This window comes from Centroberyx affinis, unplaced genomic scaffold (genome assembly GCF_046629955.1).
Source record: "Centroberyx affinis isolate AG114_WGS23_722 - 3 ecotype Tasmania unplaced genomic scaffold, CSIRO-AGI_Caff_v1 ptg001415l_1, whole genome shotgun sequence".
Lineage (NCBI taxonomy): Eukaryota > Metazoa > Chordata > Actinopteri > Beryciformes > Berycidae > Centroberyx > Centroberyx affinis.
In genome coordinates, this window is record NW_027279893.1 from 32,182 (window position 1) to 175,318 (window position 143,137).

General features: G+C 42.3%; 8 protein-coding genes and 1 long non-coding RNA gene across 11 annotated transcripts in view; 6 read left to right on the forward strand and 3 right to left on the reverse strand.

Moving 5' to 3' along the window:
* The first annotated feature begins 7,860 nt into the window (after window positions 1–7,860).
* LOC139649977 (arrestin domain-containing protein 3-like) lies at window positions 7,861–14,883 on the forward strand. The gene is made up of 8 exons (XM_071526500.1): window positions 7,861–8,289; window positions 8,541–8,598; window positions 9,281–9,428; window positions 11,307–11,403; window positions 11,543–11,799; window positions 12,010–12,620; window positions 14,665–14,722; window positions 14,814–14,883. Exons 1-7 carry the CDS (start codon window positions 8,034–8,036, stop codon window positions 14,696–14,698), a joined length of 1,461 nt encoding a protein of 486 aa, XP_071382601.1. The 5' UTR covers window positions 7,861–8,033; the 3' UTR covers window positions 14,699–14,722; window positions 14,814–14,883.
* Window positions 14,884–18,874: 3,991 nt separating this feature from the next.
* Window positions 18,875–35,747, forward strand: LOC139649973 (uncharacterized). The gene is made up of 13 exons (XM_071526492.1): window positions 18,875–19,130; window positions 19,693–19,750; window positions 19,837–19,984; window positions 20,714–20,810; window positions 21,170–21,426; window positions 21,738–21,942; window positions 29,018–29,119; window positions 30,404–30,810; window positions 31,059–31,221; window positions 32,108–32,227; window positions 32,594–32,684; window positions 33,212–33,260; window positions 35,656–35,747. The coding sequence occupies exons 1-13, from the start codon at window positions 18,875–18,877 to the stop codon at window positions 35,695–35,697; spliced, it is 1,995 nt and encodes a 664-aa protein (XP_071382593.1). The 3' UTR covers window positions 35,698–35,747.
* Window positions 35,748–41,214: 5,467 nt separating this feature from the next.
* Window positions 41,215–48,023, reverse strand: aqp3a (aquaporin 3a). The gene is made up of 6 exons (XM_071526489.1): window positions 47,850–48,023; window positions 43,931–44,057; window positions 43,498–43,635; window positions 43,234–43,349; window positions 42,838–43,055; window positions 41,215–42,589 (listed from the first exon to the last, which is right to left on the reverse strand). Exons 1-6 carry the CDS (start codon window positions 47,955–47,957, stop codon window positions 42,382–42,384), a joined length of 915 nt encoding a protein of 304 aa, XP_071382590.1. The 5' UTR covers window positions 47,958–48,023; the 3' UTR covers window positions 41,215–42,381.
* A 7,880-nt stretch (window positions 48,024–55,903) lies between these two features.
* nol6 (nucleolar protein 6 (RNA-associated)) lies at window positions 55,904–72,159 on the reverse strand. The gene is made up of 26 exons (XM_071526490.1): window positions 72,038–72,159; window positions 71,304–71,516; window positions 71,029–71,145; window positions 70,719–70,898; window positions 70,392–70,560; window positions 70,156–70,290; window positions 69,708–69,871; window positions 69,054–69,174; window positions 68,871–68,929; window positions 68,650–68,751; window positions 68,432–68,547; window positions 67,947–68,124; window positions 66,904–67,026; window positions 66,236–66,384; window positions 63,279–63,354; window positions 62,997–63,137; window positions 62,633–62,750; window positions 61,902–62,056; window positions 61,535–61,698; window positions 61,109–61,261; window positions 60,864–60,961; window positions 60,566–60,690; window positions 57,808–57,897; window positions 57,457–57,657; window positions 56,447–56,548; window positions 55,904–56,305 (listed from the first exon to the last, which is right to left on the reverse strand). Exons 1-26 carry the CDS (start codon window positions 72,074–72,076, stop codon window positions 56,156–56,158), a joined length of 3,438 nt encoding a protein of 1,145 aa, XP_071382591.1. The 5' UTR covers window positions 72,077–72,159; the 3' UTR covers window positions 55,904–56,155.
* Window positions 56,209–59,903, forward strand: LOC139649981 (uncharacterized). Its single transcript, XR_011695632.1, has 3 exons — window positions 56,209–56,345; window positions 59,500–59,584; window positions 59,862–59,903. It is a non-coding gene; the product is annotated as an uncharacterized lncRNA (long non-coding RNA).
* LOC139649972 (zinc finger BED domain-containing protein 4-like) lies at window positions 63,365–66,179 on the forward strand. Its single transcript, XM_071526491.1, has 2 exons — window positions 63,365–65,069; window positions 65,235–66,179. Exons 1-2 carry the CDS (start codon window positions 63,585–63,587, stop codon window positions 65,781–65,783), a joined length of 2,034 nt encoding a protein of 677 aa, XP_071382592.1. The 5' UTR covers window positions 63,365–63,584; the 3' UTR covers window positions 65,784–66,179.
* A 711-nt stretch (window positions 72,160–72,870) lies between the features above and the next one.
* Window positions 72,871–75,151, reverse strand: LOC139649974 (uncharacterized protein C2orf81 homolog). Its single transcript, XM_071526494.1, has 4 exons — window positions 74,912–75,151; window positions 74,497–74,703; window positions 73,579–73,722; window positions 72,871–73,389 (listed from the first exon to the last, which is right to left on the reverse strand). The coding sequence occupies exons 1-4, from the start codon at window positions 75,149–75,151 to the stop codon at window positions 72,871–72,873; spliced, it is 1,110 nt and encodes a 369-aa protein (XP_071382595.1).
* Window positions 75,152–76,541: 1,390 nt separating this feature from the next.
* On the forward strand, window positions 76,542–80,480 carry wdr54 (WD repeat domain 54). Its single transcript, XM_071526502.1, has 10 exons — window positions 76,542–76,573; window positions 76,907–77,212; window positions 77,672–77,734; window positions 77,867–77,933; window positions 78,246–78,302; window positions 78,410–78,537; window positions 78,641–78,741; window positions 79,035–79,197; window positions 79,470–79,544; window positions 79,766–80,480. Exons 2-10 carry the CDS (start codon window positions 76,988–76,990, stop codon window positions 79,895–79,897), a joined length of 1,011 nt encoding a protein of 336 aa, XP_071382603.1. The 5' UTR covers window positions 76,542–76,573; window positions 76,907–76,987; the 3' UTR covers window positions 79,898–80,480.
* A 15,259-nt stretch (window positions 80,481–95,739) lies between these two features.
* The window catches only part of rhobtb4 (Rho related BTB domain containing 4), a 47,907-nt gene continuing 509 nt past the window's right edge, over window positions 95,740–143,137 (forward strand). Inside the window, exons 1-12 of one of the 3 annotated variants that reach the window (XM_071526496.1) lie at window positions 95,740–95,866; window positions 96,614–96,750; window positions 123,098–123,299; window positions 123,717–123,820; window positions 128,428–128,613; window positions 129,201–130,020; window positions 130,270–130,489; window positions 131,590–131,708; window positions 136,789–136,939; window positions 137,157–137,245; window positions 137,484–137,589; window positions 137,940–143,137. The exon at window positions 137,940–143,137 is cut by the window's right edge and continues 509 nt beyond it. In XM_071526496.1, coding sequence (XP_071382597.1) covers window positions 123,108–123,299; window positions 123,717–123,820; window positions 128,428–128,613; window positions 129,201–130,020; window positions 130,270–130,489; window positions 131,590–131,708; window positions 136,789–136,939; window positions 137,157–137,245; window positions 137,484–137,589; window positions 137,940–138,118 — 2,166 coding nt within the window. In that variant the 5' untranslated portion in view covers window positions 95,740–95,866; window positions 96,614–96,750; window positions 123,098–123,107 and the 3' untranslated portion in view covers window positions 138,119–143,137. Of the gene's footprint in view, window positions 95,912–96,613; window positions 96,751–115,094; window positions 115,340–123,097; window positions 123,300–123,716; window positions 123,821–128,427; window positions 128,614–129,200; window positions 130,021–130,269; window positions 130,490–131,589; window positions 131,709–136,788; window positions 136,940–137,156; window positions 137,246–137,483; window positions 137,590–137,939 lie in introns of those variants that run through there. The other 2 variants (XM_071526497.1, XM_071526495.1) reach the window with 2 other exon arrangements.

Below are 143,137 nucleotides of genomic sequence, written 5' to 3' on the forward strand. Positions count from 1 at the left end.
GCCCTGTGGCCACAATGCGCGTTCGGCAGGCTTAGATCCCCATTGGCCCTCATGAGTATTAAAATTATCGATTCAGACAGAGGACTAAAAATGTCAAGCTGTTCATTAATCTTAATAAAGACTGGACTTGACCAAGGCGCCCTTTCTCCCAATGCAGGGATACAACCTATCCAACCAGGAGTACACACACGGCATAGATTAATGAGCTTCTACTAAGGGATGTGATTTAACTCTTTGCCATTAATGGATCAATTACAAAGGAACAAGTCTTTTATAATAGTGCTTACTTTTACCCACTGTGCAGCTCAACAGAACATTTGAAAACTCATGTTGACTGCTCAACAGTAGTTATTTGTTCAGAAATTTCACAAAAACTTTGCATAACAAGCAGCATTGCAGTAATGAGGTCTTTGCATAACATGAAGCAGTATCTGCTGTTATGCTAGAGATGAACCATCTGCAGTCCATAGTGGACAAATGTGATCAAGCGCTGCCTAACAGCCAGTTTCATCTCTCTATTATGTAGATGACAGTCTCATAGCAGGCAGGGCTGTCCCTAGCTTAATGGGGGCCCTAAGCAGGATTTGATTTGCTTACTTTCCTTACTTTTAATTACTTTCCTATCTCTACCACACTCAATCTCATGTTTCCTACTCACTTCTGATTGGCAGTTGGGCTGTTGCCATGATTCACTGCATGAACATCCACTAATCAGGGAGGGGGGGGTCCCAGATCATTTTTGAAGTACATTTTGGCAGAAAAATATGCTTTCATATGAATATTTTATTGAAAAAAATAATAGCTGAAACAACAATTTTGCTGCGCAGCCATTGGCAACGACCCCTTAAGGACAGTGTACCACATACTCTGTGTATGAGGAGGAGCGGGACTGATGGCAAGGCTTGGAGCTTCTCAAAACTTCTTTTAAAACCATTGTGACCAGAAGGTTGTAAGAGAAATCAAAGGCTGTAGCCAGTGAGTTAAACTGCACTACACACCACAAGTCTGATGATGCCTCAATTTATGCCAGTAGGAGATGCTGTTTCTCATAGCCCTGGGCATAGCCCTCCACTGAACAAGTTCCTTTCCTGATTTTACAAAACACTCCTGTCAGACAGGATTCTATCAATGACAGCCCTTGATTAGTTTTATTGTTTTGTTTCCTGCAGCATTACTATATCTTGTTGTGCTTCGGTCAATTGGTTTATATATTGTGCACTTCAGGAAGTGGCTATCTTCAGTCTGTTACGGCTTCTAATGGCTAGACCTTGTTCTCAGAACGGGTGTTTTAGATTACCCAACTGTTTGCTGGAGTGCTTGACTAGTAAAGTCCTCTCAACAGGACCCTCCTCCCCACCAACAGAAACATGAGACTAAACAACGAAAGAAACAAAAGCTGGTATGCATGCAGCACCTGAGGAAAATTATTCTGGGAAAGAAATCTAGATTTGCTTGACTGAAAAAGAATATCTCAGAACCAAACACTCTTGGACTAAGAACTACTGGGGTATGAAAGGCTTTCTGTCTCAAGTCTCTGACTATTGATGACTGTGAAATGCAGTCTAACTATTTATAGGCTCTATAGCTACCAACATAAAGTCATGTTTGCTCAAAAGTCGTGTCTGTTTGTCGACTCACAAAGTTAGATAAAGACGTTAAGATTTGACTTACCCCATTTCCAACATGTATTACCATAAAATACATGACTGACCTTAGATGTGAGTGTTAGTTTGATTCTTCATAAATACACACCAGTAGAGACAAGAAAAGCAGAAACAAACAGCTACCAAAAACTAACCTGTGCTAATATTGAAGGACAAGCTCTTTTCATCTCCTTTTCCTCTAATATCATGCCTCTTTTTTTCCAGTGATAGTAGTCTCTCTTGTTGGGCACTTTGCTTTCATTTAGGTCTAGTTGTCTTGTGGCCATGACTTCATTTCCCCCTCCTCCCCCCATTGCATTCAACACATTGGCAAGGTAACTGTCTCCATAGTTACAGCACTGAATGTTGAAGGCACACCATCTGAATGAGATTATATCATCTTAAGTGTTGCAAACTTTGAAAGGGAAAAGAGGTATTTGAGAAATCCGAAAGCGCACATATATACAGTATATACACACACACGCACACTCAGACAGACAGACAGACAGACAGACAGACAGACAGACAGAGGTGGTAGCCTCAATGTCAGAGAAGCACGCTTGTAACAGCAAACAACAGACTGAGTCTGTGGACTCATACAATTTTTGTCTGCACATTTAGTACATTCAAATGTGCTTGGAAGTGAAAATGAGCCTTAACCCATGAAATCAACGTGGATACTGTCACAGTTACCTTTTTAATTTTTCCTAATTCATTCTCTATGGAGCGGTACATCAAGGGGAAATACCGGATTAGGGGTGGGAGAAACTCATTTACCTGGCTGTGGGAGACAATAGTGAATCTTCATGAACACAGACAAGTGCAATTCCTGCCTATTTACAGTAACAAGGACCTACCTAAACACCTAAACAAATTTTAAGTGTGATTTTTATCAATCATTTCTAAACCCTTGTGTAATCAAACCTTTACATTAACCTGCAAAATTAAAGTATTTTGTATGGTTGGAAAGAAACATTTGGCCTTGGTTTAATTTCTCTTAGATGAACACAAGAGGTCGCTTGAGCACTTCTGACTTTGCCTTTTTAACAAATGATGGTTTTTATGGGTTTACTGTGACCTTTTGGAAATACCACAGATACCCAACTATGAGATGTTTGCAGGACCTTAACAATACAAAGTAGATACTATATGGGACCATGTATTCACATTTTAGGGATGTGTTTTAGGACCTTGAAGTCTATATTTCAACATTTTTCACTGTTTTCAAGAAATTTCTGTTATACTGGATATTACTGAACAATAATGATTTACTGAACATAATTTCTGACTAGATTTGCTTATGCACAAGGTAATACTGATTTGCTTTTTCATCAGTTCAGAAATCTGTAGTACCGCTCACACATAATAGTACTATAGTGCCTATTTTGTGCAAATGGTCATAAATTATATTGATTCTTAGGATTTCTTAATTCTTTGTTTTTACACTATTTCAAGGCATATCTGCTTATGTTTATTGCCCAATACCCACTGCATCATGCCTTCTGTTTACTGACCCTCTGTGTTGGAAGTTTATCCCTGTCTGAACTGTTTTTATCCCTGCTTCTACCTACTCAAGAGGAAAATTTGATCTTGCCAGGCTGTTCTTACAAAAACATATAGGGCCTAAATAAATGAATAAATAGACAAAATATAGCTACAAAGATAGATAAACATAGATAAATAAATAAATGTGTAAGTAAATGAATATATACAGTGCCTTCTGTAAGTATTCAACCCTGTGAGTCAATACTTACAGCGATTACAGCTTTGAGTCTTCTTGGATATTTTTCAGCTTGTCACATCTGGATTTTGGGATTTTCTCCCCTTGTTCCTTGCTCAGTTCAGTTGGATAGGGAGTGTCTGTGAAAAGCTATATTCAAGTCATTCCACAGATTTTCAATGGGATTTTGTGGAAAATGCTTTGGCTGTGCCACTCAAGGAGGGTGCGATCACACCTACAGTTTGTTAACTTTGGTCTGAGCCATAGTGGAAAGTTTACTTTGTTGCATTTCTATATTTGGTTAATTTAGGTTGACAATTACAAACAGGACTTGTCAACAAAAGTCATATGGATTCACAAGTAGCTTATTTATGGGACAGAGTTTACACATTTCAACAGCAGGGGGAGCCAAAACAAATGATTAAGCATGATGGACTTGCCTGCACTCTTTGCCATAATTTACCTCCTCTGGTGTTCATACCAGTTAAGAATACATGAAGAAAGCTGAATTTTGACTGTCAGTCAAGACTGCAGATCAGATGTCAAATTCCATCTCCTTATACCCATAAAACTGTGCATTTTGGGGCCATTTCCTATAGTTGGTTTGGATTACTTTCTCACTCCTAACGAACTGCACCCCAATTTGCTTGGAAGAAGACAGAGACCCGCATTTTCAGGTAGTCTTAGTGCAGTTATTTGTTGTGCTCCCGAGTTCAAATGGCATCATTCTCACCTGTCCAAACGAATCAACCTATAGGAGCAAACACTTGAGAGTTCAAATAAACCACTAAAATCATTTCAGTGTTGATTTGCCTGCATGCTTTGGGTCATTGTCCTGTTGCAATGTAAATCGCCCCAATCTAAGGTCTTTGGCAGTCTGAAGCAGGTTTCTAAAAGATTTGCCTGTATTTGCCTCCATTCATTGTTCCCTCTATCCTAACAAGTATCCCAGTCCCACTGGAAAGTCCCCCTACAGCATAAATCTGTCACCACCATGCTTCATGGTACAGATGGTTTAGATGGTTAGATAGAGCCCTTTGCACTGGGGCTGAAAAGTTCAATTTGGTTTCATCAGACCACAGAATCTTTCATTCCTTTGATGCAAACTTTTTTAGGAGTGGCCTCCATCTGGCCACTCTGCAATACAGCACATATTTGTGAAGTGTGCAGTTTCTTTCCAGATCAATCTCCTATCGCAGCCAAATAACTCAGAGTCAAAGTGGTCCTTTGATTCTAGATCACCTCCCTGACCAAGGTCCTTCTTGCATGGTTGTCTAGTTTGGTCAGGCGACCAGCTCTATAGGGTTGCAATTCCATAGCTATTTTTTTCCCCATTTCCTAATGATGGAGCCTTGTGCTCTTGTGAACGCCCAACACTTTATGAATTGTTTTATACCCTTCCCCAGATCTATGCCTCTCTCTGAATTCTACATAGTTCCTTGGACTTGGACCATCCACAAAACTAGATCACACCGCCAGTAATGCACTTTCACCCCAGAGCAGCCTGTGCTACGGCAGAAAAAATAGTTCTGTGATTTCCTGATTAGTGAAAGTGTGAGAATTGTGTCATGTTTACTCTCAACTCCCCTGTGGAGCCTACAAACGGCTTTTTTGGAGATATTTTGACATAGCCATTTGAACTCATTATTAGCAGCATGAGGCCTAGCAACGGAGCTTGCCGTTTTAACCGACAGCTGACTTGTGAGTCAATATTCTCTGCGGGTTCAAGCACTACAGCTATGTAAGAGACAAATTATATATAGGTCAAAATCGCCAAACTTTTCCTTTAAGTATAGCCCACTGCACAGACCAGTGTTACTTGGAGTGGGTCAGTGTCCAACAATACAAACTATGGTTTTCATTTACTGGACTGCTCCCAGATGCGAATGTAGCAGCACATTGCTGTTCAGGATCCAGTGACACGGCATGTTGTTGAATATATGTTTCAATAATCCTAAAAGTTTTCCAAGTCCTTGTTAACTGTCACAAACATGTACGCATATGCACCCAACACCAGGGTTCTTGTCAATTCCTTTTTAATTCAACCCCTATGGCATGTAGCCTACACATGCACATACACGCTTTGAAGGCTCGGTTACATTATAGACCAAAGTGCGCGAGCATTTGCTTCACCCCTCATTCACTTACATTAAAAACCACACAAAAGCTGAATAAAAATCACCATTTCTGGTTGTGAAGCAATTTCGCCCGCACGGCTGGCCTATAGAAACATTACTTTGGACATGTTGACGTTTGACGTGACACTCTTTTGATTCAAAACAGTGTCACGTCAAATTTATACAGCACTGCTCTAGCAGAGTACAAAAATAAGCAAAGAAGAGATGCATCGTGGCTTCAGTCAGTCTGAGGCAGGACTAGATGTTACATGTGCATAATGATTTAGATGTTTTTAAGGGTGCAGTCACACCAATCAGTTTTGACAGTGTCACAGTACTGCTGAACTATGACAGAAGATAATAGAATTTTCACTAATCGTGGTTAGCTCTTGTCGTTGACTTGCGCCCCTGCCCTCTTGGCATGCCTTGCTCACATTATGTGTATTGGAAGCAGGACCAAAGGGAGGGGCATGCCCATTTGACATCAATGAAGAGGAATGTTACATTTGATTTCACCCCATAGTATGTTCAGCAGCAGAATAATGGGGCCTCTAAACAGCAAATACTGTACAGGGTACCACTAGGGCCAGAGTATAGATTTGGATAAATTCTTCTCAAATGTCTCCAGAACTGAGGATTTTAAAGCTGTTTCAGCTGTGCAAAAAGTCTCCGCCCAGGGGAGCATGCCCCCAGATTCCCCCAAGCAGGTCATGTGTGTTAAAGGTGGCAATCCTGCATGAGACAGAAAAGCCTGCAGGGTTAAACTCAGTTAGCTAACCCACTAATATTGCTTTGTGAGGCCGGCCCCTGATCACAATACTGTTTGCAAGATATGGCTTATTGTTCAGTTAAAAACATTGCAACATTGTAGGTGTATCTGGACCAAATTACACATAAGCCGACAGTATTGTTAACACCCAGATGAAAAATTCAAACTTTAGTGATGAGTATGTCTTTTGAGAAAAACAATTTAATTTCAGTCTTCATTTCATAAATGAGGGGGACAAACTTGGTTCAAGACTTTTTTTTTAATTTATTTGTTTTTTATCAGCTTTGTAGAACAACCCTGTTCAATTAGATTTTTAAATGTATCCTGCAACAAGATTCAAATAATTAATGAGATATTATAGACCTATTCAGCATAAGATGTAGACATGTAGCGGCATGTAGGCCTATTCTAACAGGCTGCAGTTGGAGGAGCAGGGCTCCAATTAATACTTTTAATTGCAAAGCAATGGTGAAATTTTGAGTAAAAATTGAGAAGGGCTTCCCTATAATTGTAATAAATGACATGACGGACAACTAGGTAATTGTATGAAGCCTAACTGCTCTTTACTTTAGCCATCCAAAGAAGTTACTCCTCACCTGGGCAGAATCACCTGCTGCTCCCTGCTCTTCGGTTCCCTGCTCTTTCTATTGACACTACAGAAAAAAGTGGGGGAAAAAGAACTGAGAAGAGTATCCCTAAAATTGGAATAAATATCATGATTGTCAACCTGCTAACTGTATAACGCTAAATATCAAGCAGAATATAACACTATCATCTTATCCTATAGCTATTTGGCCAGCTAGTACGTTAACCCTAAACTGTAATGAATATCATGATTGTCACCCAGCTGTTTGAAGCCAAGATAACTGTAGCTGGCTAACATTAACTAATATAAAACAGAATTGTATTTATTTCCTTTGACCGTCCCATTCCTCACCTGCACAGGATAAACATGGTCATGTCCTGCTGTCCCATGCTCTTTCTGTTGGCAGTAACGTTAGGCCTACAGAAAAAAGAAGTGCCAAAAAATGTTGGCATTGTTGGAATACACACATGCTATGATTGTGCTAGCTAGAGAGCTTGCAAGTTAAAACTGTTATGCAAGCTAACGTTAGCTAGCTAACTGACTGGACACGGCCAATTTATTTTAAAACATGACTTGGTTATCAAACCAAATGCAGAACAACTCAACTTACATTTCTTGATTTGAGGAAATAATCAGTTGTCCACTGCTTTTTTGGTGACTTGCTGAAAATTTTATCGTAACATTTTAACTACCTCTTGACCCAAGAAGTCGTGTATCTGGCAGGTATGTGTGTTAACTTTTTTAGGGTGGTGGGTGATTGACTGCACAGCCAGCGTTTGTCTGTCACCGCTAGAGGGAGCTGGGGGCAGATTTGTATGCTGTCCCTTTGAGGCAAAATCACAGGGGGAGAACCCCGCAGAGAGAGAGAGAGAGAGAGAGAGAGAGAGAGAGAGGGGTAAAAGAAGAGAGAGTTGCAGACCCTTTCACCTTTGAGCCGACCTTTGTAGCTGCTTCCTGTTTCCTTTAGCCCCGTCTCTCATGGTCGTCTCTCTCATGGTCTCTCTACTGCACATTGGGTGGCGGTAGAGATCTTTTGATTGATTGTCGAAATCACTGCTGTAGTTTCTTGGGCGTAACCAATTCCACATCGGAGCCGGACGGACGCCTTTTGTAAACACACAGCGAAAACATTTGAAACCCTACTTGGTCGATCGAGGCCTAATTACTAGGACATTTAACGTTTCGCTTCGCATCGACAATGCCTTCAATTAAGGACTTAACGCTGACTTACGATGTTATCAATGAAGAGGGGACGTTTTCAGAGGGAGATACTCTGACGGGAAGAGTAACAGTGGAGTTATCAAAAGAAACCCAAGTTGAGAGCCTCTTTGTGAAAGCAAAAGGAGACGCTAATGTGCACTGGTCGGAGAAGCGCGGCGATCACACCCATTCGTACAATTCACACACGCGATTTTTCAAACTGAAACAGTTTTTGATCCCAGAGAACTCAAAGGGTAGGCGCTAATTCATGTAGACTTCGCATGTCTTACTCCATATAGGCCTAGTTGCTTTTGCTTTTGCAGTGCAAAAGCAAAAAAGCAGAGGCATTTTATTGAATTATTTGAAATGCAACATTCATTCCAATATTAGGCATAAGACTACTTGTTACAATTAGTTGTAGTAGTGTTATTAATATTAGTATTGGTAATAATAGTAGCCTAGTACTATATCAGTACTACTAACGCGATAATCATTTTACTTGCAGACACTGTACTTCCGCAAGGGATCCATGTCTACAAATTCAGCTTTAACATACCACAGGGGTAAGTGGCATGGCAAGTTGTTAGCAGTTTCATAATGCATTTCATGTTTTATAAAGAGGACCTAATGCTTGCTCCTGCACATTCTGTAAGTTGATGCTTATTCAAAATGCAAACTGGGGTTAAAACAATATAGGGTTTTTGCATCCAATACAAACATGAAGGAGCAAAATTGAATTGTAAGATGCACACAGGGCTGCGCTGGATATACCAATAAACTGTACCCCACTATGATCTACATTAAATGTATTTAATTCACTCAATCATCCATTAATTTATTTATCCAGCCAATGAGTGTAATTTAGTCCATTACACTGTAATATAGGTTCATGTCATTTTTACGGAATAGACCACGCAAATCGAGGGAACACCTGTGCAAATTTCAGGTTGTTATTCCACAATCATGTTTTCCTCATAAAGTGTAATTTTGGCATGGCATCAAATATTATACATTAAATATAATCAAAAATAAGAAAACAATTGTGACTTCATGATGGCCAGATCACCCAGCACTAATAGTATGTCAAACATAATGTTTAATGCTTTCTTTCATGTATAGAGTGAGCTGATGCCATTAGTTATCTTATACAAACATTTAGGCAAATAATGGGCAGTGTTATCGGTCTCCAGTGTATCTGTGCGGGTGTAATTCACTTTACATTGGTCTGCTGGTTTTCCATTACAGAAGTATGCCATCATCCTTCAGGGGTTCTTATGGAAAGATTGTCTACAAGCTTGAAGCCAAGATGTCCAGGAGTTGGCGGATGGATCGCAACGAAGACAAGGAGATAAAGTTTGTCTCCAAATCCATTCCAAACCTCAGTCAGCTGATGGTGTGTAAGATACTTGTTCATAGATGTAAATATGACCCACTTGATAGCAACTGGATCCACTATTTCTACTTTCATGAAAGACCTCTGCAGTGCTTTTCTTGGAGTTAAATCCCATCCCGTAAAGATTAGATTAGATAACAAAAAGATAGGTGAAAGTATAAAAGAGAGAAAGAGAAATTGAAGATTACTCAACAAGGATGTGCCAATACGCAACTATATAGTATATTGCATTACAAAATTTAAGAACCCAGAATGCTTACTGCATCTGGAACAAAAGCCCTTATAGAGATTTTTAGTGGCTCTTAGCATCCTATAGCACTTGCCTGAGGGGGGCGGCACAATCTGTGAGGGAAGGGGATAAGATATGTCATCAACGATTTGTCCTGCTTCCGGATGCGGGCCGCGTACGAATCCATGAGCTATGATTGGAATTTCCCCTCAATCTTGCTACCACTCTCATAAGTTTACACTTACTCTTGCTACGGGGGTTACCAAACCAAGCAGCCACATTGTAGCACAAAACTCTTTCAATGAGGCTCTTATAATCCATCTCAAATCGTTTGGCTAACATTCTGTATATAAAATCAAAGTTCTTGTGGTAGCTGATCTAAAAAAAATGCCTTTTGTTTGTGAAAAACATCTCTTTTGTTTTCCCAACATTGATTTCCAAAGCACTTAGCTGCAGGAGAATGAGGAACAGAGAACAGAGAAGAAAAAAAGCCCATTCCAAATGAAAAGGAGATGCAAGTAATGGTATAATGAGGAGACAGTGGAGGGGTAATCATGTGGTGCGCAGGATTAGAGAAAGGCAGTGATAAGGAGGTATGTATTGAGGCAGCATGACAAAATGGTATGGCAGGGAGTTCAAGAGCTTTGGACCATCCTGTAGAATGCACTGTCACCAAAGCTGTGCAGTGCCTGGTTCATGCATCATGGGAAAACACTTGTGTGTGGGTGTGCATGGTCACGCACTAAAGGTTAACTTAAGGTTGACCTGGGGAAGAAGCTAGTAGAGGATGATCTGAGTTTCCTGGAGGTGTGGTAGCAGGAGAGAGACGATTTAAGCAATGTAATGTAAGCAAGTTGTAAAACTATAGATCGGTTGATGGACTAGGATTTTGTAGGTGATGTACTGGATTTACTGCCTTATTGCCTTATTAAAATAGCTTTCTCTGTAGATGGAGAAAGTTATTTCGGGACAGGGACAGAGGCAGTAAGGTTCAAAGAACTGGTGATAGGGCAGAGTTTGAACCATGTGGTGCTTACTGATGGAGCTGGAGATGAGTCCATAGAGAGGGAAGTTACAGAAATGTTGGTTTTAATGACAGTAGGGTTTCAACTGTAAGGAAAGTGAGGTTGAGCTGGATTTTAGCAATATTGCTAGGTAGAAAAATACCCACTGATAAGGGTTCAAGTGAGAGGATGGATTTAAAAACAGGATGGTCTTGTGGATAGTGAGGTTGTCCCCCTTCCAGCGAGCCAGGGTTTGATCCCCTTTGTGGCCATACTTAGCAATATACTTAAAATCCCTACTGCTCCAGGGACGCTGCACTAGCTAGCTGATTCTGCGCCCCAACCAGAGGGTGGAAATAGACTTTGTCCTCCTCTGGGAGATCAATAAAAGTATATTAAAATTAAAATAAAAAATCACCTCCAGGTTCCAATCCTGTTCTAAGATAGACCAAGAGCTAAAGATGAGTTCAGTTTTGTCAATGAATTTCTGGAAGTTGGAGTTGCATCAACAACTGCAGAAAAACATGAATTTTCCTGGAATTTATTAGATAGTATGCGAGATAGTGACATATAAGTAACTGTAACACTTCTGTCATTATGTCTTGAGTATCTAAACTACTGGTTGTCCCTTTTATCACATTCTAGTCTCGTCAAGTTGGCTCAACGGATAAAGAGATGGGTTTTTTCTCAAAAGGACAAGTACACATGGATGTCATTGTTGACAGGAGGGCGTATGCCCCAGGTAACGTCACCACAACACACAAACACACTGTTACAGCAGACTTACAATGAAAGACTACAAAACACATTCAGTCATTATCTACAGTTTGTTAATTAGTAATTAGAATTAATATTAAGATGTTATGTTCTGCTTCTGACAGGTGAAACAGTGGCTTGTGTTGCAAAGGTCAACAACTCCTCATCCAAAGACATGACGCCCAAATTCAGTGTAAAGCAGAAAGTGGTGTACCGTGCCCAAGGCCATACCAAGTATGGAGAGACTGTTATCTGCAAAATGGTTGGGGATTGTATCATACCCAAGACAGAGAAAACAATCAAGTGTGCGATCAAGATTCCTGCTGGTGTGACCCAGACCATCCAGAATTGTGACATTATCTCAGTGGAATACCAACTAAAGGTATGAGATGGCATAACGGTAGTAGTTAGTGGTAAAGCATGGTAAACGGGTAATCCAGTGACAGAGCAATTTGAATTTATTTTGTAAAACATAAGACCCATAAATATCAGATGTTTCTCCAAGCCAGCAGATTTTCCCTTTTGCTGACTTATTGACAATTAAAAAATACCATACGTTAATAAAATATCTCAATGTGCATCTGTTTCCCAGGTGTATTTGGACATCAGCTTTGCTTCAGATCCAGAGGTCAAGTTTCCACTGGTCATCATTCCTCCGGACTTATCTTCTGCGCCTCAGCCTGGTGGAGCTGTGGGGCCCTACCCACCTGGGGCTGTTGGGGGCCCAAGCAACAGCGACTTCCCTCCCCCTGCTGTCTCTTTTGGACCTCATGCTGTACCCTCAGGTCCGAGTGCTTATGGATACCCAGCAGCCCCAGGGTATCCATCTCAACCACCTACACAGCCAGCTAACCCACCCTTGTATGCAGGTCCGCCAGCCATGTACTCCGCTCAGCCCCCTTTCATGGGAGGGGGTTACAATAACCCATTGCCCCAGCAGGCCTCTCCGTATGGCTCTCCATTTTCATCTTCGTCGTCGTCTCCAGTGCACCACCCTCCCCCTAATGCCCCAGCATTTCACCCACCCCCAACTGCTCCACCTATGTTTGACCCATCCCCAACAGCCCCTACATACAACCTGCCTCCTGCTGCAGAAATGATGAATACAAACTTCCTGTCTCAACCGGGGGAAGAACCTCCATCTTACATGTCCCTTTTCCCCCCGCCTGCCACTGAAAAGTCTCCCACTGGGCCTGATGCAATGTAAGAGAATTTATGCTAAATGACTAGTATGTGATATGAATTATATATAGAAACATATCCCAGGTAGTTCATAAATGTGAAATGATATTACTCGTATGTCCTTGTTTCTTATTGTTGTGTTACATAAAAAAGTTAAATAGGCATTATATCTACAGTGAGTGTGTAGCCTTTGAGCTGTAACAACAGCAGCCCTTTTTATTTTTTGGTGACAAGACTGGTTGCTTATTGGCTTTGTCACAGCTACTCGTATGATTTCTCAGTATCTGTTTGTTGGCCATATTGTTTGGCAGCTGTGAAACATACAAAGCAAGCAAAACCACTGAATCTCATTCATCAGGACACATGATGTTTGTGCCTTTTTCAGCTCAAGTGCCAGGGACTGATGTTGGATCATCTGAACAGTGATTTATGTCTGTTTTATACCTAGTTTCTCTACCTCAGACTCTCATGATTTGAGGAGAGCTGAAAGGGAATGGAGGGCTATGTGCTATGGCGTGCATCTCCTCTATTAAGAAAAAAATCTCTTTAAAAAACTCTCTACCTCCCCAACCCCCTCAGTTTTAATTAGATTTTAACAAGTCAGCCACTGATGGTTGGTCAAAACTAGAGGAAGTTTTTGTTTATTAGTTTTGTTTTGTTTTTTTAATGGAACTGCATCAGCCTGTTGACTTTATCGTCTTCCAAATAATTCAGTAAGTTTTATTACACAAATGAATTGCCAATGTTTTCTCTGTTACGTTAGATGAAATTCATCTGATCTCTACCTGTTCATTAGGTGCACATATCTTCTGTGCAAACTGCAGGGTCTATATCCTATAATAAATGTTAAGGTGCGACACAAATATCACACTAAAAGTGTAAATCCCTATGTGATTCTAGGAACATTATAGTGACACCATAGCAGATGAAAAATGCTAGTAAGTATGATAATGTCACTTTTTAATTTGTACCACTTACACACTATATATAGTATTTGCCTTTTACTTGTAAGTTTCTATAAGAATATTATGTGATAAGGTCACTATAAACTCACTATTGAGGACCACAGACACACTAGGTCTACTAGCCTATCAACTTCCACTGGTTTCTCTAACTTTTTAAATGTCATCTCATCTAACAGGATTTAATAATATAACATAATAGGACCTGGAAATGTTAAATAGGCTAGGCTGTTACATTATGGGTGTTGCTCAATGCGATCTTGTAATAAAGTTTGAATTGCTTAACATGTGCAATCTTGGAAGTTTGTCAACTCTTCTAGGTGGGGCCAGAGATAGTATCAGTAGTATCAAAGTGACTGAGCTGATCAGGATCTTTTATTTAGCGCCTGGAAAGCCTCAGTTACCAAGACTGGAAAATCAGAGCAAAGTGTTTTAATTATAAGCTATATCCAAAATGCCTTCATCAAAGGAACTTACCCTGACTTACAATGTTCTCAACGACGAAAATACTTTCTCAGAAGGAGATACTCTAACAGGCAGCGTTACTTTGACATTGGCAAAAGACACCAAAGTTAAGAGTCTTTTCGTGAAAGTCAAAGGAGACGCAAATGTTCACTGGACGGAAGGCAGTGGCGACGACAATAAATCCTACAGTGCGTTCAGGAGATATTTCAAACTCAAAGAGTATTTAATTCCAGAATTCTCCGAAGGTAGGTCAAAGAAATATGTAAATATAGACTTTGCATAAGCTCCTCATTGCTTTAAGTATTATTTTGAGTGTAATTGCACTGACTGCTTCTCAGGTGACTGTCAGGTGAATGTCATCTACTTGTACAAATATATTTTTTGTGGAATTGTATATTTTGAAATTTAATTTTTAAGTTGAAAACTCTGCCTTTGCCTTGGCTATTAACAGGATTTGTTAAGTTTCCAGACCCACACAAAGTACATAGGGGTTGAAATACGTGCAGAATACACAAGCGTACACAAATCCAGCTCAGTCACTGCTGTCTGCTCTTGTTTTTGGGTACAAAATCAGTTGACATTGTACAATTGGCCTTGTTCTCGAAAACAGGTGTTAATTACAATCCTTTCTCTTGCAGACACTGTGTTGTCCCAAGGGATTCATACCTTTAATTTCATGTTTACAATACCACACGGGTAAGTGGGAATTTGTGATATCTAACATGTTCGTTCCATATGGTAGTTGGCTGTTATGATTAACTACATTGGTCTGCTGCTTCTCCCTCAGCAACATGCCATCATCCTTCAAGGGGAGTTACGGAAAGATTGTCTACATGCTTGAAGCAAAGATGTCCAGGAGCTGGCGGATGGACTGTGTAGTCCAGACAGAGTTCAGTTTTGTTTCTATGTCCATTCCAGCCTTTGTCCAGGTAATGCTGTGTAAGACACTATTAGGATGCATGTTTGGAATTGGATCCACTATTTACACATTTCTGAGATTCTTTGATAATAATAAATAATTAGACTTCTGTAGCAGTTTGACAGGCTTGTAGCTGCTATAACAGAACAGGAAAACAAAGATTGAAAAGTCAAAGGACAAAACAAAGAGAGACAAATAGGAGTAAAGTTGAGTGAACATGGAGGGGTTGAAGGAAAGGCAACAGTAGAGAGGTAGGTCCTAAGGGTTGACAACTCTGTTTTTTATACAACGTTTCACGTAGCCCGGGGGCAGCCATGGAGAACGTTCTGTCACCCCAACAGTACACAGGTTTGATTTAGCAATAGAGTGGAGGGAAATGGAAGATCATCTGAGAGTTCAGGAGATGTGATGAGAGGAAGCTGGAGATATACAGAACAAGAAGAAGTTACAGTAGACCGGATGGTTAAAGAAACAGGAAATGCAGTGAGTTCAGCTGCAGGATGTGTGAGGGAGAATAAGTAAAGTTGTAATTGTGGAAAACACTGATTTCATCATATGTTTTAGGAATGATTGACTCCCTTGGGAATTAGGGAATCAAGGGAAAGGGTAGAATCAAAGCTCATCCCTGATTCAAACATGATTAGGGTTTAGGGCAGATTGGGAGCTATTAAGGAGTTAAATTTTGCCAGTGTAAACTTTGAGGAAGTTGAGTCCAGAATTTAAAAGCAGGCAGACAATATTTTCTCCTGAATGTACTTAATTTTCAGCTGTCAGAAGCATTAAGTTGATATAAAGTAATATTTGTTCATATGATGCATTCTAGTCTCCCCAAGCAGGTTCAGTGGGAAAAGAGATGGGGCTTTTCTCCAAAGGGCAGGTCCAAATGGCTGCCACTGTTGACGGAAGGGCTTATGCTCCAGGTAACGTCACCCCAACTTTGTAGTTTGACTTTTATTCAGAATACTGTCCAGATTATCCATGTAAGACAAGAATACAGTATAGTGTACTGTCAGTTAGTAACAAATGTTGATAGCTCTGCACAGTGTCTCAATAGTAAATCACAAGCAGCTCCCCTGGTATTGTCATGCTGGCATGGCCCATATCACATGTCCTACATATGTATACATACTATACACATACTACATGTATAGGTGTGTAGTATGAACTACTTTTTTGATATTGTGTTTGCCGAGCAACCTTACCAGCAACATATTACTATTGCATTTGATTATTCTAGAGGACATTCATATGAATATTAAGATGTTATGATCTCCTTCTGATAGGTGAAACAGTGGCTGTTGTTGCAAATGTCAACAACTCCTCATCCAAAAAAATGAAGCCCAAATTCACTTTAAAGCAGGAAGTGATGTACTTTGCCAATGGCTCCACCAACACAAGCGAGAAAACTATATGCAAAATGGTTGGGGACGGTATCACACCGGAGACAGAGCAAACTGTCACTTGTGCAGTGGAGATTCCTTCTGACCTGGGCCAGACTATCCATAATTGTGACATCATCTCAGTGGATTATTACCTAAAGGTATGTAATAATTTAATAGTGAATGTTATATAAACACACAAATTGATTAATTGCCAGAGTTTGCAAACATAGGCAATTAAGTAATTCCATTCCAGAGCATTGTGAATTAATGTCAAATTGAAAAAACAAACAGATCCATGAATGGCAGGGTGATATTTCCAAACTAAATCAGACATAGACAAGTCTCAGATTTGACATGTCTAATCATTTTATTAAGTACACATTTTAATTTAAATTCATGTCACCTCAAAACATGCTTGACTCACAACATGACATAAGTTATTATCACAATATGTTTCTGTTTCCCAGGTGTATTTGGACATCAGCTTTGCTTCAGATCCAGAGGTCAAGTTTCCACTGGTCATCATTCCTCCTGGCTTTTCTTCTGTCCCTCAGCCTGGTGGAGCTGTGGGTCTCTACCCACCTGGGGCTGTTGGAGGCCCAAGCAACAGTGACTTCCCTCCCCCTGCTGCCCCTGCTGAACCTTATCCTGCACCCTTTGGTCCAGGCACTTATGGATACCCAGCAGCCCCAGATCCTGCTCAACAGTCAGACATGAGAAGCGATTATAATAACCCATTGCCCCACCAGGCCTCTCCGTATGCCTCTCCATTTTTGTCTGCGTCGCCGTCTCCAGTGCACCACCCTCCCCCTAATGTTCCAGCATTTCACCCACCCCCAACTGCTCCACCTATGTTTGACCCATCCCCAACTGCCCCTACATACAACCTGCCTCCTGCTGCAGAAATGATGAATACAAACTTCCTGTCTCAACCTGGGGAAGAACCTCCATCTTACATGTCCCTTTCCCGCCTGCCTGCCACTGAAAAGTCTCCCACTGGGCCTGATGCAATGTAAGAGAATTTATGCTAAATGACTAGTATGTTATATGAATTATATATAGAAACATATCCCAGGTAGTTCGTAAATGTGAAATGATATTACTCGTATGTCCTTGTTTCTTATTGTTGTGTTACATAAAAAAGTTAAATAGGCATTATATCTACAGTGAGTGTGTAGCCTTTGAGCTGTAACAACAGCAGCCCTTTTTATTTTTTGGTGACAAGACTGGTTGCTTATTGGCTTTGTCACAGCTACTCGTATGATTTCTCAGTATCTGTTTGTTGGCCATATTGTTTGGCAGCTGTGAAACATACAAAGCAAGCAAAACCACTGAATCTCATTCATCAGGACACATGATGTTTGTGCCTTTTTCAGCTCAAGTGCCAGGGACTGATGTTGGATCATCTGAACAGTGATTTATGTCTGTTTTATACCTAGTTTCTCTACCTCAGACTCTCATGATTTGAGGAGAGCTGAAAGGGAATGGAGGGCTATGTGCTATGGCGTGCATCTCCTGTATTAAGAAAAAAATCTCTTGTTCTACCTCCCCAACCCCCTCAATTTTAATTAGATTTTAACAAGTCAGCCACTGATGGTTGGTCAAAACTAGAGGAAGTTTTTGTTTATTAGTTTTGTTTTGTTTTTTTAATAGAACTGCATCAGCCTGTTGACTTCATCATCTTCCAAATAATTCAGTATGTTTTATTACACAAATTAATTGCCAATGTTTTCTCTGACTTGTTAGATGAAATTCATCTGATCTCTACCTGTTTATTAGGTGCACATATTTTCTGTGCAAACTGCAGGGTCATTTGCCTTATGCAAAAGAACTATATTCTATAATAAATGTTAAGGTGCGACACAAATATCACACTAAAAGTGTAAATCCCTATGCGATTCTAGGAACATTATAGTGACACCATAGCAGATGAAAAATACTAGTAAGTATGATAATGTCACTTTTTAATTTGTACCACTTACACACTATATATAGTATTTGCCTTTTACTTATAAGTTTCTATAAGAATATTATGTGATAAGGTCACTATAAACTCACTATTGAGGACCACAGACACACTATAAGTCCCTATAGGAATTTTACAGTGACTTATTTTTTTGGTTTGTTACTTATTATAGGTCTACTAGCCTATCAACTTCCACTGGTTTCTCTAACTTTTTAAATGTCATCTCATCTAACAGGGGATTTAATAATATAACATAATAGGACATGAAAATGTTAAAGACCATGGGCTCATAAAAAGAATTGGGCCTACATGTTACAAACTTAGCACATTGAGTAAACTTCTGTTGTGCACTAGGCTATTACATTATGGGTGTTGCTCAGTGTGATCTTGTAATAAAGTTTGAATTGCTTAAAATGTGCAATCTTGGAAGTTTGTCAACTCTTCTAGGTGGGGCCAGAGATAGTATCAGTAGTATCAAAGTGACTGAGCTGATCAGGATCTTTTATTTAGCGCCTGGAAAGCCTCAGTTACCAAGACTGGAAAATCAGAGCAAAGTGTTTTAATTATAAGCTATATCCAAAATGCCTTCATCAAAGGAACTTACCCTGACTTACAATGTTCTCAACGACGAAAACACTTTCTCAGAAGGAGATACTCTAACAGGCAGCGTTACTTTGACATTGGCAAAAGACACCAAAGTTAAGAGTCTTTTCGTGAAAGTCAAAGGAGACGCAAATGTTCACTGGACGGAAGGCAGTGGCGACGACAATAAATCCTACAGTGCGTTCAGGAGATATTTCAAACTCAAAGAGTATTTAATTCCAGAATTCTCCAAAGGTAGGTCAAAGGAATATGTAAATATAGACTTTGCATGACTTCCTGATTGCTTTAATTATTGGTATTTCGAGTGTAATTGCATTGACTGCTTCTCAGGTGACTACTGTCCATATTGTAAAAAACCCCCCAAAAAAAACACTTAAGAATAATTATGTTTAGACATATAGACTATGTTTTAAAATATATTACAAACATTGGCCAAAAATGTATTTCTACAAGCACATAACAGTCATTATAAATATACTGTATTTTAGGCAGTGGAAATAATTTTCTTCCTATGCTGATAATCTGCAAGTAGACTATAGACTACCCAAAATACATCGTGACTTGTTTTATATTTTGAAATATAGCTCACATAATAATATTCTGAAATATATGCAAAATGTAATTTTTAAGTTGAAAACTCTGCCTTGGGTTTGGCATTGACAGGATTTGTGAAGTGTACACAAATCCAGCTCAGTCACTGCTGTCTGCTCTTGTTTTTGGGTACAGCATCAGTTGACATTGTACAATTGGCCTTGTTCTCGAAAACAGGTGTTCATTACAATCCTTTCTCTTGCAGACATTGTACTGCCCCAAGGGATTCATACCTTTCGTTTCAGGATTAAAATACCACAGGGGTAAGTGGGAATTTGTGATATCTAACATGTTAGTTCAACAGTTGGCTGTTATGATTAACTACATTGGTCTGCTGGTTCTCCCTCAGCAACATGCCATCATCCTTCAAGGGGAGTTACGGAAAGATTGTCTACATGCTTGAAGCAAAGATGTGCAGGAGCTGGCGGATGGACTGTGAAGTGCAGACAGAGTTCAGTTTTGCTTCTAAGTCCATTCCAGCCTTTGGCCAGCTAATGGTGTGTGAGACACGATTAGGATGCATGTTCGGAATTGGATTTACACATCTCTGAGAGTCCTTGATAATAATAAATAATTAGACTTCTGTAGCAGTTTGACAGGCTTGTAGCAGCTATAACAGAACAGGAAAACAAAGATTGAAAAGTCAAAGGACAAAACAAAGAGACAAATAGGGGTAAAGTTGAGAGAACAGAATGGAGGAGTTGAAGGAAAGGCAACAGTAGAGAGGTAGGTCCTAAGGGTTGACAACTTTGTTTTGTATGTGGTACAACAGGGTTTCACGTAGCCCGGGGGCTGCCATGGAGAAGGCTCTGTCACCACAACAGTGTACACAGGTTTGACGAAGCAATCGAAGCAATAGAGTGGAGGGAAATGGAAGATCATCTGAGAGTTCAGGTGGTGTGTAAGGGAGTGGAGAATTGAGCAATGTTGCAATTGTGGAAAGCACTGATTTTATCATATGTCTTAGGAATGATTGACTCCCTTGGGAATTAGGGAATCAAGGGAAAGGGTAGAATCAAAGCTCATCCCTGATTCAAACATGATTAGGGTTTAGGGCAGATTGGGAGCTATTAAGGAGTTAGGTTTTGTCAGTGTAAACTTTGAGGAAGTTGAGTCCAGAATTTAAAAGCAGGCAGACAATATTTTCTCCTGAATTTACTTAATTTTCAGCTGCCAGAAGCATTAAGTTGATATAAAGTAATATTTGTTCATATGATGCATTCTAGTCTCCCCAAGCAGGTTCAGTGGGAAAAGAGATGGGGCTTTTCTCCAAAGGGCAGGTCCAAATGGCTGCCACTGTTGACGGAAGGGCTTATGCTCCAGGTAACGTCACCCCAACTTTGTAGTTTGACTTTTATTCAGAATACTGTCCAGATTATCCATGTAAGACAAGAATACAGTATAGTGTACTGTCAGTAACAAATGTTGATAGCTCTGCACAGTGTCTCAATAGTAAATCACAAGCAGCTCCCCTGGTATTGTCATGCTGGCATGGCCCATATCACATGTCCTACATATGTATACATACTATACACATACTACATGTATAGGTGTGTAGTATGAACTACTTTTTTGATATTGCGTTTGCAGATCAACCTTTCCAGAAACATATTACTGTTGCATTTGATTATTCTAGAGGACATTCATATGACTATTAAGATGTTATGATCTCCTTCTGATAGGTGAAACAGTGGCTGTTGTTGCAAATGTCAACAACTCCTCATCCAAAAAAATGAAGCCCAAATTCACATTAAAGCAGAAAGTGATGTACTTTGCCGATGGCTCCACCAAAACAAGTGAGAAAACTATATGCACAATGGTTGGGGACGGTATCACACCGGAGACAGAGCAAACTGTCACTTGTCGAATGAAGATTCCTTCTGACCTTGGCAATACTATTCATAATTGTGACATCATCTCAGTGGAATATTACCTAACGGTATGTAATAATTTAATAGTGAATGTTACATAAACACACAAATTGATTAATTACCAGTGTTTGCAAACATAGGCAATTCAGTAATTCCATTCCAGAGCAATTGTGAATTAATGTCAAATTGACCAAAAAAAACAAAAAACAGATCCATGAATGGCAGGGTGATATTTCCAATCTAATTTAGACATAGACAAGTCTCAGATTGGGCACATGTAACCATTTTATTAAGTACACATTTTAATTTAAATTCATGTCACCTCAAAAAATTTGACTCAAAAAATGACAGCTGCAATATGTCACAATATGTTTCCCAGGTGTATTTGGACATCAGCTTTGCTTCAGATCCAGAGGTCAAGTTTCCACTGGTCATCATTCCTCCTGGCTTTTCTTCTGTCCCTCAGCCTGGTGGAGCTGTGGGTCTCTACCCACCTGGGGCTGTTGGGGGCCCAAGCAACAGTGACTTCCCTCCCCCTGCTGTCCCTGTTGAACCTTATCCTGCACCCTTTGGTCCAGGCGCTTGTAGATACCCAGCAGCCCCAGATCCTGCTCAACAGTCAGACATGAGAAGCGGTTATAATAATCAATTGCCCCAGCAGGCCTCTCCATATGCTCATCCATTTTCAGTTTTTTCATCGTCTTCAGCGCACCAACAATCCCCTTCTGCTCCACCTATGTTTCAACAGGGAGACGAACCTCCATCTTATATGTCCCTTTTCCCCCCTTCTGAGGAGTCTCCCACTGGATCCAATGCAAAATAGAAAGATGATTCCTAAATATTGCTAAAATATGATATGCTCATGTAAGTTATTCATAATGCATTCAGGTATCTGCAATCAGTTTACACACGTGAAACCTTATTACTTACCTGTGCTGCTGCGTCTCACATTTTTACTATGTGTTATATGGCAAAAAGCTAAACAGACAATATGTGGCATATCTACAGTGCAGGAGGAAGAGCAAGACCTTTCTGTGCCCCTCACACATGTACCCCCTTTGAGGGGGACTAAATGTGTTGGGACGGATTAAGATTTGTATTATATTTTTACTTGCTCCTCCTTAGTTTTCAACCCCCCCCCCCCCCCCCCCCCGTGTCTGAAAGATGACATTACAACATTCCTTGAATAAAGCTTATTTGCACCTCTACACAAATTAAACTATGTGTGTTATAGTAAGCACCACCAGTGTAAATCTCCAGGTCACTGGCTGAATTTGCTCATCAAAAATAACCGGCATCTCAGGGTTCTCGTCTTAGCTAAACCTCTGATCAGCCGAAGGTGTTTAGAGCGGAGGGTGCTGCTGCTGTCTGTGTGGGTGGGGGCATGTGGAAGACGGCCACAGCACAACACATCTGCACAGTTCTCAAGCAAGTGTGACAGACTTTACGGCCTTAATGCCCAGGCTTGTTGTCTGGGCATTTTTGTCACCATAGCAATTAACCCTTAAAATTCCATAAGCGCCATTTTATGCTGTACTAACCAAATTACCATGGCAAACAATGGAATGACCACTCTATCCATTTTCCAATTATCCAATTTCCGTGATCCCGCTGTACTGGACAGATTCAGAGGACAGACCCACCGGGACAAGAAACAGAAAAACTGACCTCACTAATGTGAAATCAGGAAGCGAGCTAAGGAAGCGAGTTATTTTCCCTGCTGCAAAAGACTGCTGATCTACAGAAGCTAATCTGAGAAAAAAATGTAAATATATAAAATAAAATAAAAAATATATATATATTTTTTTGCCAGCGAATATTTAATTAACAACTAGACTGAACTAGTAGAGTTATGTTTTGTGTACAAGATTTGTAATTTATCAAGTTTGCCCAAGATGGGGCTCTCTCTCTCCAGTGTAGAGTGAACCTCACTTGACCAATGTCCTTAACACAATGTGTGTTTTTAACCACAATGGCTAATCTACACTGACAAAAATTATGGCTAATGTTTTAGTTACAACTAGATTGAGCCAGCAGAGTTGTGTTTTGTGTAAAAGATTTGAATTGATAATGTTTTGCCCATCTCAGTTGACATGCATGCACATACACGCGCCTGAATCTCGTTTGTTAAGGGAGCAGAGAGGTAGGGGTGTATTGTTTTTTGTCGTATACTTTCAAATTATTGCTCCTTTCTCCAAAGTTGCCTACAGCAGCTTTAACTTTTTGTTGGGGCAGGCAAAGTTGGCCACATGGAAAAATAAGAGGCTGCTCTGGGTCAGTGGAGGCAGACAGGGTCATGATGGGAATGGTGGCAGCCAGGCTGCAGGTGGAGTTTGGTTTTTATAAGCTGGTCAGACATGTACCTTCTTATGTGGCAATGTGGGGGTCAGTGGGGTCATATGATCTGTTGAAGAGAATGGAGAGTTGATGTTGAAATTTTAAGTATGAATATCATGCAATTGTTGTGGGGGGGTTTTCTGTCTTTATTTTTTAGCTGGGATTGACAAGTTGTTAAGTGTGTGGTGTAAACGGAAGGTCCTTCTGTGCAATGTAATGCAATGTAGTGCAAATGTATGCTTTTAAATGGTGATAATAAAGACCTTTTGGAATTTGAATTCTCTCTCTCTCTCTCTCTCTCTCTCTCTCTCTCTCTCTCTCTCTCTCTCTCTCTCTCAAATTCAAATATAAAATGGCTTTATGTGGCTTTATGACTGTATCTGGTAAATTATTGCCCCAAGCACAAAGTACAGCCTTATTCTTCAATAAAACCCAGAAATGACTCACTGCCAGTAACAACTGGTAAAGTAACAGTGAGTGGGTGAGTGAGTTACTTTACAGGTCCATGGGTTGCTTAGCATCTAAAAACCCCACCCACAGCCATAACCAAGCCATAACGCACGCGCAGAGTTACTTTGACATTGGCAAAAGAAACCAAAGTTAAGAATCTTTTCATGAAAATCAAAGGAGACACAAATGTTCACTGGATGGAAGGCAGTGGTAACAACAGAAAATCCTACAGTGTGTCAGGAGATATTTCAAACTCAAAGAGTATTTAATTCCACAAGTCTCCAAAGGTAGGTCAAAGGAGTATGTAAATATAGTCTTTGCATAACTTCCCCATTGCTTTAAATATTGGTATGTTTGAGTGCAACTGCACTGACTACTTGTCAGGTGACTGTCCATATTGTAAAAAAAATAAATAAATAAACCTTTTGAACATAGGATGCTTAAGAATATGTTTAGATATTAGGCTATATTTGAAAATATAAAAAAAAATGGCCAAGAATTTGTGCTAGCACATAACAGTCATTCCAAATATATTTTAGACAGTGGAAATAATTTTCTTCCTATGTTGATAAATTTGTCTGCAAGTAGGCTTTACCCGAAATACATTCTGTCCACTCAATATGTTTTTTAAATGAATGTCATCTACTTGTACAAATATGTTTTTGTCCTCAAACTGCAAGGGACAGTAGCATTAGAACGCAACTGGAAAAATAATCTGCTCACTCCATCTCTGTACGTGGGATCATTGCTATCATGGTGTTATCCACTGTCTAATGTCATGTTCTAGCCAGGTCTGCGGCAAAGTAAAAGAATAGAATAAAAAAAGCTTTGAAAGGAAAACTTTAAAAACACAAGAACTGCTCCCATGTCATTGTAATGGGCATGGTCAGCATTCACAGACCTGAAAGACTTGCATCTTGACTTGCAATTATGAAGACTTACAGTAAGCCCTGAAAGACTTGTGAGACTTGACTTGGACTTGCCTTCATTGACTTGAGACATGACTTGGACTTGCACAAAAAGACTTAAAAACAGCTCTGCTGTCTAATAGCTGGACCATATACCATGTAGCCACACACTAATGGTGACTGCTGTTTGAATAGATGCATCAATGCATCACTTCAATAACATTTAGCATACACACCCCCAGCCCCCCGACCTTCAGTTGGTCCCCCCCCAATGTTTTAGACACAGTTACGCCACTGCTTGATACTAATAAATCATTGGACTTCTGTAGCAATTTGACAGGCTTTTAACCGCTAAAACAGGAAAACATACAATAATAACTAGAAAAGCTTACATTTTCTGATTAAAATGTGTGTGCTTGCTGCAGTATGAAAGTTGAACAGTAAGCAATAATATTTTAAACAGTAATAGCAGTATCAGCAGTAGTAAAAGTATTAGCAGTAGTGTCAGTAATAATATCATTATTACTAGCACAAGTAGTAGTCGTAGTAGCTATGGTGTACTAGGTGTTACTACAGTGTTTCTAGGTGGTTGCTAGGGTGTACTAAGTGGTTACTCGGGTGTTTCTAAGTGGTTGCTAGGATGTTTCTAGGAGGTTGCTAGGGTGTACTAGGTGCTTGCTACAGTGTAGAGTACAATGTGGTTAGTAGGGTGTTTCTAAGTGGTTGCTAGGGTGTATCAAGTGGTTGCTAGAGTGTTATTAGTTGGTTGCTAGGGTGTATAAGGTGGTTGCCATAGATAGTTGATATGGTGGGAAAGAAAGAGTGAAAGAAAGAGTAAAAAATAATGAAAGCAAGTGAAAGAGTGAATGAGTAAAAGAGTGAAAGAAAGACTGAAAATAGTGAGTAAAGTAATGAAAGAGAGTAAAAAAGTGAAAGAAAGAGTAGGAGTGGAATAAAGTAAAAACAAGAATGAAAGAAAGTGAAAGAGAATGAGTAGAAGTAAAATAGTGAATGGAAGTGAAAGTCAAAGAAAGTAAAAAAAGAAAAATGAGAGTAAAAAAGTGAAAGAAAGAGTAAGAGTGAAAGGTTGAATATACTGTATATAAGAGTGAAAGAAATAGTGAAAGCAAGTGAAAGATTGAAAGAGTGAGAGTAGTAGTAGTAGTGGTAGCAGATGTAATAGTACATAGGATAGTAGTAGTAGTAGCAGTAGTAGTAGTAGTAGTAGTAGTAGTAGTAGTAGTAGTCGTGGTGGTGGTGGTGGTGCAAGTCTAGAAAACAGCTATAGTGGTGTAGAGCAGGGTTGGGGTCAAGTCATGAATTAACTGGAATTTTAAAAAACCTGCAGGAAACAGAATTGGAATTGAAATGGAATTTCAGGAAGTTGAATTTAATTCAATGAAATTCAGTGAAATCTCATGTTTTGTTTATTTTCTTACCACATATCTGAGATTACATGTAGTGTTGTAGGCCTATATTGTCAATACTGAATATCATAAAATGTTAAAGGTACCTTTCAGTTGGTATTTGATGCGTAATACATTATATTATGATTTCATGTATTTGATTTGTCTTTTATTTGATTCATAATGTTTGATTTATAATGTTTAGCAAGTCATGACAATCTCTCTTAGAAGTGGAATTTCATAACATTTAATGGAATTCAATTCTGTTTCCTGTCATTCCAATTCAATACCAATTTCCTTAGAGCTGGGTACGATTCCAATTCCAACTCCAGGAGTTGAATTGTAATTTACCATGCATTTTCAGTTCAATTCACGAATGGTACCCTGGTATAGAGTGTCTGCTCAAACTGAAAAAGTTGCACCCAATCAGAACTGCAAAAATTTGGATACTGAAAGCTGATTGGTTGGGAAGAAGAGCCTGAGACTAGAGTGAATTGTGACATTAGTGTGTGTGCAGACTTGGAGCAAGACCTTTCTGAGCTCACACATGAACTCCTTTGAGAGGGACTAATGTGTCGGAATGGATTACGATTTGTATTATTTATATTTTTACTTGCCCCTCCTTACTTTTCATACTCAAGCTCATCGTCAAACACACACCAAATTAACTGACCTTATTCACATGCCGGCCATTTTGAACACTCAGGGTGGGAAACTCTATTTGGAAGAGCCAGCCCACATTGCTGCTGTTGTGAACCAAGATACATCATACATTTAATAACCTAGGTAGCTAGCTATGGCTTGCTAACTAAACTAGCTAACTTCCTGCTAAATTCAGGCAGTCGTTGTCTTTGTTGTTCCCAATGTATCTAGCTGTTAACTGTTCGGTCTATCTGAAGTCCTATGTGTTGAAGTAATGCTAGATTTATGCCAGTCTTCCAGGTAGAGTTTCCCACCCTGAGTGTTCAAAAAGGCAGCCGTGTGAATAAGGTCAATTGATGCAAGACTGTTTGGGATTTGTGAAATTCTGTGTTTAATAAATCTGTTTTGTTTTATAGTGAAAACTATAATCATCACCAGACTCTTGGCATCTTATTTTCATGTGCTTTTCAGTGTTTTTGCATTTCAGTGTATCTATGAGAAATCAGCGGTCCAAATACAAACACTGTTCACTACACATATGTCCTGTACCAGGCTAGGTAGCATATTGGTGTATCAGCACCAATGACACAGGGCTAAATCCCACATCGTCCCACTCACTCTGTCCTGTTACCAGAGACTCTTCCTTGGATATGTAGGTGTGATACAGCAGGCTACAGCTTTTTCATCTTATTTGTCAGATGTGACCAAAGCAAAACCTTTACATCTCATTCATCATGGCACCTGACATTAATCCATGTTCTTTAACTCAAGTGGTAATTTGCTTCTAAAATGCCAGTTTTCTATGTATTTATAAACATATCTAAGGTTGGCCATAGGTGTTAAGGTAACCACTAGACTCTAGAGAATGTTTTGTTGGAGGGACACAAAACCCCCTGTTTACTTCAGTGTGAGCCAGTACATTCTCATCTAGTACACAAATATTTTGCACTGCACAACCAAGAAGGGTCAGATTTACAGCCTTTACAGCTTACAGCTTTACAGTTTTCTATGAAATGTTAAACTGATTGAAATGAAGCCTGATTCCAATTTTGTTTGTGAATATGATTTGAATAGTTTTACAGCAAAATTTCTTAATTTTGATTTAGGCTATAAGACTTTCACATTCTTTGCACTGTATCAACTGATCAAGAAAAACATCACATGACCATCCAGGCCCCCAAAGCTGTCCCATTTCTCACCTTAATGAGTGGGCAATCCTATTCAGCTTGGAACACTGTTTTCTCTTTATAACAGATTTATGCTCTTCAGATCTCATTGGTAGTCCATGGAGTTGTAGCATGTTGGTTGTAAACAGACCTCCTTGCGTGTCTTAGTGGTAAACACTCAGGGTCTGTGAATCAATTCCGGCCAGTAGGCTAAAGCACGCATCAAAACGGGATATTCATTACATTTTTGTTTTTAAATTGGAAATTCACAGAATAACTGAATATATACATCAGTACACAAATGAACAATATATAGCCAAGGGTAATACAGATCAGATCCAGGTACACCAAAATGTACACTAATGGCACAGGTACACTAATGTTTTATGCAGACACATAGGGGTTCCCAAACTTTTTCATATCAAGGGACCTATTTGGACCTAAGGACCTATATTAAGCACACAGACCTCCATCTAGTTAGATGATGTTCCAAGGCACCAATCTGAGAAGATTTTTGTATTTTTGACTTGGTACAGATTTTATATATACTGGTATGGCAATAGCAGTGGGGAACAGTGGAATTTGGGATTACTAGGGAGTGAAATAACAGTGAATTTTGCTGGGGAACCCCTGAAGACTTCACTTTGAGAACCAACCATGCATGCATTAGGTCACAACGTTTACATCCAAGCGCTGATTGCAATAAAATTTGCATAAAGTTTTGTTCCCACCCACTTTTGCGAGCTGTAGATGCAAGCTGTTGTCACGGGAGACCCCAAACTGTCCTGCCTGTCATCGCCATGGGGAAAAGGCTGTCGAGTCTCTGCGTCCTTGTCGCCCTCATTTACCATGGTAAGAAAGTTTGTAAAAGCTGTTAAGTCATTTAACGTTAAATATCGATGTCGAAACATTATCATGGAGCGCTGTTTTTCCTAGCAGCGGGTCGTTACGTTCTCTTTTATACGGAGAGAACGTTACGCTAACTGTATTAAAATATTGCAATTTAATGTAATTTAATGTTGATATGACTAAAGACCCACTTGGAATCGTAAGGAACTACTCTTCAATTCCGCATTAATTCAATACGCAGTTATTAAAAAAAAATCAACTTGTATAATTGGTTCGCCTGCTATTCCCACAATCCCTTTCCACCAAAATGACAGCTAACCTAGTAGCTAGCGTTAATTTGCACTGTGGAGAGCGGTAGCGAGTAGAGTGAAATAATTGTAAAAGTTGAGATTTTAGTACTGCTCGGTGGATCACTTGAATGCCGAATTTACCACAAGACACGAAAGATTAGTAAAAGGTATTAAGTAATGTTCTACGAGGCATGTAGGCTTGCCTTTAAGGAAAGCAAGAGTAAACTTCCCGATTTTTAATGGACTGGCGTGATTTTCTCTCCTATCCGAACCTTACGGATCGTTCTGATTTTTCTTGTGCATGCTATAAAGTTGTACAAAAGTTGCAGTTGTACAAAACTTCACCAGGGTTACAAACTAGCTTTCTATGGTATCGTTTAGACAGCAAACTTGGCCCACCAGTTTCGGACTTCAACAGGTGCATTCTAACAGATACCAGAGTTTTGTACAGGCCCTCAAACTCAAATGCTTTTAAACGAATTCAGTTAGGCTATCTAAATTCACTACCGTAAAAGGTTTAAATGCGGTTAAACATTACCTTTGAATTTTAGATACTGTTTCTGATGGTTTAAAATCTTAATTTTTAAAATGTTGCAATTTCTCGGTGCGCTACTTTTCCAGTAGAAATTCCCTGGTTGTGCAGGCATGTTCTCTGATTTTGCCACTGTAGATTTTACTCTTCAAGGGTGATTTTGGGGTGAATTTGTCTTCAACTTTATTAAATTGTCATTAAAAATGTTTTAAAAATAAGCTTGTAGAAAGCTGTCGTCACCCTTTTTTTTCTGCCAGCAAGGCAACATTAGGTAAGTGGAAAGGCTATTGCCTTCTAACTACTAAATAAATATGACAAATCGATTTAATTTAATTTCCCTAGTTAGCTAGCTTACATGGCATGACTACTGGGGGGCTATATGACAATGAGGTTTAGACTTAAGCTTGACACCCTAACCTTGGTTTGTCTGTCACATGCTGTTTTTTTGCCATGTCCTCTCCACAGAAGCGTCTGGGTTCATGATCCGGAACAAGTTGCTGGGCAAATGTCTGCAGGTGCAGGACGGACAACTGGGAGGAGGTAGAGTGTCACTGGGGGAATGCAGCCAGCATTCACCCTTACAGGAGTGGCGCTGGCTCCCTGAGAGCCAGGCTCTCAGCAGTCAACACACAGGGGAGTGTCTGACCGCATCGGGGGAGCAGTATGAGGGCGTCCGCCTGCAACCCTGCATCACAAGAGCTGGAAGTGAAGAGACTGGTCCTGGAGAGGGAGAAATGGAGATGGGCAGAGAGACTGGCAGCCAAGCGTGGTCCTGCTCCAAGAAAGGCCAACTGACTTTGCTCGGGAAGGGGCTGCACCTCAGTGCCACGCAGGAATCCACTTTAGTCTTCCTCTCGAAGGAACACAAGCAGGTAAGAATACAAACAAGCAGGTAAGAATACTTTAGAGAAGGAATTCATATTCCCTCTCCATGGGGCAGAACATTCAATAGTACTTTTATCTGATTACCATCCTTTGTAAAGGATGTAAATGAAAAAATGGGAAGCAAACATATATTGTAGAAATCTAATACTGTTGAACTTATATTTTAATTAGCAAGTGTATTGTACGTAATGTGTTATCCTAATTGGATATTGTTATGGCTCATCTTCTTAAAAAGCAGGGCAGCAGGTGGCGGACACTCGAGAACCAGACATTGTGCAGCGAGAGAGACAGCAACCACCATCAACCCCAATATCACCCTCACCACCATCTTGGGGAATCAGTGCAACCTGTGGTTTTACCAAGTGCCATCTCCAGTACACACAGACAGGCTCAGCCATGTAAGGGTATAATAGTAGCAAATGCACCATTCACTTTGTCATGCTTCATGTTGGCTGTTTAATCTTTAAAAACCCAGGTCATTATTACAATGAAATGAAAGGTTAGACTCTCATATCCTCTCACTACTCTAATTTTAGGCCACTCCATTTTCTTCTTTTTACTGTCTTGTTTCTTTCCTACAGTGTTGGACACAGAATAATAGCAGTGGCATACATTTTCTTAAGATTGTTTTTGTAGCTCAACAATCCATGTTCTGTATCTGATATGAGTTGCATGGGGACTGTATTCCCCAGTGGACTGCAGATTGGATTACCACATGTCTGCTTTTAGGCTGACATAGGCTGGATCTCATTCAGTTAAGTGCTTCTCTGACCAATCAATACTGCCCTCATCTGGGAAAGCAGCCAGCCACTGCATGAATCAGCATCACTGTACCTTGTCACTGTGTCTTCAGGCTGGTCCTGTATGAACTGATTTATTTTTCTGTACTGAAAACAGACAGACACCACCCTCTCTCTCTCTCCATCAAAAATATGTATTGGCTACAGACATTAAATTTTTTTTATATTTTAGCCATTTATGCCTTTATCAGTCAATGAAGCAATTCAAGCATATGCACACAACATGACAATGAGTGGGGTACAAAATAATCACTGGTGACTGGTTCAGTTAGTTATATAGATGGTAGCCAATTGAATAAAATATGGAGGGGTGGTAGACATCAACCAATCAGACACAAGCTGTCAGACATTGAACAGTAACATTTATATACTGTAAAGGTTAGGTACTGACGTACTCTCTAAGTCCTAATGTTCAGTTTGGCATTAGCTTGTGTGGAAACATTACTACTAGTTGAAACATCTTCCTTTTCCCCTCCACTTTCAGTTGAAGGTGGTGAAGGCCTTGATGCCACCGAAACGGACCCTGTAACAGAGCTGCCTCCTTCGTCCCTAAGCACTAAATCGCCTGCAGACCCCACCATGATATTCTTCAGTATGGACTATGGTAAATTTTGTAAATAGTTTCATTAATGGAAGAAATTGGATGATTTCTCTATAAGTCTCTATAAATTTGATTCCACAATATCTAGCCTGGATTAGATACCTAAATTGCAAACTGAGAAGAACTGTTATTTGCTTTACATAAACGTAGTCACATTTCCACCACTAGGTGGAGATGGATGTAAACAAATATAAGAGTAGGAATTTTCATGGTGGGCCTATTGTAGTGGTTGTGCGAAGGAGTTTCAATAGTCTTGAAAGAGATTGAGCAAATGCATTTGTCCTCAGTTCATAGCAAAGTGTGTTTAACTGCCTTCATGAAAATGATGATGTGCTGTTGCTCTGTGTATCCATGTGCACATGTGTGTAGGTATGGGCTGGAAGATAACCATGTTGGTACTAAGCTCCTTGGCTCTGGTCCTGGGAACTGTGATTCTTATCCTCAATGTTTACTCCAATAGGTGAGAGCCTAAACACACACAACCACACACAATAGAGTAGTCAAGTCAAGTTCACAATTTTTACAAAGTTTACAATATATAGCCCTTCATCACAGTAGGTATATCTTAAATTACTTTACAGAGAACAAGCCAAGCTAGATCTAACTAATCACAATCAGTCACAAATGATGCAATACAGTATGCAAACAAAATACAAGGAAACAGAACATAGCACAAGACACAAAATAGCATGTTGCAAAGACCTAACAAGCCCACCTAACCTCCCTAGCCCAGCCAGGCCTAACCAGCACCAACCTTGAGCTACACAAATGTCCAGTGGCGAGTTATTGACTGTTTGTCAAGTGGATTTCTAATTTGTACTTTTCTGTTCAGCCAGACTTGTAGCAGTCCTGGATTGGGCCTCACAATTCTGTTTCCAAACATTTAATGGTGGATAATACATTGTGGTTCTGCATCAACCACTACTCAGCTGTGGCAGACAATGAAAAGGTTGTAACGTTCCCTCTCTTTCTGTCTTGCTGTGCCAGAAGGAAGAAGGTGGTGTGTGTGTTGAAGTCGTACACTCCAAGGCAAGAGGTGAGTCTTCCAGGGTCGCCAGTGCCCAATGAAAGAGCCCCACTGACAAAGCATGCCATGCGCCTCCCACACTCCTCTCCCTCTTTACAACGAGGAGAAATCCTGATCGAGTGGAAGGATGGCACTGTTACACCTCTGTATGAGGGATGAGTGTTGTACTGTCTGTGTCGGTTTGGGCATGGGTGTGTGTGTGTGTGTGTGCAGGCACGTGTGGTTTCATGTGCGTGCGCATGCTTGTTACTTGTGTGTGTGTGTGTGGAGCTACTGAATGTGTCTGAAGAGAAGTCTGCTGTGAAGGAAAAGGATAAGAAAAACAAAAGTGTTATATTGAACAGCCTGCATATGCCATACTCTGTAGAGCATTTCATCATGTCTGGAAAGCTCATGGATTAGCAGGCTACTTCAGAGAGGCATAGCCGGCCTGACTAAGATGAAAGATATTGTGGTCCTGCCAGAAGATGGAACACGCTGAGTGCAAATTGCAAACAGTATGAGCTGGACCAGCAGGTTTCAACTGTAAGATATTGAAGCCTGTCTTCAGGTGTTTGAGATTTGAGGGATTGTGCTTGTTGAATGAAAGTACTGTAGTACTGTACCTCTTGTGTTTGTAGACTTCTAATGAATAACACATTTTAAGAGCTCAACAAAGCAAGCAATAGCCTAGGCCTTTAGTTGAGAAAAACACATAGAAACCTAATCTTTGTTTGCCAAGATCTAAACTATATGAATATTTGATCACCTACTCCTCATGTGTGATGTGGCACACTGGCGTACTGTGGAGTGAGTTCAGGATTCCCTTGATGTTTTGCTCAACGTTAAAGAAATTACTTTTTGTTTGCTTAGTCAAAGTGAAGTTGTGCTAAAGCTTTCATACTTATTTCATTAAAAACGAATGCAGTATGACCAGCAATTATTCCCAGTTTGCCACCTTCTGCTGTAAGATCATATGATTATATTAGGGGGCAGCATTTCAGAAAAATACAATTAAAATATAATTAGGAGTGCCTTGCAATTTTGTGTCTTGGCTTGGTGTGCCACAGCAATAAAAGGTTGAGAAGCACTGGTTAAATATAGGTTATTTTTACATGCTATTATTCAGTATTATTTAGCCTGTATATCCAACATGATATAGAATACTTGAGATAGAAATAAAGCTTAATCCACTGACCAGTTTACATAGGAAATGTTGATAGTCAGTGCTGATACAGTACTTTGTTCAAGACTGTTCAATGTAATGCACTTTGTTTTGCTACTGACAAGCTTTTTACATTACTAATTTAAGTTGTTGAGTATGCTTGTCACTTTCCATTGCCTTGTTACATTTGTATGTTTGATAACCTTGTTAGACCATGTTATGAAAAAATAATGTTAGGCAGCTTTCTAACTGTACAATAAAATCTAAGATATAGACTTGTGTTGGTTTGTTTTTGTGGATAAGCAGAGCAGTAACATGATGTGTTACGTGAAGCTTCTGTTCTTCAGTGTGTTCAACACTTCCTGTATATAGTAGTAATGGTACAACAACATCGTGACCCCTTTCCCATGGTTTAGTGTTGGCTTGAGAGAGAGCAGGAAGGAATGATCGCTGACAAAAGCACCATTTACTGTAATTACATTAGAAAGTCTGTAGGGATGCAGTAATCACAGATATGTTAAAGTTGATGATGATGATGATGATGAGGTTTCAAGAGAGCCTGGCATTTCCCTGTGGCACGGAAACTTCCCAGCAGGAGGAGTCTGTTTACAGCAGAAAACCAAAGGCAGTTTTAGTGTTTTTTGGGAGAGGCCTGGGTGTTGTTGGGCAGGTTCATTTAATCTCTCTTTCATTCTAACAGTAATGAGCAGATCTGTGTTTGGGCAAACAATGCTAGAAGGAAGGAATGTAAAAGTGTGCGACAGCATTTACACGATTGTTTTACATGTGAAACCTCTTCTGCTTTGTCGCAAGTGAATTTGCAGCCAAGCGTCCTTTTCAAGACTCTTACGCATGCTTGTCATGGACATTTTTGCTCATTTCTGATGAAAGTAACACCTAAAGCTACAGCTATCACCCTGTCTCCCCTACTGCTAATGTTTACACTAATGAGAGGGCACTATAGGTTTAATGAACACCAAACAGCACCCTGAAAATGATATGGCATCCCAACCCACACCCTTCCAGACCACGTCCACATGCCTGCTGCTTTTTACAATGTGCTGCTGCTTCACCCTAAATGAATAAAGGACCTTTTTCTGCAAAGGACTGGCAAGAGTTGGCAAGTTCAATGTTCATGTAGCTTTCAATGATTTTTCAATCTTCAGTCACAGTCTTCATTTGTGTTTTATTGATTTTGATTTAGGGTCTGATGAATAAAATCAATGTATGAAACTTTTTTTTTGTTTATAACTGTTGTAGGGTTGCCAGAAGTTGCTCAAGCAAACACGTCTTTGCAGGTGAGGCAGAAGAGTGTGGGAGTGACACCAATATGAATAAGAGGTGTGTGTGAGGAGACTGACTCAGCATTCAATACTGGGCAGATCACATATCTTGTTTCACGCAGTCTCTTAACAATGAACCCTTCATACCGGTCATTTGCAAAAGTTGGCTTTATTATTATTACTATTATTATTATTATTAGCAACATGACATCTTTTTCCCTGACTTCAGCATTAATTTTTTTTTTTTTTTTTAAGTTTCTGCTTGTTTGTTTTTCCAGTAGCATTGATGAAGTGATTCTGCAGGCCAAACCAATAAGCCACAAACATTTGCAATGTTTTGATAAAGTCTCGCCAGTTATGAGGGGTTTCTCTTTAGGCCAAATCCCGAGGTGTTGTCTTGGATTTTGACACACCTCACATCAACTACAATAAGTTTAGTTTGTTTTTGTGATCACTACTCCATGTTCTAAATTCAAACAGTAAGTATAGTAATCCTGTAATAAATTCTTGAAAGTTTTAAAAATATACATCTGCTATCAGCAGAAAATCCTATAGTAATACCATTACTACAGGAGATAAAAATATATTTATTCTGACATAGATATTACATAAATGAATAATAAACATCATAGTGTGTCATATGAAACTGATTTGGTTTATATAATGATAGGAAAAACAACTATAAATTAATGCTTTTCTGGAAATGTAATTGGTAAGTGGTTTTAGGTCAAGCTAAATGATAAAATAATTGTATTTTTGGTCAGTGCAGACAACACCCACTCAGTTGTTCAGAAATGTTAAAAAAGGATGAACTTTATATTCACATGGCTCCTGCAGTTACAGACAACATGATACCACAAAAACGTTTTGGGAAGATGTCACATCTGAGAGAGGTGCACAATGGCCAGGGTGCAGTTCTGTTGTGAGGACAGTCGTCTCCCAGAGACGAGACTGAAAGCTGGACAAGTAACCACAGCCACATCCTGCTCATCCCTAAGCATCACAGTTAAACCACATGAAACTCTTCTCAGATGAGGCAGAATTCACGAGGTCGCACTGACCTACATATGACTCGAGAAAACTAGCTCCTATGTTTTCCATTTAAATACCAATCTGTCAGTGAGGAACAATAAACCAAATGACCAAATATCTTTGTGTTGTTGAAATGATGCAGACTCTACTTTTCAGCGTAGGGACTTGAATTAAACTGAAGAGGGAAAAAGAGGGAACTATAAACAGATGTGTTCTAAGGACTCTAGATCTATGAGCATCCTCCATTTCCTTCTCAGCCATACACGATACTCGCTATTCAATTTATTTCCACATTCCAGAGAAAGTGTCACACACTGCCCATCTTGTGGGTACATGTCTATTGTTTTCATTAGATTTTACCTGCATCACGCTGATTGACTCACACTTGCAGGTAAAATGAGTTGCAAACCTATTGCAAAATAGTAAAATATCTCTCACATGGTGAAATAGTTTGATGCGTCCTTGTTGACTAGACACCGACTGAAGCAGTGAGCTGAATACCCCCTATTGATGACGTGTGTGACAATGCCATCTGTTGAATTTGTGTGCACAGGTTCAGTCTGTCAACATTCTGTTTCCTTCAACATTTTTAGAGAGGCAATTGCTATAATATGGTGTAATAACTTTGTCAACTCTGATAAAGTTATGAGGACTTGTTGATTTGCAGATGTGCTACTTTTCAGTAGGAGATGCCGGAAAAATTGGTTTCACTAACCCCGGATTATGGCTTCAAAACGTTGCAGGAAATGCTGCTGTGTGCTGTTTTAGGTTAGCACACATGAACAGCACATGGTAGCGACTCTTCCCTCCAGGTGTTTCATACTCTGAGTATTAAAACAACAGGCCATGAGAGCCCAAGTCTGAACCAGACACTCCATACAGCTAGCTGGGATACATTTTATGGCTTTGTAAAACTTTGGCTGAAATTTGGCTGAACTTGCCAGTGGAATTCACCTTATACTTAGAGTCTGAAGCTATATAAGTTACATGATTTGATTGATTCCCTCTCAGTGGACGATAAACAGAATCCTGTATATGCTGTACTTTATTGTCCTACGACGGAAAAACAGTAGTAAACAGGAGTACTGTGACATCACATGGATTTAAATTACTGAAGCAAAAGGGGATGCATTAGCCCAGGAAGCTAAATCTTCCTATATCAAAGTCCAGCAAGAAGAGATAATAAATATCACCCATTTGTTACAACTTGTGCATATGACTTATTATTGGATAGTAAAACATTTTAATGCAAACAATGCAAGTTCTTCTATCTATCTATCTATCTATCTATCTATCTATCTATCTATCTGTCTATCTGTCTATCTGTCTGTCAACTTGTTCATAAATTTATTTTACAGGAGTGACTTCAAATCATACATCATTTCAAGCGCGTCAATAAAAGCATCGTAATGTGTTTCCCACACCTCCATCGGCTTGTTTTCCCTGTGAAAACGTGTTATACAATGTTGAAATGTGGCCAGATGCAAATACTTTCATCAGACTCTGACTTGAACAACCTGGCCTAGGGGATCTAACAGGGATTTTACAGGTGTAGGTGTCTGCGAAAAGGAATATACTTGGTATGTGAGATGTTGTTGACACTATTATATTGCTCTATTATATATATCTACTATTATATTTTGGTGGGTTCCTTTTTTTTTTTTACAACCAAGCTTGCATTGGAGCTAGGTATGCCATCTGCCATAAGATGTAATGTTAGAAGCCTGTCTGCTCTGTCTCTGTGATCAATATAAATTTTCCCGTCTTTTATTTCGTCTTGGCTATTGGGCTTGTTGAAGCAAGTCAGGTTTTTTTTGGGCTCAATTGAACTCTGGAGTCTTAACCACTCTCAAAGTTGGTCCCCACCCTGGTGTAAACCTTAAAAGGCCAATGCAAAATCAGAGCACAGTTTATGTTTACTTCACTGGTTTGTTTTATTTTTTCACTTTCGAATTGATTGACAGAGTTTTTCATCCAGGGACTGACAGCATAGAATTATACGGCTGAACAAGAATTCACAATGTACTGTGAAGCTGTAAATGGTTTGCATGTCTTTATTGTATTATATATGGTGCAGAATAGACGTGTATTTTTTGTCCAGAGATTCTTTCCACCAGCAAGGTCTACACAGCAGCAATATACTGTACTTTGGTGTGTACATACCAACGATCAATATCCACCAAAAATTCCATATTATGTAACTTAAATAACGTTGGATAAATGTGCCAGGGACCAGCTGCTACCTTTAGAGCCAAGTGAATCCTACTGACTCCAAAGTAATCATTCGAGAACGTAAAGGGCAAAATTGCTGAAAACAATAGCTTACACAAGCATAATAGATAAAACCTGATCTAATGATAGAAGTCCTATGGAGTCTCAGGCACGCATTCCTGGCAGTGCAGCTAATGATAGAAAACACATGTCAGGATGGTGAGTTTTTGAATGTCTCAGCGCCTTTAGATTTAATGGCTTTGACCACCTCCAGCAATATTGAAGTGTGTCTCGGTTGTGTATGTCTAAAACCTGTCTGTGATCCTGATTCATTGCATTTCAAATATCAACCAGAATAACAGACTAGTAGCGACTGAATTTGTGTCACCAACAGCATCAGTGATAATAGCTTTATATTTGTATACATTATAGTCAGTATTTAGCCTGAAATAATGAGTAATGTGTCTTCACTTCATCATGAACATGTTCACATTATGCTTCTGTTTGCAGCCTGACTGCACTGTAAGAAGTGGAGATAGTTTCCCCATTTGCTGTTTATCTGGTACAATAGTTTACAAATGTCTTTTTTGTCTATTCGATCATTTCTCATGCACACATTCATGTTTTCATCACATTTACAACTCTTGACACGTTTGTCAATTTGTCATAGGACTTGAGTCTCCTTTTGTGATCAACATTAAGAAAAAGTTTGTATGAACATGTCCTGTTTTGACAACAATACCAAGTGTTTTGTGGTGAATCAAGCATTCTAGGAAACCTCTCCCACACATGCAAGGTGACCTGCTAAAACCTGTTGGAATTAATTAGACAAAACTGTTCAGACCTACTGGCTTGCCAAAATCCAAGGCCTCGCCTTCTGTGTGATTCTATTACATGAACAATTTCACTATTGAAAACTGAAAAAGGGGGAACATTAAGTTGAAATGTAATTCGGCAGTAGACTACAGGATTATGAAGCAGCATTTAGATAATCTAAGGACATGCACCAGGAGGGACATGGATAAATAGTGTGAGTGTTTTACATGTCTCCCTACTTTGTGGATGAATGGCAAGTAGACAAAAGTTTATATCAGAATGAGCCCTTAGCATGGAGAAAGAAGGCTGATGTGATTTATGCACTGAAGTAAGAACAGTGGCCCAGTTCTTCTGGTGTGTGGAGACTGAGGTATGCTTGGAAATAAAGTGTAGCCTTGAAATAGCAGTGTAAAATGCTGCTGTGCGCTGCATAATGACGGAGCAGGTCTTCCTGTGGGAACATAAAATCATTATTAAAGAGCACAGCTGAGCGAATGGAGAGATCTCTATGTTTAACCCAGTTCTCTTGCTCTGCCTGTAACTTTGTACACTGCTGATGGACTCTTGACTGTGAATTATCATATACAATTACTGATTATTTTTGCCTGATGTAGTATGCAGTTACTGTGGTATTTTGATCATGGGCTGACAACAGACTCTTGCTTTGTCTGAAACATGTTTGTTATGATACTGCATTCTCCAAAACCATAGGTCTTTTTTGACCTTGATCTGGTTAAATGACTTGTAAATAAAGTACTTAAGTTATGTAATATTAATGTAATGTAGAGGCTTTGTATTAATTAGTCTTAGCATGAATTCACTTTCAAATGTACTATGCCTCTGGATAAGACTGATGTGATTCATGTTGTTTTTCAAATAAATCTGGTTTACCTAATAAAGAAATCTGAAGACTGAATCAAAAGAATAAATCCCCTCCCTTCCCCCATTCAAATAACTGAAACCTGCTGAGTAGAGGACTCCCAGAAACCCCACACCCCACCCTGACCCAAAACCTGCTTTTAAAAGGGTGCAAAACATCTGATTGGAAGTACAGTATTTACACCTTTGTAAAGGGAGAAGTGTGAATCAATACCATTTCCAGTTGTGATGTCTTTAACAGATAAAGACATAAAGACTTAAAGTTTAACTGCAGATAATCTGAAACTGCCTGTAAAAGTGAATGGATTTTTTGAATATGCAATATCTGCACATTTATCTGTGACTCATGTTTTGACTGTCTACTCTTAAAACAGCACTGGCCAAATACATTTTTCTACATATCTGTCTACATATAACATTCAAAATTTTTTATTCTTAACATATCCCCTTTAAGTATAATGAAGTACAGGATTCCAGGCGGCTAGACAGAGGAGAAACGTATCTGTTATCTGCTTATAGTCACTGCCATAACTAAGGACCAGTTGTGAGAAAGAAGAGAGAACAGAAAAAAGAGTGTAACATCATCCCATGACCCACATTTTAGGCAACAATAAAAAAGGAACTTTATTATATCAGTACAAAAGCATCTCCCCTCGACCGACAAACAAAATACAAAAGATCTCACAGCCCAGTTTAGCACCCTACCATGGAGTGATACACAAGGTACAGACGTGTCAGAAGACAGAAAAGAACCAAAAATCATGGTGAAATTAAGACAGACTGATTTGGTACATCCCTGCATAGGTCAGAGTGAAAGCAGTAGTTATTACCATTTGGTAATACACTGATATTTACAAGCATGAAATTGGGAAGCTAAAATAGCTTCTGATGGGGAAATGATAGGTTCCCCAGCTGAGGACGTATCACAGTGGCTGTCAGCTCTTTTAACAATTACTGGATAGTTCATTTACAGTGCCAAGAAAGTGCATCGTGGAAGATAGCAGCTTGAAGATAGCTGCTTTAAGACCGCAGTGGTGAAGTTAAACAATTAAAGGTTGTTGGATGCATAGCTTCACCACCATTTGTCAGCTCTAAACAATAGAGCAGACAGACACCTGATAGTTATCTAGATAGGATCTTGTTACCTTGCCAGCAATTACCTGTACTGTACTTGAACTGTACAGCATTCTTCTCAACCACATCCTCATTTACAGACATCGACCTCTAGGTTCAATTTTGAAAATGAAAAGACAATTTCCCTGAATTGAGAACGTTAACATTGAAAGGTTCTGGACTGAGAAAAACACATAGAAATTGTACACATGTACATCCGCCTAAATACATCTATGTAAATATGTCAAACTATAAAAAAAAACCCTATGTAAAACTACATTGGTATAAAGCATACAATACTGTCCAAACAGGAGTACTAAAGACACTAAGATCCAAATTTTAATTTCTTCAAAGAATTAATGTAATTCTGTGTTCTTGAAGTTGTGTTTCTCCCCTCTACGCTCAAACACAATCATTCCTCTACAATATAATACAATCACAGGACGATATAAAGGAAGTGGATTGAACAGATTGAGGACCATTTCACCTATGACTGTTCTCTCAAACACACAGCTGTCTTGGGACGTGTCCCAGTAGCTGTAAAGGTGGTTTGGAAAGGCCAGTAGTGGCTGGAAGGGCAAAATGCTGGTGTATGTGTGTGTATTTACAGAATGTGCATGTATTAGTGTCTGTAGCTATTTCTGTAGCGCACTCATGACATCTCCTTGGTGCCTTCTTTGGGGTTGTCGTTGGTGGCGACGTTGGTGAGTCGGAGTCTCTCGCTCTCCTGCGCTTTCTCCTCCCGGTCGCGCACCTCTCCCTCCACGTGGAAGCCAACCGTGAGCTGGTAGACCATCACACCAATGATGGTGCCGAGGAATGGGGCAAAGATGGGCACCAGGAACCAGCAGTTCCTAGCACTGAGGAGGGAGAAAAGAGATAAGTCTTTGAATGAGTCTTACTTTACCCACAGGGAAATCCAATTTAATGTATATGAAGGCATTATACGAGATAAACAACACACACGAGAGTCATAAAAGAGGGTCAAGAGATGGTGAATAATGTACTACACCACAGGACAAGCTGTGATGGTGAAAGTGGTGTCGAGGAGATAGAGATTAAGAGAATGGAAGAGGAAATGCATAACATTTTTGCAAGGAGGACTCACGTGAAAACGTCCATGCCCCAGCCAGCCATAGCGGTGAAAAGACGTGGTCCCAGGTCCCTGGCAGGGTTGACAGCATACCCAGAGTTGAAGCCCATAGCCAGTCCAATGACCAGAACCACAAAGCCCACAGTGAAGGCCTCCAGTCCCTGGGGTATGGGGTTGTTGTATGGATCCACAATAGCCAGGATACACACGATCAGCGCTGCTGTGCCAATGATCTATAGAGAAGAGTGGTGGATATTAGAAGGAATAGTGAGGTGGATACCTGGGTTGTAGCAGCTTCTTTTGGAAAATCAAACTTTAGCATCTGGAAGTTGTCTATGACTAGACTGGAGAATGGGCTGAGTGCCTGTTTGAGCACTGTTCCCAGGTTTTCTCCATATCTAGAAAGTCTACCTGATCAAAGAAGCCGTTGACAAGGGTGAGATGTTTTCCAGGATAGGTAGCAAAGATGCCAGCTGTGGCATTTGGCCCAGTCACATTGAAATTCCCAGGATGGTCCCACAGGGCATCTAATGGGAGGCAGAGAATAAAATAAAGCATGAAACTCTTCTTTGTTTAGACCAGTAAATGGCACACTTCTAATCTATGACATACATCCATTCATATTGGTTGTAAAGAGATTGTTTCTTGAAATTCATGTCTTGAAACATCCCTCACCATAGTACATGCCAAAGATTATGGCAGCGCCCAGGAAAGCACCGAGTGTCTGGAAGGCAAAGTACATGGGGAACTTTCTCCAGCGCTCTCTCCCAAGCAGGCACAGGGCAAAGGTCACAGCAGGGTTCAGATGGCCACCTGCAAAAAAGGCACATGAAGACAGCATGTTAACACATTTTTATAACCCAACGCATTACAGTGCTATAGCATTGCCTAAATACAGACAAAAATAATTTCTAATACAGAATAGCAATTTCATTCCACAGCCAGTTACCTAAACAGGTTAAAATGTGATGCAACTCACGCACAATGAATTTGCCTGAGATATGTATTGCTCAAAATGCAATGATGTCTACACCCTCATAATAAAATCCTATCAAATGATTCATTGGAAAACTCTGACTACTGGGTTTGTGTATAAGTATTTGCTTACCTGACACTTGGCCACAGACCAGGATGCCTAAGGTGGCAGCGAAGCCGAAAGCAAAGTTGACAGTGAGGAACATGCCATGGGAGCCACTGCTCAGCACCAGCTGGGCTACAGCACCACAGCCAAACATCTGGGAAGAGAGGAGAAAAACAGGTTTACATTGTGTCCTAAACAGAGAGAACAGCTTCACATGTTCTACAATAGATACTCGTGCTGTGTATTCTAATACAAGCAGCAAAAGTATTAATTTATCTTTTTTTGACATGAAAGGACCCTAAGGTGTTCACTCTGCAGTAGGAGGGCTTTAGCATATTCAAGCACAAGGGTATAGAGACAACACGTCAACACCAATCTCAGTGCTGCACATGCCCCTCTAAAAGGAACAAACCATGAATACTGTACATTTACTGCTTTGTCACCAATGAAGGTCAGGCCAAGGGGTGACGAGAGGGGATGTGATCATTATCAGTGAAACCAGTGAAACTGAGACCCATTCCGATTAAATGGGCTCCATTGTGTTTATAATGGGACATGAGAGGATATGTAGAGAAATGTCAATGTGTTGACATTGACTCAGCAAGAATTGCTGCTGTCAGTATCCTGTTGTGTTATCGGGGGGAAAAAAACACTTCAATCCTGAAAGGAGTTTCCACTTTGCAAGAGGGAAAAGGGGGAAAAAGTATGTGCTACTGGGCAGAAACATGATCGATTCAGTCAAAGGAAGTAGGTTTTGCAGTATGTTTTGTCATTAGCAGTAGCGATAGAATTGCCAAGTGGGTCACATATCCACCGGGTACTGTGCATGTGTAAGTATGTGTGTGTGTGATTCTGAGTGTCCTCTTTGTATCTGCTTGATAAAGGAAGTGTGTGTGGCCCTTGCTGAGGCTGCTGGTCTGGAAGCCCCCCGAAGAGGAAGCATTTCAGTAACACCGCAGGACTCAGATGTTGAGGTTAGCTTTAGGGAACCACACAGAGGGGCTGGCGCCTAAGGGACGTTCACCGCCACTGGGCCCAGTCTAAACTCTGTTCTGCTCCTGATGAGACCAGCCATCAGTGGAAAAGTACTAAGTACATTAGCCCCATGTTAGCAATGTACTTTGCTAGTATTTGGAGTGTGTTGGTGTTGCACACTGATGTTCATGCATAAACAGAGATGTATCACTTTAACTCAGAACTTCTTCACTGAGGGTTTCTGAATGTCAGAGGCATCTGATTGCAAATGATGGGCCATTAGCCTGCAAGCGCCAGCTGACTTAGTAAGATCAGATTCCACCAGAAAGGATATTCTTAAATCCTACTGTGAATCTGTGTGCAATTGTTATTATTTCTTACTCTAAAAAGTTCAAAGCCAGCAGTGAATGTGTGTACAGTGTGTTAAACAAGTTTAGACTGTGTTCTTACAACTATTCAGTTGGCTGATTCAGCTGGTCCAGCTACTCTCAGCCATTAGCACAGTGGGAGAGGTTAGACTGAGTCATAGAAGCCTCACAGCAGCCAACCTATTGAAATGCCTTTGCCATTTATTTAGGAGCTCTGGGGCTGAAAGCAAAAAAAGCTGCTGGCCTGGAACCAGTCCCTAAATCACTACCTGTATGCTCTGTTCAAATTCGGGGTAAAGAAGCTCAGAAGCTCCCTGAGAGCTACTATTCAGGTCATGGCAGGCGAACAGTAACTTGAGTGGAAAACACACATTTTGTGAATGTGACGAGGGTGTAATTGTGGAGTGAGTGGCTATTTTAAGACTTCATTGTTTCGTCCTTTAAATTCTAACACTGTTAAAAAAAAAAAAAGTTCCAGCAGGACACTAAAAGAGACATCATCACCCTATGGTGATCTTCAAGAACAACGAAGACCCTTTAGGCCACATGCCCCCCTGACTACACAGTCCTCTATATGGGTGTGAACAGAAAAATTGATGACACACCCAAACACACCCACAGAAACACCCCCCCCCCCATACACTTCACCTCTCCTCAAATCATCCAACACTAACCGTTGATCACTCATTAACAACTTGCTTGATCTGTCACTGTAGTACATTAATATATTGACAGGCTTATATTTGATGAGAGAGAAGGAGAGGAACAGAGTTATATCTCTAATAGAGGAAATCAAAATATGTCAGGCATGCTCATCATGTGTTACCTATTGTTCTGCCACTGTCCCTCCCAGTGCTGCCATCTACATGTGTCACCTATTGCATGGACGTGCCACACCTGCCTGTCCCATCCATTGTCACTTCACATGCAAAATCAGCTGCTGACTTGTGAGGAATGTGACAATGACTAGTGAGGAAAAATACTGGAGATTTCACTCCTTGATCCTTTATCTAGTCGTTTCCCATTGCATATCTTTGTTTATGTGATGAGGAGTAATATCCCATTAACTTATTTATACATTATAGCTAAGCTACCGTAAATCATGACTAGACTGGTGTAAGTTATCCTGTTGGTGGGAACTATGAATGATCATTAAAATACTTAAAAATACTTAGACTTGGATTATGTCTCAGCATGAAAGGTGCTATTAAATTAATTCATCAACTACTTTATTAATCACTAAGTAAGCCAGTGAGTCACTAAACTCTCTGAGCCGCATAGTGAAAGTTAAAGCACTACAGGAGCCTCTGGGTTGTACACTAGAATTTAAAGTATTAGGTTTGAACCTCCGTTTACCTAAGTGCCGACTGCCAAGACTGGAGTAAGTTCAAATATAAGAGTAGCCTCTGAGAACTAATTTGAAAGCTGTAAGTCTATTTATATTGTTATGTTTGTTTAATAGGGCAGATAACCAAGAGTCTGGATTAATTTTATTCAATGGCCAAATGAAGTTTCTGTCTCTGCTGCTGAACAGTATCCCATATTCTAATACTGGTGTTAAACCTAAACAGCTGCAAATAAGAGCCATGACTTAAGCTTTCATGGTTTTTGGGGAGAAGTTTGATAAAGTGCTGCTATTCAATCACATTTTCACTTGACATATTAGAGTGCATGAGTCTGTGGCAGAGTTGGTGTTTCTTGCTGCTAATGTTTCATAGAGTAATATGAAACTTAACTCCTTAGATACAGAATGATTACATTGTCAATCAAACATAAAAGCGCAATAATAATAGTTTGTCCAAAAAAACAACATTTTTGTGAACAGACACACTCAATGCTGCATGCACATACAGTACGTTCACACACGCATGCATGCACGCACACACACACACACACACACACACACACACACCCCTAACTCACTTAAAGATGACAAAATGAAGTCATGCGAGTTTGTGAGTCCTGGATCCTGGAGCCTACCTCCTAGCAAATATTGTGTTCACAGTGGTGCAGTTGTAAATATTATTATGCTCACAGTGAATGCTGCCCAGAACAACCTGTTACTAACCTGTTTGCGCTCAACTCAGTTTGCCAATATAAGTAATCATACCTTCATACACTTAGAGAGTAATCGATGGCTCAGTGTAATACATAGAATGTCACTTCACTCCCTTTGAAGTCTATGCACAGTTTATAAATTACATGCATTTTCTTGCCCAGATCATTCATCACTCTTCAACCATGGCAGCAGAAAAAAGGCACAAAACAAAAGCTGTCACACAGAGAACAGTTGACAGCAATTGAAAAATCAATAAACCTTGACAAAAAAATAGAGAAAAATGTCATGGTAAGGGTACTTAATGAAAACAAAGTACTCTTTGAAAAGTGCAGAAGTTCAATTCACATTCAAAAACTCCTTTATGTTAGAAACTATAGACTTTCTAACTTTTCACTTAGCACTTGGCATTTCTTTGCTCTTTTTTTTATCATTAAACCTCTATTTCAAGATAAAATAATGTGATGTAATTTGCATGTATACACACACTCACGCACGCACACACTCATGCGCACACACACACACACACACACACACACACACTTACCACCAGGATTAGGGTGCCGAGACACTCTGCCAGGGCCTGGCGAAGCAGCAGGTTGCGGATCTGGAAGAACCGTGCCAGCTTGTCCAAGTACATCTTCTGTCTGCCCATGTTGTCTTGCTAGAGGCTGAGGAGACTGCGAGGAGAAAGGCACCGTGGGTAGTTATGTCCTCCTGAGTGGCTGTGATGTTGGGAGCACTGGCCTCCTCCTCTTATAAAGCCAAAGATGGGCTTGGGCTGGTGCCAAACAGAGTCCAACCCCACCCTCTGCACCACGCCTCCCTCCCTGTCACCCTATGCCTCACTCTCTTTTTCTCACTCTCACTCTCTCTCTCCCTTTCTCTGTCTCTCTCTCTCTCTCTGTCTCTCTCTCTCTCTGTCTCTCTTTCTCTCTCTCTCTCTCTCTTTCTCTCTCTCTCTCTCTCACACACACACACACACACACACACACACACACACACACACACTCACGCACACACATACACGTTTGTATTACGATACTTGTGAGGACCTTCATTGACTACATTCATTCCCTAACCCCTAACCCGAAATGTAACCCTCTCCACTACATGCCTAACCTTCACCTTAACCCGTACCCTAATCTAATCCTAATCCTACTTCTACCCTTAACGCTAAATCCAGCCCCTAACAATGAATTAACCTTAACCTTAACCCTTACCCAAAACTAAACCTAATCCTTATTCTAACTTTAACCCTAATCCCAAGCCTTAACCCTAAAATAGCTTCTTAGAAAAAATGTCCTCACTTTGGCAGTTTTTCCACATCTTTATATCCTTGTGAGGACATGTGGTCCTCTTAAATGTAGAAATACAAACACACACACACACACACACACTCTGTCTCACATAACTGTAATACATACCCTTTCACAGCCCTTTCTGGTTCACCCCCCTCCACGCACGTCTCTGTCTTTCCCTCCCTCTCTGTCTCTCTGCTCCTTTTCTCTGACCAGGTCTATTGTCCTCTGTCTGAAACTTCATCACCGCATATTATTCCTGCTTTGTCTGGTTTCAATAGAGGTGTGAGAACATTTCCATTTATAAAAGGCCACAGCCATGCCTCTATCAGTAGGAATCAGTGTACCATTTACTCTGTTTGGAGTACTTTTGTTCAGTTTGGTCTATGCCTATTTTGTTATGACAGTGGAGTACATTATCACCTTCGATCACCTGGACATTAAACCACAAAACAATATTGTGGCTTTATCTGTGTAGATTACTTAGGCATGGAGGACTTCAACTGGCTCTGTGCAATGCAAACAATGGTTAAAGCAACAGCTCACCCCAAAATGAAAATTCACTCATTATCTTCTCACCCGCATGTCAGTTGAAACACCGGTGAAGTTTGTATGTCTACTTAACCCACGGCAAGTTAGCTAGCGCAGCTCCATGTCAAGCCTTCTCCAAAAGAACTTAAGTGGCCAGGAAACTTTTTGGGACTAGAAAATAACCATAAAATTACTCCAAACAGCTTGTGCAGCATGATCCAAGTGTTCGGAAGCCAAACAATTGCACTGCGGATCCAAAAGTTCAATATTTACCTCATTATCTTTTAGGTTTTCCTCACTGACAATCACCTACAGTCATCCTACAGTAGCAAGCAGATGCTGCCTTCAAATGCTGCTGGAAATACTGTAATTACAAGTATAAAGTGGTCAAAAGTCAAATTTTACATGATACCCATGATGCCAAGATGTGGCATTCTCACTCTTTATTTAACTTTTCGGTGTCACGCATACACAACAACTTTTAGCCAATAAGCTTAAATAAATATCAATTACATAACTGATGCAAATATTCTCCTCTTGGATTATGCTGCATTTTTCACCCTTTTTGGAAATCTAAAGAAGTCCCGGCCACTTTAGTGGTTTTGGAGAAGCCTTGACCTGGAGCTGCACTAGTTAACACGCTGTGTGTTATATTGACATACAAGCTTCACCAGTGTTTTGACTGACATGAGGGTGAGTAGATAATGAGTGAATTTTCATTTTGGGGTGAACTATTCCTTTAAAGGGAATATTTCTGATTACAGTATTTTTAGTCTGAAGGGTTCATTTGAACACATTCACATTTCAAAATATATCACCCCTATCCCAGGTAAAAAACAAACCGATATTTGTTGAGCCAGCATATTGCTTTCTGTGAAAATATTCCATTGCACCGGCATGCAGTATTTCTGCTGTATTTTCCTGGTAGAACATGGTCAAAACAATGGTTTAGCAAATTACAGATTGACGATAGGCCTCATCACCCGTGCACCCTGAGGCCGTCTGAGTCATGTCAATCTAGGAGCAGGCGTCACCCATTCCTGCGTCATGCGTGTTGCGCAACTGTTTAAAGTGAACTGCTGTAACGCAAGCTCAAAGAAGGGAGGGACGGAAGAAGATGACAAGCTCATAAAAAATACGGTAGTGCCATCTGTGAGGATTTATATCAACAGAATTTGGGTGAAAGGTGTCTTCGGGATCCAAATTCAACTCAAGTGATGCGGATATGGAGCTTTTTGTGAAAGAATTGGACTCAAAAATACTCCGGGTTTTCACTGTGGCTCATAACATTTGAACCCAAGAGTTTTTCAATGTTAATGGGGAATAATAATAAATAATAGGTGGCCCGTGGTTAGCACTGTTGCCTCACAGCATGAAGGACCCGGCTCGATCCCTGGCCCTCTCTGTGTGGAGTTTGCATGCTCTCCCTGTGTTTGCATGGGTTTCCTCCCACAGTCCAGACATGCAAGTCAGGTGGACTGCACACTCTAAATATGTGAGTGAGTGATTGTCTGTGTATTGGTGTTAGCCCTGTCTGGCAACCTGTCCACAGTGTCTTCCTGCCTTCTGCCCAACGCATGATGGGATAGGCTTCACCTCCCTTTTACCGCTGAAGAGGAATAAGCAGGTGAAAAAAAGAATAATATATATTTTGTTTGTATCTTGTAAACAAAGTTTACAAAGTGCTTTAACAATAAAATAAAATTAAATAGGCCTATCATACTCATAAAACAAGTAAAAGTAAGAAGGAACCACAAGATAAAGAGATACGACATCACATAAAAGCAGTCTATAAAAAGAAGTTTTAACATTTGATTTAAAAGATATTGATTCTGATTCTTTCTGCTCCAAAGCGTTTGGGGTCCTGATTGCAAAAAGCCCCTTTAGTCTTCAGCCTTGACTGACTAATTTTGATTAATGTATTTTTCTTATCATAAATATTGAGACCCTGCTGTGTTGGTGCACATATATATATATATATATATATATATATTTTACTTTCTTTTGGCTTTTCTGCTCTAGTTTTCCACATTCAATCTTCAAGTAGGAATCCCATGGCTGAAGTAGGCCAAAAGAGCTGCATTTTTGGGCCACATGGTTTTAAACAGCTTTTCCTGGAATAGTCTGGCTCAGGAACAGGACAGTGAAAAGGAGGGAAAAAAAACCGAATGGTGGTACCCACAAACATGAGGGAAAGCTATAAAAACCAACAAGATGAATTTCTGTCTACTTTTCGAAGCAACAAGGCTGAAAAATCAAGATACTGCCGTAAGATCCAGTGTTTTTTGTTGTTGTTGTTGTTTTTTTAAAGAAGAGGTTAGAACCACTGGAGAGAACGCTAAGTTCTTTATCAAATGGCACTGGCCACTTTTTTATTATGTTTGTGATGTATGCACCATGTGTCTACCAGATGTGCTTGCCCCCAGTAGGAGTGCCAGCCCGACAGTTGTTTTCCACGAGGAGGTGGAGGACAGGACAGGTATGGATAAGTGAAGACTGATTGATAGCTCTCAAACAGACAGCACACTTTGGCAGACAGCCTCAGCCCAAAGAGAGAGATGTTAGTGACAACTACTACTCATGTTAAAGGATTAATACATTTATGACAGCTGGTTGAGAGTCCTGAAAGTGGGGCAGGAAACTCTCCGACTCATGGTTTCAGATCTCCTTCTACTTCAGATTCGGAGTCAGAAACTTTATTGTCTATCACAAAGCATGACAGAAAATTGTCTTTGATGTGGCTCATAAAAGAGGAAAAAAAGACATAAAAAGACATACCCCATAAAAACAAATAAACAGACATAAGGGTTAAAAACTTACATAAAATTGGAAGTAAAAGTAAGTAAAAGTGCATGAGTCAATGTGCAAATATGACTGTGTTACTTCAGCAAAGCTTTTTGATCAAACAATTATCAGGGATTATTTAGCCACTGCGCAACCACTGCATTGGTTTGTTCTGTATCATAAATATATTATCTTGGAAAATGATAGAGTAGAAAAAAAGTAAATTTCCACTGCAATGCGATTCTAGGGGATTTGTTCTGTTTATGGCTTACTGCGGTTTGCAATCAAATAATGAGCGACATAATAACTGAGAATCTGCCAACCACTGTGGCCTGGCAGCAGGGCCAAATGACGAAAGCTTGGCTCGGTTTCAACTCACACTGTGAAAAAGAGAAATTAAAGTCATGTCAATTCATGATATCCATGACTCATGAACTGCCACCAGACTGTGGTGCTTTGCATATGTGCTGGTCTTTTATCTCCTTGCAAAATCAGATTCCCGGCAAAAATTTCTCATGATTCTCTCAGTGAATCAGCATCCAGACAGTTTGAGTAAGATCTGTTTGCCTTTATCTCTCTCAGTACATGAAGTTTGTGGGTTATCCAGGTTCATGCAGACACAACCGCCTGCATTGTCTTTGTCCAGACAGGAGCTTGTGACAAATGGACGTGTGAGGTGTGTCATTAGCATCTAAATCTCAAATGTCAACTAAATATTGATCATCGCTATTTGTCAAGATGGGTTCATTGCAAAAATCACCCTTGGGATATTCTGTTGAGCGATGCAAACAATTGCTATTGATGCACATTCATAAGCCAAATATATACACCCAAGTCAGGTTAATATAATTTGTGATAGAATGCTTTCTCCGTGATACACTGGAGTCCTGTGGGTGGCGTATGAAGCCTTTCTCCAGTACATTTCCACTTTCTCCATAATTACACGGGGCTGTAATTAAAGAGAATGCTTTCTTTGTCAACAACTGCAGACACACAAAAACACACTTATTATGACACATATCTGAAATGTGACATTCTGAAAGAATTTGTTTATTGTTCACAAATATTGAACAATTCATCATCAACCAACACAGTATAATAGTGTAGAGCAGTGGTTCTCAACATGGGGTCCGGGGACCACCAGTGGTCCTTGAGGGGGTACCAGGGGGTCCCCAGCAAACTGAATTGTTAAACTTCACCACTACTTCATCAACAAGAAGTTAACACAAGAGAGAGAATGTAGAAGAATGACTGTTTTGATCATAGTTTCACTGTTATCTCTCTACCTACAATACAGACAGTCATGGAATTCTGGACAAAATCATATCTAACAATAAAAATCTGGTCCGTGGCCCTAATGTGGACTAAATCAGGGGTCTGTGATCAGTGATTTCAGAATCACTGGTGTAGAGGAACAATGATGATATGACAAAATAACTGTGGGTCAATGTTCTACTGATCATCACATGAATCATCATCTAATTGATGCACATGTAAAAAGACCTGCTTTGTTTTATAATGAAGGAGAAACCATCACACAAGAATTGATATCACACAAGAACAAGAATGACCCCTCACATAATTATTTTTAGATACAAATTTCATAGGATATACTGTATATTTAAACAAATTCTATATTTATTTCCTAATGTATAGACTAGAAATTAATTGTGTTATCAGCAACAATCATCAACCTTCATTTTAAATTGTCTAAAGTTGTATTCATAATCTCATGTGTTTACACTGAGCAAAGGAGATATGATGGTGTCAAGTAAGGCTCAACACAACAGCTAAGAGGAATATGATGCTTCCAGCCATTATTCTGCAGTCTTTATATCCATTGCCGACTGCATTATATAGTTTAGGCTTTTATCCCTTGAAACAATGTCACATCTAGAGTAGTTAGTCTTATTATGTCTGTAGTATCACAGGCTATGGAAATAATCAATGATCCCTTGCCCACATTTCGGTTTTGGTGATAAGAAATGATCTTGATGAAACTTGATCAGATAACTCAATGAAAAGATGGCAGAGAAAACCTTTCCCTTTTTTTCAGCGGTACTTTTTTTCTTTTTCTAGTAATACATTACAGTGAGCACGTTTGTAATCGGATATCCCAGTTACATGTATTACTCTTCAACCATATTTTGTACCTTGACCAAACTCAATCCTTATCCTGCATCTCAAATGTTTTTGCCCCCTCAGTAACCTGTGGAAGCTGCTCAGAGTGAAATCTTAGACGAATCTTATAGAGAGTTGCACCCAACCAAACCACAGACTGTCACGCAACACATAAATCTCACACACTACGCTCCTTCTCCATCCAAACAGCTTCTTAAAACATTTTTCTTTTGAAAGGCCTTACACTTAATTGTGTTTAATTCCCGTTTTGTGCAAACATAACGAGATGACTAAAGTGAAGCCAAACAAACAATCTATCAAATCAAAATTCAAAAGAGCTCCTGTTCCAGATAACTATGTGAACAGTGTTCTGGCATGTCTGGAGATGCAAATGACAGACCAAGAAATAGAAGATACTGTTACTTAGAACACAGTGTAGTACGTCCTGTTCAGAAGGAGTTCAGTGGGCCAATAAATGATTTAGGAGGCAAATTTTTATTCAGTATTTTATACACCATTCCAGGATATTATGCCATTTTTCAAGGATGGTATTGCTTGTGTCTGATTAAATAAATGGGGACAACACACTATTCAGACAGCAGAAGATAGAATGTAATTTCAACTACTCATGATGCTAAACTAGAACTATAGTAGTTGAAATTGTGTTCTGAAAATAGCTGTAGGCTTAATGTACAGTATGTGTTAACACATTAGATAATACTTACTGCTTATTCTGATTCTGTGAGTCATGTTTTCAGGGCTTGAACTGAACGTGGTATTGATGTTTGTGGTTTAATGGAGTATAAAACTGCCTAGGCCTTGTGTTCCTCTACATTTCCCGTATTGAACTGATAAAGAGAGAGATGCTTACAGGACACAATTCTGATCAAACAGCCAGGATTATAAGACATTGTAGCCTTGTAGTGACTAGTGATGAGAATGACACTGAACAAAGGAGATATGATGGTGTCAAGTAAGGCTCAACACAACAGCTAAGAGGAATATGATGCTTCCAGCCATTATTCTGCAGACTTTATATGCGTTGCCGACTGCATTATATAGTTTAAGCTTTTATCCCTTGAAACAATGTCACATCTAGTATAGTTAGTCTTATTCTGTTTATAGTATCACAGGCTATGGAAATAATCAGTGATCCCTTGCCTACCTTTCCCAGTTTCGTCAAAGGTTTTTGTGATAAGAAATGATATCTTAATGAAACTTGATCAGATAACTCAATGCCAAGCCTCTAAAATCGTTTCACAATTTTCCTCTGAACTGAAAAGATGGCAGAGAAAACCTTCCCCTTTTCCAAGGAAACCTTTTGTTCCTCAACATTTTGGTCTGATTTTTCCAAAGCCAATTGACTGGCATGTCCAGGCCTGATGAGGACAACTACCTCCCTCTTCTTGCAGAAAAACATCGGAAGGATCATTCAAAAATGTAAACTAATAGGATGTAAGTTAGGGAAAGAAAGACAGTTATATTTGATGAGAGGGGCTGTCTGTGACGGTTTTGTTGGTTGTTGGAGTTTTTATGTACGCCGCCTGGTTCACAATGAAGTCACCACTAAGGATTTTCCATTTTCCAGGAGGTAATGTGATCTTGATATATAAATACAATAAAAAAAAATAGGTACATGGTACATTGGTTTGGTATGATAGTTTGAATGAGCTAAAAAAAAAAAGAAGAAAAAAAGTCCATTTATACTACGGTGTGAGTTAAATAGCTAAATGGCATGCTGTTATCACATAGCACTTAGCACTAGTCATGTTGTATCCAGTGATACAATTACAATTACACCAAACATCACTGATGGATAGATGGATGGATGGATTGTTGGACAGACAGAGGAACCAAAGAAAAATTAAAAGAGTTGATATGCCTTTATTAGACATGGTACAGCTCTACCAAAAGCAAACATATGGCTAGTCTTCTACAAATGACCAATCCATAATATTGTTAACAAGACATACAAAGCTCATGTTTCCATTGTACTTGTTGTTTTGATTTATCATAGAAAAACAGTAGTTTGGTGGTGGTGGAAATGTCAAATGCTGAAACACAGACTATCTATAATACATCCATTGAAAGTGGTGCATGTGTGTGTTTGTGTTGTCTAAAATGCCCATTTCTCTGTCCTGGCCTCCACTGATTTGACCAATCCCTTCCCCATGACCCGGAAGTCCTCCAGTATAGCCTCTACATTGGGAACAGTATGAGCTTCTTCTCCAGTCACCTGCACATGCCGAGCAAACATCTGCGACGTCTGTGTGCCGAGGAAAGAGAGGGAAGAGCGGGTCAGTGTGGTGGGTGTGGCAACAGAGGGCAAAATGTTAGCTGTCCATTTCATCCAACAGTCCTATACTGATGTTTTTATAATCAAGACATCTGTGACTTAAGCCCTTACCTTGAATGGCACTGGGCTGAAGGCCTTTGGCTTCCATAAAACTGCAATCACTGTGCCGCCATAAGGATCACAGAAGAAAAGGGCCAGGTCTCCGAACGCCTCCTGAAAATAGTAGAAGTGGTGTAGAAGTAGATCACACAAGATGACAAAATCCATTTTGTAGTAGTGCTGCATAGCCAAGAGCCACGCCTCTAAGTTGGAAGTGGCATCTGTGGCGTCTTTTCCAAAGCATCATAAAACATCTTCCCCACAATTACATCAGAAAGCCATATGGAGTTGGCTATTTAAGTTTATTTCCTTTTAAAACACATAACAAGGGGTGTGAAGGACAAGCTGTTAAGATCAGTTTAGAGTTTGCTCTTGAAAATTGGGACAGTTTTTGACTCTTGGATAGGATAGTGATAGTATAGTTACAAGGTTGTTGAACTTCAAAAGCAAGATTATTCACATTTTTTCGGGGGGCATAAAATAATCAATTTGACTGGCATGGCTAGGTCAAATAAACACCAACTAGGGTGGGTGATGTGGCCCTAAAACAATATCACGATATTTCAGGGTATTTCTGCGATAACGATATTCTTGACGATATGACAAAATACTGAAAAATATTTTATTATTAATTTCAAGAACATACAATTGCAACAAAATAAGTGTTATAGTTTTATATGTCAGCATAAACATAACAGTTTTCCTTCAAATATTCAGTAAAAACTAAACAAAAATTATCTCTCAGTTCTTTAGTTTGTAAACAACAACAGTAACTCAGAGTAAGATTCAGATTCTGTATAAAATATAAATAGTAGGGTCCAGCTTTTTAATAAGCTGTTTGAAGTCTTAAATGAATTTTTTTATCATATTAAAAATGATACCGGTATCATCGTGAACGATACAATATGGCACACCTCTAACACCAACCCGTCCTTTTACCATGAAGTGAAACTGCCTTGTTCCTCGCCATTAAGCCAATAAAGACAAGTTAACACGCACAGACAGAGTTTAGCAAGACTCACCCTGAGCTCTGCCAGGTAGAGGGACACAGGGCTGTAGTCTATGACGGGCAGCGCCCCTCCAGACTGGGCCACGCTGCCAGACATGACGCCCCTGCTGAAGGTGGCAGCAGGAGGGTCCACCGCCTGGCTGAGCAGGGGAACCTGCTTGGGGTTCAGGTGAATCAACACATCGTAGGCGTCCAGTGGAGGACGCATGGCCACCTGCACACACACACAGACATCTGAATCACAATGATGAAACAATACATGCTAAATCTAACAGTCATTCATTCAGATAGTGTTATCATGAGCAGAGTGGAGTGGTGAGTAAATGAGTGCTTGAGCATGCAAGTGTGTGTGTGTTTTACGGACCCTGACGTCTTGTGTCTGGTTGCCATCCATCAGCTGAGGCTCCAGAGCCTTAAGGCTCTCTGCAGCCAACATCACCACGCGCTGCAGCATCTGAACACACACACAATATGACATTTGATGGTTGAAAAATGCAGGTTTCCTGTTCTGTTCTTAAATGCTCTCTTAACAATAACAGCAGCTGGGTTAACATCCAAGTAATTGTAGCTGAATTATGATGCACTGAATCAGAAAACCTGAATGGAAACCTTTTTCCTAAATATCGCTAAAAAACATTGCTTGAGGTAGAAATGTTTTTTTGTGAATCAAGAACTTAAAATACTGATGGAAATCCATTTGTTGAATAAATAATGATGTAGGCTTAGCCAATTGGCTTGATGAATCACTCAATCACCCTGCACAACAGTTGTGAAATATTTATCCACCACGGCCTCCTAGAACTGTCTTATGTCATATTTAGGTGACTGTTGTGGTTGTATGACTATTAGTTGGTGCATTAGAATACCACCAAGTGCATTTCTTTGTTTTCATCATCTGGCCGCATGAAATATGACCAACGTTACACCAAAAGACAATAACAACTTGCCCAATACTTCTATCAATTCTTGAAAGAATCTTTCCACTTTTTCCCCTCATTTTTCACTTTTTTTTTTACATTGCTATTTTCTATGTTCAGGAAGCCTATTTATTTGCTTCAACCCAGCTGATGGAAGAGCACCTAATATTGTTTTTTGCAACATTACATAAGTTGACTTATAATTCGCTTGATAGCTGGATGGAAGCACAGGGTATATGTCACTAATTATGACTCAGTGAGGCAGCTGCATCAGCCTGTTTGTGGAGTGTGTTGGGTGGATGCAGTGTTCTGGAGTAAACCTATCACAATGACAACTGTCCGCTGCATCTTCTCTACATTCATCCTTTTTGCACTATCTGGCCTCTCCTCTTGTGTGACCTTGAATTACATGGACATGAGGACAAGGACAAGCTGTTTGAAAAGCATGATTCACTGCATTACATAACAGTGGTGTCATGGAAGAACCTTGCTTCTTCAGCGTTTTGAGAATGAAACAGAGTTAGAATGAGTGAGAATTATTGAAAGTCTTCGGTTACCTTTTTGATAAAACAACACTTAAATGTTATAAGTCACACTCTTCCCACTGAACTGCTCTCTTGTCTTTCAAAATTAACTGTTCCTTGAACCCATTTTATTGAATGTTTTGACCCAATGACACATACTCTTTCTTGCTAGTGCAATAGCTAGACAGATGAACTAGACTATAACCTATAAACATACTTTCTTAAACATTCAGTTATGAATCAAAACATCTGTCTCTTTAGGACCTCTAAGGCCTTGAAGTAGTCTTTTCTTAAAATGTGCCCTTGTTGCCTTGGAATTTATAATCTATAAGTAGTACAAGTACAGTGAAAGTCATGACAAACATTCTTGTCAGACATGATGACCTTAGCCCATGATGACGCCTCTGTCAGGACGTCACAAAGTACTGAGTTCCGGCCCTCCATGATCATTATAAAGGGAGATGCTGGGTCACGAGAGAGGCTCAGTGTTACCGAGGGGGGACTGAGGTGGGAGAGCAAAGGACAGGAAGCTTATCTGGGTCAGCTAAGCACCATGGGAAGCTGGCGCGTCTACCTTTTTCATACACTACTGTGTGCTGCTGGACTCTTTCACAGCTTTGGTGTCATGCAACCAGAGGACTTCAAAACAAGATATTTAACTTATTTTACTTCGACAGAGGACAGCAATGAAAAGCAACTGGTGAGTTTGGTCTGCAAAAACATAAATACTGCTTTAGGTTGTTGCAATAATTATTGATGTAAACACTGGTCAGATTTCAATAATTTCTCTACACAAAATAAAAGTCAAAATTATAGGATCAGTGTTGAAGGTATAATAATTTGGTGGTGATTTTATAATTGTTTATATAATAAATGACATGTAGTATTCCCAGATTAATGATCTGCTAATTATAATCTGGTATTCTGGTGGTAATTTTATAATTATTTAGATAATACAGAGCATTTAATATTTCCAGATCAGTGATTTACATGGGGTTTTGGAAAGGCTGAAGAACAACCAGTTTCCAGTCCTTGGGAAAAAGCATAGTTATCTGCCTATGGTAAGTGATGCATTTATTTTAAATCAACTAACAGCTACATAAAACCAGTTAACCTCATTGAGTTAATATCTTTCAAAAGAGATGTGGCAGCTTGTGTTTACTCTGTCAACAATAGTAAACTATTTGCTGTAAAAAGGCAAGTCTAAGGCTAGGCCATCATTCATCGTTATCCAATAACAGACCATAACATGGTGCATGTCCCTGCAGTGTGACCCAGGAGACCAGTGTGCACTGAGGAAAGGCTCCAGGATCGGAAAACTGTGTGACTGCTCCCTTCCAAGAACATGCAATTCTTTTCTACACCGTTGTTTGTGATGCTCTCTCTCTCTCTCTTCCTCTCTCTCTCTACTCTGTGTACATAGTCATGTCTAACAAACCAAAAAAACAACAACAGTGTAACAGTGAAAACATCTTTGATAATGCTTGTGACGTACTTTGATTGCACTGTTATGAAGTATTCCATTGTGCCCCCTTTTTTATTTATCTTTTCTATTTGACAACCAACTGTAATAGTCACCATGTTTTGAATCTAGTGCTGGCTGCTACACAATTAAATGTGTTTTGCCTCATTTCTCAGGAATATCAATGCTGGGTGTGTGTGTGTGTCTGTGCCCCCTGACCTGTACGCTAGGTGCTTGCTTGGTCCACAGAGACAGCTTCTTGTCTTTTGGTGTGGCTACGAACATGACAGGCAGGGACTCCCTGGAGGCCATGAAGTCATTCTTGATCTCTGTGTAGTCCGCAGCTACATGTGACAGACAGGAAGGGGGTAACAACAATTAAACTTGCCACTGAAACTATGATACATAGGAGCAGGATGTTAAAGCATTTCTGGAGTGTATACAGAATGGGGTCTACGTTTGTTTGTGTGACACAGAGAGAAAATGTGCGTGTATGTGTGCGTGTGCGTGTACTCGCCTGTGAGCTGGTTGTTGAGGTTGACTACCAGGGGGTTGTTCCTCCAGTCAAAGGAAGAGAGCAGATGGAGGAAGCGAAGGAAGCCCACCTGAGGAGAACTGAGGAAGGCAGAGAAAGAGCACTAGTAAAAACTCATTCGCATGACCTACTGAAAGAACAAAGCGAGGTGAAAGAAATTCATATGGACCGATGAGACAGATGGGGTGGAGAGATTACTAGAAAAGTGGGACTGATAGATTAGTTACCCAGGAGGAGTGAAGGGTGCAGGCTGCAGGAAGAGCGACGCCACCAGCAGGTCTGCCGTGTCCTCTGGAATGTCTTCGCTAAAGAGCTGGGCCCCCAGCCAACGCTTGGCCAGGCGACACACTGCCCCGAAACACGGGTGCTGCTGCTGGAGCCTGTCAAGCACAACACAGAGACGAAACATATGAACGAAGAAGCAAAATGAGCGAGGAAGTGAACGATGCAGGAAAAGTGGTAAGTAAAATAAAGAAGAAAGTGACAAATAAATAAAGTGGTGGATAAGGGGAAAGTAGGACAAAAGGTTAACGAGATGAAAGTGAATATTCCAGAAATTACATAACCAGTGGGAACTGTGCGACACTCATGCTTGCTCACACACACACACACACACACACAGATATAATTTTGTGTTGCTGTGTTAACCGTACCCATGTAATGTGCTGGTCAGTAGAGGCCTGTGTATGGTAGCCATCTCCAGAGCCTGAGCCTCCTCGTTGTCCCTGACAACCAACAGACCCTCAGCATTCACAGTCTCCCTCAGCACCTGGGGCTCACGATGGTACGCTACCTGGATGCGGAACGCCAAGCCGTCCTGGATACACACACAGGGGCACATAAATAAAGGTGAATACATATCAACTTCAATGAAAAAAATAATGCTGTGCCATGAACTTGTGCTGACATGCTACAAGCTTCTACTGAGATGCCAAAAACTTGTTTCATGTTATCTCCATCACAATCATGTGCACAGGCAAGTGTGCATACATTTACACACACACACATGCAGAAATATACCTTCCAGACGTCCAGGTGTGTGGGGCAGGGCCTGCAGGTGTAGTGGTGGTGCTTACTGAGCAGCTGTCCCAGGCTGATGTGGAAGGCAGCTCGGATGTGGCGGATGGCGATGCGGTCATGAGGCCACTTCCCACTGCCCTCCATGTGACAGATCACTACAACAGGAGGGTTACAAGTATATTGGTATACAGTGTGAGAGTTTGTAAAGCTAAATGTCTTTGGCTAGGTGAGCTCCTTTTAAAGTGGGTGTAGTTTCCTGCTTGGAAGACATGAATCAGCCCCCCCCCCCGTTGTGGTTGCATTAGCCAGAGGGCATCAGAAAATGAGACAAGCTTGTGCAGAGATAGCGAGCACAACTGACCACACACATACTTGGGATACTTTTGGTGACTAGCTGAAGGAGAGGAAAAAAGTTGAGGTAAATATTCTCCCATGGAGTGGGAATCAGCAGTAAACAACTGCATTATTAGTTAAAAAGCCTAGTTGCTGCATTAAAATCTAGTTGCAGATGATAAAGAGATTAATGGCTGAGGCCAGAATACAGAGAGGTAGAAGAGTCGATATTAGATTAAATACAGGCATAAATAATTTTCTCCAAGGCTGAAATGACTTAATTTTAGATATATTTTTCCAACTGGTAAAAACAAGCCTGAACAACTTCCTTATTAGTCCCAAGGATAGAAAACACACAAGTGCATATTAAATATGCTGCCAAAGGATGAAGCACTTACCGGTGATAGGGGTGATGTAGGCAGGGCAGGGTTTGCCTGCCTTTGGCACCAGTGACCGGGCAGTCTTTTCTCTGTCGAAGAATGAGTAGTCCAGCTTCAGTGGTACAGGGGGAAACACCTACACAGGGCAAAGTTGAATGTCAGAATGTCAATGTCAGAAAATGCATTAAACTGAAATTATGGTCCAACATCATATAGCAACTGCGATGTCCTGGGTTCGAATCTGGCCCAGGACCTTTTTCACATGTCATCCCCCTCTCTCTCCACCCCAGTTTTTCCTATCTCTCTCCACTTTCAACTCTCCAATTAAAAAGACAAAAAACGGCCAAAAGAATTATCTGAAAAAAAGAACAGGGGGTTTTACCTGTGTGTATCTGAGTGCCGGGTGGGCTCCTTGCACTGAGGTGATGGAGAGAGGCAGACCCTCCAGCTGCCACAGCTTCCTGCTCAGGTCATCATAAGACTGAACCACCTTCAGACTCTCCTCCTCTCCAGTGCTAGGCACCTGAAGGGCAAAACACTCATTAAACACATGTATACACACACTTATACTTTTTACATGTGTAAAATCCACCATTGTATAGGACAGTGAAACATAACACTGACACCCCCTTTTGGTCAACACCGGCAACTGACAAATATTTACCTCGCGTCCCATTTTTACAACGTCATCCACCATCGCCCCAACGTATCTTACAGAAGAATCGGGGATATCTGCATGCCTGGTAGAAAAGAATAAACATATTAAAAATAACGCAAGACTGTACACAAATTGACTTAATTCACTGCCGTTTTCTGTCCGGGCATGGGCCGCGGTGAAACGGGCTGCAATTCGGTTTTTATTGCCCCAAAGAGTCTTCTGTTGTCATCGCTCTGTGCTAACGTTAGCTAGCTTGCTAACGTTAAAAACATTCCCTGGTCTGACTGAGGAACGAGACCCGCTACAGAAAACATGAAGCGGGGTAGGAGACGGAGCTCTGTGTGGGACTCCTTTGAACAAACGGGGGACTTTGTCCGCTGCATCAAGTGTGACGCTAAGTTGAAATACTGCGGGGGCACCACCACAATGATTCACCACGTTGCCAAGCACCAAGCGTCCACGACACCGCCGCGGGATGAAAAACTGCCGGCCTCTCAAGTTCAGAGTATCCTGGAGGAGAGTGCAGCTCAGCCAGAGGCCCCAGAGAGCTCACTGGCAGCTTCCAGCACCACTGAACCAGGCGCTGAAAGCAGGGAGAAGAAGCGGCCGAGGCGCAGCTCTGTGTGGGACGTTTTCGTCAAAGTGGACAACGAGGTCCACTGCACAATATGCAATACGAAGTTGAAATACATGAGCAGCACCACCAACATGATGTATCACATCAAAAACAAGCATCTAAACGCTGCGCCGGATGATGACAAAACACAAGTTGATGAGATATCACATACAGAGGTGACCGGACTTATCTGTAGGATGATAGAGAAGGACTTGCTTCCCATCAGCATGGTTGATGGTGATGGCTTCCGTGAACTACTGAGTTACATTGTGCGTAATTATAAAACGCCACCAGCGGCCGATATTACACAGAGTATTGAAGCCCATTTTCAAGACAAGGTGGACGCGCTCAGAGCGCGGCTGGGTTCAGTGGAGATGGTGGCTCTCACCACTGACTGCTGGACCGCACTGCCTGCTGAGAGGTACCTTACAGTTTCCTGTTCCTTCATAACTGAGGACTGGCAGGGGGAGTCAGCTGTACTGCAGACACACAGGATATCAGATGGTCACGCTACTACAGACAACTTCACAGAAAAACTGCTTGACACAGTGGAGACCTGGGGAATCGCCGGGAAAGTGACTGCTTGCGTTCATAATAACACACAGAGCATCTTGCCGGTCCGTGCATGTTCCCGTGTCACCTGGGACTCTGTTAACTGCTTTGCCAGTACTTTGCAGTTGGCTTTCAATGATGGGCTGAGTGATGATCTGCTCAGTGTTGTCGTTGCGGCTGGGAAACTAGTCAAGCACTTCAACAACAACTCACTAGCGAGCATGGCCCTGGAGCTCAAGCAAGCTCAAATGCTACTGCCACAGCACAAGCTGATCCAGTCGAGCAAAGCCAGATGGGACACTATCTGCGACATGTTTGAACGGCTACTGGAACAACGGTGGGCAATTAAAGCTGTACTGTCTGACCGCATGGTCACCAACCGACAGGAAGCCCAGACCCTTGAGATTGAAGATGATTATTGGCAAATAATAGAAAACTTCACACCTGTACTGGCAACTCTGAAATGGGCAACAACAGTCATGTCTGCTGAAACAGAAGTGTCCATCTCAAACATCTACCCCATCACATTCAGCCTTCTTCAGACTCACCTTGTGGCAAAAGAGCATGACGTCGAACAAGTCTCCGAGTTCAAGTTCAAAGTCCGGGAGTCATTGCGAAAATGCATGGAGGTAGGCATAAACTAACGCTGACTTTCAATTTGGGCTCTTAAATATATTTGGCTATGATATTAGTAGAGTATCTGTTGATAAACAAGAGGATCCATGCTGATGATCCTGCATCCTACCTACAGGCTCAACTCTTAATATAACTGTCATTTAATTTACTGTCCACAGGTTGACTCAAATGACCTAGCCTCCAAACCGGCTCTGATTGCCTCTATGCTGGATCCTCGTCACAAACATCTCAGCTTCCTGACGCCAACGGGGAGACTGGCTGCAAAAGTGAAACTGCATGAAATGGTTTCAAAAACAGATGTGATTACTACTATTGTGGGCGCTAAGGTTGAAAAGGAGGAGACACTGGTGACGCCTGCTGTTAGCCAGGTGGCTATGCCACCGCAAAAGGGAGGCGACACCAAAAACACCATGATGTTACTCCTCGGAGACAACTACAGTTCCTCCTATGCTACTGACTCTGAGGCTCAGGTAGATTACTATTTGAGAGACATTTCTCCCTCATTGGACATAAACCCTCTTGACTGGTGGAGGGTCAATGGCCAGAGATTCCCCTGTCTGGCACCTTTGGCAAGGCACTATCTATGCATACCTGGGGTATCAGTGCCTTCTTTATTCTCAGCAGCTGGACAAACGTTTGCAAGAATGCGTACAAGACTGAGCCCAGAGCATGCTGATATGATGATCTTTCTGAACAAAAATGTGTAGCTTGCCCAGCCCTACATGAGGCAGATGTAAATAGCCTTCCTGTACCTGCTGTCAGTACTGATCAGAGCTATACTTGTATACACTACTACGCTGCACCTAAACCTATTTTACAACATTACACCGAGTAACTTCTAACCTCAGCTATGGTCTAATTAAAAATAGGTTAATTGGATGGCTGATGGCTGTTACCAAGACTTTCTGAAAAAATGTCTTCACAATAGTCTACTTCTGAGAAAAAAACCCGGGAGGAAACAAAAAGAAAACTAAAGGAAAGATCACCAGCTTGCTCCTTTGTTACCACTGTAGTTCACATATGGGTATTATCAACACAGATAGAATCAATCAACTGACCAATCAGATTGCTTGGCTAAAACTAACCATTATATAAATACCAGTATCCATATTATGCCTGTTTCTTCTCTCAATATAGTGCACCCAGATAAAATACATACAGCTGTAGCAGGTGAGTAATGATCTCTCTGGGCACCAGGCGTTTTTCGCAGGTAGTCTCTCCCTTCCACAGCACAGCCTCAGTAATGGCCCCGTCCTGGAAGCGACGCAGCTCAGAGCGAGAGCCCCACAGCTGGCGAAACTCAGCTGCCTAGCAGAAGCATAATATCATCATTATTAATGCCACACTGCCTACACATGGTAATATATGTGTAACTGAAAAGGAAACAACACAAAAAGAAACCAGTTTAAAAATCAAGTACAAATTCTATACAGTCCCATGGCACATTTGAAAAAAAAAATGTATAAGTAGAAATGCTTTCTCAATAGTATTCAGAAAAAGCAGACTTTTCCTTATATCTTGATATGCCTAGTCAAAAACAGAGTACACAGAGCAGTTCTTTCTGAATGCAAGAAAAGGACTGAGATGTATGAAAATTCAAGATTCATATTCGAGTTTACTTTTTACAATAACAAAACTTAAACGTCCTTTTATTAAGTAGACACTAAAGCAAATGTGCTAGTGCTTTCTAGCCCTTTGATAGGACACTGGTATAGTAGAGTGAAGTGTCTTGACACTTGACTGACCTCACTGATGGTAGCTACAACATCATAGGAAAAAGAAGACCACATCCACACACACAGAGGAGAGAAAGACAGGTGATGGTACCTTGGGGCCGTCTGCAGGTGGGCCTCTCTCCAGGACAGAGGCTGCTAGCTCCGGCCTTAAGATCAGACCGAAGGAGAGAGGAGGTTGGGCTTTGTGCTTTGGGGCTTCGCTCTCCACCGACCACTGTCACGACACAAAACATGCAAGTTCACCAAATTCAATCGTTTATAGAGACTGTAATTAATATCTACATGAGTATAGAGCTTCTCGTGTGCCAACTTCATTATTATAGACTAGTTCAGTGTTTAATTATGATTAATAGATACATTTAAAAAGTTTTAAAATTGCATCATTTAATTGTGAAATGCATTAATGACTATAATTTTTTTTATGTTTCTACTAATCAATAATAATTAGCTGAACTAGTCTATAATAATTAGGTTGGCATACTGGAAACTCTATACCTAAGGAGCTTAGGCTGGCTAAATCTATCATCTTTTAAAACACTATTTGGAAGTTTAGTTAGTTTAGTTTATTTGTTTATTTGTAAGGGACAAGTACAAAGAAAGTCAGTGCATATATTAATAAAGCAAGATAGCATTGATAGTTCAAGCAATCAAGTGCATATAGTAATAAAACAAGAGCGGCAACCATCCATGACAACACACAAACAAACATACAAACAGACAAATAAAACAAAACAAAACACAAAACATTTTTTTACCAAAGACAAAACTAGACAAATAAAACAAAACAAATCACAAAACATGAACTCAAAACATGAACTCATTTTTATAGACCTGTTTTTATGTAATGATTATGTATTTTTGTCCTCACTTTTACGTTTTGTGCTTTACTTTCATTGCTTTTTTTTACTGTTGTTTTTTACTCCATTTTTTTTAACCATTTTGAAAAGTGATATATAAATAAAGATTATCATTATTAGTAGTAGTAGTATTAGTGCTTTTTCCAAATCGGGACCTAGTAAAAATAGACATCTATAAATTACGAACTGAAGCACTCAAAAAGCAGTGTACTTTTCCTGCCAGTTAAATAAGTCAGACACGGGTCAGAATAATACCTGCACGGAGAATGTTACTCACCTCCGGGTCAGGAGAGAGGGAGTGGGTGAGGAGGCGGATCCTTTCGCCCAGCCCTCGCTGAAGGAGTGACAGAATGAAAGGGAGCGCGGTGTGGACGTAGTTTCCACTGTGGTCCATCAGCTCACTGAGGAGGTTGAGTTTCTTACAGCTGGACTGAAGCTTGACCAGCTCACATAGCCTGAGCGAGAGACAAAGAGCGCAAAACAGAATTGATGAAAGCACAAGAGGACAGGAAAGGGAAGCAGAGACCGTGAAAGGAAAACTAACGCAGTTTCCATGTCAACTGACATGGAAGGAGTGTGACTAATATGTATGAGAAGGTGTCTTGAATGGAGCAGATGTATCTTTAGGACTGGACACAGAAAGGAGAAGGTAACTCTGTCATGGGCTGAGGCTGAGTGTGACATACCCCTGGACAATAGAGCAATGGAAGTTAATTGTGACTTGGGGTGTTAGCTATTAGACATAATCAAACAGAGCCATACTGGAAGATGTGGTCGCTTGTCCTTATCATGGGTTTGGGGGTCATCAGGAGAGCGTGGAACCCGTCCACCGTAGGGTCGTCCCAGAACTGCATCGACAGAGACGCCTCATGCTGCACCTGAGAACCCATTTGAATACCGTCAACCAATCAGAAGACCTGTTGCTGAAACAACCCCCAATGAAAATCGATCTTGTTTGAACACCATTTTACAGCGTGTACCTGTTTGTAGGTGCAAGCTGTCATATCGGCACACATGTTGAGGTGTCCAGAGGGATCAACAAACACGACCTGGAAAGCACCCTGGAACTCGGCAAGAGCGGGCTGCAGGGGGAAAAAGATTAGAGAAAGAGGGACAAGAACAATACATTTGTTTCTGGGAGGGAAGAGGTGGTGTGGACAAACTATATCAAAAGGTTTTGGATTGGACCTATAGCACTCACAGCTGTAGAGTCAGGATCTTTGGCGAGGGTAATCCCATTCACTGTCAGGTCCGTGGAGGCTGAGGGTTTGATTGAGGGATGGATAAGAACACAACACAGTGATAACAACTGTAAGCAAATGAGCAAAGCTAAGTCCAACTGTGGCATCAATCCTTTATATGCTTTTGTGGACTGACAACTCACCCAGGAAGTTCAGGCTGTTTCGAAGCAACTGATAGGCTGTCATGCTGTTACTGACTCTGTGAGTGGTCAGGAGATAGGCCAACAGCATTGAAGCCAGGAAGCCATTAAAACAACCAGTGCCCTACAGGAAATTGAGAAAGGGATACAGAGATGAGGTAAATAAAGAGAAAGAGGTATAGTGTGAAAAGACAACTGAATACGCTGTAAAAAACTATCCAGAGTACACCTATAACATAATGTAGAGGATCCTTGCAATCAAGAGAAAACCTTTTGAAAAAACAAACCAAACAGTAGCAATGAACACTCCCAATAGATAATAACCCGATAATAATACCCGATAATCCACACCCCATAATAATAATATAATACTTCCATGTACACACGCAATGTGCTGGGGAACAAACCCCTGAGGAAGACTTTGGTTGAAACGTCAGGTCTGTACAGGTTTTTGAGCTGGCTCTATAAAAACATGAATTAACTTGACGAGCAATCTTTGTTTTCAGGGTGTGCTTCCCTATTGGGAGTGTTCAAAGAACATGTAACACACTTGGCACCATGTATGCCTCCATGTTGTACCCATAATGTTAACATAACATTCTGTCAGTTGAAAAGGGAGATTATTGATAAGAGAGAGATCCATTACATGCGTCTTACCTGGTCGAGCTCTCTTTGTCGGAGCCAGACTTTGAGCAAGGCCACTCCGTCAGCAAAGGCTGAGCACTGGGAGCTGACAGCAGATAGAAACTGGAGGTGAGCCCTGGGCAGCAGATCCCCCAGAACAGAGCTGTTGTAGTGGGGAGTGGGAGGTTCACTGCTCTCTATAAAAACAAACAGGGACACAAATCTGTCTGGTTAGAAACTGATTCCCCTGCAAAACAAATGTTGAGGGGACAATGATGAGTGATACTTCAATTCAACTGCTGACGAGAAAGCAACAGTGTGGCACTGAATATACAAGCACCCACCTTCTGAGAGAAGTATGGGTAAACTGGTTTGTGATTGTTCATGGATGCTAAAATAATTGCTATTGATAAATAAGATAATAGCTTATTAGAACTAGCCTTTTGAAGTCTTTTGAACTTTGCCAAATTACGGCTCTTACCGGGCTGAGAGGCCTGCAGGCCCGTGTACCACTCTGTCCGGATGTTATTCCTCTGGGGGTGGAAGCGGCTAGGCTTGAAGAACCCAGGAGGGGGACAGGCATGAACACGTACGGTAAAGCTGGAGGAGTCTTTACCTGAAGGAGGGGATATGCCAAGTCATCTCATAAACACTCCCATAACCACGCAAAATACTAAATGTTATTTCACAATATGCTGTAAAAGAACAAGTAAATACCTGGAGGGGTCAGCAGCAGAAGGGGCCTGAGTCGGTTGCCATGGAGACAGGAATAACGCATGGCTCCAATTTCAGAGGAGGAAGTGAGATGCTGAGCCAGGCCTGCCAGGTAGAGAGCCCTTTTCCTGGGATACCTCTGGTTCAGAACATCCTTAGGGTGGAGGACGTCCTGATGGGGAAACATGAGCAGACACAGATTATCAGTGTCTCATATGAACTGATCTCTGTATGAATAACGTACATGAGGATAACACATTTCTTTCAAGGCTGTTGAAGGGCTGTTTACGTTACATTAGAGAAATGAGGGAAAAAGGATGGATGACTTACAGCAGGGATTGTGACAGCCAGGTCCACCGTGATGCGTGGCTTAGTGCAGGTGCCCAGAGGGAAGCTGCCGATCAGATTAACAGAGGCGGGAGGTGCCATGTGGAACTTGCCCTTGGATGCCTTGGGAACCAGGAGGAAAGGAACTTTGACTGCACCGGATAGCCAGGACAAGTCACCTAGCTGGAAACATGGAGAGATGGAAAAAATAATGTCAACAAGTGGTTAGAGTTTTATTTGTAACTCACTAAACGCATAATGGATAGTCCTAGATAGTCCCTAGAGCACTTTTGACACTCCAAGTATTACATACCTCAACTTCTGGGGATTGTGGCACAGTCTGGAGCAGGTTGGAGACTGTCTGGATGAAAGAATCTACTTGCTTTTTCCTACGTTCACTCAGGGCAACTTCTTTCAGCAACTCTTCCATCTGTTATTGGAGATGGATTACGGGACAGTTACAGTAATGTTTGTGTGGTTATTGTTACTCCTTCACCCCATTCCTTTACCTTCCCGTTCCAGAAGTCAAAGAGAGAGAATACAAAAATAGATTTAGTATGTTTTGTGTTAATAAGTCAGATGTCTCACCTGCATTTTGAGCAGGCTGCAGTGGAACAGGTTCTCTGCCTCTTTCAGCTGGTTGAGCTCTTCTGCTGTAGGGGGTCTGTACAGATCACTGCGGGACAGCTTCACTGGGCGAAACACCTCCTCCTCCCCTCCAGCCTCCTCAGGTTTGCTCCTTTTGACTTTAACTGGAGCCCCATTTTCCGCCTCATCCTGAGGTGAGTCTGACGGCATCATCTGTGCAATGACAACACCAACACATGTAAAAACTAGTGGCAACAACAGCTTAGTTAGATTTAACTCTAACATTTATCTTGAAGTGGTGTTCATGAGGCACTATAAGGCATCATGAGCCCATTACACTGTATGCACACTGTGAGTGCATGACAATTAATATAATTAGAGCATGATAGAATGAACATAATGTGCAAACAATTAGGGGGATGAACACTTTATGGGGCAACTACATAGCTAATGGCATGTGAAATTAAATGACTTTCTGATGTTTGTCTGATGATTGTAACAAAAGTATCTATGCTTCTAATGATCTTATAATCTGCTTGTAATAATCACAATCACAATCACACGTAAAGTGTTACCGACTTAAATTGCATCTTGTGGGCAAAGCAAGCACCCAGTCACCCATAAATGTGATTAGTCGGAGGCAGTAAAAACTGGTCCGTGTGTTAAACAGCTAGCTAGCTAGCTAGCAACAGTTAATCTGACACAGATGTCGTATTATATGTTGCCGTCCTTACCTCTTCTGCGTCCTCGGCAAGTGTCGTTTTCATTTTCATATATAATCTGTTCGTTAGATGGTTGTGGTCGATATTTTGTAACTTTGATCAATTCTGATTCCCTATCATTGCGTTCTCACATGTGCAAAGGGTCAGACAAACTACCATGCAAAACATTTCTCTGATTGGTGTAGACGCGGCGCCGATGAATGATGATTGGCTCTCTTCTCCTCGAGCTTCCTGTCCACTTTAGCAAGATAGGTTGCATGAGCAGTCTGCCAGTCGTGGCCATAGTAAAATACTTTAATGGTTGTGCTCAAGGAGGTTTTTTTGCTATTTAAATCAATGCGTTCAACTCAGTCCATGCAGTAAATTAAGTAAAGTCAAGTCAAATTTATTCATAATGTACATTTAAAAACAACCGGAGTTGATCAGATAACTGTATAAAATCACTCTAAACATATAACATCAACCTTAAGTTGTGTGGGAGGCATTGAAACACAGATTCCTTTTTTGTATTAGCACTAGATAGTATTGAAAGTGCTAAGATCAAATAAATAGCAATGTATTGTTTAACAATTTATTTCATAGATGTACAGTGTAACTCAGCTTTGCGTTTCAAATGCATGGACTAACGAATGAACAGAAAATGAAAATCACACACATATATATACAGTATATATATACAATATTGTCCTTCAAAAGTAATGATAAAACGTGTATGGTCTTCTTTCACATCTTACAATGTACGCCATCTCATGTAGCCTTGTTGTACAAGCATCTTCAGTTTATTGCTCATTCTACTCTAAATACAGTGATGGAGTGTATTTATCACAGTATTGTATAGTCAGTGGTCACAGTTCTAGTGGGGTGACCTGAGGTGGTGGACCTGTAGTAAGCTGTTCCACAGAGAACAGCGGCACAGCTGGATCGCTTCGCATCGGCCTCAGCTTGGTAGGCTTGGCCGGACGGTTCAATTTGAGTGGGTTAAGTTGGACAACCTGGGGATCCACAAGAGAAACACCCTGGACCAAATCCATTGTGTCTAGCCTCAGACTTCCAGAGAAAGGGATAATCCCTTCCCTTTTATGCCCAGTGGGAGTAGACTTCTTCCTGAGGGACAGCCAGACATCAGCCCCATTTCTCCCTTGAAGCTTGGCTGGCTGATCCACGTAGCTGGTTAATGACTTCAGTGAGCTTCCCGTCCATTCGGTTTGCTGTTTGTCCAGTCTCCGCTCTGGTATGGACAGTCTACTTGGTCTCTTGGGGTGGGGTTTTGTGTGGTTGGTATCCAAGATCTCATACTGAGGTGAGACGCAGTGCTGAGGCAGGCAGGCATGATCGAGCCTGGGTATGCGTCGGTAGTCCTTATGCTGATATAATGGTTCAAACCTGTGAGTACAAATAGAATGTACCCTATTTTCACCTTCTTTCTCCTTGTCCTTTTTTTCTGCTGAACTGGACAGCGGCCACAGTAATTTGTCTGCCACAGTGTTGGGAGGTGAGCGAATCTGGCTTCTTTTCTTTCGATCACCTTTGGGTGGGGGGAGAGGGGTTAGTACCCTGTGGCTCCTGTAATCTTCAGGCTCGCTGGGACTTCTGTCCTTTTCAGATTGCTTTGTGGAGCTGCTTGTTTGGGCCATCACATGGCACTGCTGGTTGGCTCTTGGCTCCGTTCGTCCAGCTACTTGGCCATCTGCAGCCCCCTGTAAGAAACAAAAGAGAGTTGAAGGATTTTTCACCATTAGCCCAAGAAGGCTATTCTATGTGGCTGCTATCATGCCACCTTGAGAGCACATTCAAAGTCTGGCTAATGAAGACACTTTTGATTAAAAAAAAAAAAAAAATGTTTCTAGTGCTTCTCAAGTGGAATGTTTTCCCAGTCCAGAAATGTACTAGTCAGGGATTAGAGTACTACTGGAATTTCTGAAATTTTGATTTAAAGCTAACACTGATATTATTTCATTTTTGGCTCTTAGCCAACATCAGTTTGCACTACTAGAAAAAAACACAAGTGACATTCATATACACACTTATAGTTTATGGCACTAGTCTCTTGCTTTGATTCTCTTACATTCCTAATGGGATCAACAACGTGTTAACGTCACACTGCTTGGTTGAAAGGCATATTCCATCATTGTAAAAAAAACAATGGTGAATATATCAATCATTACTCATTACTATGGTGTTTTACACCACCATAAAAAACAATATGTTGCTGAAAATAGTCCCCATGCTAATATTATAATTCTAAAGCAATATTTTGTACATTCATCCTTTGCCTCTTTTTTGCAATGAAGAATTTTAACTCACAAGCAGGACTGATTATTATAATGGGAGCAGAAACCATAAAGATCAAAGGTTTAGAATGTAAGTGTGTATATGAAAATCTCTGGTGCTTTCCTTCTAGTACAAGCCAATACTGGTAAGTCATTTTGTGGTATTTTCTGCATGTTGCAGTAGAGACATAACAAAAGGACCTGTTGAGGAATGGGATGAGGTGGAGGTGTAGTGTTTATAACAGGCACACATCCTTGAGCCCAGGAGTCTGCAGTTGCTGGCAGAGGCTCTGAGTCTTCTGTTCTGGAGGCCTCCTCTGGTCCTTCTCCTTCGTCTCGGTGGAGGAATTGCCACTCCAGAACCTGAACCAGGCAGTCCTTGGCCCAGGATGTGGAGAAGGGTACCAGCTAGAGGAGAGAGATGGGCAACAACGGGGATGTCATATACATGTCATCTCTGGTAGAACTTAAACTCCCCTCAAGTGAAAACAGTGCAACATAAATGATAATGTTCTCTCCATTTGCCCTCTAAATGATTTTAATACACAATGAGTGTCAATCAGTAATGTGAACAGTAAAATTAAAATGAAGAGTGTGTTTTCCTTCTCAGTTTCACCTGTCTCTGAATGTACGCCTTGAAACATCCCTCCATGACCTGGCTCAGCAGCTCCTCCATGATCTCTCCCACTGTCTCCTCTGCATCCTCCTCCCTCAACATGTCCATCCACTGGGCCTGAGTGAGGCGACCGGGGATAATCTCCTCCACATCCAGGTCCTGAGGTCGAGGAGTGATTGCTTGAGCAGATGGCCTGCGCCCACCCTTGTCAGCACGGGACTTAGCTGCAGAGCGGGACATCTTGGTTCAGAGGCTGGTGGAAATGGAAGAAAAAACATTACAGAAACTGAACACTCATCAGAATGTAGTTTGACATGTTCACTGAGCTCGAACTGAAGAACAGCATTTTATCCGTCCCTATCACTGAACTATATATATCGTTCACCACTCTACTGACATTACCCTTGTGGCTTGTTGCTATGGGGAGTGAAGGTCAACATGGCACACTCTGGTGGTTGCGTTCAAAGCTGAGTGAGAAAGTTATCATTTCTCCATGGGAAATTTTATATAAAATTATAGCACTTTGAATTAAATATGACAGGAATTCCATTTCCATGTTAGAGTTCCATATTAGAGTTCACAACTTCTTTATTACTAGGGATCTAGGGAAAGGGGCCAAAAACTCCTGACTGGGCTTTTTCAAGCTGTCCCTTTAGCTCATGATTGTTGGTTTACTGTTGTGGATTATCTGATTATTGGTACACTAGTCGGTGTTTCAACTGCTATGAGGGCCACTTCAAGCCTGGTGCAGCTGTCCAATTAATATGTTGTTGTAGAGATTGATGATGAGGTTTGAAATTATTGAGCAAATAACTACGGGCTAAGTGTAAGCCTAAATGTAGGTTTAGTGTCAGTGTAGTAGGTGAGTGTAGGTCTCATCAGTGCTGAGAGCAGATTTAGTGAGAGGTGGTTCTGGGATGACAAAATTCACTGTTGAGCCTTGTGGAGCTGTCATGGGCCTAATGCATGAACTGTGAAAAAAAAAATAATGCAATGAGACATCTGTGGTGCAAGGTCTCTACTTGATAACCCCCATGACATACCCTCTCTAACATTCCGCCTTGCCTTACCTTAGGCGCCCACCCTAGTTAAAAAAAGGCATGGTAACATCGGATCCCGTGTACTGGTACACGTCTATTCTAAAACGAGCGTGCTGGTGGTTCATGCAGTTGAGGATTTTCTGAGGAATTAACTCATGAGATGACCAAAGAAATTTGTTGTAACTTATAATGTAACGTAACTTCTGCTTCACCCTCTACAAAGAATGAAACTTACTGCATAATTCTACATGACTAACGTTCAGGCAGCAACACGCTAAGTTACTTTACGTTAAGTCTCCAAGTAAGGCAAAACCAGGAAAAACGCCCACCGAGAGCAGACCAATCTTATAATTACTAAAGGTCCAACCACGGCTAAAGTACATATGGCTAACGTGATGAAATGTATCACAATACGACAACAACTCTTCCCTTTATGGCTTACCTTTTACGAATAAGACCTGAAAAGGAGCCCTAAGCAATATTTATCGCTCTCGCTTTTCTGCATCCTCTGTCTGTAGAGGGGTTGCTAAGCAACTGAATACGCAAACCTTTAGGGCACGCAAGAATCCGTGACGTAGTACGCAGAGGTGGAGCTGTCTCTATGGCTGCGGAGGACGCGGAGGTAGCTAATCTCCTTGCTAATGATATCTAGAAAAGAAGTTAGTTAATGTTAACATTGTCTGTCATGACTGAACATGATAACGCTAATATAATTAATGCTTACATAGTGACTTGTTAATCTGAAGCAAGATTATATAAAATGTGTTAAACAACAATGTCGTTGTCTTCCGTTAGGCAGCGTTATCTTTAGGTTAGCTTAACGCTAATGTAGCTATGTGCTTGCTACCAGTTGCTGCCACATAGGTCTTGAATTGTGTTTTCAGTGAAAATGCTAACGTAACGCCATAAATTGTGGCACTGTCTCACCGCTGTGGTTGTTGTCTGTCTGTCTCAGTGTCTTTACTTCCCCTCCAGACTGACATCAGGCCACCCTTCCCATTTTCAATAAACTGAAGTGATAAGAGAGGATTGCACGATGTATCACAAAGAAAAGAGCATCCAGATCAAAAACAGCGCGTCGGCCCTGTACAACAACCTCAGCGTGCTGCGCATCGCCCCGCGAAGCCTCACCTACTTCACGGTGGTCCATGCTAATGTAGTCAACATGGTCAGCGCGTCCTGGGACGGCCTCAACTACTCCCACCGCCAGCTGCAGTCCAAGGAGCCTAATGTCGCCACTAGCACCTCACTCATCATGCAGGTCAGACCACAGTGCAACTTCATGCTATTTGCAATGTGTTTGTATGTGTTTTAGCTGTATTACCTAGGAGAGCAGATGGAACAAGATCACTACAGCTGTGGCTCCCAAGTGTGGCCCACCAAGGAACCTGGGGTTGCTACAAAATTACAGTTTAATTTCATATTTATTAAATCAATAGAGGTTAACACAATTAGAAAATGTATACTATTCCCACTATTACCTCCCCACCTACGGTATAGATGAGTTTACAATTCTGTCAAATCAGTCAAATTTAACAACACAAATCTACAAAATATGTCTAATGCATCTTTTTGAAAAAAGTTTGGGAACTAGAGTTTTCAATAGGTTATTTCTCTGATAGAAAGGGTGATTTCTTGGTTGTTTCATTATTTTAGTGTGTCTAATGCTCTGACATGTATGCAGTTGGCTAAATCATAAGCCTTTGGTTTCTTCTAACAGGCAGCCTGGTGTGTTCTGCCCTCTCGTGATCTCTTGGTGCTGACCTCTCAGAAGGGCATCCAGGTGAGTTTGTTTGTGTGTGTGTGTGTGTGTGTGTGTCTGTGTCTGTGTGTGTGTGTGTGTGTGTGTGTGTATGTGTGTGTATGTGTGTGTGTGTGTGTAGCCTCTTTTCTTCATGTAACACTCTTGTTTCAGATGTATGAGTCTGACGGCTCCATCATGGTGTACTGGCATGCATTGGATACCCCGGAAACCCCTACAGGTAAACCCTTAAGCTTAAACTTGTCAAACCCTGACATAAATCCCATATAAACTGTAGATTTGCCGCATAGTTAATCACTCAAAGACTGACTTCTCCTATTAGCTCAGTGTATGCATGCATGTGTTCTTATGTGCATATGTGTTCACTATTGCCTGCACGTACATCTGTGTGCAGTCATTTGCATTTGTGTGTGAAAGAAATGTATTCATGTGACTGCCTCCATTTGACCATGCCCGACAGTGCCTGTTGTTGGTGTATGTGTACAGTTTGATACCACATGTACTGTACTGACAGAGTTTATGTGTGTCCCAGCTCAGGCTGTGTTTGCCCGAGGGATAGCAGCAGTGCGAGAGAAATATATATGTGTGGGTGAGTATTGAGTGAAATATGTGTGTTTTGGCAACTTGGATCAATACATTTACAAAGACCTAGCAAACACATACTCAGTCTATTTGTCTCTCTCTCTCTCTCTTTAGGCGTGTCATCTGGTGCGATACTAGTGTTTGACATTCCCAGTAAAGGCAGTAATATCACCCTGTCTGAGGTCCTGGAGGAGCACAAAGAGTCCATCACTGACATGGCCTCAGAATGCTCCGGAAGCCAGGTATGGTGTGTGTGTGTGTGTGTGTGTGTGTGTGTGTGTGTGTCCTGTTTTATCCATCAGAAACTACATGTCGCTCTCCCTCTCTGTCTCTCCCTCCCCTCAGGAGTGCATAGCTGACCTGGTCAGTGCAGATGATGCCGGCAACCTGTGTGTGTGGAAGTCTGGGGAGGAATTTCAGCTGCTCAACAAGATCCCCGGCTTTGAGTAAGAAGTCTGTTTCAGTGCATCATTGTGGAGTCATATTTGGTCTAGAATTTCATATTGAGCTACAGAGTTTGAAAGTGCTTAATCATTATCAAACCATAGTATAATAAAAGTATTTACTCTACACATCCTTGTCTCCTATCTACTCTCCTCCATGCTCCTCTCCTCTGTCCTCCTCTTCCCTTCTCGTTACCATTGTTTCTTTTACATTTAATCCACTGTCCATTCTCGTCCTTCTGCTCTGCTTTATTCCCTCGTGATGATGATCCGCCATCTTCTTCGCGCCCCCTCAGTATGAGCTGTTCTTCTGTGAAGTTGTGGAAAGGCACGGTAGTGGCAGGTTACGGCACGGGCCAGATCCGTCTCTATGAGGCTGTGACGGGGATTCTGCATGCTGAGGTCAGCGCCCACGCTCGCTGGATCTACTCTCTGGACATTGCTCCTTTTTCTGGACTGGTGAGCTGCACAGACCAAAGGGAGGAGAAAGGGGGGACATGTTCTTCTTTATTGACCATGTATTTAAAAAAAAAAAAAAAAAATTGACGTGCAGTGTAAAGCTCAGCTAATAATGAAAATTAAATTATAGTTTTCCAAGACAAAGATGATGAGATACTGTAGTTGAATTATTCTATTCTACGTATTTAGCCTGAAAGCAAGTTCAGGTAACTATGCAACACTCTCATATGAGTCTATTTATTTTTGTGTGACCCTGTCCTTATGTTCTTTAGCTTCTGTCTGCTGCTGAGGACTCTCTAGTGAGAGTATGGCACCTGACCATGACCCCAGAGACCAACAGTGTGGAGGTAACCAATTAACTTTTAACACAATGCAAAGTCTGAAAAAAAAGAATGTATTCAAGACTGGTTTCCCTAGCAAGGAAGTCCATAACCAAAGCATAAACTTTGTTGTTCCCCAGTAGGTTTGATATGTCATATTAGGGTTAAACCTGCCCTAAGTGCTTCAAAATCGTTGTTCTCTATCTCCTAAAGAGACCCTGAGTGTGTGTTGTCTCACTTCCTCCTAGATTGCCCATATGTACAATGAGTGTGTGACAGACACTCAGATCTGCGGGGCCAAGTTCTGCGACGGCGATGGCTATGCCTTTGCAGTGACAGGCTACGACCTGAGTGAGATCATCCGCTACACACAGACGTAGGACATTGCCTTCACCGAGGCTGATGAGTGAATGAGTGTGAAGTAGGTATGTATGAGTGTTTCTGTGAAAATAATGTGACCCTGAGAGACCATTAGAGTCCAGATTGGGCAGGTTAGGGTCCTGCTCAGATTCTACAAAGACAGCATAATGTCTTTGGGAGAAGTGCTATTTCATGGCATTTCTATGACTGCATCTACAAAGGTTAGAAGCAGATGAGGATTCTGTCTTTTGTTGATCATGAGTATAGGCTGGTGAAAAACAGTTTAGAAATTGTTTATCATGAATGTTAATTTGTTCTGTATCTTGATTATGTTGTCAAAATGTTGCTGCAATATAAAGATAGCAAATGTGGCATGAATACTCATCTCTCTATTTTGAGCTCTCTGCTTTGGACAAAATGATTTTGTTGTTGACACATTGACACATTGCTTCCGTGTTAACTATAGATGGGTGTGCTAATAGTGGGCCAGTGGCAGACAATTACACTATGTGTAGTGTTGAAGAGAGCATAATATGGACACTTATTGTTTATAACAGAACAATGTATAAAGTGTCTCTTTAAATCATTCTAAGTATAAATGTTTACACATATGTGAATGTAAATCAAAAAGTAATAAAACATTCCATTATTCATTCATGAGATATTGTGTTGCAACTATCAAACAACTGTACAAATAAGCATTTATTTATTGAAGAAGTCTGTTCTGTCTGTTTTGAATTTTGCACTTCACAGATTCACCACTAGATGGGGCCCTGGGTTAAATATTTTGAGGAAGGCTCCAATATGGTCTGCCTGCTGGAGGGCGATGAGAGTGAGATGCAAACAGAGTTCACTAGAGGGCAGGGTGGTTATGGACTGAGGACAGACTATTCCAGATGCTCCACATTGTGATTGGACGATGGGCACAAATCTGGGACACAGGCCACTCATGTCAGCCAGTAAACATGGGCATAAGGAATTCACAGAGGGTGGTGATAAACCATCTCTTTTCATTGTATTATCATGTCAGTTTCTTACGTGACCTTGCATGCACCTCTCCCCTTCTTGCCCACAACCTAACATGTGATAGTTATAGTGATAGTCCTCAATGCATGATCACAGTTTTTTTTTTGTTATATATTCCAAGACATGAACATTTGGCGGTGATGAACCAAGTGTGTCTATGATGCCTTAGCTTGTTTTTATAATAGTTAACAGGCATTTAAATTTGGAACGCTGACAACAAGTTACAGTATAACCAGAATGTCATGCTCTTTCCTTGGAACTGACATGAAGAACTAGAAAGGCCTTTACTGAAAACAAACAAACACAACCAACTCAGCTCTACCATGAACCTATCCTTTAGGGTTAAATCGACTTTTTGGTGATTTTTATTGTGCTGAGCATTTGAATGAGGCACAAAACAACCAATTAAAAAGTTGCAACAGTGACAGCTTTCTAGGAGCTGTCAAGAAGAACTGAAAACGCCTTTTGCTGAAAACAGATTTTGCCAACTCAGCTCTCCTCAGCTCTTTGGCAACTCGGGCCTTGTTCTGCACCGGTCACATGAGTTTTTCAGTTCACCCCAGGCAACCAGGTGTCATTACAAACCCAAGCACCTTATCATGACGAGATAAGAAGAATCAGGTCAGTGAGGAATAACATGCTGTTTGTCTGCCTAGGGCTCAGAGTATACACTCACAGAGCACTTTATTAAGAACACCTGTACACCTGCTTATTCATGCAATTATCCAATCAGACAATCATGTGGCAGCAGTGCAATGCATAAGATCATGCAGATACAGGTTAGCAGCTTCAGTTCATGTTCACATCAAGCATCAGAATGGGGAAAAAATGTGATCTCAGTGACTTTGACCATGGCATGGTTGTTGGTGGCAGACAGTCAGGTTTGAATATTTCTGAAACTGCTGATCTCCTGGGATTTTCACGCATAACAGTCTCTAGAGTTTACACAGAATGGTGTGAAAAACAAAAAAACATCCAGTGAGTGGCGGTTCTGCGGACGGAAACGCCTAGTTGATGAGAGAGGTCAGAGGAGAATGGCCAGACTGGTTGGAGCTGAAAGGCAGAAAGGCTTCAGTAACTCCAGATAACCTCTCTACAACCGTGGAGAGCAGAAAAGCATGTCAGAATGCAACACGTCAAACCTGGAGGCGGATGTCACTTTGGTAGCTGGTTGACATTGAGCTGAAAGCTGATACCTACCCAGTATTAGTAAGGTGTTCCTAATAAAGTGCTCGGTGAGTGTATTAAATCTGATCAGAGTTCTAGTCTTCTGGTTTGTAGTCAACACTGGTCACATAACATCAGCTGACAAAGTTGTTATGAACCCACACATTACAACTAGGTTATGTAACGTAACTTTGGTAACAACTGACAATGACACCACATGTTAATGTGATGACCGGGTCAAATAACAAGCATAAACATACATTCACAAAGACACACACACAAACACACGCACACAGTGTCTTAATGGAATCAATAATTGTCGCTATCTGCCACCCTGCCCAGCTGCCTGGGGGGGCTAACACTTGATGGAGAGGGACAGTGGAAGACTAAGCTGTCAATATCAGGTCCCAAATCACACAAACACAGATTATATAACTAACTGGAACAGTACGGAGACGGGAAATGTTGGGAAAAGGTGATAAATGAAGTGAACAAAAGACAGAGAGAGAGCAAAGGAGGTATAGAGCGGAGTAAAGAGCTTGTTAAAGAGCGGGCTGAGAGTAGAAATGGGGAATGTGACATCACTTTTCTTAGAAAAAAAGTGGGGGAGACAAACAACAGCAGTCATTTATTCCTTGTTGTATCAGTCAATAGTGCTGTGCGATGTTCCAGTCCTGGACACAGCCCCAGGGCCACTCACGCTGTGTACTGCTGCAATACTTGTCAATAGTCAGCTCTTAGGTGTTACACACAGCTGAGCACACAATGTGGGGGAGATCAGACCTCAACATGAACTGTTTTCAGTTATGGATATGAATCTAGGTGGACTATGTGTGTGTGTGTGTGTGTGTGTGTGTGTGTGTGAAGTAATAATGGGTATTGTGCAGCATTGCCCTATTCACACTTCCCAGTAGACATTCTGACATCTTTTATTAATAAGAGTGACAAGACAAAAATAGATTCTGCAAGACCTTGAATGAAAGTCCCCCAATGCTCCGATGTGTCACTTTAATAAAATCACTGAGAGAAAAACATTGACCACAATACAAAGGAGATTTATTCCCTCATATTAGCCGACGTCATGGAATGATTGAGGCAACAACCTTTCATACCTTAACCTTTCATAAGACTTAAGCATCACTGTTCAACTGCCCACTGATTAAGGCACGTCTCAAAGTCTTACCCTCCTATTAATCAAAGTAGATAACCAACACAGCAAGTTTGTTCAGTGTACAGCCCATATTGTTCATAAGTATCGACCAAGCCCGGTGTGACAAAAACTCACTATCAACAATGCCACAATACAGGATCAACAATCAGGGTGTCAACAATCTATGTGTTCGTTTTTGTGCGCACCGTGCATACCTTTGATATGTGTGTGTCTGTGTGTTTCTCCATTGTTCAGGTGGAGAAAGAGCAATTTATCCCGTGCCCATGCAGCCCTGTGGCAGCTGCCTGGGCCTGTGTCGCTAAGCCTGCTGGGATAGAGCCTCGCCAGGGGGGATGAAGAGCCTAAAGCCCCTCCAGCCTGACAGACAGACCAGCGCTCTGACGGAGCAACCAGGAAGCCGGCTCCCGCAGACGTGCTGTATAAATAGATCTTGCATTTGAAACACACTGAAATGAGGCAGGGGTGGGGGCGAGGGCGGGGGCGGGGGCTGGGTATGGGGGCATAAAACTGACAGACCTAAAAGATTGCCACTGCTGACTGACAGACACGCAGATAGACAGATATGGTGTGAGGGCAGACATGCACAAACATGAAAACCAGAACTGGGTCAAATAACATTTGCAAATTATTCTAGCATTTGTTTTACCTCATTTCAGATTATTTTTGTAAATTTGGGATGATGATGGTGGGGTAGTAGGGTGAACTGCTATGTAGTGAGACGAGAGTAAAGGTTGTTTGTAAATGTTATCGTTCAAAAGGTTGGATTGATGAAATGTGCATTAATAATTATTACAGTTAATTGGCTAAATGCGCGTGTTAATGTATTTGAACTTCCATCTATTGAGGTGATCATTAATGCAAAGCTACTAATAAAGACAGCAGGTGGACACATCTTGAATTGTTCTGAGTGTGTGTGGTTTTTTTTTTAAAGAAGTTGTCTTGGAATCAAGCAATTTTCAAGACTTGCAAAAAGGAATTGTTGGAGAAGTGAGCACATTGCCACTGAATACATTAACATTTGTTGCAACCTGCTTGGAATACTTGGAATAGTTTATTATGGGTGGCATTGGCCAGAAAGGATTATACAAGGAGTGCTAGAAAGTTAACAGTCAACAGAAAGTTAACAGTCATAAGTAAGTATTTGAAAGTTGCTTCAGTTAATTTTCTGTGGTTGACAACTACTTAAATGCACAGTATGCACAAATACTATTTCATCCAGGTTTAAATCTCTGTAATTTCATTGTAATTGGTATGTGGTGTAACTCAAGTGGCCTGATGACTTGGACGGCTTCCCAAGGTCTACACTCATGCACCAAGGATAAATATGGGTTCATAGCGGTGCAGTGGTGTAATTCAGTGTCATTGCTGAAAACTGCACTAATCTCAAGCCAAGCCAACCCACCCACCTCCGCAGCCACATTTTCTATGCATCATGAGCCGTACCATGAAAAGCCACACCCACAGTGGTGCTGCCAGGACGACCCACCCTGCCTGTCTACGTGGGCCTCTGATTTGAGGGAATGCCTGAAACCACAGTACTGACTGACTCACTGTATCCCAGAACTTCTCTGGAAACCACAGAGCATGAAGACACAAGCATAGGCCCCACAGACGGAGAAGAGACAAGGATACATCTGCCACATTGTAAGAGAAAGAGAAAAATTTTAGGTTTCAATCAATTTTACATGTCTTAACATCATGTTTTGATCACCCAATTACTTTGGTCTTGACATACAATAACATTTTACAGCTGTAGGAGTTGAAGTCTTGTTTAGTTTCACCAACATCCTGACTTCTTATGATAAGTATCAGGACTCAGAATTGATCACAGACTTATTGCTTGTGGGCCTACAAAAGAACTCTGCTGTTCATATCCCTCAACTGACTCCCAGTTGCTGCCCGCATCAAGTTTAAGTCCTTGATGCAGCAACCAAAACAGCTCCTACCTACCTGAACTCCCTCATTCAGGTCTACGCTCCCTCCCGCCCATTTCGCTCTGCCAAGGAATGGCGCCTGGTGATGCCACCACAAGGCCCTAAGTCTAGCCAGACTCTTCTTCTGTGGTTCCTCGGTGGTGGAACGAGTTACCAAACTCCATTTGATCCGCAGAGTCCCTCTCAATCTTTAAGAAAAGGCTAAAGACCCAGCTCTCTTTAGTGAACACCTTCTCACCTGATGGACTGTGTAATCCCCCCCAAAAAAAACAAAAAAACCTCTTTATCTGCCTCTATGCACTCTCTATACACTGCCTCTATGCACTACCTCGTAGCACCTATGTCCTGTTGGACCAGAACTTAGCTTTATGGCACTTACTCTCGTTGTTCTCTCAAGACTAGATCCTTGCTTGTGTTGTATTAAAATCTCATATGTACGTCGCTTTGGATAAAAGTATCTGCCAAATGGGAAATTGTAATTGTAATTGTAATTGTAGTAAAATAATTTCATGAGCCTTGGTACCAGGGCAACAGGTCCTGGGTTAAAGTCAATAAAGAGGCCATGTCTTACATCACTGTCACTTTCCCAGTGGCCATGTTATGCCTGTGTATGAGCGCTGCACATTTGGATGGCGCAATACAATTTTCTTCCTGAACTATTCTCGGTCTTGATGTCACAGCATTTGTCCAGTAATCGACCCGCTCCCCACCTCTCTATACACACACACACACACACACACACACATGCACAGACACACACTTGCACTCGCACGTCCCCTGTAACGTCATTTAGAAGGCATGGGTAGGCAATGGGACTTAAGTGCATTAGATTAGAGTAAAATAAACATGATCAGACTCTGCCATCTGCACTGGGATGGCATGGTTGCCTAGCACTGGGCACTGTTTGGATGGGCTGACGTCGATGCACTGAGGATAATGTGTGTGTGTGTGTGTGTGTGCCTATGTATGTGTATACCCATGTGTGCAGATGGCACCATTCACATGATGATGGATTCATTTTCCAGACAAAGTCTCTAGAGTGGAGTCAATTCTCATCCCAGACTTGAATCAGCATGTGTGTATGTGTGTCTGTGTGTGCATGTGTGTATATGTGTGTGTTTGTGCATATATGTGTACTATATATTGCATGTTTTTTCCAACCACAAGGCTCAGTCTTGGTGGATAATTGTTAAAATGGTCACTCCCACCTCTCTGTAAGGGAGATTGTATTATGCAATTAGATCTTATTGTAAAAAAAAGATTAGATTTGTTTCTTTTCCACTCAATAGAATAGAATAGAATAGAATAGAATAGAATAGAATAGAATAGAATAGAATAGAATAAATCACTCTCTGATCATGTTCAGATCCCTGCTTTATTAAAGGGTCTAAAATTGTAGCTCACTATTAATTCACAACCACTCCTTTTCTTACACATACACACCCCTCTCATTACCTCTAGTGTGCGGTGTGTGGGTGAGAGTTATTGAGTCTCAAAATAGAGTCTAAGCAATAATAACAACAATATCCCGGCAACCCTTATGGTTGTGCTCCGTCAGTGAGACTGCTAATAGGGTTAATATGAAAGAGAGGAATTGCCGTCTTCAGGGCACAACCTGAAATCAAAGTACATAAGCACCTCCATCAAACATGGGGGAATGTGTGTTTCTCTGCATGTGCGTGCGTCTGTGTGTGTGTGTGTGTGTGTGTGTGTGTGAGAGAGAAAGAGAAAGAGAGAGAGAGAGAACTGCAGGCTTTGTTGTGTGAGTGGACCAACTTGGCATTCACCTCAGCACACACACCATTCCAAATTGTCAGCCTTGGAAACAGCCCAGGCAAACTAACATAATGGAGACGCCATAAAGGGGTTAGCTGTCGCACAAATGGAAAACAGACATGATAGAAATGGTCAGTTTAATCATTGCTGTGTCAAGAGGCACCGTGTTTGGAAAGAGGGAGAACCAAAGGTTGTGTGCTATTCAGATTATGTACGCATTTGTCTTTTTTTTTTAATTTGGGCCAAGGAAAACAATCTACAGCATCTGCATGGTGACTTTAGCACAGTGTTACTGTTCCATAGCATCGTTTGATTTTTAATCACGGTTAAGAAATGTTTCTAAATAGATTTTTTTTAATGTTACCCAAACAGTATCACCACAGTGGGCAGTTTCATACAGCACCTGCCGTGTTTCAACAGAGGGTCTTCAGTTCAGCTCAGATGTATGTGTGTGTGTGTGTGTGTGTGTGTGTGTGTGTGTGTGTGCACTGGGGGGGATGGGGGTGGTCACCAGGAGTTCATTAATCAAGGCAGGGTTTGTTCTAACAAGGTGGGCAAAGCTCACAATCTATAAACCTACAGTACAGACAGAGCCATATTACTGAAGCAGAAAATGGATTTGTTGATTGCAGCTTGGCCACCATGGATCTGGCCGAAAATTCACGCTATGGAGAAAACAGTGTGACTTTTTTTCATCACGGAGCAGGGAAGCAAGGGATCAGGAACATACAGTACTTTGGTTCATTGATTTTTATTTAACCTTTATTCATCCAGGGTCGGTCGGCTGCACGCTTGCTCATTTCCACCAATGTCCTGTCACACATTCATACCTGGGAGCTTCCCAGTATGACCACACTCTTCCACTGTTGGCCAGTGTAGCAGTTGGGGGTTAAAATAGCAATCTGCAACATTTTCATATAAGTAAACGTTGGTTTTTCTGCTCTCCATCACTGACCGATATAATACAGTAAGTGATTGAACCTATACCCAGTTCATGAAAGCTTTTACATTTGCTGTAAACAGGTAGGTTGGATAAGGTAGGATAAGATTCATTCAACTGGTTAAAACTGCAGTTTAAAGTTTGCCAGATGAAGCATACAGGCCTCAGGTTTTAGTGTGCTGCCCCACTGACCCCCTTTACCCAACACATGCCCCAGCTGGTCTGTCACTCAACATTAATGGGCATGCACCACAAATACACACCCATACATGTGTGCACACACACACGTACACACATGCACACACTTACTGTATAAGCATGTGCAGGCACGGACTCAAACAGGTACGTACACTCACATAGTTCCAAATTTTGTGGAATCTATATAACTGACCAACTTCTTATCAATTCAGTTCACCAATCTTTTGCTTAAATCACTGAACAAAAACTCAAGCCCTCTATGGCTGAGACACAACTGACTCCTCCTCAAGGCTGTGTCATAGAGTCATATATCAGCACTCACACATGGTGTAACACGTGTGTGAGGCATGAAAAAGAGAGAGGGGAGAGAAAGAGAGACAACCACAGAGAGAGACAGAGAGAGTGAGACCCCCCTTTGGTTCAGACTGCTGTGTTGAACCTTGGTCCTCTGCTTCATCAGCCTGTAAGAGTTAAACAACCCTGTGCCCTGTGGCCTTGTTGGGGCCACAGAGTGCAAACAGTTGCAAACCTGACCCACTGATAGGCCTACTAATACCAATGCACTCAGAGAGAATTATGACAGTGTATTTCAATTAGGAGAGACTAGGATGAATGCTCGAATAAAAAAATTTATTCATGACATAAAACAAGATGTCAACTTTGGCGTAAGCTCCATGAAGGAACTCCTCCCATTCATGAAGTTAGGAGTACATCTGAGATAGACGTAGGAATTAGGATGTCCCCCTGGGGAGTTCCTCTGGAGCCTGGACATTGGTGGTAATGGGGTGGTGGAGGGACGAAGGTAAGCACCGCGACTGGAATGACAGCAGCATGCGGCATAGATCTGAGAGAAGGGTAACACCATAGTAGGTGATGTGTATATACTCCCGTCACTTAGACGATTGGCTCTTTGAAAAAGAGAGGGAAGTGACGGCTAACTCTGACTGGTTCTCTGGAAAAGAGGGAAAGTGTTCACCAACTCTGATTGGGTAAAGAGAAAGCATGAGTAAATGATAAGTAGTCTTCCTGATTGAAATTACGTAATACTTCACGTGTGTGTGTGAGAGGGAGATATGTTGCAAGATATCCGCTCTGCTCAAACCATAAAATATAGTTATTTGATTATGATGACAATGCTGAGGAAGAACAGGAAGGGGAAGGAGAAAGAGGGGGGAATCATCACCATTTCAATACAATCTTGCCTAACATTAAACTCCAAAAATAGAATCTGTTTCACACACACTCTTTCAGAGAGCAGAAACCTTGAAGGCCACACACTTGGTCAGAGGATGCAGCTGCTGTATAACTCTTGTCTCTTAGCTTTGTTCTGATAAACTTACCACATGTCCTCTCCAACCATCTGCCTGCCTGCCTGCCTGGCGGCCAGGACACAGTAAATGATATGTGATTAAACACAAAGTGGTAAATGGAGCAGAAATACAAACACTGCAATCTGCCCATTTGTCCTGGGAACGCTGTCCCACCTCCGTGAAAAAGCCAGTGACCCACACACCCTTCCATTCCAGTCACTCCCACACCGCACGCCTCTGTGGATGGAGGGAGTGGAGAAGAGAGAGAGAAGTTGGTGAGGAGTGAAAGTGAGAGGAGAAGCGAGACGTGACAGTCCCCATGTACTTGGAAGACATTAAGAAACTCCTGCTTTGGCTGTTTACACGCCAGTAAAGAAACCAAAGTAGCAGGCATGCAAAAACGTTTGAATGTGCACTCAGACACACACACACGCATGCACGCACGCATGCACGCACGCACGCACGCACGCACGCACGCACGCACGCACGCACGCACACACACACACACACACACACACACACACACTACACACACACTGTGCCCAGAGTAAAGAGGAGGCATGTAGACCCAGACCCTGCATAAATCCATCTCATGCCTTATTTTTTATGAAAACACACACCAGACCCTATATGTTTTGTAAGAGAAACACATAATGACAGCAGCACAGTTTTACAACTCATGAATATAAACAGATAAAACCCCCTGGACAGAATCTCAAATCTCCAGTTCCCTTCTGAGCGTCATAAGACCTAATCTTGCTCGCGTGAAGAAGAGGGTGTGTGTGTGTGTGTGTGTGTGTGTGTATGTGTGTGTGTGAGTGAGAGACAGACTGAGAAATAGAGGGAAACAGAAAGAGAGAGAGAGGGAAAGAGACGGAGGGAGAGAGAGAGGGAAGACAGAGTAAGAAAGAGAGACAGAGAGACAGAGAAAGAGATAATCTCTCAGTTTGTCTGGAAAACACAACCCATGGATGTCAGGGCAGAGGTAGCTGTGCTCGTCCCTGTTTCCATGGCGACCCCAATGTGCCGTCGGTGCAGTGACGCCGGTCGGGAGCGCTGCGCCGACATGAGCCGCACGTGCCAGCCAGCGCCTGGCTGACGGCACACGGCGTCGCCCAGTGCCTATTCATAGCATGTCAGTGACGCCCAGCAGAGACACAGAGGGCACCGGGCACTGGGACACCAGGAGCCCAATACTGGGTGGGGAGCCGGGCGAGGAGCGGACCGCGCCCCTCGCCGAGGAAGAGAGCAGGTGGATGCGTGGATAGATGGAGGGATGGAGGGATGGATGCAGAGTAGGGGTCATGTCCTCCTCTCTCTGATCTTGGTCCAGACTGACAGAGTGACACCTGGCCCCTCAGCGGACGCAGAGAAACACAAAAAACGCTCCCAGAAAAGTGTGCATGTACAAACACATACACACACGCCCATGTAGGCGGGCAACATGACACAGGAACAAGTTCTTTACACATAAAAAAAACTGAAGGAGCCTTCGGGGGTCAAAAGGTTTTTGTTTGAGGCATCTAGAGGGCTCAGTGGTCTCCAGTTCACACCATGTCCTGGAGACGTTGAAAACTTAAGTCCAGCAGAAAGCATAAGCACCAGTGGCAGGAGGTACTCAGTGAGGAGGGCACTGCAGGATTCAGGGGGAGAGTGGTTTACAAGCTGCTGCTTCCTAAGAGGTCAGGATACCTGCAGTGGAGGTTAAATACATGTGACCTTGCCAGCAAACCCCTTCCCGGGTTATCAGAAACTGTTATCCATGTGTTTTTGGGTTACATTTGTTATTGGGTTGGATTGTCGTTATGTTCTCTGTTTTGTTGTGAGATGTTTTATAAAAGGACATCAAAAGTCAAATTCTCTGCCTCCTACCTTTCCTGTCTCTTTTGATTTCTTCTTACAAAGCAGAACATGTCATGCAATTAATCTTTGTTTGCTTGAGGCAAATGTCAAAACATTTAAAAATATGTATTACTTTATGTTACTCTATTATGTCACTGTGCAATGAAAAACAGGAGATCTAGGACCATTATAGTGCCAAGATGATCAAAAATCATACAGCAATCAGGCAAACGTAAACAATGCTACTTATTTTGCAATTTTCAAATGTGAAAGACTGCACCATATTAACTCCTTGAGACAGTAAACAACTCACATCATTTGATACCATCAATGTCATCTCCTAACTAGTGATGCAGTGTGACTTCATGGTTAAAATCCTGAATCTCACACTGCGGCTACCAAACGGACGCTTCATGAGATCATCCTTCTCAAATAAATAACTGTGCCACACAGACACAATGATCTTACTGAGCTTGGTGGTATAAACACTACGCCAAGTTAACCTCACACGACGCTGCCCACAATGTGGTACAGTTGGCAAAGGGGGCTGGAAACACCGAGTCAGTGCCTCCCTTTGTGAGCGATTGTTCAAGCTCAATTGGTACTTCTGTAACACGGCTTTGTCTGAGGGATCAGCAAGAAGAATGGCAGAGGCTCTGAAGCAAAGAGAGACCCATTGTGGTCATGTAGCGCCCGCTGTTAGAAGTCATTGTGGTCAGTCGACGGCCGGTGTCAAAGGCCATTGTGGCCGCTGACCAGCCAGTGTGGAGGCACAGAGAGTTGCTGAGTGAAATCGATATAGGCGGGATTAAGATAACCTTTTCATTTGTGTGTGTGTGTGTGTGTGTGTGAGCCTCTGCGTTTTGTATTTTTGTTTATGTAAGTGCATGTGTTTGTATGTGTATGCGTGTGTACGTGTGTGTGTGTGTGTGTGTGTGTGTGTGTTTGTGTGTGGGGTGCTATTGGGTGGGTGGGTGGGTGGGGCAACGCACAGGCCACCCGCGTTTTGTTTGTAGAAATTCAGCCGACGCAGGCCTTTCACACCCCTGGGATCAGCAGTTTGCCCCCTCAGGAGAGAGAGACAGACAGACCGTTGGGTGAACTGTGCGGAGATCCCCATTGTGCCCCCATTGTGCCCATGTGGCCACATCAATAGTACTATAGCAAAGGCCACTGCCAATGGAAAAGTGCTGTACAAGACACTTTGGGATAAAGGTCCGGTACACCTGTGTGCACCATGAAGGAGAGAGGTGACAAAGAGCCTGATGAGAGTGGGTAAAAGGACAGACTGCAAACACAGACAGTCACATGACCTGCAGAATATCATATCTCAACAGGATGAGGAGGCAGCACTTAACTGTAACATAGCATGGAATTGGGGCATGTTTTTTAGCGTTTGTGTTAATAGTTCATCCTAACGGTGTCATTGCCATGGCTACAGCTTGATGCACCAACACCAGTCTGTGTTGGTGTGTGTGTATGATGCATGGGTGTGTGTGTGTGTGTGTGTGTGTGTGTCCTATATGCCTGCTGGCCAAAGCCTGAGGGTGGTTGCCCAGGACTTGTGATGCACAGCAACTGAGATGTGAGCAAGCCTGGGCAGGTTGCTCTCCACTCACTTCACAGGACAATGGCTGTTTCAGATGCTTGACTGAGCAGGAGTCTTAGAGATGCTGTGAGAGGCAGAGGGTTGCAAGTGGAGGCGTTGTTCGGATTTTAGAACATTTGGGGCTCAGCCCAGAGGCCGCTTCAGAGCTGAAGTAGGGACATTTTTTAACATTTCAACAGCAAATTGCCTCAATTTGGTGCAGTTTGAAGTGAACGTACATGGGCCTAAATTAAGCAGCCTCGCGAACTTTGAACAGCGGTCTACAGTGATATATCGTGTGCTGTCTGTCTTATCTGTTGCCGTCTCTCTCCTCTCTCCTCCTCCTCTTATTTCTCACCTCCACTCATCTCTTTGCCTCTTCTCCCCTCTCTTGTTCAGCTCAGGTTGTGCAAAAGATAAACAGAGACACACAGTTATTAATGAATATATAAAACTTTAAAGGCTATATGACATACAGTAGGAGATCATCACTCCTCATCTGTCTCTTTACTGTCAAAGAAAACTGATTAAATCCCATCCAAATCCAATGAGTTATATTTAATCACAGATTGTGCCTCTATATATTCCACTGACTCATGATATTGTTATATCCTCATAGCTACTTTTGTTTGTTTGCTAGATATGTAATCTTAACTTTAATTAATCTGCAAAAAACAAGATTTGTTTTTTGCCAAGTTAAAAAAAGTATAATATGTGTTAACAGCATTTTGTTTCAGAAATGCTGAAGATTGATGCCAGACACCAGGCGTCCGTACGACATGCTGCTGCTTGATTAAACAAGTCGAGACTGAAGAGTGAATTAGCAAATACAGTTTTTTCCTTGTTATGTCATTTTTCATATTGCCATCCTGTCCCAGCTTGTTATAGTTCATGTGAAAGTTTAATTTTGATAAGACTTAACTAAGTATAACAAAACCTTGAACGGTAGCAGCAGTCTCTGTAACATTCGTCACACAACGTGCCTGGCTGCCGTCAGTGGGGGACAACCGAGGCTGATGACATGGTCCCTCCACCGAAAGGGACCCAAAAGAGCCCATACAAAATGATCAATTATGTTGCTGGTGTGTTCACAAGTCTTAACTATGAATAATGATGCCAGGTTTTGTCCTAGCCCCTGGAGATACAGTGCATGGATAAGATGGGTGCAGAATAAAGACTACTGCAGCTTCACATCATGGCAGTGGTAGCCTGAAAGTTAGAGAAGCTGGCTTGTAACTGGAATGTTGCTGGTTCAGATACCTGTACTGGCTGGAGAAAATACATAACAGTACTGCTCTCTCCTACCATTACTGCTGTTGAAATGCCCTTGAGCAAGGTATGAGCAATCATCCTTGAGCAATCATGATGTGTTCCAGTGGAGATGCTGTGGTTGTACTGGACATCTCCCAGGTATGAATGTGAAGCAGGGTTTTGCGACTCTTTAAAAAAGAGTGTGCTCAGCTTTCTTCTTCTTGGAGTATACTTTTTTTTTTTTTAAATCTACACTACCAGTCAAAAGTTTGGACACATGTATTTTTCTTTATTTCTATTATTATTATTGTACTATTTTTTCTTTTTTTATACAATAGTAAAGACATCAAAACTATGAAATAACACAAATTGAATCATGCAGTGACCAAAAAAGTTTTAAACAAATCAAAACTATCTTATATTTTAGATTCTTTAAAGTAGCCGCCCTTTGCCTTGATGTAAAGGCAAAGGCTTTGGAAAGAAATTCATTCATAGGCATCAACTTCACTATTTATATTTGTCTTAGAAACAAATTTCAAGCATTTAAGCAGAAGCCTTTTAGATCAAAATGGCTTTAAGGTGATGAAAAACATAGTACATTCAATCAGGTGTGTCCACACTTTTGACTGGTAGTGTAGGCCTATATTAACAAGATTTAGCACACATTGGTCTAGGCAACTTAACTGTCTGAATAACAGACAGCAGACACATGGCAGACCATGTGGAATACAGTGACTAATAGTGTCCACCTAGACTTATCTGTACTGAACGACACCTGTAGGCACGGCCCTCCCTGAGGGTGGCAACCCACTCTACTTCACAACAGTGTATTATTAGACTTGCACATTATCCACCCAATTAGTGTCATACATAATTGGGTGGGTAGGTGTAAGGATAACAACGATGGTGTAGAAATACTGTCACACACATTACACACTGTGAATTGAGCAATGTAATGACAGACTGACAAGCAGGCAGGTTGGTGGACATGATGTGGGCAGCAGGGTGGTGTAGTGAGGGAGGCCGCCCTTCAACCAGAACACCTGCATTCAAACGCCAGTGTCAGTAGCTCCCACCCTGCTGAAGTGTCCTTGAGCAAGACAGTAAATCCCTACCGTCTCCAGATCAGTGAAGCATCACATTATATTATGATGAACATGTGCAATTTACACAGGTTGCTAAGCGTGTTCAGTGTAATTTACTAATTATTTCTCCTTTTCACAATGTTGACTGGTATATATACAATATGACCTAAGGTATGGGATATGGGTCTATGATATGAATATAGCATTGGATACAGTGAGAAAATGCCACCACATCTTACATGCAATCAAGTGTACAGTAATGTGAGAAAACACAATGATGAACAAGAACTATGATATCCCTATGAAAAACTTTAGAGGGGTACCATAGAAATATCAAAGCAAAACTGTAAGTCCATATAGGAATATTATAGAAATATTTTACAGTCCCTATAGGAATATTATAGGCATGTTACCACCTCCTCATCCTGTGCGCGCACTGTCCGGCCTGGAGGCTGGCACTCTCGCTACTTTATGAATGGATGGGTGTGGCGCTGCTGACTGGCAATGAGGCTGTCGTCACTGCGCTCGTTGATAGGCGCTGGCGTGCTGTCGGTGAAGGCTGGTCTGGAGTGAAACATAACTGGGCTCTGCCACCGCTTGAGAGAGACAACGGGAGAGGAAAGGAGAGGAGAGGAGAGAGAGACAGAGGCAGCGGAGTCACCCCCCTCCCCAGCGAGGACTAAACTTCTGGCGAGAATTTGGTGAGACATGCACCAGACGCGTCCAAGAGTTGGATAGGAATAAGGGTGCGTTGGATCAAAAGGCAAAAGGACTTGTGATTTATTATAGGCTATTTACTATTTTTTTTACGAAAAGAAAGGAAACTGACAAAGGAGATGAATAGAGATCAGCAGAGATAAGATAAACAGATGCATTTTATGAGCATAAATTGTATAGGAGGTGATGCAAATCGTATGGAAAATGCATTGTGCAATCTGTGTGATAGAAAGTCAATATGGGATCATTATTTATGATAGAATTGTAAAGCCAGGACGAGCTGCCCCGCTGCGTAAAGACGAACAGACAGACAAAAGAAAGTCGTGGCAAGGGTCCCCTCCTCCGAAAGCTCCCTCCTTGTAGGTGTGACAGAAACAACAAAGGGACGTGGAAAAAACTCGCATCAGCACCAGAGGCGAACAACAGCCCAGACAGATCCCAAGCACAATAGCTGGGGCCTGCAAACGAGCCCATATCTGCAGGTTTTGCAATATGCAGCAGTCTTCATGTAATTACATTCCTCCTGGCGTCTCTCGGCTACAGTCGGGAGTGTTTTTCTGTCAGTTCGCGCAGATCACAACCAAACAAGCGCATTTAGAAACGAAGCCGATAATTTGAGGACATTCAAGTCCGGGGTAAAGCGGCACAACTGTTAGAACATGTGACTTCTGATTAGATGTTGTCATCCAGAGGAATGCTCTGAAGTGATCGCGTGTGTTTGTGCCTTGCAGTTCAATGGAGAGAAGCGAGAGTCGAGCGCAGCCCAGAGTAAACTGAGAAGAGAAGAGAAGCGGAGAGGTGTGAGCTGAAAGTGGACGTCGAGAGGAGAGAAACCTGAACAGATTCCGGAGGTGGATGTCTTTCAAAGGTAAGTCACGGGAAACAAAATCTTTGCACGTGGATAGGGGTTGCATAACGGTTCAGCAAGTTTGGATTGTTCATTGTTTTACACTTGTCATAGCTTTAAGACAAGTTTGAGGTTGAACTTGTCTTAAAGCTTGCCTGTTCGGGCCAGTAGTTGTCTTAGTTGATAAGCCTTTTTTGGAGACACCAAGACGTGGCAAGACATCTCAGAGGAGGTTGCCTGCAGTAAGCTGTTAATTGATTGACTGGAGTGTGCATTTATAAACCATTAGACAAAATGTTTCTATTTTGTGTTTGATGTTTAGAGCCAAACTAGCTTTAGGGTAAAAATAAAAAAACAAAAGTAGAGAAAACGTCAAATGTCTCAGTTTACACTATTGATGTGGGTGTGTCACATCAAGTCAACTGGAGAGAAAATCTGCACAACATTGATAAAGTCCACTGGCTGCTGTGTGTAAAGGGGCAATTTCTCTTATGAATACTTTACAGTCCAAGTCAACTTTTACTATAGATAGCCTATAGCTATTGTTTTATTTCTTTGAAAGTATTGAAATATTAATTCACATCAGCATACTCCACAAAAGATATGCAAAAGATGTCACCCTTATGGAGAAAAAAAAACTATAGTAAGCCTAATGCTATAAATGTTAGAATAACTAATAGAAATGTGACAGAAAAACTATAACCCCATATCCCTATACAATATTATAGAAATAATAGTGATCCCCATAGAATTGTATAGGATTATATTGATACCATACGTGATAAAACATACCATAAAATATGATAAGGTCACTATCAACTCACTGTTGAGTACCACAGACACGCTCTAAGTACCTGTTGGAATATTTTTTAGAATATTATAGACATTTTTCTTTGGTTATGGGTGGCTTTTGCACATTGGGATAACCTATACTACTTTCCTTTAAGATTAATTTCTTATTGATGAGACAGTAATTGATCAGTATGTCAGTCTGTGCTTTGCAAAAGCCTAGTTTGCTTGGTTTGTTGGAAATACAGAGCGCACAATATCCCCACCAAACACCTGCTGCCTGGACGACTGAGTGCAAGTTGAAGAGTTGAAGGCATAGCTGAGGTGTTACATCACTCAGTGACCACACAGCTTTCTTTCCCCCACTCAAAACTCCAAACAATGGCCACCGTGGCGACTGTGTGCGCTCAAAGACAGAAAGGGGCAAAGCATGGAAGGAAACTTGGTATCTCTGACAACAAAACACCATCCAGTATATACCCTTATCCAAAAATCCCTAATAAGTGTTTTTTTTTTTGTTTTTTTTGGTTCTCTTTCCTTTATTTTTCCCACTCTGTGAGCCGAGAGCAGATGGTGGGTGTGGGGGGATGGTCTGACAAGAGTTGACATCAGTTCCTCTGCTCTGTCCCACTCCGCTGTGTTTTTCTATCAGCTGTGGAATTTGAGCCATTCTTCCTTGGGGTGAGGCCCGTCCCTCCGTCTGCCCCCTGTTTCATGGAATAGGTTGTCTCCAGAGGAGGCTGGGAGTGTGTGTTGGTAACAGGGGCTTTCCAGTGGGGTTGCACACCAAACATTCCTGGCTGCTGGATGGTGGACTAGTGGGCCAATTCTGCACAGCTGGGAGGCATATAAGACGCTGTGTCTTTGTGTATTGAGCAGTAACGCACACACACATTCACTCACATGCACACATGCTGACACACACAGAGAGTCTGCTTCCAGCCCACACCTCCGCTCAACTGGACTGCGAATGGCTGGGGGATATGTGAGGAGGATTGTTTGTATGTTCATGCATGGTTGTGTGTATGCAATGTGAGGACAGAGATCCACCTAAATGTTGTGGCATTGCAATTAAAGTGTCATTCTAAAGTGATGCACATACACGCACACACACACACATACATGTATGGACACACATACACACACACATGCACAGACGTATCCTTGGGCACCAACACAGGCATTCACTCATAAAAAAAGCAAAAGAAAAACTAACAAACAGAGACTCACAGAGTCACCAAACAACAGTGTCTCCTCCTTGCAGCACCACATGATGTTTGTCCTCTTTAATAAGTTTGAGAGAGAGAGAGACAGAGAGAGAGAGAGAGAGAGAGAGAGAGAGAAAGAGAGAGAGAGAGAGAATGTACAGTATGTGTATGTGTGTTTATGTGCCTATGGGTACGAATGTCTGTAGGTTCAGGGGAGAGAGAGAGAGAGGCAAGTGATTGTGCGGGTAATGGCAATTGTACAGTTTGTGTTTCTCTCTTTTTTTTCTCTCCTATTGGCTGCCTCCGTGGTTGTTTTTTAAACAGGGTGTCCGTGTGCAAAGAATGTGTATGCAAGAGCAGAAAGCAGAGCGAGAGAGGGGCAAGTTAAGGAAGGGAAAGCTGGCCTCCCGAGTTAGGAGTGGAGATGAGAAGAGGCACGGAGATGAGAAGAAAGGAGAAGCACAGAAGTGAAGAGAAGAGAAGAGAAGAGAAGAGAAGAGAAGACGAGTAGAGAAATGAGGGGAAAAGAGAATGTTTGAAAGTGAACAAGAGGAAAAGATAGGCGTGGAGAGTGGGAACGAGGGAGGAAAGGAGGAGTGCAGATCCTCAGGAAGAGGGACGTGAAGGGGTTTTGGCTGAGTGGAAATACGAACAGCACAGGCTGAGAGAGGGAGAGAGAGAGTCAGGCGCTAGATCGCTTACTACTAAAATATGATATATTAGAAGACAAAACATGTTGCTTTGACCCTCTCACTACAAATCTTTCTGTATTCCTTCTTCTAAAACTGAACTGAAAAGATGGGAATGGAAGATATCAGAGAAATGAAAATAGAAACAGTTGGTAGTAGTTACTCTTCCGCTCTTCCTCGAGAGTATCTGGTCAGGGTTGAGGGAGAAAAAATATTGTTAGCTTCCAAGTCCTAGCAATCTCAGCTCTCTTGCAATTGATTCCTCATGTAAGGACCCTTTGAACATCTGTCTTAACTTCCTCTAATGTGGTAATCCACTGCTGTGTGCCACTAGGACTCTCTTTCCCTCTGTGTGTGTGTGTGTGTGTGTGTGTGTGTGTGTGTGTGTGAGAGAGAGAGAGAGAGAGAGTGTGTGATTAGCTTTATAGGCTTCTGCAGCTGGACTGAATTACAGTGAACAAACAAATGTGATTATAGTGCAACACAAACACCTCCGGTCCACTGAACATGCTACATACTACTGATATGAAATCAAACATATATGACTGCAGCATTTTCTAAACTGTATGCAAAAGCATACTGTGTGTCCATATCACGTGATCCCAGACATGACACACTTACATACATGAGTAACGTGCAAGGAAGCAAACACACACACTTAGACATAACCAGACATGTGTGGCAGGACGTGCTGTTTGTGTGTGTGTATGGTGAGAGACATGTGGATAAGGAGGTGTTGTGTAGCTGGCGAGGACGGGACAGGACATGGCAGGACCAGAGGAGAAGAGGGGGAGCAGAGAGAGGGAGAGAGAGAGAGAGGGAGAGAGGGAGAGAGAGAGAGAGAGGGAGAGAGAGAGAGAGAGAGAGAGAGAGAGAGAGAGAGAGAGAGAGAGAGAGAGAGAGAGAGAGAGAGAGAGAGATAAGAGAACCTGTTGCTCTGAGGGGAGGATGTCTTCCCCTGTCCAGACTGGGCTGATGCCAGGGCCAGACAGGGCGTCCTGTCCAGAGATCCAGGGTGACTGCAGATAGGGCGGCTTGTTGCACAACTTCACTGTTGACTGAATGTGGGGAAAGAGTTCTGAGTTTCTGTGTCAAAGGTTCCACACAGCTAAAATGGTCATTTTTGGTCTTGCCAAATATTTTGACGTCCTCATGGACAAACTCTGCAATGCAGATTGTAATAAATCTTCACCCAGGGCTTGCAAAGGCATTGCAGTTAGAAATTGTCTAAATTGTTTAATATGAATATTATATGTAAGCAAGAAACATAAGTTAAACTTAACTTAAGCTTAAGTAAACACATTTAGAAGATGATTAAAACATAGCAGTCTACAATTAAAATCAACCTTATTTTCAAATTTTGACCTTGCTCTTACTTTGAGCTCAACATAAATGTTGCATGCGCATTAGAAAAAATATTGTTTTCATTGCTGCTGATACACTGCTTCCTCAGAAATCAAACATTATCTAGGCACGGTTAGGCAAGGGGACTTTTAACCCCATATATCGGAGCGGAGGGTGGGGGGTGTTCCCTCAAAGGGTCTAATCTCACATACTCTCCTTTTGATTCTCTTATTAACTGTGAAAAAAAATAACAGAAAACACATATTCGTGTCTCTTAATGTTAAGTTACCCTACCTATTAAGACAACTTTCAAGTCTTTTTGAAAACTTAATGTTTCACTTTATAGCTCTCAAACTGCATACAGTACACCCCCAACCATGGTGGAAAGATCTGTCTGGGCACATTTCCTCTGTTGCATGGTTTCAGCTGACAGACTGCCATAGGCCTGAGGTAGGTCAGGGGGTCAGGGTCAGGGTCAGGGTCAGGGGTCAGGGGTCAGGGGTCAGGGTCACCTAGCAGTCCAACTGTATAGCAAAGAGGCTGTGCATGGGAAACAAAAACTTGGTAGATTGATATCAAACAGCCTTGGACTGATTCTTTCTGTCGGAGGCTCGGAGGCTCTGAAGTTTTAGATTAGGAAAAACAGATGTGTTTAAGCTCACACTGACCAACAGTTTCTCTCTCTCTCCCTCTCTCTCTCTTTCTCTCGCTCTCTCTCTTGCTCTCTCTCTCTCTCTCACACACACACACACACACACACGCACACACACAATACATCTATAATAGTAATAATAATAATAATTGTGGGTGCTTGCATGTGCGTCTGTGTGTGTATGCATACGTGTGTGTGTGTTCAGCAAGAGGCAGGGGCTGTTTGGCACTGGTGAGCACTTTACACCACAGACACTGAAGACGCTGCTTGGGAGGCTTGGCTGTGCACTCCTCTCTATTTATGTTTGTGTGTGTGTGTGTGTTTGCCACTGTGTTATATCACGGCGGTGTGGATGTATCATCGTAACAAATTTATCTTCCTCTGTGTGTGCGTGTGTGTGCGTGTGTGTGTGCGTGTGATTATGGGCGCATATTTTTGTATGTGTGCAACTCTGTGTATGTGATTTGATCCCTGGGTGCGTCTTTCTTTAGCGTCTGCTCCTCTCATTTGTGGCGGAAAGCCAATCCCCCTGGGTGAGATGGCTCCACAGTCATATGACTGAGGATATGCCAACTGTGTACGCACGAGTGTATGGTTGTGCTGGAATCACAGATTGCATCTCACACCATAGGAAAGTGTCTGAGAGTTTTATTTTGGTGTGCGCGTGTGAGTACGTGTGTGTGTGTGTGTGTGTTGTGGGGTGGGTGGGTGGAGGGGTGTGGTTGTCTAGTTATATGAAGAGTCAGCTCAGAGTGTCCCCTACAGGACACAGGAGGCTGACCAAGAAGACACCACACCCTAGCCACTTTCTGTGTGTGTGTGGGACCAAGCAGCCCCATATGTCTGGCTTCTGTGCTGTTTACACGCCACGCTAATCTCTGCTGTTGCTCCTTTTCTTCGCCTGCGAGCCTCGGGCTGTCTCTCTCTCTCTTTGCCTTCCTGTTTGCTTTCTTCTTGTCTGTCTGCCTGTCTATCCACCTGCCTTCCCGTAATATCGGCAAACTCGCATCCCATCACGCACCTCCAGTGGCTGCGGCTTTCATTAAATCAGAATTAAGAAAGCCCATTAGCACCTCCGTCGCCAGTGGTGATTGGATGTCAGGGAGAGAGGTGGAGAGAGAGAGAGAGAAAGAGAGAAAGACAGTGAGACAGAAAGGAAGAGAGAAAGAGGGAGGGAGAGTGTGTTTGCAGTTTCTTTTTTTTTGTCAAAGAGAGAGCCTGACAAAGAAAAAGTCTGGTTTCACTGCCTCATCTTATGTAGCCAGACCTCTCATTTCATTTCTCCAGGAGAAACTGGCTGCTGGTGTTAATGGGCCACTTACAAATGAGATGGGGGACCACAGTTTGGTGATTTCTTCACTCACCAAACTCTGGTTACTCCATGTCACACCTCTGAATGCATCTTCCTCTTACTCTGTTCCCCACTGTGTCTTTGCCTGCACACACCCAGCAACTTCATTAGCATCATAGGTATGCATGCAAAAAATCCACAGACTCTCACACACCCAAACACATTAATGGACACACACACCAAGACTCAGACTGTGAAACATACATGCATGTATGAACCCCTGAACATACAGACATTCGCAAACACATGGTACCCATAGGCACATAAACACACATACACATACTGTACATTCTCTCTCTCTCTCTCTCTCTCTCTCTCTTTCTCTCTCTCTCTCTCTCTCTCTCTCCCTCTCAGTTTGTCTGTCTATTTGTCGATGTCTCTCTACCAGAAAGACTTGGAGGCTTAAAACTAATCGGTAGTGAGAGAAACGCCCAAGGGTGCCATTCCTGCTAATCAGGGTTAGACCAGTTTAAATGTTGGCCAAACCACCCATGAAACCACGGGATGTGTGTGTGTGTGTGTGTGTGTGTGTGTATGTATGCACGTGCGATTGTATGTGTAGGCGTATTTGTTAAGGTGTTTCCCTTCATATCTATTTTTGTATATACACATTGTTGTCTTTGCCCTCGTAATCACCCATATTCCTTGTGAAGGAGAGCTGCCACTTTACAGTTTCAGGAGGCTGATGCAACCTGCCTGACACACTCACACACACACACACACACAGGATGGATGAATCAGATAGGATAACCCAAGGTGGCAAGTTGTGGAGGAGAGCTCTGTCATCATCCCAGGCAGTGTTTGTCTGACTCTGGTCCCTGTGGTTTGCTCCCACACACACACAAAAAACACTTTGGAGTATGTGGTTAGTCGATTTCAGCTTTTACATATTTTTAGTCTTAGTAAAGTTCAGACGACCCTCAACTGATAATTGTCACGGATAAAGTTTGATACAGCAGGAAACAATGCCATGTATTGCCATGTATTGTCACAAAGAAAACCATTATACACATGGTGATACTATCTAAGTTGGAATGTTTGACTGTAAATGATCACAGTTAAAGGACTGAAAAGTGGGAAAACATTTCAGTCTCTGGATAAAAATGATGACTGCGATCATAGTGTAAATCAGCCATGGTCATCTAAGGACAGACAATTCTTAAGTGGTCATACAGTCTGTAAAGTAATATCTCTCTCTCTCTCTCCCTCTCTCTCTCTCAGTCTCTCCTTCCCTCTCTCTGTCTCTCTCACCAGGTTACATCACTCTTACTTCAACATAAATATTTAATCATTATCATCAATGTCATTACTATTTAATGTCATGTACTCGTGGCTACTTAAGTCTGATGCATTTCTCAATGGAAGGCATGTTATGCATAAATATTGACTTCCTGGGTGTTTTTATGCTCCATTATGGCTATTATGGCTTTCAACTGTTAATTTATGTTTTAATTCCCTTGCCACACAATGCTTAATATTAGAGTACAACCTCATAACATCCAAGCTAACTGGTTAATATGCATAAGGAATTGTACAGGGATAGTACAGTTTCGTATGAGCATTTCTCTGTTTTTGAATGACCTTGGTTTGGATTAGCTGGGTTCTACAGTAACGCACCATCCAAAAGAGCCTCTGCCCCCCTTCTCCTCGCCCTTATTCAAACGCTTAAAGCCTGTGTGGCCGTGGTGAATGACATGTGGTCACAGTGTGCGGTGACCATTGTATGCCCATTGAGAGCACCAGGCCACGGCGCAGCAGTGCGGAAATAACCGGACACCAGTATAGATTTTTCCATCCCACTATTTTAGGATGCCTACTCTGACTGTGCGTAGTGTATCAGACTGGGGTAGAATGAATTGGGTGGAGCTCTGTATCTGTGTGTGCGTGTGTGTGTGTGTGTGTGTGCGTGGTTGTCCGTGCATGTGCGCGCATGTGCGTCTTGCGATTGGACTTGTGTGTTGACCTCTGTTTTGATTATGACGGACTCAAGCGGTGTGTATGTCGTTGCACTGTTTGTGTTTATACGAGTGCAATACAATATGAGGAACTCTAGCTAACAGAGCAGCACAAATGGATAAACAACATGCAGGCTATTTGGAGTAAACACAACAAAAGCCCTTCCTGTTATGCAGTCAGTGGGAGAATGGCTCTCTGTATCTCAGTCTGTCTGTCTCTCTTTTACACTTCCATTCTATCCCTTTTGCACCCGTTTCTCCTCTCTATCCCAGTATCTGTGCGCTACAGTCTGTTTTAAAGGCCTATAGAGTGGCATGCAGAGTGTCCTGGGTCTGTGTACTGACTGTGTACAGTGTGATCTCGGCAGGGATACAGCTCTGCTTCTCTGTGCCAGACTGAAGTCCAGAGGTGTTTGGCTTGGCTTGGCTCTCTGTTTGATCAGGCTGTTTCTGGAATACAGACTGACCTATGTTGAGGCCAAACACATCTCTCTCTCTCTCTTCTCTACCATACTCCTCCGCCCCTGCCCTTCCACCTGGTTACAGTCACACTACTCATCATTTTGTCTGTTTTTTTCTTTTTTTTATATCTAGCATGACTACTTTCTACTGTTTTGCTTATTGTGCCATTTCCCCTTCCCTTTCATGTTTAGACCAGCATAGGACATGTTTCTCTTTCTGTCCCATTGCATGAAAAGGGAATGAGAGCTTTGTTTGGCCTCTCTCACCCCTTCCTCTTTGTTGTCTGATCTCAACCCCAGCCCAAGGTTTACTCTGACACATCCTCACCAGAGTTTGAGAGTGGCTGTGGACATGTCTGAGGTTCACGGAGGTTACCTACGTTCCCAACATCACCACAAGTAGCACTGGGGTGTCAATGTTCAGTAATTGGGTGCATGTACTGTTGAAAAGACCCTCAACTTTGTTCTTTGATCTGGCACTAATGGGTTGGTCGATGAAGCTGTAAATCATCATCAGGACATGTACAGTATTGTGTACAGCGCTACATGGGATGATGTTGGCATTATCAATAATGCATCTGAACTTTCCACAGGATTAAGCTATCTTTGCAGTGTCAGTTGAGCCTTACTTAAAAGAAAAATCCACACTAAACTACTTAACACTATTAAAAAAACAGCTATTTGAAATGTACCTGGGATTTCAAGGTTTATCTTGTTGTTTGGTAGTGTATTGTTCTTATTCTCGTGAGTAATTGGCCAAAGATAGATGACATGATGTCATGTTGAGATATTTTCAGTACAGCTACAATGGATTTTAACAGCAAAAAAGTCTCAAATGTATCTAAAACATCATCAGTAAATGTCAAGTTTTGGTGTCAGTCTCTCAGAATCAAAGAGCAAGGGCTTCTTTCTGGACTCACAATTTTGTAACGACATTCAACAATTATTCGGGGAGAAATATATTGTGTAAGAGGCGCCAATTTCTCCACCAACAGTAGCCTCAATAGACCAGAATGCAACACAGCCACAAGACATGTTGTGTTTTGAGTAAGGAGTGTAACTCACTTTTTTCGACTGGAAAAACTCTTGCTCTTACTATACTATTGTTATCACTATCACTATTGCTCTCCCCACCTACACGTAAAACCTACAGCTGAAACGCAACAAGTTTAGGCTCCTTCTCTGAGGGTTATCAAAAGGCATTTTGGGAAATGTAGGATATCACTAACTGAAGTAGACGAGGCAGTCTGAGTGAAAGTGGATATAAGAGCATGGATGCAGTCAGCTGGCTTAGCAAGCAGAGTAGTCCTCTCTTACATGGGCTAAAAAAGTAAAATTCTAATTTCCAGTCTGTGTAACTTTTCCTTGTTCTCTCCATCCAGGAACAAAATACCTTACTTAAGACAATCTGAATGTAGTCCATGATAAGCTCCTCCCTGATCCCTGCTGATGGATTGTCTAAAGGACATATCAAAAGGTTAAAAGGGAATATGTCTGGCAGATTAAATCAATTTCAAACTGGCATTGATGCCACAGTGTGTCTGGGTTGTTAGTGTTATGAATCTAATCAAAGGTGACATAGAGAACATGTTCAGTGGATTACACTTGTTAAACTTGTTCAAGGCATGATATGGCAGAGAGGTTTGACATTATGCCCTCTACAGTGGTTGCAATTCTGCTGTCATGCATCCATCCTGCAACTATATCCTCCATTAGCTTTTCAGTGCCTGTTGCAGCTTTTTCTTACTAAAATATAGAGTTGAAGAGACATAGAGTAACATAAAATTCATGTCTCTCGATCAGCTGGTTGTCACATCATTCCATGAACCTTCTGAGTGCTAAAAAGAGAATACCGTTTTAATTCAAACAATTTGTCATAGGGGCAGAGCAATACTACAACAGTAGTTCACTGTTGCATGTTGGGGATACAGTAAAATGTGGGATTCCTATGTTGGGTACATCTGCAAATAGAGCAAATACTGCAACTGAAGTGAGTTTTGTGTTTCTTACATCCGCCTGACCTAGTTTCCACACATACACTTCATACCACTCTGATTATTATTTGCCTCACCTGACTATGTTAGTTAGTTTCCCAATGTATCCCTATGGAAAATATGAATGGGCTTTTCTAAAAATGCCAAAAATAAGGGCTACGCATGTTGAATGGATACCCACAAGATATACTATGTTTTGTTCCAAGGGTTAAAATACAACATCACCTTTGTGAATTGTGTTGTTTTAGTTACTTTAATATTGACTTTTGCTAACGAAATGCTAATCATTGGGGAAAGTGGACTACAATAGCACTTATTTTGTTGCTAGAGCTCGGTTTTCTGTGTTGTATATTCAAATAATTAAGATTTTCATAGCATTGCACTGAATAGCTATTATAGTTGTCATTGTTCATATATTGTTATCTTTGCCTTGCTCTTGTTAGTTGTTAGTTTTGTTCCAGTTGTTGCTAGCAACAGACTACAAAGTCTTGTAGTCCCTTTTCCCAAAACGATTATCATTTCACTAACAACAATCGATATAAACTAGACCACATCACTGATACAGACAAAAACTCACAAAGGTGATGTTGGTGTATTTTATTTAAGCCTCTGTCTAGCACAGATTTTATTTTTGGTGTTTCTTTCAAACTCCATTCATATTTTCCATAGGGATTTTGGACTATACACCAAATAACGGAAATGCAAACTTTCCAGCTTACAAAATTACACCAGACTTCCTCTGCCTCTCTTTTCTCTTTCCTAATTTTAGCCTTTAGGCCCCAGACCCCAGGCTAACCCGGCCCCAGCTCCCATTCCCAGTTCCAGACTGTGCCTCAGCCTCAGTCCCAGCCTTTAGCCAGTCACACCTAGCTCCTGCCTTTACCACTGGCTTTGGTCCCCTTCCTATCCTAAACCCTGTCCTCAGCTCGACTCCAGCTCTGGTCCCATATTCATCTCCATGGTCCTCTCTTTCAGTCTGAACTGCATCCCCATTTCCACAACTATCTCACCCCCGTCTCATCCCCCAAACTTGACCTCATTTCAGCCAGAGCCCTGGCCTGAGCTCCTGCCCCATCTCCATCTCCATAATGGCCTCAGCTTTCCATAGCCAGTAACTGGCTCAGTACACACTTCACAAGGTAATTAAAGTGATCTTTCACATTGCTAGAACATTAGCAGCACTATTTTGCAGACTTATGAGTCAACCATCAACAGTGATCTGCAGAGAATAGCAACCCCGGGGAATCATATTTATTTTTTTTTCATTCTCATTCACTTCCATTGTTTGACAATCTACTGTAGTCTGAAACCCATACATCTAATGCAGATACAAACTGCAGTGAAACAGCCCACCCCCAACAAAAAGGAATTATAAAGGAAGTTCTGGAAATAGGTTCAGGTTCAAACAGTGCTAATTTTCCAGCAAAGTGAGCTACAGTATCACTTTAAGGGTGTGCACCAGCAACTGAAGAGAGCCTTAATAAGATTAGCCTTGCCACTTGACAGCCACAGCTTAAGAGGCACCTCTGCTGACCTGTGTGTCCCTATCCAACAGAGAGACGATGTGTGTGTGTGTGTGTGTGCACGAGATTGTGAGATTGTGTTTGGGAGTGTCTATTTATTTGTGTATGCATATCCAATCTATATGTCTGACCACACGCAAAAATCAGAAATAGTTCTTTGTGTGTGTGTTTGCGTGTCTATACATGATCTTGCGTGCGGTTCTCTCAAATAAGACATGCCTGTGCAGCCTCAATCCCCTCCAGTCAGAACGCAGACAGTATATTTTGACTTGTACAGCAGCAGACTACCTTCGCTCTATGCAGTTTGTCTTTATCAAAGCAGATTTGTGCCGCTCAAGAATTTAGAGCATCCACTCAGCCCTTCAACCTCTCAAAACCCTCCTGCCCACCTCACGTATCCCCAGGCTCTCTCCTGTCTGAGGCTGTGATTTGGACGTCACAGGCTTGTTATTACAGGAAAGGATTTTGAAACACGAAAGACAACAATTCACTAAGCGAAAAAGCCTGTGGACTCACTGGAATTTCTCACCAAAGTGTTTTCTACTTAGCACTGAGAGGTGTTTTTAACCGGCACTTGAGGTCACTCCAGGCGCAGGCTCTTGAGGACTGCATAGCCACGGGGTAGCTGGGGTAACTGGACATGGGCATAGATGGTGGCACATGTGCTGGTGGTGGTAGCGGTGTTGTGTACCAGATGCCACATGACTCTAAATGGGCAGCTCTGGCAGTGTGAGGGCAGCTAGTTAAGGAGAGGAAAGGGTATAGGCACTGCTGTGTGCCTGTCCAGCCCAGGCACTGCTTGGCAATAGCCAGGCGCCTCTCTGAGAAACATTTAAGTTGGCATTAATATCATAATCAGAGGTCTGGTTTTGCTCACACAGACAGAAGGCAGTTAAACACAAATAACCCCCCACCCCATACACGCTCAACACCCTTGTCTTTCTCCATCCCTCACCCATCCTTCCCTCTAATTCTACCCCAACCATTCCCTCCTCCACCCAGCCTTCGCCCTCATGACCCCAAACCGCTACGTTCCACCACCCTCTCCGCCCCTCCGGCCACTTTACATTCCCTACATACTCCACCGTCTCAGCCCATCATCACCAGCACTGACTTGACCTGATCATTCATCACTATTAGAGTCACTAGACTCAGCTTTTATCTGCAGCTGGTGAGTCAGTCAGGATGAGAGATTGAGCATCATTCCACATGCTATGGTAATGTTGCAGGGGGGGTAAATATGACAAGTATGTCCATCTGTCAAACGCAAAATTGAGTCCAAAGATACTTACAATTAGTACACTTTGTCAGCAGTAGTCAAACCAACTGTACATCACAGTCTTCATCAGCTAAGTTTGAGCTAATAATCTATTTTCATCAGAAATTGTCTTCCACAGCCCTTTTTACATGCAAGAAATTATATAAAAAAGGAAAGGAATTGTGGCGTAAAACATAAAAACCTACAGCTTCCTAGCACAAAGCCTTAATACAGTGTAGGTTCATATAGACTAATGCACTGTAAGCTGTTTACTCCATCGTAGAGTTTTCCCCTTTCTGTCTGGAGCAATGGAGTGATACGTCTTCATTAGGATATAATGAGGCACCAACAGCTGGCCACACACATGGAGCTTTCCAACTGACTGTAGATAAGACAATCTACTGATAAGTTACCAAGTAAACAATATCCTTGACTATCTCTCTCTCTCTCTCTCTCTCTCTCGCTCTGTGTCTCTCTTATTCTCTCTCATGCATTCTCTGTTCTTTCTCTTGCTGTGTTTTCTCTCAGGCCTTATCTAGCGTTGAATGTTTTTCACTTAAACTCACACTCTGCTAACATGCCCATCACCCATCACCGAATAGGCCGGCTGCTACAAAAACACACTCTGTTCCCTGCCAGGGTGCTGGCTCTGCCAACACATCTCAACCACTTCTCTGCGTCAAACTGTGCGTGTGTGTGTATGTGTGTGTGTGTGAGAGAGAGAGAGAAAGACAGAGAGAGAGACAGAGAGACAGAGAGAGAGTATGTGTCTTTGTGTGCATTTCTTTGTCTCGAATTTCTAACTTTTTCTACTGCTGTTAATTTAGGAATACCAACTTCAGTCTTTCCTACAAGGTCACTTCGCCTTGCCCTCCTGCCATTCCAGTGTCAAACCGTCACCTTTGACCACTGAATTTTCTTCCCAGGGGAATGATTTGAAATTCCTCTCCCATTTGTTGTCTTTCTTGTTTGTTCCTCTGCAAAAACAAAAACAAAAACATGCCCCTGAAATCATCTCCCCAAACAATCAAACACATTGTCTCATACTGTAGATATACGTATGTAGGCGTGCGTGTGTGTTTTGAATCTGTTTTAGTGTGTGAGTGTGTGTGTGTGTGCGCGTGTGTGAGAGACAGGGATGAAGTGAGAATTGAATCTTTGATACTGTTATCGGTTCCATGGTGCTGGAGGACTGTTTGGAAGACCCACTGCAGCTCTGACCTACTTGTGTCAGTGTACAGGCCTGCATGTAGACTGTTTCACATTGTGTGTGTGTGTGTGTGTGTGTGTGTGTTCGACAGCACTTGGGACGGTGTGTGTGTCTGAGGCGAACTCTCTGTGGACGCGGGGAGTGTGAGAAGCTGGGTGTTTTGACAGCTTTAGAGCAGTTCCAGTACAGTGCGGGGGTAGGGGGTGTGCGGGGCTGTGGGATATTTGGGCGAACCGGAGGGGTGAGAATCGGGTCAGTGGATGAGTGGACGGGTTTCATTCCAACATGCGATATATCCATTTTAAGAAAATAAGAAAGAGATACCTGATATGCGTTGCTCAACATTTAAAAAACACAACCGATGATGTCATCTGAAATCATACTATTTGAGGCCAAAGGTATTTAGTTACTTCATAACTTCAATAATAGTCTGTAGTGAATTTGACTTTAGCACAAGCAATCGTTTCGTAAGAGTAGGTGTCACGTTTTTAAAATGGTGGATCGCTCAGTTGGGAATGAAACCCTTCCCCAACATCTGAGGACGAGAGAGAGATGAAGGCAGATCCAGATGAAAGTATTGAGAAAGAAATCAAGGCAAAAGAATTAGGGTGGACTTCATAGGTTTTTTAGGGGGCGGGGGTTAGGTAAGAGGTGACGAGCACATCCATGTATGTGGCTCTGTGTGTGTGTGTGTATTTGTGTGTGTGTGTATTGATTTAATGAAACAAAATAGACATGTTATCATTTGGTAGAATGGTTTTCTCAGCCATATCACTCATGGGAGGCCGTTTGTAACTTTCTGTATTTTGTAGGGATGGATTCCGTCTTGGATATCAAGTTCTTTCCCATGGTTATGTATCCTTGTGTCTGATGTCAGTGAGGGCCTGGTTCAGGCCCTTTGCTATCTGTGGGAAAGTTTGACAGTAAAGAGGTGGCTGTGCCCACATATAGCTGGACACTAGTTGGATGAACACATTTGCAATTCAATGAATCAACTGATTTCTGATTTCTCTTCTGAGGAGAGAGAAACAGAGAAGCTTGTCTCATGCTTTGTAGTCAATCAGTGCCTGCAACTAAACAAAACTTCTGAATTCATTTCTGTTAACGGTGTTGTATTCGATAGAAATCGTGATTTATGGAACTTCAGCAAGATGTTTTCAACTAAATAAATAAATTTGAACCTTTCTCTAAACTTGAGGAGCAATATGGCTGACTAAACCGAGCACTTGTCCAAGGGGCAGTACACTCCTTGTCAATGCCTGAGTCATGTCAGCCAAGGAATGATCTCAGCTCATTCTCCCAACTTTAATCTCACCAAAGTGTAAAAGCTTGGGGGAGTAGACTTCCCACACAGTTAATAAAAGAGCGATAAAGCTTAGAAACAACGCCAAATAGTCCCTCTTGTACTACAGTAGCTGAAAAGGCCAGACATCACCTCAGCCTATGCTACTTGAGAGTTCTCTCACAAATACACCTCCCTAACAAAGGGGCTGCCTCTCCACATTTCAAAGCCCTCTCAGTGCCAGTGCCGTTGAACCCCTGCTTTCTGCAGCAGCATTCCAGCCCATCTTTCATGCTGTTTCATTCTGGCCATGCCAGCCGGGTCAGGGGGCATGGTTTTCTCAGGGCTTCAAGACTACACTGGTCAAATATAAAATAGACATCTCACGCTTCCAGCTCTTGTCCGGTTAGTGTGTGTTTGTACTGTTTTTGCATGTTTGTTTATGCCTTGGTGTGTAAAAATTTACATTTGTATATATATTTATGTATAGCCTATCTGCGTCGGTCTGCAGGCTAGACTGACCACCACCAAAGGTCAAATCAGTTTTCCTATGCTTGTCTACCCATGGTCTGATTTAGCACCATCCTGGCTTCATTCAGCTAATAGTCTATGTCAGCCAGTGACTACTGATCTAAAGCAGGATCTGTCACTGAATTGTAAGCTCAGAATGCAGTGGGCTTGAGTGACAGCTTTGACATAATGTAGCTATGGGAACAGGAGTTTTTTTTTTGTTGTTGTTTTTTTTTCTCCAGTCATATCAGCATCAACCCATTACCCAGACTCTTTTGTTTTAGTACCAAATTCAGCCAGTAGATGTCTGTCTTTGGTCTTCCACAGTCATAAGAGGAAGTTTGTAGACAGTACTTTTTAGGGTCCCCACATGGCCAAACACTGCAAAATGCTCTAGATAAAGTGTTATCTAAAAATAAAGTTTCACCATTATATCTTATCTCAAATTGTGGGCATGAATATAATGAGAGGCTGATCCTGGAGTCAAAGGAATGTTCTTGTCCAAAAACATGATTGGGCAAAATTTTTCTGGTGGATACCATCATCATGTTCTTTACACATAGGTACCGTATTTAAGGTTCAATTAAAAATAATATTGCTGGCAGAATAGTTTCGTGTTTTCCTTTCTTGGCAGCATGGAAGCGTTTTCCCCTCTGGCACAGCTTAACATTCCAGAATTGAATTCCCAGACATTGAGGTCTTGGAAAACTATGAGGGCAAAAGACTGGGTATTTTCCACAACAATCCACGATCTGCCTTTTTTCTTGACTCCTGTATTGGCTTAGCAACACACAACTGTTGCTATGTGGTAGTTGCTATGCCTATAAACCAAGAATAAGCAGAGGGGAAAGAATCCTCTCGATTGCCTATGCATAATGGCTATACTATTACATTGATTTTTATTTTTAATAGTGGATGTTATTGCGATGTGCTGCATAAAAGTTTCAGTTTTCAGTTTTGTGAGTGGATCATTGCAAACTATGGGCCTTTTACATATGGGAAGTATGCGCCCAATGATATGAGCAGTCAATGACATCTATATGAGCATAAACCCACCTAAACTCAGAATAGGCCTACCCATCTTTTTATTTGTGAGATACCCACCATTTTGGACTGACATAAATCTTTATGATGCAAATTAGTTTTAGAAATAAAAGTATAAAAGTATACACCACAGCAAGTAGAATGGAACTGATGTAAGTTATACTGTATGAAGATAGGGTCTTTACAAAAAATAAGAAGCAAACAAACAAAAACATTGATTTTGGCTTATATTGTTGATTGTTTGCCTTACGATGATAATCAAATGGAGTTTACAGTTTACGGACTCTAGCCTACCACTGCTTCTATAAGTAGTAATAGCTCATCAGAGAGAGTGACAGGACAGCGGTGGGTGTGCGTGCTCCTACAGGAAAAAGCAGCATGCCTGCGGGATGTTTTGAGTTAACAGGGCGGGCAGAACACAGTTTTGACTGGCTTATGACTGGCTCATGTCTTACCAACTCTAATGCTGCCTTCAGGTGCTCCTCGTAAGCCCCTAACTCCAAGTTCAAAAGGCATAAATACAACCTGTCGGTGCGTTCAACTGCCTTTGTTGGAAAATAAAAAACAAATAGGCCCTGAAGCAAAAGCGGACAGAGCTACTTTGTGATTACAGTGGAATGGAGAGGAGAAAATATGCATCAGGCATTAAAACTTAATTAGCCTACAACTTGCCAAAAGTTGTAGTATAGGCTAATACCTAACTTTTTAGCATCAAGTATTGACATAACTTCCATGCTCTCCGCCCCAAAAAATGTCCACACCCATGCTCGGGTATCGTATCACAGAAAATCTCCACTTCCTCTGTTGCACTTGACTGCTTTGTCGGAGCGTAATCATGCGCGACGCTCTATTGTTCTCTCAAATTTCCGACAGCACCTGAAGGCAGCACAAGACGAGCCACCGGGAGTTGGCCGAGTTGTGTCGTGACGCGCAGCCGTGGAGGCGTGCCGGTGAGGAAATCAGCTGGGGGAAACAACAACAGAAAAGGGGGTGGCTCAGACCAGAGAGCCTCCAGGCCGGGTTATGTTTCGATTTCACTTAAGTAGGCGACAGTTTTAATAAAAACAACAGTAGTAGCGGGTCTGCAACAGACAGGACCGAGTCGACACTGGCTGAGAAGTGTGAGACGCTGGATCAAGACGGCAGAAAGAAGAGGAGGATGTTGCCACTGTGACAGGGCAGAGGTCTCGTGCGACATCCGCAGTTCATATATGCTCTTTGACAAACACCGGGACCACCGCGACCACCTCTTCATTCTCCGTGCGTCTTTGTCCGGTTTCAGTGACCGGGCTGAACCACCCGCAGAGTGGCATGTGGGTCAACTCCGGAACCGTCGGAAGGTAGGGACCTCTCCTGCAGGAACAGTGGGGTCACCTGCTCGTAATGCAATTCTCAATATGCACAAAGCAACCAACACACTATTTAGCCTATATGTCCATGCCTCCAAAGGGTTTATCGACAGGCTGCTGCTGCACCTCCCCTATCGAAAACAATCACGCTACCCTTCCTATAATATTCTCAATAGTACTCAGTAGTGAGTGTATTGTGATCTTATTATACTTTTTTTTTTTTTAAATCTTCTATTACATCCATATAATAGCCCTATAATGGCCATGTAGGGCTCACATTTGCATCCTTATAAATTGTATTAAAGCATTATTTTCGCAAAGGATGTGTAACAATCTTCTGATTTGCATGATTTTTTTTTTAATTCCACACGTGTGCTGCACATCCTGCTGTTGCTTGAAGCAGCTTGCCTTTCGATTCAGTGTTGTAGTGCAGCGGATGGGCTTGGCTCGTTACGCAAGACTTATCAGTGCATCTTTTGGGGGTGTAGGCTGCTATCCACCTGCCTTTATCTTCTCACAACGTCGGTATGTGAAAGAAATCTACCACCGTACCGACTGTGGTGTGTAGCCTACCTTTTATCTCGCCGGACTTGGTAACAATACATCGACTGCCTGGTTTCTTGCTGAATTGGTTTCCAAAAAAAATATGAATGAGCCAGGTGGTTATGAATGGCTGCGGACAGACAGCACACGAGGCTCGTTTCATTGATGCACTATAGACTGCAGTGGCCTACGCCACAATGTTTACTGCAGCAGCATGTGGATCCTCATTGAAGGCAAATAGGATGGTTTTTGTGATAATAGATAACATGCAGAATCTCAGTTTGTAGGACTTGCATGCACACACAGGCGCGCGCACTCGAACACACACACACACACACACACACACACACACACACACACTGTAATTCAGATCCCTACAGCTATGAGCTCATTAGATGGATTGTGTTACAGATAGGTAGATCTGTAACTGGTGAAGAACCCTTGCTCTCCAACCAGGAAATAATAGTCAAGGAATATTTTATGTGAGGAATTTTTAATCACATTCCCATTTCCAATCATCAGCAGCTAATCATAACTGCAGGATTTAGTGTGCATAAGCCTTTTGGCGCACCTTTCTTCCAAAATGAGCAATCTTCATCTTTTGGTCAAGATGTTTTTAATCTGAAAAGATATCTTATTCATTAATGGCCAGTCTGGGAGTGTGGCTTGTTCTTTGTTTAACACCAACAGTTCTAAATGTCATTATTTACGTGGGCATGAAGCCATGGCCGAATTCATTATCTTGCCCTATCTACGGTTCTTTTTCCACAACCTGGTCAGAATGTCTCCAAAAACATTTGCCAGTGCTGAACCACCACTGAAAAACTGTTCTGGACAAATTATCTGACTGTTTTATCTAGCCATGTGGTTTGGCCATTGAGACCAGTTTGGTTTTGAGTTAGCTACATACTGAAATTCTTGGCCTGCTACTGCTGCTACTGCTCTCAATGGATCAATGGTCAGTACTTATTATGTGACTGTATACTCTTATGTATACAGTCAGATTGATATGGAACAGAGCTGCCCATTGTCCTGATGAGGCAGTGTGCCCTACTCTCTGACTGTGTCAACAGCTTTGAGATAACAGAGTGCAGCACCGACAGACCCACATGGAAGAGTCAGCCTCTATTATATGGCTGGCTTGAATGTTCTGACCTAGGGAGCTGACTGTAGTGGAAGGTGGACAGAGGTAAATAGAGCTTGCAGTTGTGAGTGTGTGTGTCCTCTCCTTTCTGAGCACAATATGTTTCGACAAGGAGAGTAAACCACCTTGGGTGAGGAAAAAGTATTTTGTGCAATAGAGCCTGGCGTGTGTTCAGTATAGTTGGTAGTATAATATGCCTGTAAACTCTATATTCTTTGATAATCAGCTTCCAGGCATGCTTGAGTTTTTAGGACTAGGTTTTATCACGTAGCCCATTTTTCATATACTTTACATTATGTAAAATCCCTTGTTACATTCCCACAGGAGATGTGTGGCCTGGAATATCGTCTTCCAGACAAACTTAATCCACCTCCCCATGGACAAGGTTGCAATAATATTTGGGTCACTGACTGAGGCCTTTGGCTCATTATTAATGGTCAACCTTGTTAACAAATTGGCAGCTCATCTGATCATTTTAACTGAAGAGTGGAGAGAGATGGAAGCATGAATGAGGGAGCAAGACAGGGTGTTAAAGAGGGAGAAGTGAAGGAAGAAAAAGTGAATGAAATAGGGGAGAGAGATGTAGAAAAAGATAATGTGTGGGAGGAACAGTGAGTCCAACTACTGGAAAGTGAGGGATTGAAATAGAAGCGAGAGATAGAGAGAAAAGAATTGAGACAGTAAGAGGGAGGGAGAGAGAGTAGGAGGAAAACATGGACAGGGGCGGAGGAAGGGAGATGGGGAGGGATGTAGGAAATGAGGGCATCGGGAGAAGCCTGTCTGTGTTTACAAAGCATTATTGCAGCAGAGAGGAGAGAGAGGAGCGAGTCTTTCTCAGACACGCTGCCATGCTTCCCTCAAAGACACTTTCATTCATTCCTGCTGCTGTTAGGATAGATGCATAGATTTCTCTCTGCCAAAAGCTGTGCATTAACATGAAATCAGGATATTGTAGCCAGCTAGCAAGCTGGCTGGTCCTTCTGCTCCTCTCCTCCTGTTTACCATCACCGAATCCTAGCTGCAGATGTCAATACAACCCTTCTGTGTGTCTCTGTGTGTGCATATGGGTGAGGCAAATATGTGCATGCATGCATGTGTGTGTGCCCGCGCAAGTGTGTGTGTGTGTGTCTGTGTGTATGTATGTGTGTGTATGTATGCGAGTCTGAGGTCTACTGTCAGCCACACAGGGAGCTAGTCAGCCATCCAGGGAGCTCAGCAGAGGCTACAGACCAGGTTATGTAACCAGTCTATGCCAGCTGCGCCTGTGGCAGTCACTGTCTCTCACACACACACACACACACACACACATACACACACACACACACACACACACACACACACACACACACACACACACACACATACTGTACATGAGCATATACATATGTTCAAACACACATTTTTATAAATTTTTACAAATTTTGTTTCAACAACGCAAAAAAAACCTATCACTCTTTGGTAAACAGTTGCATGCATGGCTGCACATTAGCTGTACCCAACATTTCTTCCCGCATGCACTAACAATTACACATGGACACTTTGACTATGCAGTCAAGCCTGTGATAGCGTAAACCCCTAGCTCTGTGTGAGCGAGTGCTGGCCCACGGTTAAAGCAGGTGGTTATTGGGGTCATTTCTGGCGGGGCGGGGCGGTGGAGGGAGCGAGTGGTGGGCACCTGCGTCACGGCATAGGGGTGAACTCTAGCCCCAAGGAAGAGGACAAAGAGATGGATGAGGGGTTATGGAGGGTTTTTGGATGAGCGGTTGCCGCCAGTGGATCGCTAAAGGTATTACGTAACAGAGGGAGATGAAGAGAGAGAGAAGCAAACGGGGTGTGGGAGGGGTAACAGCTTAATGCTGCTCTTTGATTGGTGTCTACAACAGTGCAAGTAGATCATAGATTGATAGATAGATAGATAGATAGATAGATAGATAGATAGATAGATACATAGATAGATAGAAGAGAGCGGGGTGGACGTGCCACTGAATGGGTAAAGAGGGAGAGGAAAAAGAGCAGGGGTGGAGGGAGGAGAGGTTACTAAAGGACAGAGAGTGAAGCGAAGGATGGAATAGCTGTATACTGGAGCAGAGAAGGAGAGACAGAAGAAGGACAGGGGGAAGAGACAGATTGAGAGAGTTAGTCAGCGGGTCAGGAGGCGTGGGTGATCGAGCACAGCTGGGAACAAACCAGACAGACCTAGACAGAGGAATAAATGAAAGGATTTGGACAGGAAGGGAGGGATGTGTAATAAAAAAAACAAGAGGTAAAGAGGCCAGGAAGGAACTGTGGAATGAAGAGAGAGAGAGAGAGAGAGAGAGAGAGAGAGAGAGAGAGAGAGGAGAGAGAGAGAGAGAGAGAGAGAGAGAGGAGAGAGAGAGAGAGAGAGAGAGAGAGAGAGAGAGAGAGAGAGAGAGAGAGAGAGAGAGAGAGAGAGAGAGAGAGAGAGAGAGAGAGAGAGAGAGAGAGAGAGAGAGATCTCGAGGTCCTCTCCTTATGAAAACCCCCTCTGGCCTAACAAAGCCATACTGAGACACAGACTACCCAAATTATGCATGAGTTTCTTTGTCTGCCTGGACGTCCTGCACCACACACACATACACATACACACATGCGCGTGCAAACACACACACACAAACACACACACACACACACACACACACTGAGTCAATCCCTGGTGGTGCGGAGTGAAGCAGAAGGTTGATGTTTGTGTGTTGAGTGGGTGTTTGAGCTCCTGTCACAGTGTTCCTATCACTGTGGTCTTGCCTACGCCCATCAATATGTCACTACAAGAGTCAGAAATACATGTACGTGTGCGCCACACACACAAATGAGACAGAACCTCTCTTTCTTTCACACACACACACACACAAACACACACATACACACTCACACAGTTTATTGTCACATTCCATCACTTCATTGTCCTTGCAGTCTCTTCAGCTGCCCTGCTGGGAAAATGACACCGGCCAGCAGATGATGTCTAGACGTCTGTGTACAGTTCACTATCAGTCACTGGCTGCTGGAAATGAAACCGGAGCTTTACTGCTTCTAGAGCTGCAACTAACGATTATTTTCATTGTCGATTAATCTGTCGATTATTTTCTCGATTAATCGATTAGTTGTTTGGTCTATAAAATGTCAGAAAATGGTGAAAAATGTTGATCAGCGTTTCCCAAAGCCCAAGATGACGTCCTCAAATGTCTTGTTTTGTCCACAACCCAAAGATATTCAGTTTACTGTCATAGAGGAGTAAAGAAACCAGAAAATATTCACATTTAAGAAGCTGGAATCAGAGAATTTTGACTTATTTTTCTTAAAAAATTACTCAAACCGATTAATCGATTATCAAAATAGTTGGCGATTAATTTAATAGTTGACAACTAATCGATTAATCGATTTTTCGTTGCAGCTCTAACTGCTTCCCTCTCCACTCCTCTGATCTGCTCTGCTCTGCTCTGACAGAGTCTGGCTGCTGCCCTTCTCTCACACAAGTCATAGAAAAGATTACGCATGGACATTTGTTGGTCCGTGTGTGTATCTGTGTGAATATCTGTACTTTGTTGCTAGTGCGTTCAAGCAGTGACGTGTGCGTATACTTGTGTGTGTGTGTGCTTGCGGTGACCGCCACATGATCAGACTCATGCCTGACTCGGAGCCTGATGCAGAGCCACAGATGGAAGATGATATCTGGGAGCCCGGTGCCCTTGATCCCCCTGAGAAACTGTCCACACCACCACCAACACCGCCTCCCAGTTACATCACTGTTCACATCGTTCCATGCCTCACAGACTGGCCCTAAGCTTATTACTGCACACACGCATGAACGCACGCACGCAGACACACACACACACACACACACACACACACACACACACACACACACACACACACACACAACGCTTGTAGACTTACATGGGTCAGTGATAGAGGATCTTAAAGACTCTCCACTGCACATGCTCTCTCTCTCTCTCTCTCTCTCTCTCTCTCTCTCTCTCTCTCTCTCTCTCTCTCTCTCTCTCTCTCTCTGAGAACGACACTGCTGACCATAGAGAGAAGCATCAGCAGGAAAAACAAAGTGATTTGTTCCCCTGAGCAACCTCAGTTATTGTTGGTCTTGCTCTGTTGATCCCAGCGGCATGACTGGCTGATTCCAATGCAGGGCTGACAGTCCCTCTCTTTCTCTCTAAGACTCTAATAATCCCCCCCCCCCCTCCCCTTGTCTCTCTCGAAATCTCTTTTACTTATCTTCTGTTGCCTTGCAAAAAGCAGGGAATGAACCATGCTATGCATCCTTTCTCCCCCTCCTTCCGTCTGTCTATGTCTGTCATTGCCTGTCTGTCTCTTTCTGCTCTCATGTCCTTTGCCACAAAGACTGATTGTTACAAAACTGCTTGTGTACCACGTCAGGCTGCCCACTTGTCCCTTCATCCCTCTTTCCTTAACACAGCGCTAGGAGGATGTCTGCTTTGGCAGCTGCCATGGCCATTAGGCAGATAGCTGTTGGATAAGAGCGAGGTTGTAGTAACTTTTTACTGCTTCTTCTATCACTCTCCCCTACATGACGTGCAGAGATGTACGTGCCTCTGGAGGTGTCATGGCCAGACAGGTGGCAAGGGAAAGAAAGGTATTTATAACTCCGAAAGGCACAGTTCTCTCAGTTTCATATGGACCATACAGGAAACAGCCTCTTTGACAGGCACTCCTCCTCAGCTCACATACACTAAGGTAGGCTGACTGTGCTATACTCCCCGCTCTAGACTAGCTGACCCAAAATGGGACTCGTTCTGACAAGCAAAATGAAGACGGAATATTGATGACATGGTTTTCATTGTAGTTCGCATGGGAAATTGATGTCTTGGGATATTACTTAAGTGCCCATATAGCAACAGCGACATACCATTATTAAACAGAGCAAGATGAGTCCAGGGAAAAAGAGGAGGGGGTCGGAGGTGTGTGTGGATATAGAGAGCAGGTTGTGGCTGAACAGTAGGCTGCACACATGGCTCGTGTGTCCGATGAATAGATGCCGTTTTTAGCTGCTGCTGTCTGTCAGTGCTGGGCAGGAGCATTGCGCTGGCATCCATGTCAATGGAATAACAAGCGACGGCCTTTATGAATGTTTCAGAGGCTCTATTTATGGGGCCTTGGGGTGGGTCTCACAACCAGTTGCAAGGACTGATGGACTGATTAGCTGGCTACAGGTCTGCAGTATCAGTATCACCTTGACAAAAGCGCTTGTGCCTGGCTAACTCTTTATGCGTGGGTCGGTTATGCAAGAGAGCAGATTTTTCCAGGAATGTTAAAGTGGGTATTGACATCTGTTTTGACATGTCAGAAATGTTTGTAAGCAGTTTATGCAAAGGGGATTTTGATAAGCTTTTGACAGGCTTGTGTGGTTTTAAAAGAGGAAGTCAGTAGATTGGTGGTCAGTCGTTTCCGTTTCAGTGCAAGCCCACAGTAAATATATTTGACCCCACAGATGATGCAGCGCTCTCTTTGGGCCAATGAATGACCTAAAAAGTGCATTAAAAATTCCAGTATGTGAGATTTTATTTTCTCTATCTTTTGTGCTGCCGACATAGATGCTTCATCACTCTCCATTCTGTGTTTTCTGAACAGAAGACGCTATCTTGGCATCTAAAGGGGAGCAGAGATGGGGAGGGACAGAAGGTGGGGGAATTGGGAGGAAAAGAGACAGTGAGCTCAGGGGAACTCTCTCTCTTTCTCCTCTCTCTCTCTCTCTGTCTCTCTGCTGTTACAGAAATAGCTCTGCGGTCCCTCTATTCCTCAGCCTGCGAACCATGTGTTCTGTTGAGGAGGTTGGCAGGAGCCTGGGTACACTGGTCAGTACAGCTATGGGGGCTTAGGGCCCTGACAATGCTTCTCTAGACTAGACAGGACCGGACTGAACTGGGCGAGAGTTCGGAGCCATTGTGCTCTATGCCAGTAGCCTTCACCGTCGAAATGCAATGTCATTCCTTGGTGGATACCTTAATGTTTTTTTTCCATGAATTTTCAATTAACATCTTTTTTTTTCCTCTCTCCTTCCTCCCGTTCTCCAGGGCCCTCTCCATGGATATAGACACTGACTATGAGCGGCCCAATGTGGAAACCATTAAGTGTGTGGTGGTCGGGGATAACGCAGTAGGCAAGACCAGGCTTATCTGCGCCCGGGCCTGCAATGCCACCCTCACACAGTATCAGCTGCTTGCCACCCACGTGCCAACCGTCTGGGCCATCGACCAGTACCGTGTATGCCAGGAGGTGGGCACACACACACACACACACACACACACACACACACACACACACACACATGCATGCAATGTGGAAAAAAACACATACAGACATACTCATGTGTGCATATGTATACCTTTGGACATGGCTAATCCTAGGAAACTATCAATTTGTTGAATAGGTCAAAATGGTCTGGTGCAAACTTAACATCTCTCTTTTCAGGAATTAAGAAAGAAAACATCCTTAATTTTAGACTGATGACCATGTAATTTGACATGATATGTTGGTTTTGGACAGGGTTTCATTAGCCCAAGGACTGTAAAATTTGGTCCACCCATAGAGGGATGTGTGATCCTTCAATTCAAGTAAAAACACAAACATCGCTAAAAGTGATGGAGTTAAGAGGTTTTGACCTGATAAAGGGGATGTTGGTTTGTGTTGCAGGTGTTAGAGAGATCTCGCGATGTGGTGGATGAAGTCAGCGTGTCCTTGAGGCTATGGGACACCTTTGGGGATCATCACAAAGACAGACGATTCGCCTATGGCAGGTGAGTACACACACACACACACACACACACACACACACACACACACACACACACACACACACACACTGCTTCACTTTGTATTTCTGGTTCAGTAGGCCTGCCCTGCAGCCAGAACTTGGTTACTGACCTAATAACTCAATTGCTGGCTGACTACACACACCTTGCAACACTTGCCACTTTGGAGAACATAAAACCACAGGTCACGGTTAATTTGGTGCAACCAAGAAATTGCGTCGTCTTGGCTGTGTAATTGGTAAGGGATTGACACAGTTTTCCTCAGCTAATATCTGCCCAAATTCAGCACAGGCTAGTTCAGGAGAATGTACTGTAACTTAGCGCTAATCTCAAACACAAACACAAACACACCCACATAACATTTACTAACTCAAAATCGTGCTGCTTGCTTCTGTTTATGTCTAATCCATCTGACATGCTTTTCAGTTGAACTCTGCCCTCTGGCTGTTATATCCTTCCTCTACTAGACATGATTGGATCATCGCTCTATCCCTCTTACTTTCTATCCCTCTGTCTGTCTATCCCTCTATCTCTCTATCCCTCTATCCGTCACTATATCCATTTTACCCGGAACTTTCATCTTTTAATGAGCCTCTTACATAGTCCTGACCCACAATCAGGCAGCAGGACTTACACACACATCCACACACACACAAAAACACACGTGCATGCACACACCAAACTGTGCAAGCTGTCCGTTCTCTCAAGGGTGGGTGGATGCACTTTGTTTGTGTAACAGGTCACCCTGTCACTTTCTGCAAGTGTATCGGCATGACAGACTGTGTGTGTGCGTTTGTAGGTTGCATGTACTTCAGCTTGTGACTCAGAGCTCCTCCCCTCTGTCTTGTTCTCACGCTCTCTTTGCATGTGTACATTGGTACAGTATGTCTTTTTCTGTTTGTGTTTGTTATGAGGTGTGTGTGTGTGTGTGTGTGTGTGTGTGTGTGTGTCCGTCTGCATGTCCTGTATGCTCAGTCAGCCTGCAGTCAGCTGATAGACACAGTGCCAGCTCAGCTGTTCTCTGCCTGCCTGCCTCCCCGGCTTCTGCAGCTCCAGGCATCAACATCCCCTCCTCCTCCTCCTCCCTTCATCCACCCATTCACCTCAACCTCACTTGGCGCTGTGTCTATCAGCTGACTGCACCCTAAGCCTCACCCTCCTCCACCTCCTCTTCCCTATACCCCCCACCCCAGCCCACCCCACCCCTCACTTGCTCAACCACGCTCCACAATCATTAGCCTCCTCTATGCCCTCTGTGCTTTTCTACTCCTCCACACTCTCCACACCTTCTTCCAATCCATGGCCTTTTGTTGATATAAAAACTTGAAACATCAGATGGTCAGAAATGCCCAGACTGTCACATGCTTTCTTATGAGTGGAACTTTCTGGTCGGGCAAACAATTTCAGCCTGAAAATAGGCTAAGCCAAACTTAACCTGAGTCAGCCCCAACTTCATTTATTCAGTCGCCAAAATTTCCTAAAAATACACATCTGATTTTCTTGTCTGGCTAAATAAACAAAATAATGCTGTAATGATTTGAACCCAACCTATCCATCTATTTTTTAGCCATCTTTTTTTTCTTTTTTCTTTTTGTGGGATTGGACATATGATAGGGTCAGATGTTTGGCTACACTGACATTAGATCTATGATTTATTTATTTATTGAATAGAACACTGTGCTAGTAAACAAGTTTTACTAGCATTTTATTAACGTGTTATAATATTGTTGTGACAGAATTAATGAGCAGTGTTATGCCAGGATGAGTGATAGCAGAGTGATTTAGACGCCTGCATGATACCTCTTAATTTCTTAATTGCAACGGAAAGTCTGACTCAGTATTTTGGAGATTTCTACTGTGTGTGTGTGGGTGTGTGTGTGTGTGTGCATGTGTGTCTGTCCTTACATAATCTGGCCCAACCAATGACCTTTGGAGTTTGGATCTACTGATCCACCACACACACACACACACACACACACACAAAACATGATAAAAACAGTCACTGGCACAGATACTTATTATATATCAGTGCAGGTGGTAGATTATTGTCCGAGAACACAGTAGACTGCAAAAACCACCAATGCGGATCAGTCTGTTTGCCTCATTTGACTCACATCTGCTGTTTCACACAGATGTATCAAGTTCATACCTGTATTATTAAGCTCAAAGATGAGATGATGTACAAGCAAACTCCACACCCTTGTGCTTGCATAAATCCATTTGTAAATAAACATACGTGCACATTAACATTGACATGCATGTACGCACATATACACACACCAGCCGACACACAGTGACCCAGCCTTAGCTACGAGAGTGAAGGCACGTACACTCATAACATTTCAAACAGCCATGGTAATGAGCCTTTGACATAGTGCTAATGTGAATTCCTGTGTGTTTGTGTGTGTGTGTGTGTGTGTGTGTGTGTGTGTGTGCGCTGTGATGTAATGATTCGGTAGTGTATGTTATGTCTGACTGGGGGGAGTGGTGGCTTTCGCGAGGTTACATTAGTGGAAGTAAAGATGGACTATGGAACCTGTGTGTACACTGCAAAAAATGCCCATCTTAACAAGTCATTTGATTTAGTGTACATCTTCATAAATCATTTAGCACTTATAACCACGTTGCATTTTCCTAAAACAAGTGAGCTTTTTTTTCACTTGCCTGAAGAAAAGTAAGACTTTAAGACTAAATACTAGATTAAATGACTAGCTAATACACAGTTTTTTTTTACAGTGTAGTTCTTTGTCTGCTCAGTAAATCGACCATGTTTGCTGCTGGAGCAGAGGTATTTTCCCCCAGGGAAATGTAAGAGGTGTTTAAGTGGTGTGTAATGCAGTTGGCAAGCTCTTTAGCCCAGGATCTATTGAAGTACCTCAAATCTTCTGGTTTGCATCTGAATATCTCTGATGTTTAATTTTCCCCCACAATGAACTCAGGGGAGGGACTATGGATCGGTTTGCCCAGTTTGTCCGTCGGTCTCTCCATCCATCTGTCCCTCACACACAATATCTCAGGCGCCACTGAACAGATTTTTACGAAACTTCGGGGAATGATGCGTGTCTTTGCTCCATTTCAGCATTTTCAAAATAACACTAATTGGCCTAAGGGGGGTGCTACAATGTTTGTTTGATTGTTGGATGCCACTGATCAGATTTTCATGAAACTTAAGGAAATGATGTGTCTCTTTGCTCCATTGTGGCATTTTTAAAATGACACTGGTCAGCCCAAGGGGGGTGGGCACTGCATCATTTGTTCGCTCATCCATTTGTCACACACAATATCTCAGATAGCTCTGATGCGATTCTGACAAAAGTTGGGGAAATGATGCATGTTCACTGCTGCATTACAGCATTCAAAATTAGACTGATTGGCTCAAGGGGGAACTACAATTGCATCTCAAAACAAGGTGACATACTTCATCATTCGTTGGGGCTACATGTTTACTGTAGTTACTTGTTGGTTCATTTGTTTTTTCTAATCATTTTCTGTTTCAATATGCGCAACGATGTTACATTGTTTAAAACTGACACACACACATGTTAGCTCTCCATTTCATCATCAGTAGGCTATTAGTAATGGTTTCTATGTACCGCTAATGTAACATAGGCCTAATCTAGTAACCCACAGATGCTAGGGTCTAATGCCCTGTGTTGTTTTGAGAAGCAGGACATGTAGGAGTTGTTGGTTCTTGCACTGTAAGCATTGTGCTGGTGCTAACTGATCTGTCTCAGTGACACAGAGCTCTATCAAACATTACTTAGACACAGACACACACACACACACTCACTGGCCTGTCATAGCCATGCCACAGAAACATCAGCACTAGAGAACAGCCGTAAGTGCTGCTGTCTGCTTGCTCTAACACATCAGCTGAGGAAATGAATTTGTGTGTGTGAATGTGAGTGTGCATGTGTGTGTGCATGTGTGTGTGTGTGTGTGTGTGTGTGTGTGTGTGTGTGTGTGTGTGTGTGTGTGTATCCTGATCTATTCTTAGCCTTCTCTTTGTGGCCCATGTAGCCTTGGGGGGCTTAGGGAGATTTACGTAAGAGAGAGAAAGACAGGGGCTACACAGATCACCAGCCCTGGAGGCCCACAGACTGGCACACACACACACACACACACACACACACACACACAGACACCAACCTTGTGACCCCACCTCACAGCTTGCTCAGTGGCACTGTTCATGCCCCCACAATGCCTTGCAGCAGTTGAACAAGCTTCTTCTATGCACATACATGTTTTAACATAAACTGACAAGATGTTCAGTGACTCAGTACTGACCCTTCTCTTTCCCTTCTCTCTTTTCTGTCCCCTCCACTCCCTCAAAGACTGCCTGTCTTCTCTCCGCTGTCATCTCTCCCTCTTCTGTGTGTCTGTCAGTCCGTTTCAGTATCTCTCTTCTCTATTCTCTCTGTTTCATGACCCAACGTATCATCTCTCCTCCTCTCTCTTTGTTCTCTCTTTCTCGTCTCATACTGTACATTGATCTCTGTTTAGTCATAAGTGGTTGAAATGAACAATATCATTGATATCCTCTGTCTCTCTCTCTCTTTCTCTCTTGCTATTTGCCTCTCCCTCCTCTCTAGGTCTGATGTGGTGGTGCTGTGCTTCTCTCTGGCCAACCCAAACTCCCTGCGCCACGTTCGCACCATGTGGTTCCCGGAGATCAAGCACTTCTGTCCCCGGACCCCCATCATCCTGGTTGGTTGCCAGCTGGATCTGCGCTACGCTGACCTGGATGCTGTTAACCGTGCACGACGACCCCTAGCCAAGTGAGACCCCGTTTACGTCTGCCATTGATAGTGTAGACAGACAAATGCAGACAGAATATGCAAGGAGGTGGCATTCACATAGAATTGCATGTTGGGTTGTTATAATCAGTCAGATACTGAGCGGTAACAGCAGCATAATGGTAACTGAACTGAACTGACTGTCGGCTGATAATCACTCTAAATATGACATTTGAGTTGGCCTACCAATGATTGGCCTATTCTGATTGTGCATTCTGATGTTGTCAAGCAAAACCCGTAAGGCGGTTGTGCCATTTTTAACCAACCAAGCAGTGTGCTGCTATGTATTTTATTGTCTACTTGTGAAAAATTTCACATGCATTACTGTACGTCAATGCATATCTATGAAATGTAGGTCAGCTTTATAAAAATGAGTATCAATAGTAATTCACAAGTATTCAGCTACATACAGTAATTGTCTTGCTTTTGTGTTGATTTCTGGTATTACTGACGGACTCGCCTCCTCCTTCCCCACACACCCAACTTGCTTATACTTACTAGCTGATGGTTTTCCAGTTTTTATCTGAACATTATTAGTATCATTATCATTATCTCCTCCTGATCCACAGACCCATCAAACCTACAGACATCCTTCCCCCAGAGAGGGGCCATGAGGTGGCTAAGGAACTTGGCATTCCCTACTATGAGACCAGCATCGTCGCCCAGTTTGGAGTCAAAGATGTTTTTGACAATGCCATCCGAGCTGCCCTCATCTCCCGTCGTCACCTGCAGTTCTGGAAGTCCCACCTGAAGAAGGTCCAGAGGCCCCTCCTCCAGGCGCCTTTCCTGCCTCCCCGCCCCCCACGCCCCATAGTGGGCATCCCAGACCCTCCTCCCACAGACGGCGAGGCTCCTGACTCCCTCTTCTGCCAGCCGCTGTGCGCAGATGTTCTCTTCCTCCTGCAGGGTGGCACCACGCGCGTCTTCGCACACAAAGTCTACCTGGCCACTTCCTGCTCCAAGTTCTATGACCTCTTCACCCTCGATCTTGGTGGTTCATCTGCAGGGCCACGGGGGGATGAACAGGAGAGCGAGGAGCACTCTGAGAGCGGAGACGAAGATGAGCAGAGCAGGAGAGGAGCCAAGGAGCAAGCTGGGCGCACTAAGAGCCTGGACATTGATAAAGACGGGGTAGATGCAGGAGTGCGGGGGCTGAACCGACCCCTGCTGCCCCAGCAGGGCTCCCTGAGAACTTCCCAGAGTGATAATGCCCTCCCCTCTCGAGCCATGTGCTCCGTGGGAGCCTTGGGGACTGGCCGTGCACTTTCAGGATGGGGAAGGGGCTTCCTGAGTGTGTGTCTGGAGCATGTTGATGACCCCATGACTGGACGGCCACGACTCATGACTGTGGTGGCCATGGATGCACTTATACAGGAAGAACCATTCCAGGTGATGGACTTGACAGCCCTGAAATTATTAAACATTGTTAAACATGATAGGGGATATTAGAGCTGATGAGAATGATTGTATTGAAGTGAATGGCAAAAATGATCAGCATCATTGCAACAGGCTACTATCATGGCATCATTTTAACATTGCATTGTGTTATTTTCATAGTTGCACTGAACTGAATAAAACGTACACTTTTATTTGCATTTATAAGCATTTATTTGATGTACTGATTTTCTCTGGTCCCAGGCGGTGCTGCAGTACCTGTATACAGGCAGCCTGGACGAGGGCCGAGGGGACCTGATGCAGGTGGCCACCATTGCTGAACTGCTTGAGGTGTTTGACCTGCGGATGATGGTGGCCAATGTCCTGAACAGAGAGAGCTTCATGAACCAGGAGATCACCAAGGCTTTCCACGTCCGCAGGGCCAACCGCATCAAGGAGTGTCTCAATAAAGGGACCTTTGCTGGTAAACTACTGTGCCAATCCACCAGTACATCAGTATTTCCAATAGCATCAGTGTCATTGTAGATGTTTTTCATGTATGCATTACTTAGTGTGTGCGTGTGTGTGTGAGAGAGGGAAGAGTCGGAGATGGTGGGAAGATGAGGAGGAGTGAAAATGAGAGAGAGAGAGGATTTTGTTCATTCCGAGCATTTTCAATTCAGTCTCTTGAAATGTACACATTGTGTACATTTGATCATAAATTTACCCTTGTATATTTGTTAGAAAATATGCAATTTTGTGTGTAGTGGTTTATGTGTATTCTGAAGTCTTGTTATTGTCATCAAATGACTTGATGACTATCTGTTGTGCTGTTTGGAGTCAGTCTTTTCAGTCTGTTCTGTGTCTTTTTGTGTCCATACTTGTGTGTTTCTTGTGTCTGTGTGTTTATGTCTTGTTGTCTGCCCCCCCTAAGCTGTTGTGTATGCATGTTTTCGCAGCATTTGCAGCCAAATGCCAGACATCCGCCATCTCTGAAAAAAAGCCTGTCTCACATTCAACTCTTTTCATACTGCCTATGTTGTCTTCGTGTTAATAACCATGGGAATCTGTCTCTAACAAAATGAATGCTTTTAAGAGATTATATAGATTATTTAGATACATTTATCACAGTTGTCTGAACTGCACTGCTTCTCTTAGTTATTGAAATAACTCAATGATTGACCTAAAGATAGATATAATCCTGTGCTTTCAAATGCAACCCATTACAACATCATTACACTAGCATAGTTGCTTTGTTCCCTATGGCCACTTCCCCTACCGCAGCAGTAGTCCAGAGTTCATACAGGAATCCCTCCATGACCTGCTACCCTGTGTCTGTTTCGTAGCGTCCACAGCTCTTCTTCCCTTACTCTGTGTCGAAAGCCGTTCTGTCTTTCTGTCAATTTATCTCTCTGTCTGTCTACCTGTGTCTATGTCTCTGTGTGTGTCTGTCTGGCCTTCTGTCTGCCTGTGTGTGTATGTCTGGATGTCTGTCCTGTCTGTCCTGTCTGTCTTCCCCCCTCTGTAGCTTGGGCTTCTGTGGCACGCCACGAGATGAATGCTCTTTTCCCACCCCGGTTTTAGATGTGGTGTTCCGCCTGGACGATGGCTACCTCCCGGCCCACAAGCCCCTGCTCATCTCCAGCTGTGACTGGATGGCCGCCATGTTCCGTGGCTCCTTCATGGAGAGCTACATTGAGGAGGTGAGTTGAAGACCGAAGGGAGGAAAAGACACCGGGAACAGCTCGGGGATGGAGTTACCCTTAAGTGCTGAGGAGGGATTCAGTTCCCTTGACCTGAATCCTAACCTTAACTAATTTTGGTGAATTTACACTAACCCCAGGTCAGCCTCGAGGGGCAACGTAATCCTACACCTGTACTCAAGTCTTATCAGCACTGAGCAGTAACGTCAGATAACAGAATCAATAAATGGGGTTACGGTAAACGGGTTACTCAGATAAGGTTTATTGGGTTGGAAGTGTGTTGTCTTGATGACTGTTTGTACAGACGCTTGCATAGTGTCAGTGCGTGTGCTGTCACTGTGTCTGGAAGGTGGGGGTGTACAGCTGAGGAGTGGTGCAGACTTGTTTAAGGCTTGTCATCTGAGTGACCTACAAACCGTCGCTTCACCTGCAGATGTGTTGAAAGCTCAACAATTACCAAGCCCCCTAAGGCCTTGCACACATAATGAGCACATACATATAGAAGGTTCCCACAGAGGAATGCACATACATACACACACATTTCTGTCTCTCAGACACGGTTCAAGCCGCAGGAACCTACTCATGTTGGGACTTCCTGTTGGGCCGTGTGATTTCCTGTTCTTAGTCATTGCGCAAACCAGAGATACTGGGCCTTGAGTCTGGTCTTTTATTAGCAGTTACATCCCTATCAGCCTTTGAAGTACATATGAAGTTCTTACTTCATATGAATGTAATCTTGAGTTTAGGTAATAAAACAAAATCTATCAGCTTGTGTTTACATTAGTGTTATACTGCCAGTTTGTTAAAAACGTCCTCTACTTATAAACATTGCCACATTTATGTGACGCAGTACAGTACAGAGCTCTAGCCTATCACTCACAGCAGAATGAGGATGTGGCAGTAACCTGTCTGAAGTCTTTACCATAGCTCAGAAGAGTCCCTCTATCCAGGTCAGCATTCCCCATGTGGCGGGTCCGGTTACCCCAGGCCCGCTCTCTCTTGAGGCTCAGGTTCTGGACCTCCGGTGCTCGTCCCGGGGCAGTGCCTGTGGACCGGACCTGACCCGCCCAGAGAGGGAGTTCCTGTCTCTGGCTGTCCTTTGGCCGAGGCTCCCTGGGCTGTGTCGGAGAATCAGATCCCCTGGGGTACAGTTACTTTCAAGCTCAGCGGGGTTAGGTTACGCAGATTTAGGCCCTCAGAGGGAAGGGAAGTATACTCCTAGCAAACAGGTTGCTATCCGGATAGATGGATGGACAGAGAGGGAGAGAGAGAGAGAGAGAAAGAGAGAGAGAGAGAGAGACGGAGAGTACAAGCGTCTTGTATTCAGTTAAGATGTAAAGAATGAAATTATAGGAGGCAAGTTGAAACAAAATTTAATTTTGGGTAGACCTGGAAAAGAAAAACGATTATGTATTTTGTGTTTCCACAGGGTTAGTATTTTATTCCAGAACACACCATGTGAGTGGGTAGAGAAAAAGCCTGTTTCGGCTATTGTGGACGGTGGTGAAAACAGGACATCAGCAACAGTGAGGGGAGCGCAGTGTTTATTGCTGATGGCCCGCCAGTGTCTATGGTTACTCTGAATGGTTCATGCTTGTGTCTATTGTGGCATTGTTTATGGCATGATGCTGGCACAGTGCGGTAGGCAGGTGCCCTTGAAACAAAGCCTCAAAGACTGACTGGACAATGAAGCCGTGACGCCGTCAGCATTTACGATCATGAGCCCGAGTGTGTGCTTGTGCGTGCATGTAAGTGTATTTGCATTTTTCTGATGCTGAAGAGCTTGTGCGGTGCTAGTTTGTGAGTTTGATTACACCCTCAAACCAAAAGCTCCGGTTCCCTTATTTCCCTGCTGGCTTTGACAGTCTCCCCTCCTGAGAGGCACAGATGTGGCTCTGATTGTGCGCTGTGCAAATGTCACTGACGCACACTTTGCAAGTGGAATTGTCATGGCATTGGCTGGCTATATATCTTTCTCTCAGGCATACAGTACATCTTCCTGGATAAATGCCTGGCTAGTTTGAGAAGCTGTCTCAATAGAACTGAGCAGAAACACTTGATGAAGCACTTAACACTGGCATTTCAAAAGAAGCAGAGGTTTTAGAGCTGGACACAATGGCTTGTGCGCAGTCTTGAGAGAGCAGACGGTCTTGTTCTATTCATGTACTCTAAAAGGGAATCAATACAGGAGGAAATAACTCTGAGCGATTTGGAGGTTGGAGGTTTAAAAAAAGAAGTGGAAATCAAATAGTGAATGGGGTCTAATGAAAAGTGGCCCCTAAAAATGGATTAACAAGCCTTCTGCTTCAGGCACGGATAGTGACGTCAAGTGACTCATCGCCCAATCACTGCGATGGATTTTAACTTGTAAAGTTTCTCCAATTCTACATCTAAAGAACTTTATACACACGTGGTATGATCAAATTATATAATAAGTGTCATTTATTTTGGCCACTATGTGCGCTCCAGCATGTGATCAGCCAGCGCTGTTCCATCTATTTTCACTCACACCTTCTGTATTCTCGCCACGCTCCTCTCTCGCTTCCCTCGCAGTATTTTTAGGCTCACGCTTTTCAGTGTTCATGCTGTTGTGTGATAGCATGGCTATTCTAGTTCCACAGTTGGGAACCAGAGTGTTCTTGCAGAATAGCATTAAAACTGATATGTCTTTCAGTCACTAAGCTTCTCTGAATCAACCAATTGCAAAACACTGAATACAATAAGCATGTTTGTGGAAAAACTCCATGAACAATATGTCACAGTTAAACTGTATCCAGAGTTTAAATGCAAAAATAGGTATTATCTTTGGTGTAGTAGTCAAATGACACATGTTTTGAGGTTTGACCTCTGTGTAGGGAGTTATACACCTGACCATTGTCAGCCATGGAGCGTGTCATGGTACACCACTGGATTATGTTCTCGGTGTGTGTCTGTGGTTTTGTGTTCAGTGTGTGTCTCTGTTAAACATGAGGGCCTGTTACATTCTCCATTTTCTTCCATTCCTCCAATCTTTTTACCCTTACTTCTTAGTTAGAATAAGGGCTGATGAGGCCATTCTCTTATACTTGGTTCCTTATTGTGATGGCGGGTACATGATGTGAAACTTTCACTGCTTTCGCCTCACCCACATTTATTTTAAGCGTTGACTATTTTGTAATTTCCCCTCCTGGCATCTTTATTTCTTTAATTTTCTGGTTTTTACAAGCTCCATGAGGGGTTTTATCTCACCTGAACAGATTACTGATTGCATTGCTTTTTTATATTATCATTTCTTATCGTTTTTTTATCACTCTGCATCTGTGCTCTATCACTGTGCAAACTAAACTTACACTAGACTTGTTACTGACCTCTGGTAGTCCAAACTGATAAAGCAAAGAGGATACCGGAGGAGGACAGTTGAAAATTGTACAGCTAACTGGCCCCTGTTTGTCCCTGACTGTGTCAACATCCATAAATGTCCCGTCACTGTGACTGTGTCCACTCATTAATGCTCCCTGGGCCCAGCTGGGGCTTTTAGCTCGAGAGACCACCCGTGTCTCTGTGTTGTGACTTTTCAGCCGTAACGAGAGGTCGCGCCAAGCTGACATTCTCCTAATTGGTGATGGGAGTGTAGGTTGAAGAGCACCTCAGTGGGTACAGTGAGCTCTCCTGGAGGGCTCAGGTCATCAGTGTTATCATTTACCTCCCTTCCTGGGCTTAGGCTACATAACCTGCATCTGCATTGCTATTGACCTGACTCATAGTAATTAGGCTCATAAAAAGGTCTTGCTCATTTGTGTGCATTTATTTATTTAACTAACTAGGATGAAATATAGGTTTACATTGAAAAGCAGCATGACCTTTTTAGTCAAGGTGCCTCAGGTTAGTCTCGCTGAGAGTATGGCGACATCTAGAGGTTGTTGCAGGGGGTTTCAGACTGTGATTTAGGCGCGGAATCATTCATGGCCCTGATGTTAAACATTCTGAAGTGTGCATGCTTGGAGGTGTGGCTCATTTAGTAGAATGGCCCAGCCATCACTAGGGACACATAGTCTTATTGGGTAGAGCTACAGGTACGTTCTGCCTTCATAGATCAATTCAGCGCATAATGGGAGTATAAGGACATTAAACTTACGGAACATAGATGTGAAGAGTCCTGAATAGATGAAAAGAGAGGAAGTGATTGTACTGTCATGATTTGCAACATACTTTTTGAAGAAAGTTCTGCCTCATGCAGGATGCCTGACATGTAGTTGACATAGTTTCAGAGAGGCCGAGGTCACCTGCAGGGAAGCACCCCTGGACACAGTGCCTTGCTAAGGGGCACCGCAGCAGTGTTGAAGGATACTGTAGATGTAATACCAGTCATCTTCAAGTCACCAGCTCACAGTGGGAATAAACCCTTCTGTCCATGCCACGGATCAAACCATCAGCCTTTCCTTTATTAGTTTGGCTTACCTGAAAGCCATTCTGCTGCCCCACTGCCCCCGTGGCCCCTGTGGTGATGTGTGAATGTTTGCCCTTGTCATCATTATGTTAATGCACTGTCCGTCCCTTAAGAGACCATTCATACAGCCTCATTTCTCAAATTGCTCTGAATCTAGCTCTGATGCATCCCACTGTGCCCAGTGTAGCGGGGCTATTCTGAGTGGGCTTTGAGTTAGCGTTAGCCACATTGCTCACATCAGTAGCAGACCGTGCTTTCATCTGAGCCCAGATCAAAGGGAAGTCGACCGGAACTGTATGCTATCTGCCCTTTACGTCCGAACCCCCACTGCAGTGCTTCCCTGTCTTTATTTGACCCCTCCCTTTGCTGGGCATTATACATACTGTATAAGTGAGGTAATATCCTGAGTTGTGAAGATTTTCTCATCCCTCTCCTGCTGTGCTCCTTGTCTATTGTTTCTCAGTGCCATTTGCAATGTCCACCATTGTCTTTTTTGAGTGAATGAGACTTGGTAAAAATTGAAGTATGCTAATATCTAGATATTGAGCCATATGTGCATAAATATTCATGGATACTTTTATCCCTAGCATGTAGTATCTCAGCCTTTCTTCCCGTCACATTTTTCCTGTTGTCTCTCAATCTGGCCATTTCCAGGTGTCCATTCCCAACACCAGTAGTGCCTGTATGCGTGGGGTGCTGGAATTCCTGTACTGTGGCCTGCTGACGCCCTGTCCCGGTTTGGAGCCCATGGAACTAATTGTCCTGGCCAACCGTCTTTGTTTGCCGCGCCTTGTCGCCCTCACAGGTAGGGATCTACAGCACTGGAAATGTCCATCTTACCCACTGTGGTGCCTTGTTCTGAGAATAGGGATTTGATAGAGTTTTAACCCTGAAGAGCTTTTTATCGCTGACACCATGAGTGACTGTATGTATAGTGAGTCATGTCAGGGTCATGTCACAGTGCTTGGTGAGTGTAAACAGTAGATGCTGACATGGCCGTGTGCATTGTGTGCCACCTTCAGAACAGCATGCTGTGGATGAGCTGCTCCAGCAGGCAATGAAAGGAACGGACATTGATGGACAGGTGTTGGCTTACCTGGAGCTGGCACAGGTCTGTCACTGCAAATTTACCTTTGTTCTTAAAATAACTGTATTTTTTTATGAATCAACCTAACACAGGAATAGACATGGAGTATATTAAACAGACGAATGGCAATTCCCTATTGATACATTTTTATAAAAGTTGATCTTAATCTGTTTGTGTTAATTTATCTCTGACTTGCCTCTTCTTTGACAGTTGAAATAAATGCTAATTTCTCCTCTTTTTTTCTCCATTTTACCCTCTGTAGTTCCACAATGCCAAGCAACTATCAGCTTGGTGTCTCCACCACATCTGCACTAATTATAATAGCATCTGCCGCAAGTTTCCCAAAGACATGAAGGCCATGTCTCCAGGTACAGGCTCCTCTTCTCTCCCTCTTGGCCTTGACACTGTATCTGCCTCCTTCCCTCTGACAGCTGCTGCCACTCTCAGTCACCCCTCATCCTCCACTCTAGTAGTTCCTCAAACCCTCATTGCAGTCATGTTTTAGTTGTTTCTCTATGTTGCTTTTTTATTACATTATTAGTAAATCATTCCTCATTGTTCAACCTGTTTCCTCTTGTAGGAAGTGGGCTCTCCCCGTCTACTCTTCCTTTCACATCTGTATATGACGTCTGAAGTTCTTCATATTTTTTTTTAAAATCTGAAATGCTTTATCTTTTTTTTCCCCTTTATCTCTCTCTCTCTCTCTCCCTGTGTGTAGAGAACCAGAGGCACTTTGAGAAGCAGCGCTGGCCTCCTGTATGGTTCCTGAAGGAGGAGGATCGCTACCTGCGCTCTCAGAAAGAGAGGGAGCGTGAGGAGGAGATCCTGCGCAAGCAGCACACCAAACGGGGCTGGTGTTTCTGGAGACACCCGTCCTCCTCGCCACATGTCTCCTAAACGTTCCCTCCACCGCCCCCGGCTCCGTCATCCTGACCCGGGCCGTCCCACCCAGGATAACCCTCCTCTAACATATATAGAGGAGTCGGCTTTTGAGCCCTCTATCATTAGATAATTGACTGTCAGTGCTACTATGCCTGAATGTCGGTGTGCTTGGGAGTATGTATGTGCCTCTTTATATTTGTGTGTGAATTTGTGGTTGAGTGCATTTTGATATGCTTGTGACCGGTGTGGGCTCGAGTGAGTGGTTTGTGTGTGTGTATGACGATGTGTGAGTGTGTGAGTGGTTTTAATGAGCAAGTGATACTCCAAGTCGAGTGCTTTGCTACTTCCCAGACACCCTGATCTTTAAGGGCCTCTGGCAGCGCAGTGCAGCCCCTTGTCCCCTCCACAAGAGCTCCATCCCTCCACCAGTGCTCACAGTGTCCCAGCCTTTGAGTGATTGGACTGGGAGCAAGGGCTCTCTATCTCTCTCAGTCTCCATCCTTCACATTGACCTTAATGACTATTACACGTTGACCACTGCAACTCCTCGCGAGGAGGTTACCTCTGCCTTCACTTCTACACAGACTGTTAGCTTGCACATGCAGAGCCGTGCCCAAACCCCCCTCTAAAACCAGCGCTGGATCACCAGGAACTGACTTGGACAACGTAATTAATATTATTATTATTTTTATATTATTTTACCTTTTGTTTTTTGTTTTTTCTTACGCCGTCTAGAAAACTCTCATCAGGGGAAATGACACACACTACTCCCAGGACGTGTTGAGGACCTTGATGATTGCCATCAGATGGCACTGTTAGGGTAAAGCCCTGGTTTGGGCGTCCTCGTTCCATTAAGGACAACTTTAATACCATTAGCAAGTTAGGGCACTCCAATCAGGAGGTTTGAGCACAGCCTAGGCCTCCAATCTAGTCCTGATGGTCCTCAGTGTCCATCATCTGCCCCTGCACCCCCTGCCCCCCGCCACCAACACCACACACACAAAACCACAGACACAAGCTCTCCTTGATGAGTTGGATTCACCAAATTCCACTTCGGAGACATTCAAAGTGACGACTCTATAGCAATGACGGGGGTAAAGAGGGCTATCCTTACTTGATACCACTGCCACGGAGGAATGATGGATGCAGTATTGAACAAATGTGTTTCTGACGTCCATGACCACTGGGTTGCGTTGAAGCGCCTCAGCCAGCCTGCCTTTACACCCCTATACCACTAGGGGCAGCACTGCTCAGGGCCCCGGCACTAACCCTCACACCAGGAGCAAACAGGAGTTTTTATGCCTGTGATTTCTACGCTCTAGTTTCTTCAATTTTAAGATCAACAGTAGAACTTTAATCATCCTTGCAGAGTGTTAAAAAAAGCAAAGCACATGCACAGTGTTACTAGTGCGTTTCAAATTTGTACCTGCCTATTGATTTTTACCTGATACTGAAAACCAAAGCTGTGATTCTTTTTTTTTTCCACTTTCCTCACTTTCTTTATTCCTGCTTCCCTGCTCCCTTTTTTTGGCAGGAGGAGATGGAGGAGTGAAGCGAAAGTGGAGTCAGTATAATAAAGGAGAAAGGAGGAAAGGAGGCAGTATAATATCTGTATCCCTCCTCATGGTGGTTTTTTCAGTCTGTGGTGTCAGGTGCAACGTGTCACTGCTGGACATTGCCTTCCATTCCTCTTGCTGGAATTGAAAATGGTGCTTAAGACACAATAAGACAGTGTCCACATGAACACACACACGCACACGCAGACACACACAGTTTTATTGTTAGCAGTTTAAATGTCTGTCCAGTTTAGTGTTTACCTGCGACAAGGGTTCACAAGTTCACATAGAAGGTGTTACGTTCAGATTTGACGCATGAGCATTTTTTTCCCAACCTTGTAAGGTTTTACTCAATAAATATTTTTTAATTCATTACATTTTTCATCCTCCAAAGGCTAACAGTTTCATAGTGGGTAGGATTCAGTTAAAACTTTAAAAATTGGTCACTGATTTCAGAATGTGTAGAATTTTGATTTTACATAGTTATAACCATGTAATTACTTTTGCTGCTGTTGTATTTAAAAACAGAGTGAGCTGTTTAGCTTCCTTGTTAAGCAGGAACATAATAATGCTTTGGATTGAAATTGCAATTCTGGTCGTTGTTTCAAATGACAAATGGTTTGATATATAACTGCATATGATGGCGTTTCTAATTTTCTCGATAAGGGTGCTAATTTCTTTGGGCTTTAGGATTGAATGTGAAAACAAGACTTCATGGTGATGAGTTTCTATTAGCACGTTGTTCTATTTGTGGGTTTACGCCCCTCAGCTTTACCCAGGTGACTGTAGGAGATAGATGGGTTGTGTGAGACATGTGGTGCGCTCTGCCGTTCTTCATGGGCGCAGTTAAAGTCATCATCAGCTACCGAAATAGAAGTCAGATAGGATCTCATGAGACCCAAGTGTGAATTGAGCTGCTTCCTTTTCTGAAAAGAGTGAGAGTGGAGTGAAAGTGGAGGAGTCTCAGTCAGCATTACATTCAACCTACATATTTTGAATTTGCTTCACGGATATTTTGGAAATAAGATAGAAGAGGAGGATGTCGAGGACAGTTTTTGATGGACTTCCATGGCCTCTTTTTAGTTCCCCACAGGAGGGATGGCCATTAGATTTGTCTTACTAATGGTTGATATGACCCATTAAGCCTGTTCTCTTGGTCTGTATGCCTTAAAGATGCACAAACCTACTCAGAACTAAAAACTACTTTTAGATATCAGTAAATTTTGTTAGTTCAAACCTGCAGACAGGTTCTGCAAAGGTTGACATGATGGATAGATGATGGCCACGATAATGATATAGCCGTCTGATTGATTCAGGCGATGCTGTACTCAGTCTCAGCCATCATCCTGGAGGGGGATTCTGAGCCAATTCTCATGGAGAATCTTTTGGCCAGCTTCTTGTTTTTACACAGACAAGTGGCCTTGAATTAAACTCTTTATGGAGTGTAGAAAGTGGGTCTTATCATATGGCCTTAGATTAGTGTGTTTTCTAGATTGGTAGTAATTTGGATGTAGAAGCCTGTGTCACATCTTGGTTGGAAATATCCACTGACCAAGTGATTCAGAAGTAGCCATAAATATGACTAGTAGGTAGATTCCTATAGAATAACTTCAAAACCACTGACTTTAAGAAAGCAAAAGCTTTTTAATAATTAGCACTGGCTGGCCTGTGTGCTGGGAGGGTGCAACCACTTTTGGAATGTGGTTTAATTTGGAATGTGGTTAATTTGCATGGTGGCCTAACGTTGTCATTATAATGACACTTTGTTCTCTTTTCAGTGTTGGAATGCACTTTCTTTTGTTGTTTATGACCATTCTGTGCTTGGCATGAATTGTTCCTTATGTAAGATTGTTTTCAAACCTGATGATTGTAGCACGATATATCCACTTAGGTCTTTCAGACTTTCCCACAGCTTGATCGATGCTGAGTTGAAGACAGAATAACCGGACTCTAGCTTCATGTCTTAATGTCTAGTTGGCATTGAACTCTACAGTAGCCATCTTTATGCTACGTGGCTTTATGCACAATTCAGTTTTACTTAATTAGCCGTGTTATTCAACACAGCTCACGGTAGCGCAACTAAATATACGTTTAAATAATATGCTGGGAGTACATTGGAAAGTGTGTCTATTTGAAAAACTAGTTCAGAGGACTAGACCTTTGCTGCTGTACAGTGTTACAGCTGTCCCTTTTATGCTGTTACTATGGCTAATACAGTCAATTAAGCTTATTCTTGTAAGTTGGCAAGATGTTGGACACATGGCCTAGAAATAGAGAGCATAACATAACTGCGAAATTTGAACTGAATTCAAGTATTGTAATTCACATATTTTAAGAATGTTCTAAATGGCTGGAAGCCAAGTGGAATGTTTTGGCTCGGCCTGAAATGCTTGTATGCACAAAAGAATTTGGCCCAGCATGATGCATGTCTCTGTTAGAGGTTGGGTAGACTACTGTATAGGCTATATACAGAGAGAGATGGAGATGCAAGATAAAACCTTGTTGGCTTTATTCAACCCTCAATATTTGCCCCACACTGCCCCCTACAGGCCAAAGTTACTTAGGTTGTGACATTCATTTGGGTTGTCTTATTCTTTCTTTTCACATCCTTTTCTTTTCAACATTCTCCCTATTCATTTGATTTAGGTGGGGTGTTTTTTAGAGTTTTAGCAGGCCTGACTGTCCCAAAGTTCACAGTGTGTGTTTTTGATATGAGGCCTGGTGATTGAGAGAATGCCATGTTGTTAGTCAATGGTGTCTCCTTTCCTGTGCCTTTGATGAAATCTCACACTGTTGGCTTACAGCACTGAAACTGCTGCCTTGTGGTTTCAACTGAAAATTGATGATGTAAGCCAAGAAACTAGAACTAGAACTAGGCCGCTTTCTTCATTGAATCTTAGTGCTTGTGGATTGGCCCATGTTTCCTTAATATTCCAGGCACAAAGCCATTACTGTCTATGGGGTGTGTAGTAAAAACATCCCCCAACCCAAGACATGGAGTTTTACATGTTGGACATGGAGTACAATATGTTACCCGAATTACATTATCTCCTCCAAAATAAAGCTATGCTACAGATACATAAATTATGAAATGACCAAGAAAACCAGCAGTTTTAAATTAAAGATGTATTTGTTTTGCACTCTTTCAGATGCCTGCACTTTCTATTATGTAGCCTAATACAACTTTTGTGCTAAATGCGTACCAGGTTTCTTGAGCAGAATTAAAATAAATCTTTCCTGTTACTCTCTTTTTCTCTCTCTCAATCTCTCTCTCTCTCTAAGCCAAATTCAACACTTATACCCCATTGCTTCCACTATTTAGCTGCAATTTACTATATTGCAATCATGCCTAAAGTCACTGTATTTTAAATTGGGGAACAGCACCTGTGAACTACTGTTTTGACTAAAGGCAGATATTAGCTGTGACAACAATATATATTATGCTTTATTGAAGATATTTGTTATCCAAAGTGTCTTG

Bases quoted from the DNA above. Each gene is read 5' to 3' on its own strand.
- LOC139649977 (XM_071526500.1), top strand. From the start codon at position 8,034: ATGCCTTCAATTAAGGACTTAACGCTGACTTACGATGTTATCAATGAA. The intron at 8,599-9,280 runs GTAAGTGGCATG...TTTCCATTACAG, and splicing joins AGCTTTAACATACCACAGGG to AAGTATGCCATCATCCTTCA. The intron at 11,404-11,542 runs GTAACGTCACCA...TGCTTCTGACAG, and splicing joins CAGGAGGGCGTATGCCCCAG to GTGAAACAGTGGCTTGTGTT.
- LOC139649973 (XM_071526492.1), top strand. From the start codon at position 18,875: ATGCCTTCATCAAAGGAACTTACCCTGACTTACAATGTTCTCAACGAC. The intron at 19,985-20,713 runs GTGTGTGAGACA...GATGCATTCTAG, and splicing joins CAGCCTTTGGCCAGCTAATG to TCTCCCCAAGCAGGTTCAGT. The intron at 21,427-21,737 runs GTATGTAATAAT...TATGTTTCCCAG, and splicing joins CAGTGGAATATTACCTAACG to GTGTATTTGGACATCAGCTT.
- aqp3a (XM_071526489.1), bottom strand. From the start codon at position 47,957: ATGGGCAGACAGAAGATGTACTTGGACAAGCTGGCACGGTTCTTCCAG. The intron at 43,636-43,930 runs GTAAGCAAATAC...CCTTTTTTGCAG, and splicing joins GGTCTGTGGCCAAGTGTCAG to GTGGCCATCTGAACCCTGCT. The intron at 43,350-43,497 runs GTGAGGGATGTT...GCCTCCCATTAG, and splicing joins AATCTTTGGCATGTACTATG to ATGCCCTGTGGGACCATCCT.
- LOC139649972 (XM_071526491.1), top strand. From the start codon at position 63,585: ATGAAGCGGGGTAGGAGACGGAGCTCTGTGTGGGACTCCTTTGAACAA. The intron at 65,070-65,234 runs GTAGGCATAAAC...TACTGTCCACAG, and splicing joins CATTGCGAAAATGCATGGAG to GTTGACTCAAATGACCTAGC.
- nol6 (XM_071526490.1), bottom strand. From the start codon at position 72,076: ATGAAAATGAAAACGACACTTGCCGAGGACGCAGAAGAG. The intron at 68,548-68,649 runs GTACACGCTGTA...ATGGGTTCTCAG, and splicing joins CAGCTTGCACCTACAAACAG to GTGCAGCATGAGGCGTCTCT. The intron at 60,962-61,108 runs GTAACTAATCTA...TGCCTTCCTCAG, and splicing joins GCACCCTTCACTCCTCCTGG to TTCTCCTCAGGTGGGCTTCC.
- LOC139649974 (XM_071526494.1), bottom strand. From the start codon at position 75,151: ATGTCCCGCTCTGCAGCTAAGTCCCGTGCTGACAAGGGTGGGCGCAGG. The intron at 74,704-74,911 runs GTGAAACTGAGA...TCTCTCCTCTAG, and splicing joins AGGCGTACATTCAGAGACAG to CTGGTACCCTTCTCCACATC. The intron at 73,723-74,496 runs GTCCTTTTGTTA...TGTTTCTTACAG, and splicing joins CTCATCCCATTCCTCAACAG to GGGGCTGCAGATGGCCAAGT.
- wdr54 (XM_071526502.1), top strand. From the start codon at position 76,988: ATGTATCACAAAGAAAAGAGCATCCAGATCAAAAACAGCGCGTCGGCC. The intron at 77,735-77,866 runs GTGAGTTTGTTT...CTCTTGTTTCAG, and splicing joins CCTCTCAGAAGGGCATCCAG to ATGTATGAGTCTGACGGCTC. The intron at 79,198-79,469 runs GTGAGCTGCACA...TATGTTCTTTAG, and splicing joins TTGCTCCTTTTTCTGGACTG to CTTCTGTCTGCTGCTGAGGA.